General features: G+C 45.0%; 1 protein-coding gene across 1 annotated transcript; it reads right to left on the reverse strand.

Moving 5' to 3' along the window:
• Positions 1 to 19,086: 19,086 nt before the first annotated feature.
• On the reverse strand, positions 19,087 to 102,871 carry LOC129825732 (alpha-1,6-mannosylglycoprotein 6-beta-N-acetylglucosaminyltransferase B-like). The gene is made up of 18 exons (XM_055885906.1): positions 102,338 to 102,871; positions 100,533 to 100,645; positions 75,816 to 75,963; positions 72,964 to 73,073; positions 71,641 to 71,714; positions 71,145 to 71,312; positions 69,940 to 70,104; positions 63,994 to 64,163; positions 44,726 to 44,857; positions 37,452 to 37,585; positions 34,653 to 34,783; positions 30,968 to 30,973; positions 29,579 to 29,734; positions 29,328 to 29,474; positions 29,021 to 29,137; positions 24,643 to 24,717; positions 20,388 to 20,659; positions 19,087 to 20,068 (listed from the first exon to the last, which is right to left on the reverse strand). The coding sequence occupies exons 1-18, from the start codon at positions 102,403 to 102,405 to the stop codon at positions 19,870 to 19,872; spliced, it is 2,385 nt and encodes a 794-aa protein (XP_055741881.1). The 5' UTR covers positions 102,406 to 102,871; the 3' UTR covers positions 19,087 to 19,869.
• Positions 102,872 to 122,331: the final 19,460 nt, after the last annotated feature.

Raw genomic sequence — 122,331 nt, forward strand, 5'->3', positions numbered from 1 at the left:
CTCGGCTTTCTCATCACCAGGACATTAATACACTGGGCACCTGAGAGGAGACAGAGAAGAGTCACGCATTGTGACCTTTTCTCAAACAGCGGCTCAAAGACCTCAGTGCCTTTTATAATGGGCCACTCTAGTCTGCTCACCTAGATATCTACAGTAATGGAGAGCCTAGAAGATTTAGCCATACTCACCATATTATTCCATTCAATATTTTAGTCTGCATAGTAACCCAATGTAACATGCCGGACCACAGGTAGTCATAAAGAAACAGGCATTGACCATAGCTAGATAGGCTTTCAGATATAAGTGTTTATCAAGTGTTTATCTGTGCTGGCTCTAATTAGCAGGCCCTGACAAGCTGGGTGACAGCTGTTTCTGCTGTAGCTGAGGCAGCCTTAACCAGCGCAAATTAGATCAATTAGGCCTGATCAAAGCAGGAGATTACAGCTGTTTGTGAGACGGGCCTGAGTCATGCCATCCTGATTCATTATTCAGCCTGCCTCTTCTCTGCCACCCAGGCACAGACGCCCATCATTCAGGTCCTCTACGTCAGCGCAAACAGGGAATGGGTGAAGCATAACATTAACTGTTTTGTTTGTTTTTCAAGTTATCGTGCACTTACTCCCTTTGGGAATAGTTTTTTAGAGTATCCTTATTTACAAACTTGGTGGTGTGGTTTTATATATTTTAATTGTTGGTTATTTCTGGGGCTTTGCTTGGCTTGCTTAAGTGACAATAGCAGATCAAAAACCGTCCACTGGGAATAATTGTGTGATACCAAGCGGCAATATTAATTTTCTTGGGGCGAAAAGGTGAATTGAATAGAGAGAAAGACAGAGCGAGACAGAGGTGGGTTGCAATGAGGAGAGAGACATTCCTTAATCACACAGTTCACTATGTCTCCCCGGGAGATCCATCCTTAGTGAGATTGCTGCAGTCACTTCTAAAGCTTGGCCATCTCATTTGGAGAGATCAAAGGGGATCAGACACTTTCAGAGGCTGGCGGAAGTATCTCCATAATCAGAGCAGACGACTGTGACTACTGATCATCTTTGCTGTGGCTTCACAGTCTACAGGAACACTATCATTGTACTGAGGTTCTATCGAGTTCTGGATCAATCCACTACATGCTGAAAATCAAGGATAAATATATGCCGGGCATATAATTAATCATTTATTAAGGTAAGAGCAGTGAAAAACATTCCCCCACTCCCAGCTAGCTTCCTTTAACTCTCATAATTCAGGGGCAGCATGGAGACTGAATGGGACTTTTTTGTTTTACTCTCTCTCTCCTCTCTCTCTTCCCTTTCTCTGAATTGGATTCACAGCTGTGCCCTGTTCCCTGTGGCTGCACCATGTAAAGTGGGAGATACTAGAGTTCTCTTCTGCTGCGTTGCTGTGTCTGAGGATGGCTCTGGGGATATGCCTGCCAGTATGTAGTACAGCATAACCCTTCTCTCTCTCTCACACACACCAACTCCCCCTCTCACTCCATCAATCCACAGCATGCTAAATAACTCATGAGAACAAGTAGACTGGAAACAAGCTGGCTCTGAAATTCACACAGGCTTTGATCTCTACCAAGACTTTACACCAAGGATCTAATTGGATGGATTTCAGAATTTTGCCATTCTGTGAATCCCGTTTGAGGCTTCTTTCCTTCATAGATACTGGATTTGGATCAGAAAATATCACTCACCCTGTGCTGTTTTCCTTTGAATGTGAAAGTTATATTGCTTGAAAGGGTTTCATGAGATCATTGTTGGGTATTGAGAGTGTATTTCTGACCGGTCAGTTCAAGACAACCTGATGTGCTGCCAATGGATCAGTGGTGCTGAGACTGTGAATAAGTCCAGAGCAATAGCAAATACCCACTGGGCACAGACGTCAATTCAATGTCTATTCCACGTTGGTTCAGCATAATTTTATTGACATGATGTGGAAACAATGTTGATTCAACCAGTGTGTACCCAGTGGGTAGGAGTGTCTTCAGTTTACCTCTCTCCTTCACTTATTCAATCTACCTCTCTTCTTCCACTATTCTAAACTCAGCAAAAAAAGAAACGTCCTCTCACTGTCAACTGTGTTCATTTTCTGCAAACTTAACATGTGTAAATATTTTTATGAACATAACAAGATTCAACAACTGAGCCATGAACTGAAGAAGTTCCACAGAAATGAAATAACGTGTCCCAGATCAAAGGGGAGGTCAAACTCAAAAGTAACTGTCAGTGTCTGGTGTGGCCACCAGCTGCATTAAGTACTGCAGTGCATCTCCTCCTCATGGACTGCACCAGATTTGCCAGTTCTTGCTGTGAGATGTTACCCCACTCTTCCACCAAGGCACCTGCAAGTTGCCGGACATTTCTGGGGGGAATGGCCCTAGCCCTCACCCTCCGATCCAACATGTCCCAGACATGCTCAATGTGATTGAGATCTGGGCTCTTCGCTGGCCATGGCAGAACACTGACATTCCTGCCTTGCAGGAAATCACACACAGAAGAGGAATGAGGAAGGAGGATGTCTTCCCTGTAACGCACAGCATTGAGATTGCCTGCAATGACAACAAGCTCAGTCCGATGATGCTGTGACCCAGACCATAACGGACCCTCCACCTCCAGATCGATCCCGCTCCAGAGTACAGGCCTCGGTGTAACGCTCATTCCTTCGACGATAAACGCAAATCCGACCATCACCCCTGGTGAGAAAAAACCGTGACTCGTCAGTGAAGAGCACTTTTTGCCAGTCCTGTCTGGTACAGCAACGGTGAGTTTGTGCCCATAGGCGACATTGTTGCAGGTGATGTCTGGTGAGGACCTGCCTTACAACAAGCCTACAAGCCCTCAGTCCAGCCTCTCTCAGCCTATTGCGGACAGTCTGAGCACTGATAGAGGGATTGTGCAATCCTGGTGTAACTTGTTGTTGTTGCCATCCTGTACCTGTCCCGCAGGTGTGATGTTCGGATGTACCAATCCTGTACAGGTGTTGTTACACGTGGTCTGCCACTGCGAGGACAATCAGCTGTCCATCCTGTTTCCCTGTAGTGCTGTCTTAGGCGTCTCACAGTACGGACATTGCAATTTATTGCCCTGGCCACATCTGCAGTCCTCATACCTCCTTGCAGCATACATAAGGCACGTTCACGCAGATGAGCAGGGAACCTGGGCATCTTTCTTTTGCTGTTTTTCAGAGTTAGTAGAAAGGCTTCTTTAGTGTCCTAAGTTTTCATAACTGTGACCTTAATTGCCCACCGTCTGTAAGCTGTTAGTGTCTTAACGACCGTTCCACAGGTGCATGTTCATTAATTGTTTATGGTTCATTGAACAAGCATGGGAAACAGTGTTTAACTTCTCTAGGATAGGGGGCAGCATTTTCACTTTTGGATGAAAAGCATACCCAAATTCAGATGCCAGCTACTCATCCCCAGAAGATAAGATATGCATATTATTAGTAGATTTGGATAGAAAACACACTGAAGTTTCTAAAACTGTTTGAATCATGTCTGTGAGCATAACAGAACTTATTTAGCAGGCGAAACCCCGAGGACAAACCATTCAGATTTTATTTTTGAGGTCACTCTCTTTTCAATGGATTTTCATTGGGAATACAGATTTCTAATTGACCTTCTTGCAGTTCCTACCGCTTACATTGGATGTCAACAGTCTTTAGAAATTGGTTGAGGGTTTTTCTTTTGTGTAATGAAGAAGTATGGCCATCTTCAACGAGGGTCACTTGTAGTGTACTGTTTGTTAGAGGCGCGTGACCAGAAAGCTAGCTACAGTTTGTTTTAATCCTGTATTGAACACAGATCATCCCGTCTTCAATTTTATCGATTATTTACGTAAAAAAATACCTAAAGTTTGAAATGTTTTGGTAAAGTTTACAGGTAACTTTTGAGATATTTTGTAGTCACGTTTCACAAGTTGGAACCAGTGTTTTTCTGGATCAAACGCGCCAAACAAATTTACATTTTGGATATATATCGACGGAATTAATCAAACAAAAGGACCATTTGTGATGTTTATGGGACATATTGGAGTGCCAACAACAGAAGCTCGTCAAAAACAATAATTATATTTTTATTTCTGTGTTTTGTGTCGCGCCTGCAGGGTTGAAATATGCTTCTCTCTCTTTGTTTACTATGGTGCTATCCTCAGATAATAGCATCGTTTTCTTTCGCCGAAAAGCCTATTTGAATTCTGACATGTTGGCTGTGTAGCTTTAATTTGTGTAGCTTTAATTTGGTGTCTTTCATGTGTGATTTCATGAAAGTTAGATTTTTATAGTAATTTATTTGAATTTGGCGCTCTGCATTTTCTCTGGCTTTTGGCCAAGTGGGACATTAGCGTCCCACATATCCCAGAGAAGTTTAACCCTTTACAATGAAGATCTGTGAAGTTATTTGTATTTTTGCAAATTATCTTTGAAAGACAGGGTCCTGAAAAAGGGACGTATTCTTTTTTTGCTGAGTTTATTTTTCCCATCTAAGTGACTATTTTACTCCCTCACTCTTGATTTCTGTCCTTTTCATATGCCATTATTTTAATTCCGCCTCACGTGTCCCTCTTACTGCGTTTCCTCATTCTTTCTCTGCTTGTTTTCCCTTAGCGCTCTCCTTCTCATCTCCTTTCTCCATCAATACAAGTGGGCTCAGACAGTTTGGCAGGCCACTCAGACACCAGGATCATGTGAAGGGAATGTCTGGGGATTTAGAAACCTCTTCTCTATCTACCTGTGTCTTCTCGCTCTCTCTTTCTCTCTCTCTGCTCCACCTCTCCAGACAGCCAACAGTCACCCTGCCACTCACCTTTCCTAAAATCCAGACCACAGATGCTTTTCAGTCCTTCAGCAGCACCTGATTTACCACTGAGAGTGGCTATACCGTCTGTGTGTCATGCTGCTAGATCCCAGTATATAAACTCTGTAAATATGTGTCCTTTGCAGTGACAGAGTATCTGCCAGAACAGCAACAGATGCAGCATGAATAGACTGGTCCTGGATCTGCCAGCTGACCCGAGCTGCACAGACTCACCTGCTGATGGGTATGTCTTCTGTCCTCAGCTCCTCTCCACTGTCGGTTAGCACACACTTTTACGGCTTGAGCTCTAGCTATCATTCCACACACCTTTACGGCTTGAGCTCTAGCTATCATTCCACACACCTTTACGGCTTGAGCTCTAGCTATCGTTCCACACACCTTTACGGCTTGAGCTCTAGCTATCATTCCACACACCTTTACGGCTTGAGCTCTAGCTATCGTTCCACACACAACTATGTTGGGTGGGTAGCATGTGTGCAGGATGGCATGCACCACGGAGCTTGCTTGATCGGATAGCATGTACCATAGTATACGTCGGTGACCAGGCTGAGTGACATCAACCATAGATGACAACAGAAGAGGAGGGAAAGGGCATTTTGAGTGAGTGGGCTGATATTTGAGGGCATTTTCCTGGAGAGCCAATTTCCTCAGCTCTGTGGAAGACTATGCTGCCTCTTTAACTGTGGAAGATATTAATGTGTAAATATAATACATATAGCCCAGAGAGAGGTATCCAAAATGTGAATGATTGGTGAATATCCCCTTCCAGATTAGTTTTAACCCATAATTTCAGGCCAAATGAACTTTAACAGTAGTTGTGATTTGAAAATCTCTGCACTCGCTACCGAGTCAAACGCCTTGGATATGACCCTGAGCAGGGAAGCAATTAAGTCAGCCAGCATGGAGACTGCATTAGCCAATGTGATTACCACCTTACATATGAAAATAACTCCCATCCGTACAGGTAAACTGCCAGAGTGTCCGGCGGGGTGACTGACAGATTGCTAATGAGGTGAAGAGGCAGAGACACGGTCGGGTCCAAACCCAACCTTCCTCTTTTCGGATGCCTCTGGGCAGACTCAGCACCAGTGGCCCAGATCTGGATGATACTACCCAGCTAGCACATTTGGTTCCTTGGGAGTTGTGGGAAAGTATGTTTTTGGTTTTATGTTGGTTCTGGGAACAAGCCATACGTTTCTGACCAGTTAAACAGAACGTTTTTTTATACATTCTGAGAACGGAAGTGATCATTTCAGCTGTTCTGGGAACATTTATTTTTAGATTGCTGGGAGGTTCTGAGCATGTTTTACTCTGGTTTCTTGAAAGTTTTTTCTGGGAGGTTTATTGATGCTCTGAGAACAGAAATTATAGATTATTTGGAGGTTTATGAATAACACAACTAGCTTATTTCCTTAGGCATTAATAATGCAAACATTTATGTTTTGTGACACGGCATCAGTGAAATTCAAACCTATAGTCATCTGTCTTCTATCCATGGAATTAGTCCACTGCACCACCAGGATGGAGCTAGAATGCAATTCTTTTGTTGCATACAAAGCTGTTCCTTTTAGTCATTAAAACAGACCCCATTTCAAAGGGAAACAAGCATTCATTAAGATCAGGTGTGGCCAATTAGTGGGCGAGGCCAACCAACCTGAACACACTTAACAAAATAGAGGATAGAGAGAGTTTTGTTGATGCTGAGAATGGAATGTATATATTTGTAAATAACAATCTTAGAATGTTCTCTGAACGTTATAAAAATGTTCTTGTGGTTTTTATGGAAAGTTTTCTTAACATTCTTGGAACAATTTGAGAACATGACTTAAAGTAGAACCATGAGGCAACCAGTAGGAAACGTTATAATGTACTGAAATTCCGTTGTTCCTTAACGTTCTCTAAACTATTTGAAAACATTCCCAATGTCAAACCAGTTGGAGAATGTTTCTAGAACATTACCAGAATTGAAATTAAATGTAACCATGTTTGAACCTTTAGGAAACGTTCTGTTAAAGTAATGAAATAACAAGAAAATAACATATGTTTGTCAAGTTCCTTAAATGTGCTGAGAATGTTCCAAAGCCAAGCAACTATCCTGTACCGTTCCCAGAAAGTTGTTGGGAGGTTGTATGCAAAATAACCATAGGACAAGCATGCTCTCAGCAAGCTCTAAGAAACATATGGTTCTCAGAACGTTATATGCTAGCTGGGTATAGTCTAGAGCTGGTTCCCCCCTGTTTAGACTGCTCTCTCTCTACCTACCTGCCTGCCATGTGTCTTGCCTCTGGCCCAATTCAAATTGGACTAGCTTCCCTCAGAGAGACAGGGCAGGCTTATCATGCATGCACAGCACTGTCTGTGTGTCTAAGGGAGGTGCAGGAAGGTTTGAGTCAGGAAGTACAGACGTACATGCTCTGGGTCCTGCATTTTTATACACGCTATAAATGTTTTGGTGAGAATCACAAGTGGGGTGTGTGTAAGGCCTGGGTGTCAGAGTGTGGAGTCAACACGCAGGAAACCGCAGGTGCCAAATCCAAAATGTTCTTTAATGAACACGGACCATCTAGTCCACCCTATTAACACACTGGGTGTACACTATAACCAACCCCAGACACGGGGTAAAAGAACTCAGTCCAGAAACATGTAGCACACCACTACTTACACGCAAACAATCCGGCACAAAGAAACGTGAATGCCGGCTGATTAAATAAGCCCAACTAATTACCCCTCATACAAAACAGGTGCGCCCAATAAACACATAGGGAGGGGGAGAAAAGGATCAGTGGCAGCTAATAGGCCGGTGACGACGACCGCCGAACGCCACCCGAACGGGAAGGAGAGCCTGCCTCGGTCGAAGTCGTGACAGTGTGCATGAATATGCAATATCCTAATTTGCATTTTGGGTATTTTTCTACACACTGACTTTTAACAAGCTCTGCCCCCCAAAAATACCAAATTTGGTTCATCAAGACCGGACCGAATCTGAATCAATCATATATTTCACAAGTTTGGACATCAAAGTACAGCACAGTAGAGCTTAGTACAGGACAGCACAAAACAGAGTAGAGTTTATTTTAGTTCAGTACATTATAGTGTACTCAACTACAGTGTTCTCTACTGTGTACTGTACTGAATTCTACTAAATTCTACTCTACTGTGCTGACCTCTACTGTACTGAACTGTAAGCTACTTTTCTTTACTCTGCTGTACTGTACTGAACTACTGTACTGTCCAAGTGTGTCCTGTCCTGTCCAAACTTGTGAACCCAACTGTGGTTTGTGACTACTATGATTTCCCATTGTAGCCAATTTAATTTTAGAGTTTGAAGTGGTTAATAATTGCTAAACTAAATTGATATCAGTACAAACACTAACTAATTGATAGATCTACCTTTACTTGTTACTTCTGTGAACTTTCATTATCCCCCCTCATGAGGGAGAGAAATTTGAAAATATCTTAAAGATGTGAGTTTTTGGTAAAGGAATATCAAGGCACAAGGCAACATTTCTTAAGCATACAGAAGGCAGAAACATTTCTTTAAAATGTAATATAAGTTTTGATATTAGTTGGCAGGGGTACATACTCAAACATTATTGTGTTTGGATGTATTTCTAATACCTGTTTAAGACTTTTTCTTGTAGATTTTTCCATCTGTTTGACCACAAATCAAACGATTTGCTTATTCCAATTGTTTTGCATGGAAAATGGTTGAAAAATGTATATATACCTTATTTTCCAAAAAATATAGAATCTTAGCTTTCATTTGACACACACACACTGTATATATATATATATATTTTCCCCTTATTTTTCCAGGTAAGTTGACTGAGAACACATTCTCATTTACAGCAATGACCTGTGGAATAGTTACAGGGGATGGGGGGTGAGTGAGCCAATTGTAAGCTGAGGATGATTAGGTGGCCATGATGGTATGAGGACCAGGACACCGGGGTTAACACCCCTACTCTTCGATAAGTGCCATTGGATCTTTAGTGATCACAAAGAGCCAGGACACCCGTTTAACGTCCCATCTGAAAGACTGAACCCTACACAGGGCAATATCCCTAATCACTGCCCTGGGGGATTGTGATATTTTTGGGGGGGACCATAGGAAAGAGTGCCGCCTACTGGCCCTCCAACACCACTTCCAGCAGCATCTGGTCTCGCAATTAGGGACCGACCAGGACCAACCATGCTTAGCTCCAGAGGCAAGCCAGCATTGGGATGCAGGGTGGTGTGCTGCTGGCATATGAACTTCACATGTTGGTGTTGGGTCTTTTTACATGGAAATGACCAGCAGTAAACCATAGCTCATTAAGTAACACTAAGACAAACAGGCAAATTTCCCTCCCCCAATGCACTCTTTACTCAGAGAGAGCCAGACCAGTCACCCTCCATTAAGAAAAGGCAGGAAGTGAACCAATTTCATTGTAGACGCTTTGCCAATTAAAGTATGTGAGAGAACACACACAGACACGTGAGTCAGATTCATTTGAGAGAGCTGGCGAGGAAGCCATTAGGAGTGTGTGTTGCATTAATCAAAAGGGAAGGCTGCTGGTAGGGGACATGAGCAAGCAGCTTTAACCCCACTGTCACACAAAGAAAAGCACCCCAGAAACCAGAGAGAGGAGAAAAGAGTGGGAGGCCTGGCCAGCAGTTTAGATAAAGGTGATTAATCCTAGCCTGTGACCTCTCTCTGTGGGGAAGGTGGCCTCCCTCACTTTGAACCATGCCGTTTCATGGCCACTGTATGGGCTAATTCACTGATGGAGAAAACACATTCAACTGGTTGACCGGTGGCTGTCCACTCTACTTTATACTGAGCTTACATATTGTTCCTTACCTACAGGGCAGCCAGAACACTATGTTCTGTATCTCTTTCATTTCTTTTATATTTCGTACTGAAAGCCTTGGATTAATGGTGACATCCGTGCTACAGTATGCTAAAGGTTATGATTATTATTAATTACTATTACCATTATGTATTATCCTGTTACTAGTCACTTTCTACCCCTGTTCGCATGTACATAACACTCTCAATTGCTCCAGTACCCCTGCACATTGTAATAATGGTACTGGCACTGACCTGTATATAACTTCCATTCTCCTGTTTTTTTTCTTCTCTTATTTCTTGTGTGTTTTCCTCATCTATATTATTACTGTATTGTTGGAAAGAGCTGCAAGTAAGCATTTCACTGTGCTGTTATACACCTGCTGTATTCTGTGCGTGTGACAATACAACTTTGAAACTGAAGACTAGAACTATTGTTTTTTAAGGACGGATCACAGACGCATCCAAGAAGTCCTGCTACAACCTCCGTCAAGCCATCAAACTTCTGAGCTTCTGAGAAGACCTTTATATTTTCTTCTTATGCACACGCACATTCCAACACGCATACAAACTCACTCTATCATTTGCTCTCACACACATAATATGTACATACATTTACACTGACTTTACACATGCCCACTCACATACAATCATCATATACGCTGCAACTACTCTGTTTTATCATATATCCTGATGCCTAGTCACCTAGTGGAGCTAGGTGGCAACTGTAAGCTCACAGAACGGGACAGCCAAGTGCTGAAGCAAGTAGCGAGTAAAAATTGTTTGTCCTCGGTTGCAAAACTCACTACCGAGTTCCAAACTGCCTCTGGATTCAACATCAGCAAAATAACGGTTAGTTGGAAACTACCTCCAATGGGTTTCCATGGCCGAACAGCCACACACAAGCCTGAGATCACCATGCGCAATGACAAGCGTCGGCTGGAGTGGTATAAAGCTCGCCGCCATTGAACTCTGGAGCAGTGGAAACGTATTCTCTGTAGTGATGATCAGGCTTCACCATCTGGCAGTCTAATGGACTAATCTGGGTATGGCGGATGCCAAGAGAATGCTACCTGCCCAAATGCATAGTGGTAACTGTAAAGTTTGGTGGAGGAGGAATAATGGTCTGGGGCTGTTTTTCATGGTTCGGGCTAGGCTCCTTAGTTCCATTGAAGGGAAATCTTAACGCTACAGCATACAATGACATTCTAGATGATTCTGTACTTTTAACTTTGTGGCAACATTTTGGGGAAGGCCCTTTCCTGTTTCAGCATCACAATGCCCCCGGGCACAAAGCGAGGACCATACAGAAATGGTTTGTCGAGATTGGTGTGTGGAAGAACTTGACTGGCCTGCACAGAGCCCTGACCTCAATCCCATCGAACACCTTTGGGATGAATTGGAACGCCGACTACGGGCCTAATCGCCCAACATCAGTACCCGACTTCACTAATGCTCTTGTGGATGAATGGAAGCAAGTCCCCGCTGCAACGTTCCAACATCTAGTGGACAGCCTTCCCAGAAGAGTGGAGGCTGTTGTATCAGCAAAGGTGGGACCCACTCCATATTATTCGAACACATAATGTTAACTTTCACTGCTATGCGGATGACACACAGCTGTACATTTCAATGAAACATGGTGAAGCCCCAAAATTTGCCTTCGATGGCTGAAAACTTTCTACTTTTAAACTCGGACAAAACAGAGATGCTTGTTCTAGGTCCCAAGAAACAAAGAGATCTTCTGTTAAATCTGACAATTACCCTTGATGGTTGTAAAGTCGTCTCAAATAAAACTGAAGCACCTCGGCGTTACTCTTGACCCTGATCTCTCTTTTGACGAACATATCAAGACTGTTTTAAGGACAGCTTTTTTCCATCTACGTAACATTGCAAAAATTTGAAATTTTCTGTCCAAAAATGATGCAGAAAAATTAATCCATGCATTTGTTACTTCTAGGTTAGACTACTGCAATGCTCTACTTTCCGGCTACACGGATAAAGCACTAAATAAACTTCAGTTAGTGCTAAATACGGCTGCTAGAATCCTGACTAGAACCAAGAAATTTGATCATATTACTCCAGTGCTAGCTTCCCTACACTGGCTTCCTGTTAAGGCAAGGGCTGATTTCAAGAGTTACTGTTAACCTATAAAGCGTTACATGGGATGGCTCCTACCTATCTTTCCGAGTTGGTCCTGCAGTACATACCTACACGTACGCTTCGGTCACAAGACGCAGGCCTCCTAATTGTCCCTAGAATTTCTAAGCAAATAGCTGGAGGCAGGGCTTTCTCCTATAGATCTCCATTTTTATGGAACGGTCTGCCTACCTATGTGAGAGACGCAGACTCGGTCTCAACCTTTAAGTCTTTACAGGAAGGATATAACCCCACCCACTTTGCCAAAGCACAGCCCCCGCACCACTAGAGGTATATCTTCAACCACCAACTTACAATCCTGAGACAAGGCAGAGTATAGCCCACAAAGATCTCCACCACAGCACAAACCAAGGGGGGGCGCCAACCCAGACAGGAAGATCACGTCATTAACTCAACCCACTCAAGTGACGCACCCCTCCTAGGGACGGCATGAAAGAGCACCAGTAAGCCAGTGACTCAGCCCCTGTAATAGGGTTAGAGGCAGAGAATCATATGAAAAACAGCTTTTATCTCAAGGCCATCAGACTGTTAAACAGCCATCACTAACATTGATTGGCTGCTGCAAACATACTGACTCAACTCTAGCCACTTTAATAATGGAAAAATTGATGTAATAAATGTATCACTTTATCCGGTCACATGATTGAGTGTAGTCTGGACCAGGAGTTTGAAGGTGAACGGAAAGGCTCTGGAGCAACGAACCGCCCTTGCTGTCTCTGCCTGGCCGGTTCCCCTCTCTCCACTGGGATTCTCTGCCTCTAACCCTATTACAGGGGCTGAGTCACTGGCTTACTGGTGCTCTTTCATGCCGTCCCTAGGAGGGGTGCGTCACTTGAGTGGGTTGAGTTAATGACGTGATCTTCCTGTCTGGGTTGGCGCCCCCCCTTGGTTTGTGCTGTGGTGGAGATCTTTGTGGGCTATACTCGGCCTTGTCTCAGGATTGTAAGTTGGTGGTTGAAGATATCCCTCTAGTGGTGCGGGGGCTGTGCTTTGGCAAAGTGGGTGGGGTTATATCCTTCCTGTTTGGCCCTGTCCGGGGGTATCATCAGATGGGGCCACAATGTCTCCTGACCCCTCCTGTCTCAGCCTCCAGTATTTATGCTGCAGTAGTTTGTGTCGGGGGGCTGGGGTCAGTTGGTTATATCTGGAGTACTTCTCCTGTCTTATCCAGTGTCCTGTGTGAATTTAAGTATGCTCTCTCTAATTCTCTCCTTCTCTCTTTCTTTCTCTCTCTCGGAGAACCTGAGCCCTAGGACCATACGTCAGGACTACCGGGCATGATGACTCCTTGCTGTCCCCAGTCCACCTGGCCTTGCTGCTGTTCTAGTTTCAACTGTTCTGCCTGCGGTTATGGAACCCCTACCTGTCCCAGACCTGCTGCTTTCAACTCTTAATGATCGGCTATGAAAAGCCAACTGACATTTATTCCTGATTATTATTTGACCATGCTTGTCATTTATGTACATTTTGAACATCTTGGCTCTCTCTAATTCTCTCCTTCTCTCTTTCTTTCTCTCTCTCTGAGGACCTGAGCCCTAGGACCATACGTCAGGACTACCGGGCATGATGACTCCTTGCTGTCCCCAGTCCACCTGGCCTTGCTGCTGTTCCAGTTTCAACTGTTCTGCCTGAGGTTATGGAACCCCTACCTGTCCCAGACCTGCTGTTTTCAACTCTTAATGATCGGCTATGAAAAGCCAACTGACATTTATTCCTGATTATTTTTTGACCATGCTTGTCACTTATGAACATTTTGAACATCTTGGCCATGTTCTGTTATAATCTCCACCCGGCACAGCCAGAAGAGGACTGGCCACCCCTCATAGCCTGGTTCCTCTCTAGGTTTCTTCCTAGGTTTTGGCCTTTCTAGGGAGTTTTTCCTAGCCACCGTGCTTCTACACCTGCATTGCTTGCTGTTTGGGGTTTTAGGCTGAGTTTCTGTACAGCACTTCGAGATATTAGCTGATGTACGAAGAGCTATATAAAATAAACTTGATTTGATTTGATTTGAATGTCAAAATCAAATCAAATCACATTTTATTTGTCACATACACATGGTTAGCAGATGTTAATGTGAGTGTAGCTAAATGCTTGTGCTTCTAGTTACGACCATGCAGTAATACCTAACAAGTAACCTAACAATTTCACAACAACTACCTTATACACACAAGTGTAAAGGAATGAATAAGAATATGTACATAAAAATATATGAATGACTGATGGCCGAACGGCATAGGCAAGATGCAGTAGATGGTATAGAGTACCGTATATACATATGAGATGAGTAATGTAGGGTATGTAAACATTATATAAAGTGGCATTGTTTAAAGTGGCTAGTGATACATTTATTACGTCAATTTTTCCATTATTAAAGTGGCTAGAGTTGAGTCAGTATGTTTTCAGCAGCCAATCAATGTTAGTGATGGCTGTTTAACAGTCTGATGGCCTTGAGATAAAAGCTGTTTTTCAGTCTCTCGGTCCCTCTATCACTCCAGTATCCCTGCACATTGTAAATATGGTACTGGAACTGACCCTGTATATGGTATGCTTACTTTGTGTTTTTCTTATTTCTTATTTTTATATCTTGTGTTTTTGTTCTACCTTGTTATTGTTAGTATTACATTGTTATTGATTACTGCATTGTTGGGGTTAGAGCTTGCAAGAAAGGCATTTGACTGTACTTGTGCATGTGACATTAAAACTTGAAACATGAAAAACACAGCAAAAGGACAATACTGGAACAAAATGGAATCCTACTACAACAGCTCCGACGCTCGTCAGATGTGGCAAGGCTTGCAGACTATTACAGATTACAAATAAAGACCCAACCGTGAGTTGCCCAATGATGCCTCCCTCCCAGACGAGCTAAATGCCTTCTATGCTCGCTTGAGGTAAACAACACGAGCCATGCATGAGGGTTCCCACTGTTCCGAGCGACTATGCCATCTAACTCTCTATGGCTCAAGGGGGGTAAGACTTTTAGAAGGGTTAACATTTGCAAGGCCAGGGACCAGACGCAATACCAGGGCATGTGCCCATCCACATCGACGGGGCTGTAGTGGATGTTCCTTGGTGTACACATATCTTAGTTAACATGGTCCGTACACACCCACATAGTCGTGAAGAGGGCACAACAGCACCGTTTCTCCCTCCAGAGGCTGAAAAGATTTGTCATTGGCCACCAGATTCCCAAGAGGATTTACAGCTGCACCACTTCAAGTTTCTATAGAGAGTAGAGCGGACGGCCCATGCCATCACTGGGGCCCGAGCTCCCTGCTATCCAGGACCTGTATACCAGGCAGTGTCTGAGGAAGGCCCAGAAAATTGCAAAAGACTTCAGCCACACAAGCCATTGACTGTTCTCTCTGCTACCATCTGGCATGCAAACGGTACCATAGCATTTTCCGAGACAGCTTCTGTATCCAAGCAATAAGACTGCTGAACAGCCAATGAATGGCTATCCGGACTATCTGCACGGACTCTGTGCACACTCACACGGACACATATTGACGCCACACACATACTGACTCCACACACACGATCACACATCATATATGCTGCTGCTACATTTTACTCTTATCTATCCTGATGCCTAGTTACTTTACCCCTACCTACATGTCCAAATCTACCTTAACTACCACGTATGCCTGCACATTTAGATGTTATTGGTACTCCTTGTACAATGCATTTGGAAAGTATTCAGACTCCTTGACTTTTTCCACATTTAGTTACGTTACAGCCTTATTCTAAAAAACAATATCCTCATCAATCTACACACAATACCCCATAAGACAAAGCAAAAACTGTTTTTTAGACTTTACTTATTTGCTATGAGAATTGAAATTGAACTCAGGTGCATCCCGTTTCCATTGGTCATCCTTGAGATGTTTCTACAACTTGAGTCCACCTGTGGTAAATTAAGTTGATTGGACATGATTTGGAAAGGCACACATCGGTCTATATAAGGTCCCACTGTTGAAAGTGCATGTCAGAGCAAAAACCAAGCCATGAAGTCGAAGGAGTCGTCCATAGAGCTCCGAAACAGGATTGTGTCGAGGCACAGATCTGGGGAAGGGTACAAAAACATTTTTGCAGCATTGAAGGTCCCCAAGAACACAGTGGCCTCCATTCTTAAATTGAAGAAGTTTGAAACCACCAACACTCTTCCTAGAGCTGGCCACCTGGCTAAACTGAGCAATCGGGGAGAAGGGCCTTGGTCAGGGAGGTGACCAAGAACCTGGTGGTCCCTCTGACAGAGCTCCAGAGTTCCTCTGTGGAGATGGGAGAATCTTCCAGAAGGACAACCATTTCTGCAGCACCCTGCCAATTAAGCCTTTCTGGTAGAGTGGCCAGATGGAAGGCACCTAACGACTCTCAGACGATGAGAAACCACATTCTTTGGTCTTATGAAACCAAGATTGAACTATTTGGCCTAAATGCCAAGCGTCACGTCTGGAGGAAACCTGGATTTGAAATCAAATCAAATTGTATTTGTCACATGCGCTGAATACAACAGGTAGAACAGGTGGCGCATGTGACAAATACAATTTGATTTGATTTCAAATCCAGGTTTCCTCCAGACGTGACGCAAATACAATTTGATTTGATAAGAGCTGTACAGTAAGCTGAAGGAGGGAGTTAGGTGAGCCAGAACTACTGCATGGCATTTAAATGACCCTTTCTACATTCGATTCTTGACCATGACAGTTGAACACTCTCCAGAAAACAACACACATATAAATGCAAAGACAGCCTCTTGAGAATCAAGATGCTCCAACCTGTGCTGTTGGCTTTCTACAGTCTAATCCTCTCATCTCCTTACCAGCAGAGATGCACTGTAGCTTATGAGATAATAATATATTATAGACCTCTCTGCTTCTTCAGCCCACTTTCACCTCACAAAGTCACAGTTAGACCGCTGCTTAACGCATGGTGGAGTTACACCAGCTGGGGAATGTGAACTGGCAGCATTGTAATTACTGGGGAATTAGCTGGGGAATTACCTGCAGCATTAAAGAAACATCTATGGTCTGTAATAGAGTTATGTCATTGGCAAAGGTAGTGTGAGGGGATGGGGTTTTTCTTTCAGTAAATGCCATGGGATCTTTAGTGACTACAGAGTCAGGACCTCAGATTAACATCTCAATCAAAAGGACGGTTGGGCGAAGGGAGAGCCTCCCGACAGGGCGCAGACGTCAGTCAGTCTAGTTTTGACTTACATTTGGTTAAATTGTCAACTAACATGAATTCAACGTGAACTCAACAAAAACTATCACCATGTCATTGAATTTAGGTTCAAAGTTAGTTGGAACAGGAAAAGCTCATCGGCTCCCTCACCCCGTTCCCATCTCTCTCCTCCTCCTTGCCATCCTTCAGTTCTCACTCCTGTACCTGTGCTTTATCAAGCTTGAGTTCACAGACAGGAAAATTATGATTAGAATGGGCTTAAATGTGTCTCTCCATTAAACTCAGGTGACAATGGAGTATAAGCACCTTCATTAAGCTAGCAAATTCCAATCATCTTCTCTCTACATATCTCATTTAAACTTCTCTTATCTTGGCTAAGAGTGTTCAGCATTTCTGGAGCAGGTATGATGAGAATGTCTTTCACGTCACCTCAGCCATTTTGTGCATGTCAGGCTAGTGTGGTACAAAAAGTTGGCGGATTAATTCTGGCACTATAAAATGTCATTAAATCCCATATCACCTCAACTAACTCATGTAACACAAACATAACGTACAATACACCACACCAATACTCAACAAGGCAGAGTACTGAAGTTGTGATTCAAGTCAGTAGTAGATATATCTACTGGACAAAACATTAAAAGAAAGACCTAATTGGAAAAAGTTTCTCATTGCAGATTGAAATGCACATATCTCACCATTCCATTAAAACAATTTACACTGTTGGACAGAATGAGCCATTTTCCTTTTTAATATCTGGACGGACTGCCACAAAAAACTTGTGCAGACATGACGTTGGCACAGACCGTTGGAGATAAAAGTTTGATATAGCTCTCAGGACTATGAATGGCCTGGTTCCCATAGGAACCCTGTATGGTAGACACCTGTTTGAAGTTGGAGCTTGCAGGTTTGCCTGTAGACATCCTCCCTCTCTCTCTTCAGGCATGAAGGTAGGTTCATCTTTCTAATTTCTACCGTCTCTATTTTCCCCCTGCAGAGTTGCGAGGCTCTCTGTTACCTCCAGAGAGGAGTGATACACAACCTGGTAATGGCATCTTAATCAGGACAACCACAGGAGGGAGAAGACCGTGGGAGGACCAACAGGAGTTTGGAACTAAAACTTTGTTTAGTCATCAGCGCAGATTGTCTGATGTGTTGGTTAATGTCATTCACTGAAATGATAGAATCAGTCATGTGTTTCAGAGTGTCTTTCATGTGTTTTATGAACAAGTGATCTACTTGTGGAAGAATCGTAAAATTCACATCAGATAATGTAGAAATGTCTCCATCAGTTTCCTTCACTAAATCCATATTGGTGCCTCTATATCAAAATCTATGTAAATGAATACTAGTACATTATTGGCAGCCTCAACAAGTGAATGATGACGTTCATTTTACACCCAGGTCAGGGAATGGGAAATGCTGATGAGGGCTATCAACCCTGTTGATTGCAAAGGGATAATTGATTGTCTACAGTATATGGGCTTTCTCAACATCTACCTCCAGCTCAATCTCCCTCAGACAGACTGGGGCATGGACCGGCTCCCCTGCAAACTCACTTTACTGGGTCTCATCATGGTATTGGGGTATGGCAACTGTGGAGTATAAGTTTGTGTTTGACGGTTACTTCAGTAAATCATTGGTGTCTACAAGACAAAATCCTGAAGTCGGACAGACCAAGATAGCAAAGAACTGTAGAGCTGCTGGTTGTGGTGAGATGATTGAGAGGTGGGATCTATTGCATCTAGAGCCATGGATAAGCCAACACTACTCTCCGTCCCAACAGAACTCACTCTGAGATCTGCACCATCTAAATGCAGCCTTCCACCCACTCTGGCAACCTTCTCACGAATTGTCTGTGGGTATTTAGGCACCACTCCATGAACTAAATGAGTCCAAGCCAACAGTGCCTGCAGAGAAATCACCAACTCTGAAAGAAGTCATTAGAACATTCTCTTCCATTTGACTTTGTGAAATTGACCAAAAAAGATCACTTTACACTCAATTGCTTTTCTAAATCTACAGACTCATTCATGTCTCAAGACATAACCTGGCTCTTAAACTTGTTTTTGAGTTAAAGAGTTATACCAGAATGTGTCAATTGTATTTTTTATTAATCAACACTTGTATGTTATATAATAATATAACAAATATACTAATGTATGAGACATGGAAAATATTACATCTATTAGTGCATCTACTGTACAAATATCCCAACTGCATTATGATCAAAGTATTTCACAGAACATTACATTCCATACAGTATCTGCATGTCACTTGAAGCAATGCAGATATTAGCAACTATAGCATTGCAATACAATTATCAGGGATATCATTTTGAATCCCCTCATTTCTGTGTTCCTCATAACTCCATCCCCCTAACATTCCTGTTGTTGGACCCAATGTAGTCCATAAAGACTATTGTAAAACTTTCACCTTATAGCAGCGTCATCACTTTAGCAGGGTACAGTACAATCATGCATTTCCCTGAGATGAATTATGTCAGCCACACGTCTTGTTGGGCAGCCATTTTGTGGGTTTGGCGACCAGGTATTTAGTAATTTCAGAATTGCCAATGCACTGAGCCTCCGGTCAGAGCAGCAGGTAGGGAGTCTCATTTTTCTCACTTTAACATTATCCAGCTGTCCAGTTCCATGAAGCCGTCCCCCCTGTGCTATAATGATACAAGCAGTGATCTTTTGTACAGCTGCTCCTCTACCCCATGGCGACCGACCCTACTGGTTCCTCTGTGTCACCCACAGTGACCTCCAGCAGAGCCATCCTCCTCAGTGTCCCTCCCACCTATAGAAAGGGCCTCTGGGATGGCCAAGGCTGAGGGAGTGGTGGCAGGTCATCTTCCCCCAGGTGCTGGTCACAGTCATAAGCAGTCCCTGCACAGCGCCACCTGGCCCTTACGGTAGTCCCTGCAGGGACAGAGGCGGTGGTACTTGGTGTTGGCCCCAGCACAGCTGAACAGCAGAGGGTCTTTCTGGAGGCCACACTCACTACTCTCCACTGAGAAGGCTGGGAAGATGTGGTTGATCTCAGCCTCCACCCCCTCACACTGCACCTCCAGCCTGGGCGGAGACACCAGACAGACATTTCTTCATATATCATTATTCATATTAAGTCATGTGATTTACATTATAATCAATGTTTTAAAAAGGCTTCATAAATGGCTATCAATATCATTACACCAAAGCACATTGGGTAGTAGTGCATTAGAATGAGGGAGGATATTCAGAAGAATTTAAGATGCTCATATTCATTGTTTGTTTCCTCAGTGATCATGCTGTATAACAGAATCTGCTGAACGTTAAATTACAAGATGAATGTTGTGTAACAGATGGTGGTGTGATCACATGGTGGTGAAGGGAGGCAGCAGCAGTAGCTCACCCGCTGAAGGCCTCTTTGATATTAATGAAGCGGTAGAAGGCGGGCTCACAGATCAGGCCTGCGCTCTGGCACGCATCTATACATGACTGGCCCTCCAGGGAGGCCAGCAGCCTCAGGGCGCTAAGCGGGGGCCAGGAGGGGGGAGTGCTGATGTTGGAGGCCCAGGCCAGGGCACTGGAGTTGGGCAGCAGGACAAAGGGGCTGGGGGGGCTGCCTGGCCAACTGCTGGAGGAATTCGCTGAGGGAAATGGAGCTTCGGGTGCACAGAATTCCTGCCGAGTACAATACAACAGAATAACTACACAATCTGGCTATTCAGCATTACATTCATCAATCAATTCTACTGTAGCCTACATTCAGCTTTGAAGCGGCAGGTAGCCTAGTGGTTAGAGTGTTGAGCCAGTAACCAAAAGGTCGTAACCAAAATAGCCAAGCCGACAAGTTGAAAAATCTGTCGGTGCCGTTGAGCAAGGCTTAACCCTAATTTGCTCCAGGTGGGTTGTACTAATATGACTGACCCTGTAAAACAACACCTTTCACTGCACCTATCCTGTGTGTGACAATATATATATTTTTTTTTATTAATTCAGCTGTGAACTATACATTCATTTATTAGCTATACATTCTGATGGGTTCTGATTTAGACAGAATAATAAAAGCAGCATCACCATAGCTCTTATGACATACACATTGTCTTCCAGCCTCCTGGAATAATATGAATATACAGTACCAGTCAAAAGTTTAGACACACCTACTCATTCAAGGGTTTCTTTATTTTTACTATTTTCTACACAAGTAAAATAATAGTGAAGACATCAAAACCAGGAAATAACACATATGGAATCATGCAGTAAACAAATCAAAATATATTTTATATTTGAGATTCTTCAAAGTAGCCACCCTTTGCCTTGACAGCTTTGAAAACTATTGGCATTCTCTCAACCAGCTCATGAGATAGACACCTGGAATACATCTCAATTAACAGGTGTGCGTTGTTAATTTGTGGAATTTCTTTCCTTCTTAATGCGTTTGAGTAAATCAGTTGTGTTGTGACAAGGTAGGGGTTGTATACAGAAGATAGCCTTATTTGGTAAAAGACCAAATCCATTTTAACAGCTCAAATAAGCAAAGCGAAACGACAGTCCATCATTACTTTAAGACATGAAGGTCAGTCAATACGTAAAACTACGTAACTCAATACGTAACTTTGAAAGTTTCTTCAAGTGTAGTCGCAAAAACCATCAAGCGCTATGATAAAACTGGCTCTCATGAGGACCGCCACAGGAAAGGAAGACCCAGAGTTACCTCTGCTGCAGAGGATAAGTTCATTAGAGTTAACTGCACCTCAGATTGCAGCCCAAATAAATGCTTCAGAGTTCAAGTAACAGACACATCTCAACAACTGTTCAGAGGAGACTGCGTGAATCAGGCCATTGTCGAATTGCTGCAAAGAAACCACTACTAAAGGACACCAATAAGAAAAAGCGGCTTGCTTAGGCCAAGAAACACGAGTAATGGACATTCGACTGGTGCAAATCTGGCCTTTGGTCCGATGAGTCCAAATTTGCGATTTTTGTTTCCAGCCGCCATGTCTTTGTGAACGGATGATCTCTGCATGTGTGGTTCCCACCGTGAAGCATGGAGGAGGAGGTGTGATGGTGTGGGGGTGCTTTGTTGGTGACACTGTCTGTGATATATTTTGAATTCAAGGCACACTTAACTTGCATGGCTACCATAGCATTCTGTAGCAATATGCCATCCCATCTGGTTTGTGTTGAGGGGGACTATCGCTTCTTTTTCAACAGGACAATCACCCAAGACACCTCCAGGCTGTGTAAGGGCTATTTGACTAAGAAGGCGAGTGATGGAGTGCTGCGTCAGATGACCTGGCTTCCACAATCACCCAACCTCCACCCAATTGAGATGGTTTGGGATGAGTTGGACCACAAAGTGAAAGAAAAGTAGCCAACAAGTGCTCAGCATATGTGAGAACTCCTTCAAGACTGTTGGAAAAGCATTCCAGGTGAAGCTGGTTGAGAGAATGCCAAGAGTATGCAAAACTGTCATCAAGAATCTAAAATATATTTTGATTTGATTAACACTTTTTGGTATACTACATGATTCCATATATGTTATTTCATTATTTTCTACATTGTAAAAACTAAGAAAAACCCATGAATGAGTAGGTGCGTCAGAACTTTTGACTGGTACTGTATATACACACATACCGGTATACATAATTTTGATAGCAGGACACTGTAAAGTCCATTATCCCCCTGAAGAGTATGAATCCTAAGCAACCTGCCTACACATAGTTTGAAGAACAACATAGCTACTGTAGTAGGTTGAAGCTGTGTGCTGGAAACCCTAGGTAGGGCATGGGTGAAATAGGCAATGTGGTGCTCATGGGAATTTCCTTTATTTTTTCAGCTTCAGACCAATGCCTATTCTCAATTAAAACCTTGTTTTTAAATTCCAAGGTTTTTACACTGAAAGGTGATTATGCAACATTATTATACAACATAATTAAGCAATAAGGCCCAGGGGGGTGTGGTACATGGCCAATATATCACATCTAAGGGCTGTTCAACATCTCAACCACTATTTGTATCAGTTTGAATCACTTTCAATGGGGGCATTTATTTTGAAGGTGAACAGCAAATTCCATTATTGTGGCTACTTTCTCACAGGTGTGCGCGAAAAATATCCAACACTTGGCAGAGTTGTTAGTTTGGCACTGTGTAAGAGTGTACTGGAATGTATTATGGATATTAAACTGATGAGTTTCTCTGATGTTAGCAAGCATGCATTTGCACCGCTTACATATTCTTTCAGAAATGCTACAAAAAGGTAGCATCTTTGGCACTTAACGGACAGAAATGAGCACGTGAGAGCGATAAATTATAAATTGTCAAAAAACTGTTACACCTACAAAATGTAGTCAATCTGGCATTTTTTAAATCCCGATGGTCGCTTTATGGACGCTATAGTCCCGTTTTAATCCGACGTCTAGAATTTTAGCTAGGTAGGCGCAAGAAATACTCTGCTATGTGGTTCTCAGTAACGGCTCATGACAAGAGGCGGGGAGTGTGTTGAGTAACTCCAATCAAGTTGATTTGCGAATTTTCATTGATATTGGTGTCATATTGCCTTAGATATGATGGTAGGGAGATTTGAATTTAACACTGAAGTATCGTCATGTCTATAATACTGTTATACCACCAATAATCAAATGAGTTTCAGGCAGGAATCAACCCTGGGAGAGCACCTCCCCCAGTTGGGCCTATTCATAAGGAACAGGTCATAATATTTCTGCGACATCTTCCTCTGACCCCCAGCCCGGTTTATTAAACAGGCTCCCAGCGCCCTGCTGCAATAACCAGGCCTCCTCCACTCCACCACACCACGGCCCCCAGGCCCTGGGCTACTGCTCAACAGGAAAACAGGGCGAGCTGTCACACACCTCATCCGGAGTCTGTGTGTGTGTGTGTGTGTGTCATGAGAAAGCAGTATAAAAATTCTAAATAAAGAATCCGTGAGGATCATGGGGGTCAGTGCTGCCCACGGAGGAGGATAGAAGGGTTGTCGCTGATTGGGAGTCTGGGCTCGTACATGTCAGGCGGGCAGTCTCAGTCAGTCACAGCCCACTGAGCACACTACCCTGTGTGATGGACAGATGGGGGAGTGGATCAGAGCTGGGCATAGGCCACCCTATTTCAGCTTTTCTCCCACTGCCACGGCCTTAACCAGACTGGCAGACAGGCCCCTCTGTGCACCGCACAAATCATCTCAGCATGATGAACGTACTGGAGCATGACAATGTGTGTAATTGTGCAAAGAAATATTAAAAGGCTTTTAGTGTGTGTGTGGTTGTGTGCGTGGAAGCAGAAGTCCCTACAAGAATAGTAAATGAACAAACATCTGACCAACTGGGGACATTTTGTTAGTCCCCACAAGGTCAAATGCTATTTCTAGGTGGTTTGGGGTCAAGGTGAGAATTAGTGTTAGGTTTAAAATTAGGTTCAGGGTTTGGAGCTAGGGGTAGTTTTAGGGTTAGGGAAAAGAAGATTTTGAATGAACTGAATTGTGTGTCCCCACAAGGTTAGTTAAACAGGACTGTGGGTGTGCAAGTTAGCTCTTTTATATGTATACAGTACCGTGTGACTTCATCTTGCCTGTGCATAAATAAATGTGGATGAGGTTGGCTGCACCATCTCCAGGGTAATGAAGGCCAGTGTATGCAACACAAACCCACCTGGTTCTGGATGTAAGCATGCACTCTCTCCAGCATCCCCTCACAGGTGTACTCATAGGGCAGATATGGCTCCACCTGCAGAAAGGAAATCATACACCGTCACACACCATCGGCTTCAGACCTCCAACACCACAGATATAATAGTACTGAAACGGTTTACCGTTAATCAAAGCTGACATATTCATTAAGGTAATTGTGAACGGCTTCATTATGAGCTGCTTCATATTATAATCAATGACCTCCTACATCACAGGTGACAGCCTTTGACTTGATTTCATTACTCTATTAACATTGACTACATCAATATGACAAACAATGGATTAAGCTGACAATCGACCACAGGTTATGTACGAGCTGCTAAACCGAATGTCTGAATCTTTTTAACAACTCACTGGAGGATGTGATGACCATCCCACTTTTGACCTTTACCAGATCATGTGAAAACTTCCTCCAGAGCTGGCATATTTCAGTGTTACAGGTTAGAACGTATGTTACATACACAACAGATGCTGTGACACTGCGGTGAAAACAGCACAGAGAAGGCATTTATTTTCAATGCAGCAGTAAACACACGTTAGTCATCAGTGTGAAAGGATGAAGTCTGCAGGTCAATGCTTTCTATTTTGCTGTTATCCAAATTCTATTTGGGTTAGATTACATAAATAATTATGATGTATGTTGGAGTGGGAAATGTTCAATCAGTGTGATGGTACTGTAGTCCCATTCCACATCACCTAACCTAAGATGTCTGTGCCATTTAAAAGATATTTCATTGTTTACCATCAGGCCTCTCAGAGGCACTTGGGCTTTTAAACTGATAAATGGTTCCTTCTAGCATTCACTTCCTTTTAGCGCTCACTTACTCGTTTATTTCATCTGAGTTTAATGAAACGTATCTGGCACCTCATCAGCTATTCCAGAATGCAATTTGCCTTTTGGGCATCTTTATATAATGGAAAGAAACGGAACAGGAAAGTAACTGCTCTCCATGGAGTCTGAATTCAATTCAGCTTTAGAATACATGTACATCTCTAAACCGACCGCATTTCCTGCATACATACTCATCATTTCTGACCAGTATACCTGATTACAATATCACCAGTGGTGTAAAGTTCTTAAGTAAAAATACTAGAAAGTATTACTTAAGTAGTTTTTTGTGGGGTATCTATTCTTTAATTTACTATTTATATTTTTGACAACTTTCACTTCACTACTTTCCTAAAGAAAAGAATGTACTGTTTACTTCATACATTTTCCATGACACCCAAAAGTACGAGTTACATTTCGAATGCTTAGCAGGACAGAAAGATTTGCCAATTCACACACTTATCATGAGAACAACCCTGATTATCCCTACTGCTTCTGCCTCACTAAACACAAATGCTTTGTTTATGAATTATGTCTTGAGGTGTGCCTCTGGCTATCTGTAAAATAATAAAAGAAGAAAATCATGCCATCTGGTTTGCTTAATATAAGTAATGTGAAATGATTTATAAGTATAATTAAAACCAAATAATTTTAGACTTTTACTGGGTGACTTTCACTAGAGTCCTTTTCTATTAAGGTATCTTTACTTTTACTCAAGTATGACAATTGGGTACTTTTTACACCACTGAATATCACAGGGATTAGTATTGTTGTTCACCCACATTGGATCAAAGAGGGGACATGTTTTTCTTCATTTGGAAAGTATTCAGACCTCTTGACTTTTTCCTCATTTTGATACAGCCTTATTCTAAAATGTATTACATTCATTTTCCCCTAATCAATCTACACATAATACCCCATAATGACAAATCAAAAACAGATTTTTAGACATTTTTGCAAATGTATACATTGGGGGGGGTATCACATTTACATAAGGATTCAGACCCTTTTTACTCAGTACTTTGTTGAGGCATCTTTGGCAGTGATTACATCCTTCAGTCTTCTTGGGTATGATGCTATAAGCTTGGCACACAAGTATTTGGAGAGTTCCTACCACTCTTCTCTGTAAATTCTCTCAAGCTCTGTCGGGTTGGATGGGGAGCATCGCTGCACAGCTATTTTCAGGTCTCTCGGAGATGTTTGATCGGGTTCATGTCCGGGCTCTGGCTGGGCCACTCAAGGACATTCAGAGATATGTCCCGAAGCTACTCCTGCGTTGTCTTGATTGTGTGCTTAGGGTCGTTGTCCTGTTGGAAGGTGAATCTTCACCCCTAGTCTGAAGATCCTGAGGGCTTTGGAGCAGGTTTTCATCAAGGATCTCTCTGTACTTTTCTCTGTTCATCTTTCCCTCGAACCTGAATAGTCTCCCAGTCCCTGCTGCTGAAAAACATCCCCAAAGCATGATGCTGCTATCAACATGCTTCCCCGTAGGGATGGTGCCAGGTTTCCTCCAGACGTGACACTTGGCATTCAGGCCAAAGAGTTCTATCTTGGTCTCATCAGACCAGAGAATCTTGTTTCTCATGGTCATAGTCTTTTAGGTGCCTTTTGGCAAACTCTAAGCGGGCTGTCATGTGCCTTTTACTGAGGAGTGGCTTCCGTCTGGCCACTCTACCACAAAGGCCTGATTGGTGGAGCGCTCCAGAGATGGTTGGCCACTGTGTTCTTGGGGATCTTCAATGCTACATAATTTCTTTGGTATCCTTCCCCAGATCTGTGCCTCGACACAATCCTGTCTAGGAGCTCTACAGACAATTTCTTCAACCTCAGGGCTTGATTTTTGCTCTGACTTGCTCTGAACTGTCAACTGTGGGACCTTACTGTATATAAACAGTAAACAGTAAACAAACAGATTTGCCTTTCCAAATCATGTCCAATCAATTTAATTTGCCACAGGTGGACTCCAATCAAGTTGTAGAAACATCTCAAGGATGATCAATGGAAACAGGATGCACCTGAGCTCAATTTCAAGTCTCATAGCAAAGGGTCTGAATACTTATGTAAAATGTGATATGTTTTTATTTGTAATAAACTTGCTAACATAAAAACCTGTTTTCATTTTGTCATTATGGGGTATTGTGTGTAGATTGATGAGGAAACACATTTATTTAATACATTTTAGAATAAGGCTGTAATGTAACAAAATGTGGAAAAGGTCAAGGGGTCTGGGGCCTCCGGGTGGCGCAAAGGTCTAAAGCACTGCATCGCAGTGCTTGAGGCGTCACTACAGACCCGGGTTCGATCCTAGGCTGTATCACAACCAGCCGTGAACGGGAGTCCCATAGGGCGGCGCACAATTGGCCCAGCGTCGTCCAGGTTAGGGGAGGGTTTGGCCGAAGGGAGCTTTACTTGCTCATTGCACTCTAGTGACTTCTTGTGGTGGGCCAGGTGTCTACAGCCTAACTTCGGTCATCAGTTGAAAGGTGTTTCCTCCAACACATTGGTGTGGCTGGCGTCCGGGTTAAGTGGGCGGGTGTTAAGGAGCGTGGTTTGGCAGGTCATGATTCGCCTCTCCCGAGCTCATTGAGGAGTTGCAGCGATGAGACAAGATCTTAATGGGATATGACGAAAAAAGTGGGGTAAAAAAATGTATATTACAAAAATGTAAAAATCAAGGGGTCTAACCACTTTCTGAATGCACTGTATATCAACATAATGAGAAGTGTTTGTGTCCTGTATTATTTAGTTGTTTTGTTTTCCTCCTGCCCCTCTCCTCCACTCCTACCCATTACATGCACGTGGTCTACCACAGCATTTCATCAAGTGGATGCTCCGTTTTGGTTCCCTCAGCAGCAAGTCTGGGCTATATTTAACCTGCCATTATTTCCCGCGTGTTGAGGGATCGATTGGCCGTACCTTGCATGTTGGCCTGGCGACAGATTGAGCACAGCATGATAGATTAATATAATCTCCAGTAGACAATGGTTAGTGCCTGGAGAAGACAGTATGGGCCCTCTGGAAGACTGCCATACTAACCCAGGTGTCTGCTGCCCAGTTTACCTACTAAGCAACTCCATCTCTGAGGCAATTAGGACTAAAGTCCTTGGAAGGAGCCAGCTATGCAGTTTGCAGTTACACTGGATCCTGTGATTAACAGCTCAATTAGCCATGTGAGAGAGAAGTGGGTCACAACTGGAAATACAGTCTGTGGGAGAGGAGATTATATACCTCCACTGCACCATTAATCATATGCGTAGGTAATGTTTATACTCAAGACTTTCTTTAACATGAGAAGCAGTGAAGATAATACATCTGAAAGGTCATTTGTCTCTGAACAGCCACGCTTATCTCTGTGAAATCATGTGGTCCTCTGTAGCCAGGATAGTTGGTTTGATTCCCGGGACCATCCATGCTTAAAATGTATGCACACATGACTAAGTCGCTTTGGATAAAAGCGTCTGCTAAATGGCATATATTATATTATCATCTCAAGTGAAATTAGCATACTAACCTTGGTCCTCATGATGTCACGTATGGCAGACTCAAACTCTTGGGAGTTGTTGAAATCCACCGTGATGACATGAGGCCTGCCTATATACTGCTCAGCATAGGGATGCTGTGAGGAGACCTGATGGAGGAATTAACACAATACTATATCAGTCAATACAGTCTCCATCCAGACAATACATGGACACAGCCACGAGCAGAGAAGAACACGAGTCAGGTTGAGGCCTACCTTGCACTAATTCACTGACTAACATTCATGTTTTCGACAGTATGGAGACAGTCCACTGACACCACAGAGACAACCCGCTCACCTGTCTGGAAGTGGGCTTCCCTCTGAAGAACTCATGGTTGAGGGAACTGTGGGACGGCTTAAACTTGGGCTGCAGGAAGATGCAGCCGTTGGCTATGGCCTCTAAAGGGGCTGGCCCTTCGTATGGGAAGCCAAACCCAATGAAAAGCTTGTTTGAGAGAGGAAAAGAAAAATATTAACCAAACTGCTGCTGTTTACTGGCAACTTGTACTTGAAGTATATTATATAAAAAGGTATTGAAACCCTCCATACCTTGGCCTTTCTGAGCAGCTGTTGCAGCTCTTGTTGGGGCAGCAGGCCGTGGTTTTTGACAAAAGCAGGCACCTCTGGAGGGCGCTGTGTCTCATAATAGACAGTCCCATGGATATCCATGTAGCGGTGCAGAATGGTCAGGAACCTTTCCTTACCCTATGGGTCAATGGAACAAATGGCTAGGACGGACTGGGCACACAGTATAATCTACCTATCCACCCCAAATATGCAGAATGTAACTCCTTTTTTTTAACCAATTCTGTATGAGTTCAAAGTTCTTCTCAAACATAAAGTTATGTTCAGTGTGTTGGTTGCAGGCATAACCAAGACAGGGGCAAACATGTTATTCATGACATTGGCTGTCAGCCTCTTCCACTTAGAGATTCCTCCATATTATCTGTGTCACCCTCCTGGGACTGAAGAGCAAAGGAAAATGTGCTCAACATAAGAAGATTACAATAACATGGAGGTCATCTCTCAGAAGAGTTAAAACCCCTTGACTGATCGGCCTCTCAACCTGGAGAGCCTGTATGACTGACTGTTACTAGGATTAGTGGGGTGGCTACTGTAGCCTCTGGTGCATTCAGACATAGCCAATTAGAGGGGTGATCTGATTTCCTACACCAAGCAACAGCAGCACCAGGGCAAATGACACGATAATGGTCATAGAGTGTGAAGAGTAAGCATGGGTTTCACCTTGGCTACAGCAGCACACCGCTCACTGATCATAGAGATGTATTGGGTAAGCATGATTTACATATAGTGGTGAGGATGTTGTTTTGCTTCAAATCTTCAGTGGCATACTTAGCCTAACATAGAACATTTGTACTGAACACAATATAAATAAATATGTATGAGCTCTCCCTCTGTAGACTAAGAACCCTTCCAGTTGTAAATAGAACCACTGATGTCAATGCAGATGCTCCATATAAAAGAGCAAAGTAAAACTATCATTAGTAGAGAGCTGACATTCTGAGTATTGATTAAAACTCCACCTTTTGTATTTTCCTAAACCTGTTCTAGGGCAGCAGTTTATTGGTCTGACAGGGGGATGACAGATGCAGATAGACCAGGATCAACGCAACCCTCAGGCCTTTTTATAAAAACGCCAGTATCTTTATGGTAGATAGATGATTCACCTGAAACATCTTTCTGTGTCTGAAGAGCTGAAGCTGCTGACTCATTCCAAAACAATTGTAGTTAACTGTCTGGCACATTTAATGGAACATTAACGCATTCATTGTGCATGAACAGTATCAATCTCTATAAAAGGAATCTGCAGAGAAACCAAGCACACCAGGGACAGTCCGTACTACGGCTCAATGTAAAACAGCGTTTCAGAGGGTGTTCAAAACGTCAATCATTGACAGGAAGTGCAGGTATACTTACTTGGAGCTGGAGATGATCCATCAACATGGCATGAGAGCAGAATAGGAGGAAACCATGTGGGTAGGAGAAAAGAAAAGAGTGAGTGAGTGGGAGAGATAAAATGATAGTCATTTTGTCTCCTTGTGGACATACAGCTGTAGTACAACACATAGCTGACAAGCATGTGAACTGAAGAGCTGAGGATGATGCCAGAAGCAGTGAGGGGTAGTCAGTGTCGAGGGAGAGCCAGACACAGATGGCATTCATACTCATAAATATCATACCTCGCACGCCGTACCTCAAACTGTTCAGAGTGAGGGGGAACTCAATAAGCGTAGAGAGTGAGAGAACAAATGCAGCTGATTCAACCACGGGGAGGCGGCCAGACACATTAATAAGTGATGCCTTTTTCCTGTAGCTTGGAGGGAGAATTTACGCTAAACAAAAACAATTGCCACTTCCACAACACTCACACCTCTCTGGGGGTACATACATATACCTAGCGGATTGAAGTGTCATGCTTGGCAGATAGGAGAGAATAACTTAGGCATGTTTTAGCTTGTCGCTGGGAGTGGGGTGCACTCCATTTATCACACCATGACAGAATACACTGCAGAGTATAACAGACTGCTGACTGTTGTTGTCACGCCCTGGCCTTAGTATTATTTGTTTTCTTTATTATTTTAGTTAGGTCAGGGTGTGACATGGGGAATGTTTGTGTTTTATAGGTTTTGGGTGGTTATATGGTAAAGGGGTTGTTGGGTGTAGTGTATGGGTTTGTGTTGAGTGCATGTGTCTAGCTGTGTCTATGTTGGTGTAGTTGTCTAGGAGAGTCTATGGTTACCTGAATGGGTTCCCAATTAGAGACAGCTGATTTCTGTTGTCTCTGATTGGGAGCCATATTTAGGGTAGCCATGGGCTTTCATTTGATGTGGGTAATTGTCTATGTTATACGTTTGTAGCCTGTATGTGCACTTCGTTCTTAGCTTCACGATCGTTTTCTTGTTTTGTTTAGTGTGTAAGTGTTTTTGTTTCGTTTTGCCTTCGTCATTAAATAAATGAAGATGGCTTATTTTCCTCATGCTGCGTGTTGGTCCGTCTCTCCTCCACACGATCGTGACAGAATTACCCACCAATACAGGACCAAGCGGCATGTAAAGCGGCAACAGGACCCACCTACACAGGATTCTTGGACATGGGAGGAGATACTGGATGGTAAGGGGCCGTGGGCACAACCGGGAGAATATCGCCTTCCTCGTGAAGAGCTGGAGGCAGCTAAAGCCGAGAGGAGGCGATATGAGGAGGCTGCACGGAGACAAGGCTGGAAGCCCGTGAGTACAACCCAAAAATTTCTTGGGGGGGGCCTTAAAGGGAGTGTGGCGAAGTCAGGTAGGAAACCTGCGCCTACTCCCTGTACTTACCGTGGAGAGCGAGAGTACGGGCAGACACCGTGTTACGCAGTAGAGCGCACGGTGTCTCCTGTACGCGTGCATAGCCCGGTTCGGTACATTTCAGCTCCACGTATCGGCCGGGCTAGACTGAGCGTTGAGCCGTATGTCATGAAGCCGGCCCAACGCATCTGGTCACCAGTGCATAAACCACGCACCAAGCCTCCTGTGTGTCCCCAGAGTCCTGTGCGTCCTGTTGCTGCTCCCCGCACTAGCCCTGAGATGCGTGTCCCCAGTCCGGTACCACCAGTTCCGGCACCACGCACTAGGCCTAATGTGCGCTCCCAGGGTCCAGTATGCCCTGTTCCTGCTCCCCGCACTAGCCCTGAGATGCGTGTCCCCAGCCCGGTACCACCAGTTCCGGCACCACGCACCAGGCCTACAGTGCGCCTCAGCCGGCAAGAGTCTGTCGTCTGCACAGCGATGCCTGAACTGCCCGTCTGCCAAGCGCCATCTGAGCCATCAGTCTACCCAGCGCCATCTGAGCCATCCGTCTACCCAGCGCCATCTGAGCCATCCGTCTGCCCCGAGCCATTAGAGCCGCCCGTCTGTCCCGAGCCGTCAGAGCCGTTCGTCAGTCAGGAGCCGCTAGAGCCGTTCGTCAGACAGGATCTGCCAGAGCCGCCAACCAGACAGGATCTGCCAGAGCCGCCAACCAGACAGGATCTGCCAGAGCCGCCAACCAGACAGGATCTGCCAGAGCCGCCAACCAGACAGGATCTGCCAGAGCCGCCAACCAGACAGGATCTGCCAGAGCCGCCAACCAGACAGGATCTGCCAGAGCCGCCAACCAGACAGGATCTGCCAGAGCCGCCAACCAGACAGGATCTGCCAGAGCCGCCAACCAGACAGGATCTGCCAGAGCCGCCAACCAGACAGGATCTGCCAGAGCCGCCAACCAGACAGGATCTACCAGATCCGTCAGCCAGCCATGAGCAGCCAGATCCGTCAGCCAGCCATGAGCAGCCAGATCCGTCAGCCAGCCATGAGCAGCCAGATCCGTCAGCCAGCCATGAGCAGCCAGATCCGTCAGCCAGCCATGAGCAGCCAGATCCGTCAGCCAGCCATGGGCCGTCCCTCAGTCCGGAGCTGCAGTCCCTCAGTCCGGAGCTGCCGTTCCTCAGTCCGGAGCTGCCCCTTATCCTGGTGCTGCCCCTTATCCTGGTGCTGCCCCTTATCCTGGTGCTGCCCCTTATCCTGGTGCTGCCCCTTATCCTGGTGCTGCCCCTTAGTCCGGAGCTGCCCCTTAGTCCGGAGCTGCCCCTTAGTCCGGAGCTGCCCCTTAGTCCGGAGCTGCCCCTTAGTCCGGAGCTGCCCCTTAGTCCGGAGCTGCCCCTTAGTCCGGAGCTGCCCCTTAGTCCGGAGCTGCCCCTTAGTCCGGAGCTGCCCCTTAGTTCAGTGGGGTTAATGTGGAGGGGGGTCATTTGGAGGAAGCTAAGGAGGCGGTTAGTGACTGTGGTGGGGTGGGGACCACGACCAGTGCCGGAGCCGCCACCGTGGAAGGATGCCCACCCAGACCCTCCCCTAGACTGTGTAATGGTGCGCCCGGAGTTCGCACCTTAAGGGGGGGGTTATGTCACGCCCTGGCCTTAGTATTATTTGTTTTCTTTATTATTTTAGTTAGGTCAGGGTGTGACATGGGGAATGTTTGTGTTTTATAGGTTTTGGGTGGTTATATGGTAAAGGGGGTGTTGGGTGTAGTGTATGGGTTTGTGTTGAGTGCATGTGTCTAGCTGTGTCTATGTTGGTGTAGTTGTCTAGGAGAGTCTATGGTTACCTGAATGGGTTCCCAATTAGAGACAGCTGATTTCTGTTGTCTCTGATTGGGAGCCATATTTAGGGTAGCCATGGGCTTTCATTTGATGTGGGTAATTGTCTATGTTATACGTTTGTAGCCTGTATGTGCACTTCGTTCTTAGCTTCACGATCGTTTTCTTGTTTTGTTTAGTGTGTAAGTGTTTTTGTTTCGTTTTGCCTTCGTCATTAAATAAATGAAGATGGCTTATTTTCCTCATGCTGCGTGTTGGTCCGTCTCTCCTCCACACGATCGTGACAGTTGTAAATATGTTGAGAAGCCACCTCAACTGGACTGCACATCTTAGTAGGAAAAAAGTCACTTGTTGATATCTTGTAGACAGGAGCAGGTGATATGCCCATTGGGGTGTCAGTCAAATGCACTCTCAGCAATATGGTTTTCTTTAGAGGTTCTACACCACATTAGTGGTGTAGAAATTGAACATTAATATCCATATGATCACCTTCCACATGCTGGCCTCTTTGCCGTACACCACTGCCATGCTGTCCACCTTGTTCCTCTGGATGCTCACTCTCTCTGTGTCGTTCAGCTCCTCAGCCACAAAACCCATGAAGGAGTTGTCTGGAGTGTGTGCTGTAAGGGACGAACACAGCAAAGTGTCAAGCTCAATAAGTCAAAGTCAATGTAACGACGTGCTCTGAGAGTCGAGAAGCAAGTACATGGAGTGAGTGTTTTAATAAAATAAACAAAACATAATACAAAACAAGAAACACTAACAGCACACATACATGAAATAGAAACCATGACGCCTGGGGAAGGAACCAAAGAGAGTGACATACAGTTGACGTCGGAAGTCTACATAAACTTAGGTTGGGGTCATTAAAACTCGTTTTTCAAACACTCCACAAATTTCTTGTTAAACAAACTATATTTTTGGCAAGTCAGTTAGGACATCTACTTTGCACATGACACAAGTCATTTTTCCAACAATTGTTACAGACAGATTATTTCACTGTATCACAATTCCAGTGGGTCAGAGGTTTACATACACTAAGTTGACTGTGCCTTTAAACAGCTTGGAAAACTCCAGAAAATGTAATGGATTTAGAAGCTACTGATAGGTTAATTGACATAATTTGAGTAAATTGGAGATGTACCCGTGGATGTATTTCAAGGTTTACCTTCAAACTCAGTGCCTGTTTGCTTGACATCATGGGAAAATCAAAAGAACTCACACCAAAAAATTGTAGACCTCCACAATTCTGGTTCATCCTTGGGAGCAATTTCCAAACGCCTGAAGGTACCACGTTCATCTGGGCAAACAATTGTACGCAAGTATTAACACCATGGGACCACGCAGCCGTTACATCACTTAGGAAGGAGACGCGTTCTGTCTCCTAGAGATGAACGTACTTTGGTGCGAAAAGTGCAAATCAATCCCAGAACAACAGCAAAGGACCTTGTGAAGATGCTGGAGGAAACAGGTACAAAAGTATCTATATCCACAGTAAAACGAGTCCTATATTGACATAACCTGAAAGGCCGCTCAGCAAGGAAGAAGTCACTGCTCCAAAACCGCCATTAAAAAGCCAGACTACGGTTTGCAACTGCACATGGGGACAAAGATCGTACTTTTTGGAAAAATGTGCTCTGGTCTGATGAAACAAAAATAGAACTGTTTGGCCATAATGACCATCGTTATGTTTGGAGGAAAAAGGGGGAGGTTTGCAAGCTGAAGAACACCATCCCAACCGTGAAGCACGGGGGTGGCAGCATCATGTTGTGGGGGTGCTTTGCTGCAGGAGGGACTGGTGCACTTCACAAAATAGATGGCATCACGAGGCAGGAAAATTATGTGGATATATTAAAGCAACATCTCAAGACATCAGTCAGGAAGTTAAAGCTTGGTCACAAATGGGTCTTCCAAATGTACAATGACCCCAAGCATACTTCCAAAGTTGTGGCAAAATGGCTTCAGGACAACAAAGCCAAGGTATTGGAGGGGACATCACAAAGGCCTGACCTCAGTCCTATATAAAATGTGTGGGCAGAACTGAAAAAGCGTGTGCGAGCAAGGAGGCCTACAAACCTGACTCAGTTATACCAGCTCTGTCAGGAGGAATGGGCCAAAATTCACCCAACTTATTGTGGAAGGCTTGTGGAAGGCTACCTGAAAAGTTTGACCCAAGTTAAACAATTTCAAGGCAGTACACTCAATTAGTATTTGGTAGCATGTAAACTTCTGACCCACTGGGAATGTGATGAAAGAAATGAAAGCTGAAATAAATAATTCTCTCTACTATTATTCTGACATTTCAGATTCTTAAAATAAAGTGGTGATCCTAACTGATCTAAGACAGGGAAAATTTACTAGGATTAAATGTCAGGAATTGTGAAAAACTGAGTTTAAATGTATGTAAACTTCCGACTTCAACTGTATAAAGGGCAGGTAATCAAGGAAGTGATGGAGTCCAGGTGAGTCTGAAGACCCGCAGGTGCGCGTAACGATGGTGACAGGTGTGCGCCATAATGAGCAGCCTGGTGACCTAGAGGCCGGAAAGGGAGCACACGTGACAGTCAAACACTAAACTAAATATTGACATTCAGTTTCAGATGAAAGTCAGCAGCATGTTGAGTAAGTTGTAGGAATAAAGAGACAGTGGTTAAAGGAATTGATTGGGCCAGCTGGGACCACATCACCTAAGAGAAGGACAGTGGTCACTCCATAAACCAGGAAACAAAGCAAGGCCTGAGTATTCCCAGTAAACATGAAAAACAAAAAAGCCATGAGAATCATATATATATATATAAAATGTGTTCCTATTTCAAACCCAATATGAGTGGGGCTTGCAATTACAATGTGTATTTCCAAAACAGCAGTACTTCCACAGAAGCTATGCTCACTGAGTTAATTGGAAGAGCACAAACACAGCTGAAGTCTCCTCTCCTTCCACTGATCCCAGCTGGATGGCTGAGCTCTGCGTGCGTGCCAGTGAGAGCCTATGGTGCTAAGTTCTAGTGTCTAGCTCTAGGCATCTGGTTGGCCACAACTGCTGTTACCCTTCCAGGCTCCTCCTCTTCTCTCTGCCCCTGAGCTTCCACTGTGAGAGGCCAGAGGCCTACACAAGCGCCCCACAACATCTGTGCCCACACACACACTCCAAAAGCCAAACCTCCACTAAAATCCCTATTACCCTTTCCCACTTTCTTTCTTTCTGAGGTTGATACCTGATAAACAAGCGCAACCCCATTCCCCTCACATCCAGTGTCAGAAGAGAGATTATGCTCAGAGTTCACTCACGGAACATGGTCATGTACTGCCTGCAGTTTAGGTTCCAGTAGCCCCAGTTGGTCCTGTAGCCGTGCAGGGTGGCGTAGTCCTCATGGTTGTATGCCGGCTCTGTGCCAAATGTGTCAATCACACGGATGTGGCACCTGAGAGACAGAGGAAAGAGATGTGTGAATGAATGGGTTCTGTATGTCAAAATAGCAGAACATAGATAGACATTGCCTACTGTTACGATGATAGAATATTTATCTGGTAAAAGCCCATGTCTAACAAGCAGTGGTATGGGAACCAAGCCCAGGAGACTTGAACCGTAAAGCAGTCAAAGGTGATGGATGTCACCGTGCCTCTCCTCTCCGTCAGTGTGCTGGGCTCAGCCTGCCCTCCAGGTGGGGGGAAATTGACTTTAAATCACACGCTGCTAGGCCACTACACACCACAGGGGAGATAAATGGAGAGCTCTTACTCACAGCAATGTAACCACGTCCAGACACCGAAAGGATACCTCCCTTCTTTGGTGGGTCTCTGACATTGCTGGGGCATAATGTGTGAGGGGCTGCTTCCTAATAGTCGGAAAAGGCTTCCTTTCCTTGTGTGACCACTTACTGTACCTGCTCCAGCCATTATCATGTGGTCATCCTCCCCTATTAAGGTGCCACCAACCTCCTGTGTTGTGCAATGGATGAAGATACTCCAAACTGTTAATATTTTTATAATCCATCAGATAATGACTGAATTATAGCATATAAAACATTTTACGGACAAATAATGAATCGAGTTCAGGGATTTTGGTGGGAATTCAGGTTTTCAATTTACTTTTATATATTTTTTACAATGTACTCATATTTTGAGTTAAATAGAGAAACATATGTACCTATTTGTATATATACACTGAACAAAAATATAAACGCAACATGCAACAATTTCAAAGATTTGACTGAGTTACAGTTCATATAAAGAAATCAGTCAATTGAAATAAATTCATTAGGCCCTAATCTATGGATTTCACATGACTGGGAATACAGATATGAATCTGTTGGTCACAGATACCTTAAAAAAGGTAGGGGCGTGGATCAGAAAACCAGCATTTGCCTCATGCAGCGCGACACATCTCCTTCACATAGAGTTGATCAGGCTGTTGATTGTGGCCTGTGGAATGTTGTCCCACTCCTCTTCAACAGCTGGGGGAAGTTGCTGGATATTGGCGGGAACTGGAACACGCTGTTGTAGATATTGATCCAGAGCATCCCAAACATGCTCAATGGGTGACATGTCTGGTGAGTATGCAGGCCATGGAAGACCTCGGACATTTTCCAGGAAATGTGTAAAGATCCTTGTAACATGGGGCTGTGCATCATCATGCTGAAACATGAGAGGTGGATGAATGGCATGACAATGGGCCTCAGTATCTCGTCACGGTATCTCTGTCCATTCAAATTACTATCGATAAAATGTAATTGTGTTCTTTGTCCGTAGCTTATGCCTGCCCATACCATAACCCCACCGCCACCATGGGGCACTCTGTTCACAATGTTAAGATCAGCAAACCGCTCGCCCTCATAACGCCATACACGTGGTCTGCGGTTGTGAGGCCGATTGGGCGTACTGCCAAATTCTCAAAAATGACTTTGGAGGCGGCTTATGGTAGATAACATAAAAATGTATCTGGCAACAGCTCTGGTGGATATTCCTGCAGTCATTGCACGGTCCCAAAAACTTGAGACACCTACGGCATTGTGTTGTGTTACAAAACGGCACATTTTAGAGTGGCCTGTTATTGTCCCTAGCACAGGGTGCACCTGTGTAATGATCATGATATTTAATCAGCTTCTTGATATACCATAGCTGTCAGATGGATGGAGTATATTTGCAAAGGAAAAATGCTAACTAACAGGGATTTAAACAAATTTGTGCAAAACATTTCAGAGAAATAAGCTTTTTGTGCATATGGAAAATGTATGGGATCTTTAATTTCAGCTCATGAAACATTGGACCAACACTTTACATGTTGTGTTTATATTTTTCTTCAGTGTATGAATACATTAACATAAAGGTGAGGAACAGGGCTGCAACCACCAAACACCTGCTCTGTCCACCCTACCTGCACTCACCTGCTCTGTCTACCCTACCTGCACTCACCTGCTCTGTCTACCCTACCTGCACTCACCTGCTCTGTCTACCCTACCTGCACTCACCTGCTCTGTCTACCCTACCTGCACTCACTTGCTCTGTCCACCCTACCTGCACTCACCTGCTCTGTCTACCCTACCTGCACTCACCTGCTCTGTCTACCCTACCTGCACTCACCTGCTCTGTCTACCCTACCTGCACTCACCTGCTCTGTCTACCCTACCTGCACTCACCTGCTCTGTCTACCCTACCTTTACTCACCTGCTCTGTCCACCCTACCTGCACTCACCTGCTCTGTCTACCCTACCTGCACTCACCTGCTCTGTCTACCCTACCTGCACTCACTTGCTCTGTCCACCCTACCTGCACTCACCTGCTCTGTCTACCCTACCTGCACTCACTTGCTCTGTCCACCCTACCTGCACTCACTTGCTCTGTCTACCCTACCTGCACTCACCTGCTCTGTCCACCCTACCTGCACTCACCTGCTCTGTCCACCCTACCTGCACTCACTTGCTCTGTCCACCCTACCTGCACTCACTTGCTCTGTCCACCCTACCTGCACTCACTTGCTCTGTCCACCCTACCTGCACTCACTTGCTCTGTCCACCCTACCTGCACTCACTTGCTCTGTCCACCCTACCTGCACTCACTTGCTCTGTCCACCCTACCTGCACTCACTTGCTCTGTCCACCCTACCTGCACTCACTTGCTCTGTCCACCCTACCTGCACTCACTTGCTCTGTCCACCCTACCTGCACTCACTTGCTCTGTCCACCCTACCTGCACTCACTTGCTCTGTCCACCCTACCTGCACTCACTTGCTCTGTCCACCCTACCTGCACTCACTTGCTCTGTCTACCCTACCTGCACTCACTTGCTCTGTCTACCCTACCTGCACTCATTTGCTCTGTCCACCCTACCTGCACTCACCTGCTCTGTCTACCCGAGCTGCACTCACCTGCTCTGTCTACCCTACCTGCACTCACTTGCTCTGTCTACCCTACCTGCACTCACTTGCTCTGTCTACCCTACCTGCACTCACTTGCTCTGTCTACCCTACCTGCACTCACCTGCTCTGTCTACCCTACCTGCACTCACCTGCTCTGTCTACCCTACCTGCACTCACCTGCTCTGTCTACCCTACCTGCACTCACCTGCTCTGTCTACCCTACCTGCACTCACCTGCCCCCTCCTACCCTACCTGCACTCACCTGCTCTGTCTACCCTACCTGCACTCACCTGCTCTGTCTACCCTACCTGCACTCACCTGCTCTGTCTACCCTACCTGCACTCACTTGCTCTGTCTACCCTACCTGCACCCACTTGCTCTGTCTACCCTACCTGCACTCACTTGCTCTGTCTACCTTACCTGCACTCACTTGCTACCCTACCTGCACTCACTTGCTCTGTCTACCCTACCTGCACTCACCTGCTCTGTCTACCCTACCTGCACTCACCTGCTCTGTCTACCCTACCTGCACTCACCTGCTCTGTCTACCCTACCTGCACTCACCTGCTCTGTCTACCCTACCTGCACTCACCTGCTCTGTCTACCCTACCTGCACTCACCTGCTCTGTCTACCCTACCTGCACTCACCTTCTCTGTCCACCCTACCTGCTCTGTCTACCCTACCTGCGCTGTCTAGACTGTCTCATTAATAACGGTTGTTGTCACATTCTCTTGCATAATTCAGCAAGTGTGTCAATAGCACGATACCCTCGGATAAAAGGGTATCAACACGATTACACCTATCTAAACATACTTTACATTGTTTGCGAGATCAGACATAATATCACTATAATCCGAGTTCATTTTCGGAAATTGCTTTCATTTCAGCACATGTAGTTTGTAAACATTTCAACTGTATTAAATTATTACTTTATTCAATTCCACAAAAAATTGTACACCTATCAAAATAAAGTTATCCTCTCTTTCTTGTGATGTAAGTGTCGAGACGATACATTCAATTCCAGACGACGCTTTCGTGTTCTTCTCGATTCAACTAACAGCCACTGTATCCCATTGAGCCCATTTCAACCATTACCGGGGTGTGTTTGACAGGTCTTTACAAACATTTCCGTTGTCGTAACATTAGCGGGGGGGAAATGACAGGTGCAAGCAAGAGTATGAAGAGTCACAAAAAGCAATCAGTCTACGGAGATTTAAGTGACAAGTGGATTTTGCACCCCTCAAACACAGGAAATAGATGGCTGGAAAAAACAGATCCTCAGATGGGTGGGGCATGCGCTTCGCTACTTTAGATTAGATGAAAAGGAAGGACAGGGAAAGAAAGGACAAGGAAAGGAAGAGGAAGGATAGGAAAAGGAAGAGGAAGGATAGGAAGAGGACGGACAGGGAAAGGAAGAGGACGGACAGGGAAAGGAAGAGGACGGACAGGGAAAGGAAGAGGACGGACAGGGAAAGGAAGAGGACGGACATGGAAAGGAAGAGGACGGACAGGGAAAGGAAGAGGAAGGATAGGGAAAGGAAGAGGAAGGATAGGGAAAGGAAGAGGAAGGATAGGGAAAAGAATAGGAAGGATAGGGAAAGGAAGAGGAAGGATAGGGAAAGGAAGAGGAAGGATAGGGAAAGGAAGAGGAAGGATAGGGAAAGGAAGAGGAAGGATAGGGAAAGGAAGAGGAAGGATAGGGAAAGGAAGAGGAAGGATAAGGAAAGGAAGAGGAAGGATAGGGAAAGGAAGAGGAAGGATAGGGAAAGCAAGAGGAAGGATAGGGAAAAGAAGAGGAAGGATAGGGAAAAGAGGACGGATAGGGAAAGGAAGAGGAAGGATAGGGAAAAGAAGAGGAAGGATAGGGAAAAGAGGAAGGATAGGGAAAGGAAGAGGAAGGATAGGGAAAGGAAGAGGAAGGATAGGGAAAGGAAGAGGAAGGATAGGGAAAGGAAGAGGAAGGATAGGGAAAGGAAGAGGAAGGATAGGGAAAGGAAGGATAAGGAAAGGAAGAGGAAGGATAAGGAAAGGAAGAGGAAGGATATGGAAAGGAAGAGGAAGGATAAGGAAAGGAAGAGGAAGGATAGGGAAAGGAAGGATAGGGAAAGGAAGAGGAAGGATAGGGAAAGGAAGAGGCAGGATAGGGAAAGGAAGAGGAAGGATAGGGAAAAGAAGAGGAAGGATAGGGAAAAGAGGAAGGATAGGGAAAGGAAGAAGAAGGATAGGGAAAGGAAGAATACTGAGAGGGTGAGTCGAGCATGGAGCATTGTTTTATCTCCCAGCTTCATCAGCTCTGCATATCCAGGCTGAAGGAATCAAGGGATCTTATCAGATCTGGTTGATTTCTCAGTCCTGCATCTCTAAGCAGTCTGGGGTCCTGCAGAGGAAATTAAAATATTAGCCTGCCAGACGGGGACAGTTGATACACATCGGCTAATCAAGTGACCTTGAGTGAGCTTCATTGCGTGATCGCAAACAATAGTGTGTGCACTACAAATATTGTGCTGTGTTTGCATGTCTCTGTCACAGAAGGCTGCTGAGGGGAGAACGGCTCATAATAATGGCCGGGAAAAGGAGCAGATGGTTAGCAGGTGTATGATGCCATTCCATGTGTTTGATGTATTTGATACCATTCCACTCATTCCGCTCCAGTCATTACCATGAGCCCGTCCTCCCCAGTTAAGGTGCCACCAATCTCATGTGGTCTCTATAATAACATTAGTGTGTTGTGTGTGGGCGCGAGATAGGGTAGGGCGGTACACAGATTTGCACACCTTCATACCGTTCCTGTACCCTACCGGGGCATACTGTATTACAGGCAGTGCACACAACGGGGCAAATTTTTTCCAAACGTACATTTGATCCAGGAGGGGATTGATTGTCTCTGCTGTAACCACGACATTTGATCTTGCGGGCTAGCCACTTAGCTACGAAGATAGCAAACCAAATGCATAGATGGAGCCCTGAGCTGGAGAAAATGTATTTGGCTCATCTTAGATAGTTAAAGGTAGACTGAGTGAAATTATGTTGCCACGAGCAGCATCGCAGATATTGCGATGAGCGAGATGCACGACTTCGCTTTCACACAGTCACACAAAGCATCTGTGCATGTGCACAGGTTCGCTTCCCAGTTTTGTAATGTGGTAGCCACAGGACAAAAAAAGAGGAGAAGTTGAGACTCACGCTTCAAAGCTCTTAGTTGTCGTGGAAATTGACCACTATGCTGTATTCTTTCTGCATCTATGACATATTAAAGTCTACCTTTAACTTATAGTTAGTTATAAGCAGTGGGGTAGCCTTCACTTAAAATTGTCCTGCAATAACTAGGACCAATAATTACATGTTTTATTTGCTTAGTCGACACTTTGCGGGCCTCGGGCAAATTCCTGTACATTGCAAAGTTCAAAATATATACAGAGAATTCAGGGGATTTAAGCGATGCCATGTCTCCACTGTGTTACTTAGCATTTCTATCAGTCAATCTGGGACTCATTATTTACCCAATTGATCGCTGTGTGGGCTGCTCTCATGCAGATTCCCCCTGGAAGCGGTATGGTGACTCACAGGGGACCAACCAGCTGACCAAATACCAGCCAATAAGGGCAGCAGCCCAATAGTTCAATGATTAACCAGCACAACAGAAATGTCAGCAACAAAGAAACACACAGACAGTTTAACTCACATCCTGGACAGGTCTGATCCTCCTACAGAAGGGAAGAGAGAAATCCATATCCTGATATGGTGCATAGTACATTCCATGCCTACACACAGTAAGCACACACCCACAAACACACATACAGTTGTGGTCAAATATTTTGGCACCCTTACACGATTCACTATTTCTTCTAAAATAAGTAGACACTTAAAAAACTTGTGGTGTTCACACATGTATTTCTTTATTTTATAACTGCACAGGACCAAGAAAGAAAAAATCTAAACTGAAATTGAGATTTTTCTCTTCAAGTAAAAAAAAAATGGCCTGGACTAAATTATAAAATATTCTAATTAATTTTGTTGGAGGCGAGTGATTCTCGTTTTTGTGTAATCTATCTCACCTGTGGTAAGTTGCAGGTGCCTACAGGGTAAAACTTGCCATTCAACCAGTTTTGAAAAGAGAAATCAGAACATTCTGCTCCATTGCACTGTATTGTAAAGTGCAAGGGTGCCAATATATTTGACTGCAACTGCATATAAAAACCCACTGACTTGTGCTTCCTCAGAGAGAGACCCATGTGCTGCCTCATTTGCTGCAGACCATGGTAGTCCGTGTAGATGAGGTCAAAGGGCAGAGGTCCTGTCAGGGGGCAGCTTCCTCTTCCAGGGGGGACCCCAAGAAACCTGCACACACAAGGCACACACGGAAGCCGGGCTTAGACACAGCAAACACGTCACAACACAACTTCATCACTGTACATACAGTACAAGTCAAAAGTTTGGACACACCTACTCATTCAAGGGTTTTTCTTTATTTTTACTATTTTCTCCATTGTAGTATAATAGTGAAGACATCACAACTATGAAATAACACATATGGAATCATGTAGTAACCAAACAAATTGTTAAACAAATCAAAATATATTTTATATTTGAGATTCTTCAAAGTAGCCACCCTTGGCCTTGATGACAGCTTTGCACACTCATGGCATGTGTTATTTCATAGGTTTGATGTCTTCACATTTATTCTACAATGTAGAAAATAGTAAAAAATAAAGAAAAACCCTTGAATGAGTAGGTGTGTCCAAACTTTTGACCGGTACTGTATATCCACTGTCAATATGAGAGGAATGTATATTAACAATCGACACGGAGAATAACAACAGACTTGGAAAATAAATACTACACATTGTCCAGTTCCCTATAATGTAAGTAAGAATGTATATCCACACAATGAAGGGAACAAGACACAGTAAAAAGCAGCGGACATACTCTGCTCCTGTAAAAAGCAGCGGACATACTCTGCTCCTGTAAAAAGCAGCGGACACACTATGCTGCTGTAAAAAGCAGCGGACACACTATGCTGCTGTAAAAAGCAGGGGACACACTCTGCTGCTGTAAAAAGCAGCGGACACACTATGCTGCTGTAAAAAGCAGGGGACACACTCTGCTCCTGTAAAAAGCAGCGGACACACTCTGCTCCTGTAAAAAGCAGCGGACACACTCTGCTCCTGTAAAAAGCAGCGGACACACTCTGCTCCTGTAAAAAGCAGCGGACACACTCTGCTCCTGTAAAAAGCAGCGGACACACTCTGCTCCTGTAAAAAGCAGCGGACACACTCTGCTCCTGTAAAAAGCAGCGGACACACTCTGCTCCTGTAAAAAGCAGCGGACACACTCTGCTCCTGTAAAAAGCAGCGGACACACTCTGCTCCTGTAAAAAGCAGCGGACACACTCTGCTCCTGTAAAAAGCAGCGGACACACTCTGCTCCTGTAAAAAGCAGCGGACACACTCTGCTCCTGTAAAAAGCAGCGGACACACTCTGCTCCTGTAAAAAGCAGCGGACACACTCTGCTCCTGTAAAAAGCAGCGGACACACTCTGCTCCTGTAAAAAGCAGCGGACACACTCTGCTCCTGTAAAAAGCAGCGGACACACTCTGCTCCTGTAAAAAGCAGCGGACACACTCTGCTCCTGTAAAAAGCAGCGGACACACTCTGCTCCTGTAAAAAGCAGCGGACACACTCTGCTCCTGTAAAAAGCAGCGGACACACTCTGCTCCTGTAAAAAGCAGCGGACACACTCTGCTCCTGTAAAAAGCAGCGGACACACTCTGCTCCTGTAAAAAGCAGCGGACACACTCTGCTCCTGTAAAAAGCAGCGGACACACTCTGCTCCTGTAAAAAGCAGCGGACACACTCTGCTCCTGTAAAAAGCAGCGGACACACTCTGCTCCTGTACAAAGCAGCGGACACACTCTGCTCCTGTACAAAGCAGCGGACACACTCTGCTCCTGTACAAAGCAGCGGACACACTCTGCTCCTGTACAAAGCAGCGGACACACTCTGCTCCTGTACAAAGCAGCGGACACACTCTGCTCCTGTACAAAGCAGCGGACACACTCTGCTCCTGTAAAAAGCAGCGGACACACTCTGCTCCTGTAAAAAGCAGCGGACACACTCTGCTCCTGTACAAAGCAGCGGACACACTCTGCTGCTGTAAAAAGCAGCGGACACACTATGCTGCTGTAAAAAGCAGCGGACACACTATGCTGCTGTAAAAAGCAGCGGACACACTCTGCTCCTGTAAAAAGCAGGGGACACACTCTGCTGCTGTAAAAAGCAGGGGACATACTCTGCTGCTGTAAAAAGCAGGGGACATACTCTGCTCCTGTAAAAAGCAGCGGACATACTCTGCTCCTGTAAAAAGCAGCGGACATACTCTGCTCCTGTAAAAAGCAGCGGACATACTCTGCTCCTGTAAAAAGCAGCGGACATACTCTGCTCCTGTAAAAAGCAGCGGACATACTCTGCTCCTGTAAAAAGCAGCGGACATACTCTGCTCCTGTAAAAAGCAGCGGACATACTCTGCTCCTGTAAAAAGCAGCGGACATACTCTGCTCCTGTAAAAAGCAGCGGACATACTCTGCTCCTGTAAAAAGCAGCGGACATACTCTGCTCCTGTAAAAAGCAGCGGACATACTCTGCTCCTGTAAAAAGCAGCGGACATACTCTGCTCCTGTAAAAAGCAGCGGACATACTCTGCTCCTGTAAAAAGCAGCGGACATACTCTGCTCCTGTAAAAAGCAGCGGACATACTCTGCTCCTGTAAAAAGCAGCGGACATACTCTGCTCCTGTAAAAAGCAGCGGACATACTCTGCTCCTGTAAAAAGCAGCGGACATACTCTGCTCCTGTAAAAAGCAGCGGACATACTCTGCTCCTGTAAAAAGCAGCGGACATACTCTGCTCCTGTAAAAAGCAGCGGACATACTCTGCTCCTGTAAAAAGCAGCGGACATACTCTGCTCCTGTAAAAAGCAGCGGACATACTCTGCTCCTGTAAAAAGCAGCGGACATACTCTGCTCCTGTAAAAAGCAGCGGACATACTCTGCTCCTGTAAAAAGCAGCGGACATACTCTGCTCCTGTAAAAAGCAGCGGACATACTCTGCTCCTGTAAAAAGCAGCGGACATACTCTGCTCCTGTAAAAAGCAGCGGACATACTCTGCTCCTGTAAAAAGCAGCGGACATACTCTGCTCCTGTAAAAAGCAGCGGACATACTCTGCTCCTGTAAAAAGCAGCGGACATACTCTGCTCCTTTAAAAAGCAGCGGACATACTCTGCTCCTGTAAAAAGCAGCGGACATACTCTGCTCCTGTAAAAAGCAGCGGACATACTCTGCTCCTGTAAAAAGCTGCGGACATACTCTGCTCCTGTAAAAAGCAGCGGACATACTCTGCTCCTGTAAAAAGCAGCGGACATACTCTGCTCCTGTAAAAAGCAGCGGACATACTCTGCTCCTGTAAAAAGCGGCGGACATACTCTGCTCCTGTAAAAAGCGGCGGACATACTCTGCTCCTGTAAAAAGCGGCGGACATACTCTGCTCCTGTAAAAAGCGGCGGACATACTCTGCTCCTGTAAAAAGCGGCGGACATACTCTGCTCCTGTAAAAAGCGGCGGACATACTCTGCTCCTGTAAAAAGCGGCGGACATACTCTGCTCCTGTAAAAAGCAGCGGACATACTCTGCTCCTGTAAAAAGCAGCGGACATACTCTGCTCCTGTAAAAAGCAGCGGACATACTCTGCTCCTGTAAAAAGCAGCGGACATACTCTGCTGCTGTAAAAAGCAGCGGACATACTCTGCTGCTGTAAAAAGCAGCGGACATACTCTGCTGCTGTAAAAAGCAGGGGACATACTCTGCTCCTGTAAAAAGCAGGGGACATACTCTGCTCCTGTAAAAAGCAGCGGACATACTCTGCTCCTGTAAAAAGCAGCGGACATACTCTGCTCCTGTAAAAAGCAGCGGACATACTCTGCTCCTGTAAAAAGCAGCGGACATACTCTGCTCCTGTAAAAAGCAGCGGACATACTCTGCTCCTGTAAAAAGCAGCGGACATACTCTGCTCCTGTAAAAAGCAGCGGACATACTCTGCTCCTGTAAAAAGCAGCGGACATACTCTGCTCCTGTAAAAAGCAGCGGACATACTCTGCTCCTGTAAAAAGCAGCGGACATACTCTGCTCCTGTAAAAAGCAGCGGACATACTCTGCTCCTGTAAAAAGCAGCGGACATACTCTTCTCCTGTAAAAAGCAGCGGACATACGCTGCTCCTATAAAAAGCAGCGGACATACTCTTCTCCTGTAAAAAGCAGCGGACATACTCTGCTCCTATAAAAAGCAGCGGACATACTATGCTGCTGTACAAAGCAGCGGACATACTATGCTGCTGTACAAAGCAGCGGACATACTCTGCTCCTATAAAAAGCAGCGGACATACTCTGCTCCTATAAAAAGCAGCGGACATACTATGCTGCTGTACAAAGCAGCGGACATACTATGCTGCTGTACAAAGCAGCGGACATACTCTGCTCCTATAAAAAGCAGCGGACATACTCTGCTCCTGTAAAAAGCAGCGGAGATACTCTGCTCCTATAAAAAGCAGCGGACATACTATGCTGCTGTACAAAGCAGCGGACATACTATGCTGCTGTACAAAGCAGCGGACATACTCTGCTCCTGTAAAAAGCAGCGGACATACTCTGCTCCTGTAAAAAGCAGCGGACATACTCTGCTCCTGTAAAAAGCAGCGGACATACTCTGCTCCTGTAAAAAGCAGCGGACATACTCTGCTCCTGTAAAAAGCAGCGGACATACTCTGCTCCTGTAAAAAGCAGCGGACATACTCTGCTCCTGTAAAAAGCAGCGGACATACTCTGCTCCTGTAAAAAGCAGCGGACATACTCTGCTCCTGTAAAAAGCAGCGGACATACTCTGCTCCTGTAAAAAGCAGCGGACATACTCTGCTCCTGTAAAAAGCAGCGGACATACTCTGCTCCTGTAAAAAGCAGCGGACATACTCTGCTCCTGTAAAAAGCAGCGGACATACTCTGCTCCTGTAAAAAGCAGCGGACATACTCTGCTCCTGTAAAAAGCAGCGGACATACTCTGCTCCTGTAAAAAGCAGCGGACATACTCTGCTCCTGTAAAAAGCAGCGGACATACTCTGCTCCTGTAAAAAGCAGCGGACATACTCTGCTCCTGTAAAAAGCAGCGGACATACTCTGCTCCTGTAAAAAGCAGCGGACATACTCTGCTCCTGTAAAAAGCAGCGGACTTACTCTGCTCCTGTAAAAAGCAGCGGACATACTCTGCTCCTGTAAAAAGCAGCGGACATACTCTGCTCCTGTAAAAAGCAGCGGACATACTCTGCTCCTGTAAAAAGCAGCGGACATACTCTGCTCCTGTAAAAAGCAGCGGACATACTCTGCTCCTGTAAAAAGCAGCGGACATACTCTGCTCCTGTAAAAAGCAGCGGACATACTCTGCTCCTGTAAAAAGCAGCGGACATACTCTGCTCCTGTAAAAAGCAGCGGACATACTCTGCTCCTGTAAAAAGCAGCGGACATACTCTGCTCCTGTAAAAAACAGCGGACATACTCTGCTCCTGTAAAAAGCAGCGGACATACTCTGCTCCTGTAAAAAGCAGCGGACATACTCTGCTGCTGTAAAAAGCAGCGGACATACTCTTCTCCTGTAAAAAGCAGCGGACATACTCTGCTCCTGTAAAAAGCAGCGGACATACTCTGCTCCTGTAAAAAGCAGCGGACATACTCTGCTCCTATAAAAAGCAGCGGACATACTCTGCTCCTGTAAAAAGCAGCGGACATACTATGCTGCTGTACAAAGCAGCGGACATACTATGCTGCTGTACAAAGCAGCGGACATACTCTGCTCCTATAAAAAGCAGCGGACATACTCTGCTCCTGTAAAAAGCAGCGGAGATACTCTGCTCCTATAAAAAGCAGCGGACATACTCTGCTCCTGTAAAAAGCAGCGGACATACTCTGCTCCTGTAAAAAGCAGCGGACATACTCTGCTCCTGTAAAAAGCAGCGGACATACTCTGCTCCTGTAAAAAGCAGCGGACATACTCTGCTCCTGTAAAAAGCAGCGGACATACTCTGCTCCTGTAAAAAGCAGCGGACATACTCTGCTCCTGTAAAAAGCAGCGGACATACTCTGCTCCTGTAAAAAGCAGCGGACATACTCTGCTCCTGTAAAAAGCAGCGGACATACTCTGCTCCTGTAAAAAGCAGCGGACATACTCTGCTCCTGTAAAAAGCAGCGGACATACTCTGCTCCTGTAAAAAGCAGCGGACATACTCTGCTCCTGTAAAAAGCAGCGGACATACTCTGCTCCTGTAAAAAGCAGCGGACATACTCTGCTCCTGTAAAAAGCAGCGGACATACTCTGCTCCTGTAAAAAGCAGCGGACATACTCTGCTCCTGTAAAAAGCAGCGGACATACTCTGCTCCTGTAAAAAGCAGCGGACATACTCTGCTCCTGTAAAAAGCAGCGGACATACTCTGCTCCTGTAAAAAGCAGCGGACATACTCTGCTCCTGTAAAAAGCAGCGGACATACTCTGCTCCTGTAAAAAGCAGCGGACATACTCTGCTCCTGTAAAAAGCAGCGGACATACTCTGCTCCTGTAAAAAACAGCGGACATACTCTGCTCCTGTAAAAAGCAGCGGACATACTCTGCTCCTGTAAAAAGCAGCGGACATACTCTGCTGCTGTAAAAAGCAGCGGACATACTCTTCTCCTGTAAAAAGCAGCGGACATACTCTGCTCCTGTAAAAAGCAGCGGACATACTCTGCTCCTGTAAAAAGCAGCGGACATACTCTGCTCCTATAAAAAGCAGCGGACATACTCTGCTCCTGTAAAAAGCAGCGGACATACTATGCTGCTGTACAAAGCAGCGGACATACTATGCTGCTGTACAAAGCAGCGGACATACTCTGCTCCTATAAAAAGCAGCGGACATACTCTGCTCCTGTAAAAAGCAGCGGAGATACTCTGCTCCTATAAAAAGCAGCGGACATACTCTGCTCCTGTAAAAAGCAGCGGACATACTCTGCTCCTATAAAAAGCAGCGGACATACTCTGCTCCTGTAAAAAGCAGCGGAGATACTCTGCTCCTATAAAAAGCAGCGGACATACTATGCTGCTGTACAAAGCAGCGGACATACTATGCTGCTGTACAAAGCAGCGGACATACTCTGCTCCTGTAAAAAGCAGCGGACATACTATGCTGCTGTAAAAAGCAGCAGACATACTCTGCTCCTGTAAAAAGCAGCGGCCATACTCTGCTCCTGTAAAAAGCAGCGGACATACTCTGATCCTGTAAAAAGCAGCGGACATACTATGCTGCTGTAAAAAGCAGCAGACATACTCTGCTCCTGTAAAAAGCAGCGGACATACTCTGCTCCTGTAAAAAGCAGCGGACATACTCTGCTCCTGTAAAAAGCAGCGGACATACTCTGCTCCTGTAAAAAGCAGCGGACATACTCTGCTCCTGTAAAAAGCAGCGGACATACTCTGCTCCTGTAAAAAGCAGCGGACATACTCTGCTCCTGTAAAAAGCTGCGGACATACTCTGCTCCTGTAAAAAGCAGCGGACATACTCTGCTCCTGTAAAAAGCAGCGGACATACTCTGCTCCTGTAAAAAGCAGCGGACATACTCTGCTCCTGTAAAAAGCAGCGGACATACTCTGCTCCTGTAAAAAGCAGCGGACATACTCTGCTCCTGTAAAAAGCAGCGGACATACTCTGCTCCTGTAAAAAGCAGCGGACATACTCTGCTCCTGTAAAAAGCAGCGGACATACTCTGCTCCTGTAAAAAGCAGCGGACATACTCTGCTCCTGTAAAAAGCAGCGGACATACTCTGCTCCTGTAAAAAGCAGCGGACATACTCTGCTCCTATAAAAAGCAGCGGACATACTCTGCTCCTATAAAAAGCAGCGGACATACTATGCTGCTGTACAAAGCAGCGGACATACTATGCTGCTGTACAAAGCAGCGGACATACTCTGCTCCTATAAAAAGCAGCGGACATACTCTGCTCCTGTAAAAAGCAGCGGAGATACTCTGCTCCTATAAAAAGCAGCGGACATACTATGCTGCTGTACAAAGCAGCGGACATACTATGCTGCTGTACAAAGCAGCGGACATACTCTGCTCCTGTAAAAAGCAGCGGACATACTATGCTGCTGTAAAAAGCAGCAGACATACTCTGCTCCTGTAAAAAGCAGTGGCCATACTCTGCTCCTGTAAAAAGCAGCGGACATACTCTGATCCTGTAAAAAGCAGCGGACATACTATGCTGCTGTAAAAAGCAGCAGACATACTCTGCTCCTGTAAAAAGCAGCGGACATACTCTGATCCTGTAAAAAGCAGCGGACATACTCTGATCCTGTAAAAAGCAGCGGACATACTATGCTGCTGTAAAAGGCAGGGGACATACTCTGTTGCTGTAAAAAGCTGAAATGCCTTAAGGGGGGTAATTCTAATGCTCTGAAATGGCCTGGAAGTTTCCATAAATGTTGTGTGCCATCTCCCAAGTGGTGTGTGTGAGAGAGAGAGATGGGGAGCCCCAGCCGTCAGAGCTCCCAGCTCTAGTCACATCAACTAAATGTTTCTGGTGTAAGGGGAATGATACCAGAAGTCTGATAGGTGGAGGTGCAGAAATGGGTCAGAGAATGTTCCTAATTCAGCCACTGCTTTGCCACTCGCTCTATGTGCAATTAGTAGAGAAATGAAAGAAAAGGTGTATGTGTTGCCGTGAGCAATAAAACAAGCAATGCATCTCAGCTCACCTCAAGAGGCCTAAGCTTTTTAGACTTTCTACACTAAAAACTGTATTATCATGAAAACAATAATTTGCTTGCCAAAATGCAAACAAACACATTTTAATTTATTTCCCTTTGTAAAACCTTCTCTACACCAGCCACCTGGCTCGGAAAAACACCTGTAGTCTTTGTAAAATGGCCAAAGGGATTTTAAATAAATGTTTCAAAACAGAGGGTGGACCCTGCCTGTTATTCACATATTCTGATGTCTGTCACAACAATATTACCTGACTCTCTCATATGAGTGACTCTCTCAATAACCATTGATGTTGTTGATTATTAAGCCATATCAGTGACCCACAATCACCTCAGAGAGATAACGGTAGGCAGGCTGTATGTATAGGGATATCTAAACACTTGATTTACCATCTCATTGCTGTCCGTAATACATTTACATTACATTTAAGTCATTTAGCAGACGCTCTTATCCAGAGCGACTTACAAATTGTAATGCATGGCTGAGTAGGGAGAAGCTTCCAAATGACACCCTGTGGAAGAGGTAGTGAGGTATTGGAATGAAAATGACAGCTATCTGCCTCCTATTCAGACTTTTATCTCTCTGGCTGTCAGAAATGCACACAGTTCTGCAGCTACCACTTATGCTAATGACCGTAACACCAACGAAATGGAGTCCAGGAAATTGGCCACTCGTTACAATTTCCAGAAATAGCTGGGGGAAAACAATAATGACAAAGTCTTGGTGTTCTCTGACTGACTGTGAAACAGTCTAAGTTTTGCTATTCAGCTTAGGAGCCTCAAATCAAGCACCACACAAACACTGACATTAGTCCAGGATACAAGGTAAACATGTTAATTGCAGGTCTTGATTAATTCCTCCGGATTCCACTTTAAAGTGGCTAGGTTTCCAATGTTGGAGTGCTCTTCAGATGCCGTGAGATTGCACTAGTCAGCAGCCAGAGTAATTGCTTCCCTTTGCTAGAGCCCAAGTTTCAGGAGGCTGTCAGACACAAAATGTCCCCTGCAATCAAACGGTTTTCAGCTAAATTATAAGATTTTTTGGTGATTGCACAGTAGACGGGAATATTGTCAACACATTGCCTTTTTAAAGGGAGATGGACAGCCTCTGTGGGAGAGGAAATATAATTGCAGGTGGAGACAGGGAGAGCAGTTTTCTAAATGACATGGTATAAGCAGAGGTAGAGATAATGGTAGCTAAAAGATGAGATGTTATCCACCTCAAAATTCAATGTAACTTATGTTTATACTATCAAACTAGTTGAGTTTGTTGAATAGTTGAATTTTACCCAGATCTGGTCAAAACAGCACAACATGTTTGTCAATAATGTGCATTCTGTAGACAAAATCTTGTTGATTACATATGAACCTGATTGCACAATTTCCAGGCTAAGTTGTATAGATCTATGTAGATGAAGGATGACAGTGTTTGGGTGGTTGATTTAGATGCGTTGCTGTGTGGTCTTCTGAATGTGTTCATGCTCACAGCTGTTCTAGCGGGGCTTTGCGATAACAGCAGAAAGGCTTAGACTGCTATTGTATAAACAGTGTGAGTAAAGAGACACAGTCAACACACACACACACACACACACACCTGCAAATAAAAGCTATCGATTTTGCTTTTGTTTGCTCAACTGATTTAGTCGGAATTGCAAACGGGTGGAAACAGGCACGGTAGAATGTTCCTCTGCAGTAGATTTGATAATGAGCAGAGAGTCTTTGTCAGCCGTCACTGCTTTAGACTAGAGCTTCATCAGTCAATTGTATAAAGGCTTACAAAAACAAAAAGGGGTCTTCACTCAAGAGTGGATTCAATTCTCTTTGCCTGCACCTCACTCAAGAATACATAGCACTAGTCAAGCCACTTGTATGGAGGTATGCCTGTGTGTGCATCCAAACAGCACCCAAACACAAGCCTTGTACACTTCACCTGACTGAAATGAATCTGATTGCAGTGTGGGCCTGTATAGTAACCCAAAGACCTACAGTAAAACCATACCCTGTGTCTGGCATTCAAATAACTCAACTTGGACAGTTTGCATTTTTGTCGGGTAGTGTCATGTTTTACTATTGGAAATGAACACGTCAGGCTTAATTTCAAGCATGACTGCTCCTAAATGGGGTGATTTGCCCCCACTGTGGTCTACTGTGGCAAACTTTCACTCCCAAAATGCCATTGGCATGCCTCACCCTTCTGTGTGTGTGTGTGTGTGTGTGTGTGTGTGTGTGTGTGTGTGTGTGTGTGTGTGTGTGTGTGTGTGTGTGTGTGTGTGTGTGTGTGTGTGTGTGTGTGTGTGTGTGTGTGTGTGTGTGTGTGTATAGAGGGATTTGCTCTGTATTTTATTAAGGACAGATACACTGTAGCAAAGTCAGCATGGTCAATCTAATACACCCCCACAAGGGAAGTGAAGGAGCTGCGAGACATTCTCTCACCTTGAAAAGCTAGAGAAGTAATTTAACCTCACCATGGCTCAAGCAGTGGCATACCTACCTTCCCTGGGGGCAACAGTAGATTTAACAATATACAGCTTTCTATTCTATTTTATGACACATGTAGTGTATCTGACAGCAACACACTGTTCTAAATACTGTGGCTTCACCTGTGTATAGTGCCTTGTGTCATGTACAAATCTTCCCTGCGTGAAAAAGTTCCCAATCATTCCGATTGTGACGTCATGTTGTAAAATTCCGTACAGCGTGAAAATGTTCCCAGTTTAAGAATTAAAAGGCTGAGCTCGTTCGAATGTCTATCTAACACACCCATGACACCTTGCAGCAGTTCAGACAGGTGGAACTCATTTAAACCACTAAAAAGTGGCATTTATAACCTTGAATATCACATGCTTCGTAAACAACAGGTGTGGACAACAGTGAAATGCTTACCTTCCCAACAACGCAGAGAGAAAGAAAATAGTGAAATAATAGAAAAGTAAATCACGTAACAATAAAAGTAATAATAAATACACAATGAGTGACAACTTGGCTATATACACAGTACCAGTACCGAGTCGATGTGCAGGGGTACGAGGTAATTGAAGTAGATATTTGAATAGAACTATGAATAAAAAACAGATAAACAGCAGCAGAAGCATATGTGATAAGTCAAGGTTCAATGCAGATAGTTAAATAGTTAAAGGTCTTACTCACATTGGCTACTGAGAGAGTGATCACACAGTCGTCCGGTACAGCTGGTGCTCTCATGCATGGTTCAGTGTTGTTTGCCTCGACGCAAGCATAGAAGGCATTTAGCTCGTCTGGTAGGCTCATGTCACAGAGCAGCTCGTGGCTGGGTTTCACTTTGTACTCCGTTATAGTTTGCAAGTCCTGCCACATCCGACAAGCATCAGAGCCTATTCGATCTGTTGTATTGACGCATTTCCTGCTTGATGGTTCATCGGAGGGCGTAGCGGGATTTCTCATAAGCGTCCGGATTAGTGTCCCGCTCCTTGAAAGCGGCAGCTCTAGCTTTTTGCACATGTTGCCTTTAATCCCTCTTCTGGTTGGGATATGTACCTACGTACATACGGTCACTGTGGGGACGTCATTGTGCACTTATTAATGAAGCCGGTGACTGATGTGGTAAATTTCTCAATGCCATCGGATAAATCCCGGAACATATTCCAGTCTGTGCTAGCAAAACAGTCCTGTAGTTTTGTGGTCGGTGAAGCGGCTGCTTCCATATTGAGCGCATCACTGGTACTTCCTGTTTGAGTTTTTATTTAAAGTATGAATCAGGAGGGTTGAATTATTGTCGGATTAGCCAAATGGGGGGTGAGGGAGAGCTTTGTATGTGTTTCTGTGTGTGGAGTAAAGGTGATCTAGAATTGTTTTGCCTCTAGTTGCACAAGTGACATGCTGGTAGAAATTAGGTAAGAGTGATTTCAGTTTTCCTGCATTAAAATCACTTGCCACTAGGAGCATCGTTTCTGGGTGAGCATTTTCTTGTTTGCTTATGGCCCTATACAGCTTGTTAAGTGTGGTCTTAATGCCAGCATTGGTTTGATGTGGTAAATATACAGCTACGAAAAATATAGGTGAAAACTCTCTTGCTAAATAGAGTTTACAGCTTATCATGAGGTATTCTTACTCATGCGAGCAGAATCCTTAATATTACAGATCGCCAACTGTTGTTAACGAAGCGACACGCGCCTCCCCCTTTGAGCTTACCCAACACTGCCGTTCTGTCCTGCCGATGCCTAGAACAAACAGCTAGATGTATATTGTCCATGTCCTAGTTCAGCCACAACTCAGAGAAAGACAGAATATTACAGTTCTTCAGGTCCCGTTGATAGTATAGTCTCGAACGGAACTCAACCAGTTTGTTCTCCAGTGATTGTACGTTCGTCAATAGAACGGAGGTACTGTATTTATTAGAACATATAAAACAATGATTTAAGGGATAGATCAGATAAAAGATGTGGTGTGATAATGTGAGAACAAATGTAAAATAATTGCAAAGTGCATTATGTGACTCCATGAGACAGTATTGCACACAAATACACTAAATCTGCTGTGTTCAGGGCTTTAATTGGATATATGCAAATCCCTGCAAACTTGGAGAGAACAGGGGGATTACATTTGCAGTTATGGAGCTGAAATTGAGCAGCAGTTGAAAAAAAAGCAACACATGCACGCACGTGCACACGAACAAACACACACACACACACACACCGAGTCTGACGCACACACTAGAGGAAAGACATCTGGGGCGGACTGTCCTGCTGTGAGTTCGGCAGGAGTGGGAGAGAGTAGGTGAAGAAAGGAGGAGGGAGGGAGAGAGAAGGAGCGGAAGAAGAGAGGAGGGAGGATGGATTGGCACCCCATGAGAAAAGAACCAGCTACATGCACCAGGCCATCTTGGTGTATCCCACTGAGTGGACTGGCCACCTGCACCGTGCTGCCAGATATCAGAGAGAGAACCTTATACTGTAGCTGAGCAGAAGTCTATCTCACAGAGAGGAGGAAGTCAGACGGTGAGGAGAATTGGCCGTGGCAGATGCCGTGCCACATTCACAGGAAGGAGGCCGGGGTGGGGCCATGGGGTGCAGAGGGCTCAGTGTGGAAGAAAAGAAACGGGCAGAGAGAGGGGAGTGGCAGCGTGGAGACCTGCTTGGCAGAGCAGAGCCAGGCATAGTAATGAGCCAGTTGAGAGAGTTGGGCATAAGAGACTGAGACGCTGCCTCCGTCAACAACAAAAGCACAGCTTCCTCTTAATGTGGAACACCCACTTGTTATGCTATTTCCGCACTTTTATTCACTGATTGCTTATTGTTAGTGTTGAATGTCGACCGCCCACTTTTTGGCTCTGTACAGTCAGCCCTGTGAGTCAAAACCTCAATGTGGAGAAGATTGAGTGGAGCTAGCAGACACTACTGTGAACTGTGTTTGGGCTCTTCTGCTCCATGTCTACTGCAGGATATATACAGTATACAACGGCTGTTCATATTTGGTCCTATTTTTCAAAATACAGGGTGTGTCCAATTAAATGTCACAATGTTCAAGTGGAACAAATCAAAGAGCAATGTTACAATGTAAACTTCGCAAAAAAAGAAACGTCCTCTCACTGTCAACTGCGTTCATTTTCAGCAAACTTAACATGTGTAAATATTTTTATGACCCTAACAAGACTCAACAACAGACATAAACTGAACAAGTTCCACAGACATGTGACTACCAGAAATTGAATAAGGTGTACCTGAACAAAGTGGGGGTAAAAATCAAAAGTAACTGTCAGTATTTGGTGTGGCCAGCAGCAGCATTAAGTACTGCAGTGCATCTCCTCCTCATGGACTGTACCAGATTTGCCAGTTCTTGCTGTGAGATGTTACCCCACTCTTCCACCAAGGGACCTGCAAGTTCCCGGACATTTCTGGGGGGGAATGGCCCTAGCCCTCACCCCCCGATCCCAGACGTGCTCAATGTGATTGAGATCTGGGCTCTTTGCTGGCCATGGTAGAACACTGACATTCCTGCTTGTAGGAAATCACACACAGAATGAGCAGTATGGCTGGTGGCATTGTCATGCTGGAGGTTCATGTCAGAATGGGCCTGCAGGAAGGGTACCACATGAGGAAGGAGGATGTCTTCCCTGTAACGCACAGCGTTGAGATTGCCTGCAATGACAACAAGCTCAGTCCGATGATGCTGTGACACACCACAACAGACCATGACGGACCCTCCACCTCCAAATCGATCCCACTCCAGGGTACAGGCCTCAGTGTAATGCCTCCTTGCAGCATGCCTAAGGCACGTTCACACAGATGAGCAGGGACCCTGGACACCTTTCTTTTGGTGTTTTCCAGAGTCAGTAGAAAGGCCTCTTTAGTGTCCTAAGTTTTCATAACTGTGACCTTTATTGCCTACCGTCTGTAAGCTGTTAGTGTCTTAACGACCGTTCCACAGGTGCATATTGATTAATTGTTTATGGTTCATTGAACAAGCATGGGAAACAGTGTTAAAAACCGTTTACAATTAAGATCTGTGAAGTTATTTGGATTTATACAAATTATCCTGAAAAAGGGACGTTTCTTTTTTTGCTGAGTTTACAATACAGCACATAGTATAGAAAACTAGCAGCGATTGCAATATCTTGCATCCATATGTTGCTTACTGTAGTGACTCAAACTGGATGAAAACTGACATGCAACACTCAAAAACACACCATGTAGTCCTTTGCTCTCAATCTCATTTAGGCATCACGCTACAACACTTGGATGAAGTTGAATCGCTCTCGCTGCAGCTAAATCATGTCACATGATTCTATCATGTTATCGTGCCGTGACCCAAATGCTTTGATCACTGCAAGCGATAAAAATCTGCCCTCAACTCTGATTCTGTAAAAGTGCTGCGCACTGCAACATATTGTAAGCACACAGCAGTCTATTTTTAACAGGGCTGCTTTAGATTGGCTTTTCAAAGTCGAGAAACAAAAGCACATCGTTGGAAAGGCTGGAGGGTGAGAGAGCGCAGTAGCACTTGCAGGCACAAACAGCAGCCCCCATTCTGGAAGCCTAATCAGCCTCAAAGGGTGATTTGATAGGGGTAAACCGACAGGGAGAGTTATGTTTCTTAGTGCCTCCTTCCCATACACATATTGGCTGTGCTCTTATCGATGCTATCTCTGACTCCAGATCAGTTTGAACCCACTCTTCATTTATTGCACGGCTCTATCATGCTTCTGATTGGACTCGTGCTGAAGGTGGTTCAAATGATGTATGTTCCTCATATTGTGGAATCACCCCCTCCCTTTCCCTCTCTCCCTTTCCTACTGGTCTCAGAGGGTGGAGGACAGAGTCTGTGTGGGTGGATAGACAGAGCTGCTGTAACAGGGGGGCTTCTCAGTATTCTCCTGGCCCTGTCGTCACTGCAGAGCCAACCAGCCAGCTCTGTCAGGCTGTTATCCCCTCCCTCCCTCCCTCCTCTCCCTTTCTCCTCCCCAGGTGTTGATAAGCCATACTCTGGTGCTGGCTAATTACTCACGTCACATTGGGAGGAACAGGGGGGAGATCCCCTAGAGGAAGAGACAGCTGTCTGAAACTGCTCGGCTAACCGCCGCCGTGCACCTTTTAGCACATGTGATGTTGTTCCCGACAAATATGATGTTACAACCACTGAGGCTCCCCCTTCAATTAACCTCACCTCCCTTGACAGACTGGAGCCTCTTCACTTCCTCCCATCCCCACTCTCAGCCTAGTGACTCATCTGCCCATCAAGGCAACACAGCAGAGGAAGAGGGTGACCAATAATGGGATGTTTCCATTTTTTAAATGTTAGTCATTTAGCAGAAGCTCTTATCCAGAGTGACTTACACTGTGACATAGAAAAACACACTGCACTGTCCCCAACTACTACCACAAGTTGACCAACCGCAACAGAAAAATGGGCTTACATTAATCATGAACATTTACAGATGAAACAGTCCTTGGAGAGTGTCTTTTCAAGCTGTTTTTCTGTGCGAAGGCAGACTTGATGAATCTGGCTGCATGCAGAGGAGCGTCCTCCTCTCTGTCCAGAAATATCACTAAAAATATACCAAAGCAGCTTAGTTAAGCATCTGCAAGCGACGTGAGCCAGAAGCTTATAGCGAGAAAAAAGACTCTCAGCTAAAGTAGCGAGACGTCTGAATTAAAAAAGATTGTATGAAAAAAAGAGAGCCAGAGGACTAGTCCATAAAGCTGGCAGAGGAAGTGACAAATGAGAAATAATTACAACCACTCAAGCAAACTGCTTGGTTTCGTCCAAACCACCAGGTACTGTAGCTACTACTAATCTATATCTAACTTCGAGTGGTAGTAGCTACAGTATCTGGTGGTTTGGATGAAACCAAGCAACCCATGATCTGCAAAACAACAATATCAACCATCGTCCTCTCATAACAGGCGCTGCAGACCATGGGATATTAGGATGACGTGTTTCCCAGGCTGAGTGGGGGAGATAGGAGGATGAAATCTAAATAGATACAACCCTGGGGGGATCTGTGGGAACGCAACCCATATAGCAATCTGTCAACTTAATAGTGAGAGAGAGAGAGAGAGGGAGGTAGAGATGGAGAGAAATGTCCGATTTTCCTATTCATTAATGGTCCTGGAAAGGAATTTATTGGACATTCAGCATCTCTTTTATTGGCCAATTTGAGAAGATGGGATCATAAAAAGAGTGGGAAATGTACTGCGTCTCTTTTCTCTGTGAGAAAAAGGGGGAAATGGTCTGTCTGATAAATCCAATAGGCTCCAATTTAAACCTTCTATTATATTTTCTCTAAGGCTGCACATTCCATTTCCGGACAAATAGAGAGCTGCATGGGCCTTACAGTAGACCATCACATTCACATATACCAATAAACAAACACACTAGAACACACACACACACACACACACACACACACACACACACACACACACACACACAGAGCATTTCAACCTGTGGAAACAGAGCCTAACTTGGCTTTAGCACAGCTCCAATTTGTTTCTGATTGACAATTACTGTCAGCCTCATGCGGTTTCATCAACATTCACGAGACACATTCCCTGTGGTGACTGAATGCAGTAATTCAATACTCCATGACACCAATTAGTGAGGTAAATAATAGCGTGGGCAGAAGAGGCAGAATCCCATCCTCTCTCACTGATCTCCAGTCTACCCTTATCAAAGCCGCTTTCTTCAAAACTCCAATTTGAGATCACAGGGAAGCTCTAAGTCTTCAGTGCAGCTCTAACTCTGACGCATCCCCACAGTGAGGAATATGTGTTCAATAACAGAAGCCACACCATATGCTGCTGCCTGTCCAATTTCTCTCAGCCTTACGTCTGCACTGGCAGGAATCGACAATATCCAATATCTCCAGTCCGACATAAAACTGCAATTTTGACCAGGCTGGGTGAAACTGGGAAAGGGTAAAAGATAAAAGGAGAGGCAGGGACTGGGTCCTCCAAGACATTTATGGCATTTACTCCCAGATTGAACCATCTGCTCTCTTAACTCCAGCAGTCACACCTGGCCGATTTGAAAATCAATAGCGTTATCTTTTCAGATGGATAAATAAAGCCTTGGTTAGACCGGATGTTGCTCTGTGGCCCAGCCAGCCGCTGCTATCAGTCTGGGATCAGTGAGCTGGGAGAGGAACACAAACGCTGTCTGTCTGGGGTCAGTGAGCTGGAAGAGGAACACATAAACGCTGTCTGTCTGGGGTCAGTGAGCTGGGAGAGGAACACATAAACGCTGTCTGTCTGGGGTCAGTGAGCTGGGAGAGGAACACATAAACGCTGTCTGTCTGGGGTCAGTGAGCTGGGAGAGGAACATAAACGCTGTCTGTCTGGGGTCAGTGAGCTGGGAGAAGAACACATAAATGCTGTCTGTCTGGGGTCAGTGAGCTGGGAGAGGAGCACATAAACGCTGTCTGTCTGGGGTCAGTGAGCTGGGAGAGGAACATAAACGCTGTCTGTCTGGGGTCAGTGAGCTGGGAGAGGAACACATAAACGCTGTCTGTCTGGGGTCAGTGAGCTGGGAGAGGAACATAAACACTGTCTGTCTGGGGTCAGTGAGCTGGGAGAGGAACACATAAACGCTGTCTGTCTGGGGTCAGTGAGCTGGGAGAGGAACACATAAACGCTGTCTGTCTGGCTGGAACTCCAGTCCACAGGGAGACAGGAGGCTTATCAGGGTGAGACCAAATGTGACCAAACACACTGTGTGGGAATGAACCCTGAGACGGGCTGCCTTATACATGGTTACACATCACCTAAAAAGGTAAGACGGTATAAATAGAGATGTGTTTATAAGATATGTATGACATGAGTGCCAGAGAAATAAGCTTGTTTGTTCATCCAAATGTGTGTGCAAAAAAACATCTCAAAGTGGGAAAAATATTGTGATGTCACGACAAATCACATGACTCTCAATGAATATATGTCACAGGACTAGAGCATTCATGAGGAGATTAAGAATTGACAGAACAGTTAGAATGGCCACAGTACGGTTCTCCCTGGAGCTATCCATGGTGCTGAAAAAGTCCTCTCTCATGCATGACTTTATATACTCTGAGCCAGAGGAAGAAGTTCTGAACAACTAGACTCAGTCTGAATACTGTGATAGGTCCCATCCTTACATATAGATATAGACATAGATAGAACATGACATCATCTGACTCACCCCTGCAGCTCCTTGAGCGAGACAGAGATCTTGAGGTTGTGTCCCAGGACGTGCAGGGCTGTGAGGATGTCGGCCCACTGGACCATCTCCCCCAGAGGACCTCCCTTCAGGACCTTGGGGCTGAACACGTCCCCTGACTCCTCCGTCAGGAAGCCTACGTGCACCAGGATCTGAGGAAAAAACAGAGGGTTGAGGGGTTGGAACCATAGGATTGAACCGTTTCCAGTCTCATTCTGATGAGCTCCCAACTAATAGGACTGATCCATGGTTGTTATCCATAGCTATCTCTATTAGCTTCATTCATGTCTGTACATCTCAGATCCCCCCCAAACCACTGGTCTTGGAATAGAGATGAATGGAGATAAGAGAGACGAATTACAACAAACTGAATATTTATGCTAAAAGGCAGGAAGAATAGTAATGCAAGCCATTAAACATTTTCTGAATCTGAATAGTGATTGACCTGCTGAAGATAATTAATATGCCTAATGGTACAAGGCTGTTTTAATTGCTGATGGGAGAGGATGGGACTTCCAGTCTGTTAACTGTGTAATGAAATCAGACTGTGTGAGTTCTCAACAGATGGCAGCCTTTAATTCTTCCCCCGTTACTTTTGACTCTCAAAACTTTCTCATCTTACTTCTAAAGAGTAAAGTAGCTAACCACTTTGGGGTTCGTGCTCCGAACGAGTTTTACCATTCTCACCAAAGACGGGAGAAAAAGAAGGACACAGTGAAGGCAGCCAACACAGACCCATTGAATATTGCACAATGCAGGGAAATTGCTGGAGGACAAGATGACTGCACAGTGCACACAACACAAAGAGGGAAATCGATGACAATCAATTGCGATTTATTGCTCTGCTTTCGTTAAGAGTGGATGCAACATATGTCATCACAAATGCCTCGCCATGACCAGGCAGAAGTACCTCAACAGGCCCCCTGCATCTACGATGCCAGTGAATCCTCATGTCACTGCAGTGCCAGGGTACTCATGCCAGCCACACAATACTTGTCACATCACCATATCTACATTAAATAATTATTTTTCAAATGACTACAAAAGGAATTGGAAATTTAAAAAGTTGTCTACAGCAATTTTGCCTTTATGAAAGTACAGTTTAGTGCAATGTAGAGAAAAAAGACAGAAAAATCAAGGTTGCAGACAGAGAGGAGAGAGTCAGATGGGGTAGACGGCTGCTGTCTAGTTCCACTCCTCCGTGAAGTCTCCCTTCAATGAGTCTATTTCCATCAGCAGATTATCGTTCTCTCATCTGTGTTCACAGCAGCACAGCAGTTCCTCCTCGTCTGTTTCCTAAACACGGTTCTGTCAGAGCCGCTGCAGCCAAGCCCAGAGGGGCCAGTTAATGGACAGTAACTATTACTGTTGAACACACCGTTAAAAAAGAACAAAGAGACTCTTCTTTTTGGAGGCTGATCAAGGAACAGGCTTGGGAAGGATGCTGTGTGTTGACAATGCTGGTGCTGGCTTATCCAAGCTAATAGTTCTCTAAAGAGAGACTGATGAAAAGAAGAATCCTATTTATATAAGTTCTGAAAGCATCTCTTGGCCAAAGACCAGACGGGCCTCCTTTCCCAAAGCAAAGCAAACACCTATCAATCACTGCGTCTCATGTTCACTCAGGCTTTTGAAGTTATGAGCCTCTTTTTAACTAGAGAAGGATTAAAGGAGTGGGGTTTGCACAAAGAGAATGCTCGGAGTAGTAAACTCAAAGAATACTGCAGTCAATCTATACCTTTCCCAGCCTTAGTTGTGAATAATTCAAGCTTCAAGTTTTTAACGCCATGTGCACAAGTACAGTGAAATGCCTTTCTGCAGCTCCAAATCCAACAATGTAGTAATCAATGTAGCATGTAGCACTAAAAATAACAAGGTAGAACAGAAACCCAGGAGAAATAAAACTAGAAAGAACACAGTTTATAAAGGGTCAGTTCCAATACCATATTTCCAATGTGCAGGGATACAGGTATATATAGAGGTAGGATGACTAGACATCAGGATGATCGACAGAGTAGCAGCAGCGCAAATTATGATTGCATGTGAGTGTGTGTGCATGTTGTGTGTGTGTTGGAGTGTCAGTATGCATGAATGTGTAGAGTCCTGTGAGTGTGCATAGGTGTCAGTCTTGATGCCCCGGTACCGCTTGCCATGCAGAAGCAGAGAGAACAGTCCATGGCTTGCGTGGCTGGAGTCTTTAATGATATTCCGAGCCTTCTTTTCATACTGCCTGATATAGAGGTTCTGTATGGCAGGGAGCTGGGCCCCAGTGATGTACTGGGCTATCCGAATCACCCTCTGTAGCGCCATGGCATAGAGGGCGGTGCTGTTTCAATACCACCTTACCTCTGATGCAGCTAGTCAAGATGCTCTCAATGGTGCAGCTGTAGAACTTTTTGAGTATCTGTCATGAGGGCCCATGCCAAACCTTTTCAACCTCCTCCCCTCTCTCAGCCCTTCTCTTCTCTCTCCCTTCTCTCATATCTAGACTTGGTTTCCTCTATCATAAACGCTCCTCTTTCACCCCAGCTGCCAAACTAACCCTGATTCAGATGACCATGCTACCCATGATAGATTACAGAGATGTCATTTATAGATTGGCAGGCAAGGGTGCTCTCGAGCAGCTAGATGTTCTTTGGCCATCAGATTTGCCACCAATGCTCCTTATAGGACACATCACTGAACTCTATACTCCTCTGTAAACTGGCCATCTTCTGTATACCCGGCGCAAGACCCACTGGTTGAAGATTATTTATAAAACCCTCTTAGACCTCACTCCCCCTATCTGAGATACCAACTATAACCCTAATCCTCCACATACAACACCCGTACTGCCAGTCACATTCTGTTAAAGGTCCCCAAAGGACACTCATCCCTGGGTCACTCCTCTTTTCAGATGGCTGAAGCTAGCGACTGGAAAGAGCTGTGGTAATCCGTCATTGTAAATAAGAATTTGTTCTTAATTGACTTGCCTAGTTAAATAAAGATTCAATAAAAATATGTAAATAAAAAGGTGGAAGAGGCAGTGTTGCGCCTTCTTCACGACTGTGAATGGACCATTTTAAAGTCCTTAGTGAGTTGGACACAGAGGAACCTGAAGCTCTCGACCCGCTCCACTGCAGCCCCATCGATGTGTTGATCAGCTCCTTGGTCTTACTGTCGTTGAGGGAGAGATTGTTGTCCCGGCACCACACTGCCAGGTCATTGACCTCCTCCCTGTAGGCCGTCTCATCATCGCCAGTGATCAGGCCTACCAACGTTGTATCGTCAGCAAACTTGATGGTGTTGGAGTCGTGCATGGCCACGCAGTCGTGAGTGAACAGGTAGTACAGGAGGGGACTAAGCACACACCCGTGTGGGGCCGCCCCCAGGTATTGAGGGTAGGTAACATTACCTCTGCCTTGCTGACCCTCAACACCTGGGGGCGGCCTGTCAGGAACTCCAGGATCCAGTTGCAGTGGGAGGTGTTCAGTCCCAGGGTCCTTAGCTTGGTGACAAACTTTTAGTGGACAATGTTGAACACTGAGCTGTAGTCAGTGAACAGCATTCTCACATAGGTATTCATCTTATCTAGGTGGGTGAGGGCAGTGTGGATAGCAATTAAGATTAAGTTGTCTTTGGATCTGTTGGGGCGGTATGCAAATTGGGGTGGGTCTAGGGTGTCTGGGATGATGGAGTTGATGTGTGCCATAACTAGCCTTTCAAAGCACTTCAGGGCGGTAGTCATTATGGCTTGAAGCCTTAGAGTTCTTGGGAAGAGGAACGATGATAGTGAATTTGCCTGCCAGCTGATCTGTGCATGCTCTGAGAACATGCCCTTGAATACTGTCTGGCCCCGCGTCCTTGAGAGTGTTGACCTGATTAAAGATCTTACTCACGTTGGCCTCGGAGAGCGAGATAACCCAGTTGTCTTGGTTGGTGGGGGCCCTCACGCATGAAACGGTGTTGTTACGGTGGAAGCATGCATAAAATGCATTGAGCTCGTCTGGAAGAGAGGCATCGTTGGACAAAGCACGTCTTCCTTTGTTATCCGTAATGGACTGTAGCCCCGGGTGTCGGAGCCTGTATAGTATTATTCCATCTTATACCTTATTGTCCTTTTGATATTTTGCGTAGCGGGACTTCTTGTACTTGTTCCTTTCCTCAGCCGTAGCCTCAGGGTTGTCTGCGATAGCCCTGTGTGCGGTATTCTTTGTCCCCTATCCTTTTTCTTAGCGCCAACCTCAGTGTTAATCCAGGGCTTTTGTTTGGGGAAGCAGCGACCCTTCACTATGGGGACAACATCGCCGATGCAATTCCTTATGAAGCCGGTGACGGAGGTGGTTAGCTCGTCAATCTAATGTTATTCACGTCACTGTGAAAGTAAAATCAGCACAGCTACTGTTTAATCCATCTAGTGCACTGCAGACAAGCACAGGGACTGTTTAATCCATCTAGTGCACTGCAGACAAGCACAGGTACTGTTTAATCCATCTAGTGCACTGCAGACAAGCACAGGTACTGTTTAATCCATCTAGTGCACTGCAGACAAGTGTAACAGATACTTTTACGTCGTCCCCTCGCCCCGACACGGGCGCGAACCAGGGACACTCTGCACACATCAACAACTGACACCCACGAAGCGCCGTTACCCATCGCTCCACAAAAGCCGCGGCCCTTGCAGAGCAAGGGGCAACCCTACTTAATGTCTCAGAGCAAGTGACGTAACTGATTGAAATGCTACTAGCGCACACCCGCTAACTAGCTAGCCATTTCACATCCGTTACACAAGCACAGGTACTGTTTAATCCATCTAGTGCACTGCAGACAAGCACAGGTACTGTTTAATCCATCTAGTGCACTGCAGACAAGCACAGGTACTGTTTAATCCATCTAGTGCACTGCAGACAAGCACAGGTACTGTTTAATCCATCTAGTGCACTGCAGACAAGCACAGGTACTGTTTAATCCATCTAGTGCACTGCAGACAAGCACAGGTACTGTTTAATCCATCTAGTGCACTGCAGACAAGCACAGGTACTGTTTAATCCATCTAGTGCACTGCAGACAAGCACAGGTACTGTTTAATCCATCTAGTGCACTGCAGACAAGCACAGGTACTGTTAATCCATCTAGTGCACTGCAGACAAGCACAGGTACTGTTAATCCATCTAGTGCACTGCAGACAAGCACAGGGACTGTTTAATCCATCTAGTGCACTGCAGACAAGCACAGGTACTGTTAATCCATCTAGTGCACTACAGACAAGTACAGGTACTGTTTAATCCATCTAGTGCACTGCAGACAAGCACAGGTACTGTTTAATCCATCTAGTGCACTGCAGACAAGCACACGCATGTAAACACACATGCAAATATTATTCTGAGGTTGATTTATAATCGTTTATGACATTACGAAAAGGTTTTCAACACAAAGGGCAGGCTTGGGGAGATTCTACAGTCATTGTCATTTCATCAGTGATGGTAAAGCAGTGTTTCTGTATTCAGGCTCCTCCACCATTCTTTGAAAATGTCCCTATAAATGTTAGGCTGGTTAAAGAGCACTAAAGACAATACATCCCAGGCCTGCTCTCCTGATAACGACTGGTCAGTCTCTTCCTTACAAATCTACTTCTCTCTGCCATTCACAGTAACACCACTCACAGCAAATGGGTCCATAATCGCTAGTGGAGAAAAATGTCACCACTGTAATGTTCATGAAGGCCACCTCATCTTGATCCATCTTTTGTAAACCTTCCATCTTGTTGTCAGTTGTGTCTCTGCCTATTTTTTCGGGAATCAAATATAGCAAACCAAAATGGGCACCTACCTGTACAGCATATTACTGGCCTGCACTGTCATGGGAAGAGATATGAGTGAACTGTCAACCTTTTGACTCATAGCAGAGACACAGAAACTCTCTCTCCCTCCACAGTCACCGCACACTCACCCTCTTCTGCTCCCTCCATTGGCTCCTCAGACTGTCATGTAGCCTGCGTGCAGCCGAGGCCCACTGTGCAGCCAGCCTGCGCATCCTTCTCTTCATGAAACTCAGAGACTCCTTCCCCGTTCCCACCTGCTCCAGGAGGGCCCCGATGTCTGACCGGAATGCCGCCTGGAGGACAGGAAAAGAAACATCTACATTTTTTTTCTCCCCTTACTATGTTAAATCGCTTTGAGCACCTAGAAAAAGCTATGTATTAGTCCAATACAATAAACACTTAATACATTAAACACCTCCCCAAGCCTGTACAAAACAGCCACATGGTAACCACCAATATCCAGCAGCCCTACTTGGAGTTGAGTGGAGACGGGTGTTATATGAGTACAGCTCTCCATGTCATACCCATTCCCCCTGGAGGCAGGGCTCTCAGATAGTGTTGCCTGAGGGACTCCTGCCTCATGCTCATAAACAGGCTGCCTTCATTTCACTCCACATGTTTCTCAGCCCTGTTTAATCGCTAGATCACAGTGCAATCCGAGCAGCCAAGTGCTAATCAATGTTGTAACTGCATAAGGGAGCACAGAGGACTTATAAATGGCACACATAGACAGTCACACAAACCTCTCTGTCTCTCTCTCACACACACAGTGGGGACACACAGTCCCTCTTTCCTTCCACACACATGCTCTTGCTTATGCACACATACAAAATCAATATGAGAGGCATTACATTCGCACTACAAGTTAATTATTGTTTGGAAAGCAACTTGTAGGTGCTTCTGTGAACGCAGAGGAACACCTGAGAGAAGTCACAGGATTAGTCCAGCTGGATCCAGGCAGGTAATTAGAATCCATGATTAAGCTGCACAGATAATTCAAATGAGCAGCCGACCCATTGGTGTGTAGTGTACAGCGCTCCGGGGAGCAGCAAGGGGGCTGTAACTAGAACACCTGGCCCTGGTGGACCCATAAATAACTGGAATGCTGCTCTCACAAGAAAAACAGCACCAGCCATGATTCAAGGCAGAGGGAGAATAGACTGTCTGTGAGTGACTGTATATCCACACTCCCCTCCCAGGAGACTGTGTGGCAGTCGGATACAGGAACATTAGAGTGGAGATGAAATACAAAGACTAGTATCATAGACACAAACTCTGTACACACACACTGTAGCAGCCCTGTAAACAGCCCATGCCAACCCAGCTAACCCACCTGTCTCTTGGGGAAAGGTTTGTGCGTGGGTGTGGTGGTCTGGTTCCTCCAGGCCAGAGGGGGGCAGAACCACTCCACCTCGCTCAGGTAGATGAGGAAGGAGCAGTCGGAGCCGTCCACCCCGTAGAAGGCATAGCACGGGTCTGACGTCCAGCGGGCACGCATCCACTGAGGGAAAAGGTCAAAGCAGACTCAAGTAATAATAAATATATACAGTATCTCTATGGATCAAATTAGGTCAAAGGAGATCAAATGTCAGTGGAGAAATGAATGTATTATAGCTAAGGAACCCATGAAATCTGACTTGGACTTGGTTAAGGTCCTTTCATTGATCTGAGCACAGCACTAGACATTGATCCTTGTGAAACAAGGCAGGGTTGATTGAAGCTGATCGTAAAGCTGGAGTTGCAGGGTAATAAACAGTCCAAGAGCAAAAGGACATAGGGACTGTGGGATCAGGAAAACCCCTGTGAAATTGCATGACATGAGGACTTACATCCACCTTGCTGGGGCAGTCTGGGTAGTGAGAGTCTTTGGGCACCTCACACTGTCCTGTTGCGCCATCCTTAACTGTGGGACAAAAACACATGTATTAACAACAAACACCTCCCTATGGGCAGAATCCTTAAAATACCAGCTCATAACTTTGCTATTCAGCCCTATGAGGATAATATGGAGCATTTGAGGCAGAAACCAGACAAGCTTTTCAACAGGTCATACCTAAAAGGGAGCATATCTTGGCTTTAGCACTAGTCTCTTGTATTAGAGCAGAACTCTCCTTGTCATGGGGATAGAGTGTTAGACAGACTGTTGGGTTAGTTAACTCTACTGGCCATGGGGATAGAACAGAGCATTAGACAGACTGTTGTGTTAGTTAATAGCCACTTCTGAAAGCCTGGCTTCCCTTGCTGATCTCTGATGCCTACTGAGAACCGTGGATAGACAACACTGCGTGGGCTTGATTAATAAAATCCCCTCTCTCCCCCACGTTCCCTCTCTCCCCAGTCTCACTCCTTCGTTCCCTCTCTCCCCAGTCTCACTCCTTCGTTCCCTCTCTCCCCAGTCTCACTCTTTCGTTCCCTCTCTCCCCAGTCTCACTCATTTGTTCCCTCTCTCCCCGGCCTTCTTCCCTCCCTCCTTCTTGTCGGCAGCCAGCTCCAATTAGCCTAATTAAAGAGAGCGAAAGCTGTTCCTCTACCAGCGTGCCGCCAAGCCTGGGTGAGCGCAATCACAGACAAAGGATTAGCAGCCATTCTGTTTGATTACCATTATAACTACAGCAGTCACAGTGTGGAGCGCTAAAACTAGCAGTGTCACTAAATTAGCCAGGGGATTAGGTTCTGGTAGCAAAAACAGTCTCTACAGAATAGGACATGTCTGCTTTACTCAATGACAAGGCAAATAATGACAATATGCAACGTCTATAATTGGCTTTCTAATGTGTCGGCTAGTGGAGTTAGTCTCGTTTTGCATGTAAGTAGCCTACTGTATCTCTTGCTCAAACAGAACAGGAGCACAATGAACTGAGCAGAGGACAGCTAATAGCAGAAAGCTGACAGTCTCAGATCTTCTTAACTAGAGGGGAATTCATCAGCATGCACTGAACATCATGTAGCGTTATTTATAATTATGCTGAGCTCGGGAGATTGAGCCTTCCTGCAGCGTAGCTCTCTTTACAAAGACATGAATGGAGACTCGTCATCTGAAGTACTGTCATAAATGCTGCCTGTCATGTTCAATAGGGTCTTACAGTGTGGCAGACATATACAAGTACCTTTCAAATGTGAAGAGTGGTCAGATGTGTGTGTGTCTCTTGTACCTCTGTTGGTGGCCATGCTGCGCTGTAGGATCTGCTCCACCCTCACAGCCATGTCAGACATGTTCTGGGCGATAGCCTGGATCCTCTCCACCAGACCAATTGGCTGGATCCTGCCAACACACACACACACACACACACACACACACACACACACACACACACACACACACACACACACACACACACACACACACACACACACACACACAGGGGAATGACCATCAATAGGGCACATGCACAGGTGAATTAAGTGTTAGGCATGTCTTCTCTCTCTTACTGATCATTTCTGCCATCTCTTTCCCCATGACAACCCACCGGGCACACACTGGTTGAATTAATAGTTTTTTTCTAGTCATTTCAATGAAATTATGTTGAACCAATGTGGAATAGATGTTGAATTGATGTCTGTGCCCAGTGGGAATGCACATTCAATCTTTATCCTTTATCTCAATCCTTAAACTCCCTGGAAACATCTAGAAAAAGAAACATAGAAGGCTCCTTCTTTCATCTAAGTCCACCCTCCTACATTATACGCTTACCGTTTCCTCCCAAAATATATTTTTTATTTTACCTTTATTTAACTAGACAAGTCAGTTAAGAACAAATTCTTATTTTCAATGATGGCCTAGGAACAGTGGATTAACTGCCTTGTTCAGGAGCAGAAGGACAGAGTCCCCTCCCCATTCGATCTTGCAACCTTTCGGTTACTAGTCCAACGCTCTAACCACTAGGCTACCTGCTAATTGAGCTTCAACAAGTAGAGAGAGGAAATGCTAATTGTGTGGAACTTGGTTGGAGCGTGAAATAAAAAAGTTTTTAAACTCTGACACAATTTATTTGTTGAGGTGAAAAAGTGACTCAGCACATTACAGCCAGTCCCTGGGAGACTGAGAACAGAGCGCAATTAGGTTGTTAGCAAATGCCTTTCATGGCAGCTGACTGCCATGGCTTGTTGTTGCCATGTTAGTGTTGGCAAAACAATCAGAAAAAAAGAGAGAGTGAGAAAGAAAGAGAAAAGGAGACAGCGATAGAAAGCGGGAGATAGCTGTGAGTTCAGGGCTATCTCAGGCACTAGCAGTGAAAACTGGAAGGTGCCCAGGGAACTCCAAGCTGAAGCATTATGGCAGTGTGAACATTTTGAACTTGCTTTGGCTCCCTTACGATAAAGACAGAAATCTCAGCCCTCGCTGATGTAGCATAAAGGTCCAAAGAGGCACAGAGATTTCCAGCTGTCTTTATGGAGCCATGATGATTGTGTATAATCTCAACGCAGTCAGTCAGCCACCTGGGCCCCACAGTATAAAAGAACAGTGCTCCTGTGTGTGCTGTAGAGAACGGAGGACTAAATGTTCTCACGGGCATAGCCAAGGTTAAGCAAGGCCTCCCAGACAGAATTATCACCAGTCCATTCAGCCTCTATCTGTTACTTCTATACTGCGTCTTCCCAAGGCTGCTGTGACCTGGTCAGGGAAGCTGAGGACCCTCCAATATAATTGATGCTGGTCTTAAGGTGTACTACTGTACTATAGATGGACTCTGCAGAGCTGAAGACACTGTTTATCAGGGAGTATCAACCAGAGCCAAATCAATACCTGGGGTCTAACAGCCTGTCATATCAATGAGACGCTCACTGTACAGTGTTCAACACTGGCCTTTTGCTTTTGTTCAAACTGTACAGCTTTATCTAACATATGCATTTAAATGAATGGTTGTGGGGTTTTGTTTTGGAAGAAATGAGCAATGGTCTAGACCAGTGCTTTTGGAATAAGTGTATGAGCATAGGTGTGGTATGTGTGTCTAAAATGCTGCATTACTTTGCGTATAATCCCCCTCTAATATCACTTGACCATGTACTGCCCTACGGGCAAGTGTTAGCCATCACTTCCTATTCCCTCCTATGAGGCAGCATGCCAGAACAGATGAGAGCCAGACACAGACAGAGCTGTCCTTTACACAGCACCAGACTGCAGCACAGACTGATCAGTATAGGAAACATTCCTTTGGCCAGACAGATAATCCTGTCCTTCCTCTATAGAACACCACTAATACATTTACAATGGGTGTCTGGCCCTGGAGAACCACATACTGCATTAAAGAGAGCGAGACGGCTGATTCCTTTTTAAAGACCGAACAGTGGACTCTGAATGGCTCTGGGTTCTTTGTTTGTATCTGTTAAACTGCACCTTGGCTGAATTCTGAGCAGGTCACCAAGCAGACTAGACTTTTTTACCAGAGGCCTAGAGATGCTCCCCCTTTTTCATAATCGCTTACAGTTAGGCTTAAACAGCAATGAATGGCCTCTTTCCGGCAACATTTAGGAAGAAAATCCTCATCATTTCTATAGTACCTCTTAAAGAATGTGAATAGTGGGAGTTATTTATGTTCTAACAATACTGTCTACTCTGGTGGTTAGAATCCATATCAAACATCCACAATTCTGCATCCTGGCAGTTAGCTCAACTCTCAGGCATAGTTTGAGCCGGGATTATTTTCCTGGTGTGAGACAGTGAGTGTAGGATCAGGGATGTCCAGAAGGGATGGTCAGAGTGTCAGACATGGGCAAACCTCGGCAGGAGGGAGCCTCTCAACCCCCTGTATGAGAGAGGTCCGTTGCCATGGAGACAGAAGAGCAAACTCCAGGTTGTTAGCCTCTGCATGTCTGGTAGCGCAGCATCCCTGTCTGACTGTCCATGTCCACCCAATAACAGGGCAAATAGATAGGAAAATGTTGAGACTAACGAGACAACGTCTAGTTTAAATATCCTCCAATTATTTGTTTATATGCAGACAAATACATGCATACACCATACATTATGTAATGGCAGGCCTGCTACCAAACCCCAGAACCCTACCTGTCCAGTGCTGAGCTGAGCTCATCTAGTCTGTGGGAGTCTGTGGTGGTGTTGCCCAGTTTGGACAATGTGTCCATCCTCTTCATGATGACCTCCAGCATATCACTGATCTTCCTCAGCACCCCGCGAGACTCTGGACCTCCCAGCACTGCCAACACACAGACATATACAGTAGGTCAGATTATAAGAGCACAAGGGCTGGGTTCAATTCAATTTGAAGGTTGTCAATTCAGAAAGTAAACTTAAATAACAATTCAAAATGTGGAAAAACTGCATCTATTTTTAATGACTTCTCAAACTGAGGACTAGAAGCTACTTTTTTCAAAAATGTTTCAATGTTTTTTGTTTTTTAAATTAAAACCACTTCCTGAATTGACTGCCTTCAATTCATCCCTGAAGAGCAAAACACAGTTAAATCGAGTACAGGCGTAACTGAATGACAACAGAGACAGAATACAATATGGAATTTGATTGAATATTTTTGGGTTGGATAGTAGGCCTCGTCTCAGAGGAATGTTCCCCAGAGCCAGATGCTGATGACAGGTTGCCCTATGCTGGGCAGCTGGCATCAAACCCCCCCACCCACTGGGAGAACAGGGATCCGATGATGGGCCTTCAGTTGGTGGTGGTGGGGAGGTCGTTGGAAGACTTGCTGCAAAACAGCAAGTGGGAGACGCAAGGTTTGAGATTCATGCCCATAGACCCTTTTCCAGTACACGACACACTGACTTCACGCACAGACGCACGAGACGCTTGGCTGCAGTAAGAGAGCCATCGCCATCTGCGTCTATTCAACATAGCCTAGATATTTTTTATTACTTCCAAACAAAAAAAAACATTTTGGGGTTCTCATATGCTTAAAATGATGTTTTGATTCTTGCTTGAACAGTCGCTAAGATTATATTTGGTTGTGATTTCTGCAAAATAACTATTTTGGATGCAGCAGTTGTTAGCTAGAATGTTAACGCTCATTGATATAGTCTGTAGCAAAAGCTAACCAATTGTACTGGTTAAGGTTGAAGTGTTTTCTAAGTATAATGCAGTTGATTTGCGATGATGACACAAACATTATAATAAACAGGACATTCATACAAGCCTTAAAATCCAATTATAATCCAAAAGTAGTGTGAAATGCACTCATAAGCAACATGTAAATAGAGGCTTTTTTTTGCTGGCATTCTATAAGAACCCCGTGTTTTGCAAACAACTTGCGCACATCGCCCTCGTGCGGCAACGTTTGCAAACACAGAAAGGGGTCTACTGGTTGAAAGAGAAAGTAATTATTGCACGAGTGAGTCCATAGGTTAATCAGCAACCGTGGTGGAATTGCCTTACTGTGCCATGATCATAGGGTGAAGTTAATAGGTAAATGACATTCCACACGCTTGCTAATAGTAAAGGAGGAGGAGAGACCTGACGCTATGCTGATGAGGTAAAATTATGACACCACCCTATAAATACCGGCTATACTGATGAGGAAATGTTATAGGCACTGCCCTATAAATACCGGCTATACTGATGAGATAATGTTATAGGCACTGCCCTATAAATACCGGCTATACTGATGAGATAATGTTATAGGCACTGCCCTATAAATACCGGCTATACTGATGAGATAATGTTATAGGCACTGCCCTATAAATACCGGCTATACTGATGAGATAATGTTATAGGCACTGCCCTATAAATACCGGCTATACTGATGAGGAAATGTTATAGACACTGCCCTATAAATACCGGCTATACTGATGAAGAAATGTTATAGGCACTGCCCTATAAATACCGGCTATACTGATGAGATAATGTTATAGGCACTACCCTATAAATACCGGCTATACTGATGAGAATGTTATAGGCACTGCCCTATAAATACCGGCTATACCGATGAGATAATGTTATAGGCACTGCCCTATAAATACCGGCTATACTGATGAGGAAATGTTATAGGCACTACCCTATAAATACCGGCTATACTGATGAGAATGTTATAGGCACTGCCCTATAAATACCGGCTATACCGATGAGATAATGTTATAGGCACTACCCTATAAATACCGGCTATACCGATGAGGAAATGTTATAGGCACTACCCTATAAATACCGGCTATACCGATGAGGAAATGTTATAGGCACTACCCTATAAATACCGGCTATACCGATGAGGAAATGTTATAGTCACTACCCTATAAATACCGGCTATACCGATGAGGTAATGTTATAGGCACTACCCTATAAATACCGGCTATACTGATGAGATAATGTTATAGGCACTACCCTATAAATACCGGCTATACTGATGAGATAATGTTATAGGCACTACCCTATAAATACCGGCTATACTGATGAGATAAATTTATAGGCACTACCCTATAAATACCGGCTATACTGATGAGATAATGTTATAGGCACTGCCCTATAAATACCGGCTATACTGATGAGGTAATGTTATAGGCACTGCCCTATAAATACCGGCTATACTGATGAGGAAATGTTATAGGCACTACCCTATAAATACCGGCTACACCGATGAGATAATGTTATAGGCACTTCCCTATAAATACCGGCTATACTGATGAGATAATGTTATAGGCACTGCCCTATAAATACCGGCTATACTGATGAGAATGTTATAGGCACTGCCCTATAAATACCGGCTATACCGATGAGATAATGTTATAGGCACTGCCCTATAAATACCGGCTATACTGATGAGGAAATGTTATAGGCACTACCCTATAAATACCGGCTATACTGATGAGAATGTTATAGGCACTGCCCTATAAATACCGGCTATACCGATGAGATAATGTTATAGGCACTACCCTATAAATACCGGCTATACCGATGAGGAAATGTTATAGGCACTACCCTATAAATACCGGCTATACCGATGAGGAAATGTTATAGGCACTACCCTATAAATACCGGCTATACCGATGAGGAAATGTTATAGTCACTACCCTATAAATACCGGCTATACCGATGAGGTAATGTTATAGGCACTACCCTATAAATACCGGCTATACTGATGAGATAATGTTATAGGCACTACCCTATAAATACCGGCTATACTGATGAGATAATGTTATAGGCACTACCCTATAAATACCGGCTATACTGATGAGATAAATTTATAGGCACTACCCTATAAATACCGGCTATACTGATGAGATAATGTTATAGGCACTGCCCTATAAATACCGGCTATACTGATGAGGTAATGTTATAGGCACTGCCCTATAAATACCGGCTATACTGATGAGGAAATGTTATAGGCACTACCCTATAAATACCGGCTACACCGATGAGATAATGTTATAGGCACTTCCCTATAAATACCGGCTATACTGATGAGATAATGTTATAGGCACTGCCCTATAAATACCGGCTATACTGATGAGGAAATGTTATAGGCACTACCCTATAAATACCGGCTATACTGATGAGATAATGTTATAGGCACTACCCTATAAATACCGGCTATACTGATGAGATAATGTTATAGGCACTACCCTATAAATACCAGTTATACTGATGAGGAAATGTTATAGGCACTGCCCTATAAATAGCGGCTATACTGATGAGGAAATGTTATAGGCACTGCCCTATAAATAGCGGCTATACTGATGAGGAAATGTTAGAGGCACTGCCCTATAAATAGCGGCTATACTGATGAGGAAATGTTATAGGCACTACCCTATAAATACCGGCTATACTGATGAGGAACTGTTATAGGCACTACCCTATAAATACCGGCTATACTGATGAGGAAATGTTATAGGCACTACCCTATAAATACCGGCTATACCGATGAGAATGTTATAGGCACTGCCCTATAAATACCGGCTATACCGATGAGGTAATGTTATAGGCACTGCCCTATAAATACCGGCTATACCGATGAGGAAATGTTATAGGCACTACCCTATAAATACCGGCTATACCGATGAGGTAATGTTATAGGCACTACCCTATAAATACCGGCTATACCGATGAGGTAATGTTATAGGCACTACCCTATAAATACCGGCTATACCGATGAGGAAATGTTATAGTCACTGCCCTATAAATAGCGGCTATACTGATGAGGAAATGTTATAGGCACTACCCTATAAATACCGGCTATACTGATGAGGAAATGTTATAGGCACTACCCTATAAATACCGGCTATACTGATGAGGAAATGTTATAGGCACTACCCTATAAATACCGGCTATACCGATGAGAATGTTATAGGCACTGCCCTATAAATACCGGCTATACCGATGAGATAATGTTATAGGCACTGCCCTATAAATACCGGCTATACCGATGAGGAAATGTTATAGGCACTACCCTATAAATACCGGCTATACCGATGAGGTAATGTTATAGGCACTACCCTATAAATACCGGCTATACCGATGAGGTAATGTTATAGGCACTACCCTATAAATACCGGCTATACCGATGAGGAAATGTTATAGTCACTACCCTATAAATACCGGCTATACTGATGAGGTAATGTTATAGGCACTACCCTATAAATACCGGCTATACTGATGAGATAATGTTATAGGCACTACCCTATAAATACCGGCTATACTGATGAGGTAATGTTATAGGCACTGCCCTATAAATACCGGCTATACTGATGAGAATGTTATAGGCACTGCCCTATAAATACCGGCTATACCGATGAGATAATGTTATAGGCACTGCCCTATAAATACCGGCTATACCGATGAGGAAATGTTATAGGCACTGCCCTATAAATACCGGCTATACCGATGAGGAAATGTTATAGGCACTACCCTATAAATACCGGCTATACTGATGATGTCACGCCCTGGCCTTAGTATTCTTTGTTTTCTTTATTATTTTAGTTAGGTCAGGGTGTGACATGGGGAATGTTTGTGTTTTGTTGGTTTTGGGTGATTCTATGTTAAAGGGGTTGTTGGGTGTAGTATATGGGTTTGTGTTGAGTACATGTGTCTAGCGTTGTCTATGTATGTTTAGTTGTGTAGGAGAGTCTATGGTTGCCTGAATGAGTTCCCAATTAGAGACAGCTGATTTCGGTTGTCTCTGATTGGGAGCCTTATTTAGGGTAGCCATAGGCTTTCATTTGTTGTGAGTAGTTGTCTATGTGATACGTTTGTAGCCAGTGTGTGCACATCGTTGTTTAGCTTCACGATCGTTTTCTTGTTTTGTTTAGTGTTTAAGTGTTTTTTGTTTCGTTTGCCTTCTTCGTTAATAAAAAGGAGATGGCTTATTTTCCTAAAGCTGCGTTTTGGTCCGTCAATCCTCCACACGATCGTGACAGAACTACTCACCAATACAGGACCAAGCGGCATGGAAAGCGGCAACAGGACCCACCTACACAGGATTCGTGGACATGGGAGGAGATACTGGATGGTAAGGGGCCGTGGGCACAACCGGGAGAATATCGCCTTCCTCGTGAAGAGCTGGAGGCAGCTAAAGCCGAGAGGAGGCGATATGAGGAGGCAGCACGGAGACAAGGCTGGAAGCCCGTGAGTACAACCCAAAAATTTCTTGGGGGGGGCCTTAAAGGGAGTGTGGCGAAGTCAGGTAGGAAACCTGCGCCTACTCCCTGTACTTACCGTGGAGAGCGAGAGTACGGGCAGACACCGTGTTACGCAGTAGAGCGCACGGTGTCTCCTGTACTCGTGCATAGCCCGGTTCGGTACATTTCAGCTCCACGTATCGGCCGGGCTAGACTGAGCGTTGAGCCGTATGTCATGAAGCCGGCCCAACGCATCTGGTCACCAGTGCGTCTCCTCGGGCCGGCGTACATGGCACCAGCCTTACGCATGGTGTCCCCGGTTCGCCTACATAGGCCGGTGCGGGTTATTCCACCTCCCCGCACTGGTCAGGCGACGGGGAGCATACAACCAGGTAAGGTTGGGCAGGCTCGGCGCTCAAGGGAGCCAGTACGCCTGCACGGTCCGGTATTTCCGGCGCCACCTCCCCGCCCCAATCCATTACCACCAGTGTCTAAACCACGCACCAAGCCTCCTGTGTGTCCTCTGAGTCCTGTGCGTCCTGTTGCTGCTCCCCGCACTAGCCCTGAGATGCGTGTCTCCAGCCCTGTGCCACCAGTCCCGGCACCACGCACCAGGCCTACAGTGCGCCTCAGCCGGCAGGAGTCTGCCGTCTGCACAGCGATGACTGAACTGCCTGTCTCCCCAGCGCCATCTGAGCCATCCGTCTCCCCAGCGCCATCTGAGCCATCCGTCTCCCCAGCGCCATCTGAGCCATCCGTCTCCCCAGCGCCATCTGAGCCATCCGTCTCCCCAGCGCCATCTGAGCCATCCGTCTCCCCAGCGCCATCTGAGCCATCCGTCTCCCCAGCGCCATCTGAGCCATCCGTCTCCCCAGCGCCATCTGAGCCATCCGTCTGCAATGAGCCTGCAAAGCCGCCCGTCTGCCATGAGCCTGCAAAGCCGCCCGTCTGCCATGAGCCTACTGAGCCGTCCGCCAGACAGGAGCCGCTAGAGCCGCCAGCCAGACAGGAGCCGCTAGAGCCGTCCGTCAGACAGGATCTGCCAGAGCCGCCAACCAGACAGGATCTGCCAGAGCCGCCAACCAGACAGGATCTGCCAGAGCCGCCAACCAGACAGGAGCAGCCAGATCAGTCAGCCAGCCATGAGCAGCCAGATCCGTCAGCTAGCCATGAGCAGCCAGATCCGTCAGCTAGCCATGAGCAGCCAGATCCGTCAGCTAGCCATGAGCAGCCAGATCCGTCAGCTAGCCATGAGCAGCCAGATCCGTCAGCTAGCCATGAGCAGCCAGATCCGTCAGCTAGCCATGAGCAGCCAGATCCGTCAGCCAGCCATGGGCCGTCCCTCAGTCCGGAGCTGCAGTCCCTCAGTCCGGAGCTGCCGTTCCTCAGTCCGGAGCTGCCCCTTATCCTGGTGCTGCCCCTTATCCTGGTGCTGCCCCTTATCCTGGTGCTGTCCCTTATCCTGGTGCTGTCCCTTATCCTGGTGCTGTCCCTTACCCTGGTACTGCCCCTTACCCTGGTACTGCCCCTTAGTTCGGAGCTGCCCCTGACCCTGGTACTGCCCCTTACCCTGGTACTGCCCCTTAGTCCGGAGCTGCCCCTTAGTCCGGAGCTGCCCCTTAATGCAGTGGGGTTAATGTGGAGGGGGGTCATTTGGAGGAAGCTAAGGAGGCGGTTAGGGACTGTGGTGACGTGGGGACCACGACTAGAGCCGGAGCCGCCACCGTGGATGGAAGCCCACCCAGACCCTCCCCTAGACTGTGTAATGGTGCGCCCGGAGTTCGCACCTTAAGGGGGGGGTTATGTCACGCCCTGGCCTTAGTATTCTTTGTTTTCTTTATTATTTTAGTTAGGTCAGGGTGTGACATGGGGAATGTTTGTGTTTTGTTGGTTTTGGGTGATTCTATGTTAAAGGGGTTGTTGGGTGTAGTATATGGGTTTGTGTTGAGTACATGTGTCTAGCGTTGTCTATGTATGTTTAGTTGTGTAGGAGAGTCTATGGTTGCCTGAATGAGTTCCCAATTAGAGACAGCTGATTTCGGTTGTCTCTGATTGGGAGCCTTATTTAGGGTAACCATAGGCTTTCATTTGTTGTGAGTAGTTGTCTATGTGATACGTTTGTAGCCAGTGTGTGCACATCGTTGTTTAGCTTCACGATCGTTTTCTTGTTTTGTTTAGTGTTTAAGTGTTTTTTGTTTCGTTTGCCTTCTTCGTTAATAAAAAGGAGATGGCTTATTTTCCTAAAGCTGCGTTTTGGTCCGTCAATCCTCCACACGATCGTGACAGATGAGGTAATGTTATAGGCACTACCCTATAAATACCGGCTATACTGATGAGATAATGTTATAGGCACTACCCTATAAATACCGGCTATACTGATGAGGTAATGTTATAGGCACTGCCCTATAAATACCGGCTATACTGATGAGATAATGTTATAGGCACTACCCTATAAATACCGGCTATACTGATGAGGTAATGTTATAGGCACTGCCCTATAAATACCGGCTATACTGATGAGGAAATGTTATAGGCACTGCCCTATAAATACCGGCTATACTGATGAGGTAATGTTATAGGCGCTGCCCTATAAATACCGGCTATACTGATGAGGAAATGTTATAGGCACTGCCCTATAAATACCGGCTATACTGATGAGATAATGTTATAGGCACTGCCCTATAAATACCGGCTATACTGATGAGATAATGTTATAGGCACTGCCCTATAAATACCGGCTATACTGATGAGATAATGTTATAGGCACTGCCCTATAAATACCGGCTATACTGATGAGATAATGTTATAGGCACTGCCCTATAAATACCGGCTATACTGATGAGGTAATGCTATAGGCACTACCCTATAAATACCGGCTATACTGATGAGGTAATGCTATAGGCACTACCCTATAAATACCGGCTATCCAGTCCTCGGGGGCCTGATTGGTGTCACAGTTTTCCCCCCATCCCTAACAAACACACCTGATTTAAACTAATTGCATTTTTAACTGAAGATCATGATTGGATGATTATTGGAGTCAGGTGAGTTAGCTGGGGCACCAATCAGGCCCCCGAGGACTGGAGTTGCCCTGGGCTATGCTGATGAGTGAGATAGTGATGTGAATTATATGAGTTTACTAGATGAATGAAAAGTGACAATCCATTTAGTCCAGCCTTACTGATTGAATGTTCGTAAACGACATTACTTTACACACACACACACACACAGAGACAGACAGACAGAGAGAGAGATAGGTGACAGATAGAGATCTGTTGTGTGGTTAACTGCTATATTAACATAGAGAACTGCCAGTTAAAATCAGACATGTTGGAAGTACAAGCACCATTGCCTCTCTGATCCATACTGTCAGCATATCAGCATCATCCAAAATGAGTTAATCTAACTAAACAATCAATCCCTGGGCTAAGTACAACACAAAACCTAGGGAACAATCCTCCTGCTTTCCCCACTCCCACGGCCATTCCATTCTCCAATATGAAAATTTAATTAAATCTAGAATCGGCTTCCTATTTCGCAACAAAGCATCCTTCTGTCACGGCCGTCGAATGAAGTGGACCAAAGTGCAGCGCTGTGAGCGTACATATTCCTTTTATTAAGAAAATGACACCGACAAAAACAATAAATACAAAACCAACCGTGAAGCTTAGGGGCTATGTGCCACAAACAAAGTTAACTTCCCACACTGAAAGGAGGGAAAAGGGCTACCTAAGTATGGTTCCCAATAAGAGACAATTATAGACAGCTGTCCCTGATTGAGAACCATACCCGGCCAAAACATAGAAATACAAAATCAAGGAAACAAAAACATCGAATGCCCACCCCAAATCACACCCTGACCAAACCAAATAGAGACAAAAAAAAAGGCTCTCTAAGGTCAGGGCATGACACCTTCACTCATGCCGCCAAACATACCCTCGTAAAACTGACTATCCTACCGATCCTCAACTTCGGCAATGTCATTTACAAAATAGCCTACAACACTCTACTCAACAAATTGGATGCAGTCTATCACAGTGCCATCCGTTTTGTCACCAAAGCCCCATATACTACCCACCACTGCGACCTGTATGCTCTCGTTGGCTGGACCTCGCTTCATACTCGTCGCCAAACCGACTGGCTCCAGGTCATCTACAAGTCTTTGCTATGTGAAGCCCCGCCTTATCTCAGCTCACTGGTCACCATAGCAGCACCCACCCGTAGCACGTGCTCCAGCAGGTATATTTCACTGGTCACCCCCAAAGCCAATTCCTACTTTGGCCGCCTTTCCTTCCAGTTCTCTGCTGCCAATGACTGGAACGAACTGCAAAAATCACTGACGCTGGAGACTCATATCTCCCTCACTAACTTTAAGCACCAGCTGTCAGAGCAGCTCACAAATCACTGCACCTGTATATAGCCCATTTGTAAATAGCCCATCCAACTACCCTCATCCCCATTCTGTATTTATTTATTTTGCTCCTTTGCACCCCAGTATCTCTACTTGCACATTCATCTTCTGCACATCTATCACTCCAGTGTTTAATTGCTATATTGTAATTACTTTGCAAGTATGGCCTATTTATTGCCTTACCTCCCTTATCCTACCTCATTTGCACACACTGTATATAGACTTTTTCTACTGTATTATTGCCTGTATGTTTGTTCATTCCATGTGTAACTCTGTGTTGTTGTATGTGTTGAACTGCTTTGCTTTATCTTGGCAAGGTCGGAGATGTAAATGAGAACTTGTTCTCAACTAGCCTACCTGGTTAAATAAATTAAAATTTTTAAAATGAAACTTAATGCCTTTTCAAAGGCTGCGTCACAATACAGATTCACTCAAGATTGCATTATGAATGCAATGTATTACAGACAGATGTTCCATGAATATCTCAGGCAGGCCCTGTGGTATTTTCGGTGCACCTTGACCAAACAACACAACATCCAGGAGTTTCTCAATATTATTTATTTAACTAGGCAAGTCAGTAAGAACAAATTCTTAATTATGATGACGGCCTACCAAAAGGCCTCCTGCGGGGACGGAGGCTGGGATTAAAAATAAATAAAAAACACCTTCATTTGAACTTCATTACTGAGGCAGAGAACACAGGGACAAACAGGAAGGTAACAAATTAGGCTGACATTTTTGTTTTTCCCCTTCTCTCTCGGCTCCAATTACCCATGACCCAGAGAGAGCAAGGGAACCAGAATGATGCTGTTAGCCCTCACCTGGTCAATGAAAGAGCCCGTAGCTATTAGACCAGGGTCAACTCAGTTCTCCACCACACCACACTCACATGTCACAGCCATGCTCTCCCTTATGTTTACCTAATTACTCTGCTCTAACTCCACAATGGAGATTTTATTAACTAAAGAGCACAACCAAGTCAAACAGAATGTTGAATCAATATAACCAGCTCTGCAGTTAAATGAGAATAGTACAGCTTCTGGTTAACAAGCTGTTAAAAGAGGACTGTTCCTTTTAGGTCATTGTACCAAAAGTCTAGTTACAAAACTAAATAATAGCCTTATCCTTACCTATGTCTGACAGTCTGAGTCGTTGAGAACACTGACACTGACCGACAACAGCCCCAAAATGTTGTGATTGTGGTGTGAATGAAATAGAGCTTCACCTTTATGTGGTCATTCATCAAGCGTATTAGGCTCTTAAAAATGCATTGTGTGCAGACTCACTTGCTTTCACTGTCAGACTTCATTTGTCACCGTCTAAGAGAAAGTCACCTTCGTCAGAAAAAACAAAACTGACCATAAATTAAACCACACAACAAAACAAACTCAGGAGTAAGTACTTAATCAGAATGGGGGGGGGGACTGATTAGAATGGAATTGATCTTCCTGCACTGGAGATCTACGGGTGTGTGGTGTGTGTGTGTGTACAAGTGTGCCCGTGTGACGTGTGTAAATATACAGACACGCCTTTGTCTAAAATGTCTTCCTTTCATGGTTACATCTTCCATACCTGTCTAGAGATAATAAATAAAACATGGTAGATAGCCTTAGCGAATGAAGAGAAGCCTGACAGCAGGGGCTGTTTATACAGTTGAAGTCGGAAGTTTACATACACCTTAGCCAAATACATTTAAATTCAGTTTTTCACAATTCCTGACATTTAATCCTAGTAAAAATTCCCTGTCTTAGGTCAGTTAGGATCACCACTTTATTTTAAGAATGTGTTATTTCAGAATAATAGTAGAGAGAATGATTTTTTTCAGCTTTTATTTCTTTCATCACATTCCCAGTGGGTCAGAAGTTTACATACACTCAATTAGTATTTGGTAGCATTGCCTTTAAATTGTTTAACTTGGGTCAAACATTTCGGGTAGCCTTCCACAAGCTTCCCACAATAAGTTGGGTGAATTTTGGCCCATTCCTCCTGACAGAGCTGGTGTAAATGAGTCAGGTTTGTAGGCCTCCTTGCTCGCACACGCTTTTTCAGTTCTGCCCACACATTTTATATAGGATTGAGGTCAGGCCTTTGTGATGGCCACTCAAATACCTTGACTTTGTTGTCCTTAATCCATTTTGCCACAACTTTGGAAGTATGTTTGGGGTCATTGTCCATTTGGAAGACCCATTTGCAACCAAGCTTTAACTTCCTGACTGATGTCTTGAGATGTTGCTTCAATATATCCAAATCATTTTCCTGCCTCATGATGCCATCTATTTCATGAAGTGCACCAGTCCCTCCTGCAGCAAAGCACCCCCACAACATGATGCTGCCACCCCCGTGCTTCACGGCTGGGATGGTGTTCTTTGGCTTGCAAGCCTCCCACTTTTTCCTCCAAACATAACGATGGTCATTATGGCCAAACAGTTCTATTTTTGTTTCATCAGACCAGAGGACATTTTTCCAAAAAGTACGACCTTTGTCCCCATGTGCAGTTGCAAACCGTGGTCTGGCTTTTAATGGCGGTTTTGGAGCAGTGGCTTCTCCCTTGCTGAGTGGCCTTTCAGATTATGTCGATATAGGACTCGTTTTACTGTGGATATAGATACTTTTGTACCTGTTTCCTCCAGCATCTTCACAAGGTCCTTTGCTGTTGTTCTGGGATTGATTTGCACTTTTCGCACCAAAATATGTTCATCTCTAGGAGACAGAACGCGTCTCCTTCCTGAGCGGTATGACGGCTGCGTGGTCCCATAGTGTTATAATTGCATACTATTGTTTGTACAGATGAACGTGGTACCTTCAGGCGTTTGGAAATTGCTCCCAAGGATGAACCAGACTAGTGGAGGTCTACAATTTTGTCTGAGTTCTTTTGATTTTCCCATGATGTCAAGCAAAGAGGCACTGAGTTTGAAGGTAGGCCTTGAAATACATCCACAGCTACACCTCCAATTGACTCAAATGATATCAATTAACCAATCAGAAGCTTCTAAAGCTATGACATCATTTTCTGGAATTTTCCAAGCTGTTTCAAGGCACAGTCAACTTAGTGTATGAAAAACGTCTGACCCACTGGAATTGTGATACAGTGAATTATTAGTGAAATAATCTGTAAACAATTGTTGAAAAAATTACTTGTCATGCACAAAGTAGATGTCCTAAACGACTTGCCAAAACTATAGTTTGTTAACCAGAAATGTGTGGAGTGGTTGAAAAACAAGTATTTATGACTCCAACCTAAGTGTATGTAAACTTCCGACTTCAACTGCACATACATAGAATGCACATCCATTTAAATGAAATCCCCAGACTGGACCTGTTTGGCAACAACAGGGCTCAAAGGAGAGGGAGGGAGATCTGTAATGTACAGAAACACTTCAAAGAACATCTCCTTAATTTTCCTGGTAATAACTGTTATAGAATGCTGAAAGACAGCATATGCTCGCCCTACAGTAATGCTAGGGATTGAAATAATTCAACAATAGCAAAAAATTATCTATATGGAAGTCATTCATAGTTTTCAATATCAAGAGTAATTCTATTGATGCATTTATTCAACAGGGCAGCATGAGGCTTACAGAGACGGTCTCTCAATCAGAGTAGAGGCTATAAAGCAGGTGCCAAGTTCCAGGGAGGCTCTCCCTGCCGCATTGAGTCTAAACACTGCCCCTGGGCTTTGAGTCTAGGTGGAACGTAGCTACACAATAACGACGTTTCTCACACGTTTCGCCCATAAATCATCATTATGGAAACAAACACCCCTCCCACACAGTACATTTTTGAATGATTTTATATATGTTCGCAATCTATTGTTCATCAACTACCTCTATTTATTGCTCCAGCGACTAGCCTATCCCCTGGAGGTGAACAGGCTAATGTGTTTTCACCAAGTCCTGCGCTGTTAGTGGTTTCAGCAGCCAGTTTGCCGATAGTATCTGTGTGCTAATGTGGGCCGTTGCCATGTCATTCCTCATCTACTGGTTAATAAAGGGCCCATTTAACAAGAACTAATCTCCTTTAACGACTCCATTTCATAAGTGCCACAACACAATCGATTTTATGAACAAATTCTAATTAGATAGCCATACCGTAGCAAGCTGAGAGCGGAGCACTGGTCGGCTAGTCTCATTTCACTGTGCCTCCACCCCCGTTTTGAACTAGCTCGCCCCAAATGGGACTGGTCACATAGATGGACAGCAAACAGACTTTCACTTTAATTAATTTTTCTTTATGGCTCGCTGTACTACGGGTTGTTAGAAACAGAAAAAAGAATTAGCTTACATTCACCACTTTTTCTCACAACACTGTGTTATGTTTCTTGCCAGCTAGGATGAGAAACATCTGTTCATAGGAAGAATTAATTAGATCAGTGTAGTACTTTTCCGAGCAGCTTTGCATGAACAGTTACTAATTGTCTGCTCTCTCATTGACTTTTAGTAGGGACACATATTAACGTTATAGGTCCTGAGAGTCTGGCGTCTGAACTACAACGCTTTCCTGCAGCCCGTCATCAGAGCCTCTGAGGTGACGACAGATAATACGTTCAGAAACCAGAGGGGCTCCTAGAGGGTTAATAAGGCATGTATGACTCAATGGTGTGAAGTGAATATTGTCCTGGTTGGCAATATAATGTCATAGTACTAATCAAATTCCAACTTGGTTTATTGATCACTCCAGCTAAGATTAATTTAGCTGAGAGCGCTTACTGCCTGTAGACTGTTAGTTCTGAATCTGAGCCGCATGTAATTTAGATTGAAATACAAGTGTTCAGATAGATGAAAGCCTTGCCAAAGGGCACTCCCACATAAGTTATTATTTTGTGTTTCATCCAGACCTTTTCAGAAAAGAACATGTCCCTCTCTGCGAAGCACTGTAAGAGCCTGTGTACTTCTTCTTTTTGAAAATAATATTAACCTTTTACTGTAGTGGGCTAAATCAGGGTCACACAGAGTGTTTCTTGGTAGTCTTAAACAAATCTACTTTGAAACAAAAGTATACACCTCACACAGATGGTTATGGGCTTAAAAAAAGATGACACCTGCATGTACCATGTCAGATGTAGAGTTGAGATGTATTCCATTTTGAGTTTGCATCCCAATATTACACTTTATATACATCACAGAAGACTGAAATATAGCAACAACAAAAAAATGTTTATAATGTTGATTAATTATGGAATTATGACAAATATTAATAACATTCCACTTATGAAGCCACTAGAGGGCGATTTGGTCATTTGACTGCAGGAAACTACAATAGCATGAGACATGCTATGCGTCATTGCGAGCTAACATAACAATCATGAGCAGTCATCCTCCTAGTTTTTGGGCAGTAATGCTCATCAAAATGTTTGTGGCATGGATCATGAAATCTAGTCAATTTAAACAAATCTATCAATGGAAAATTGGCAAAAGATAGAAAAACATGGCCACCATTGTGGAGTAGACAACAGCAAAGCATCATCCATACCCTGTGTGTGCATACAGTACGCTGTAATCCAGGAAGGCTTCAGACACACAAACATGATACAGTTTAATGCTTGTGTTTGCCAAGCCATGCTTTGCCTAATGTCAAACTCTGTGTTGCCTTTGCTACTGTGGCTGTCTGTGGGCATCCTTTCCTCAGCCTCCTGTGGTGGGTGTGGATTTGGGCTGACACTCCAGCAGCATCACAGAGGGATGGCTCTGTATTGTGTCTCATCACACTGCGCTAATCCTGCAGACACACTCACTCCAACATCCCCATGATGTTTTTATTAGCCTTGTGAAAATCCCTCATTTGTTATTTAAACAGCGGGTATATGTTTAGACTGATTAAGTAAATTCATGACTAAATCGTGAGAGGAAATCAATACCTGCCAAGTATGTGTACTAGATGGCTAAGTGTGTGTGTGTGTGTGATGAGATGCCAGGTGAGGGGGGAGTAGAGGAAAAAGGACTGCTGCTGAGGAGAGAGAGAGTAGGATGAGATAAAGTGCTATAGTTTAGGGTTGGGAATTGCCAGGGACTTCATGGTATGATATTATGACCATACTTATGTGCCGATACGATATATTGCAATTCTTACGATTCTACAGTATATGTACTGTGTGAGAGCAAAATTACAAGATTATGTTATAATACTGTTATTGCATCAAATGGTTGTTTTATGCAGTTTTATAGAGTTCTTAGAACTCTACTGTGTCTGTGAACTGAGGGTGGGCCTCTGGAGCTTAGTGCTGACAGGAGATTTACGATGCCTTAGGTGATAAACCTAACAAGCCACATTCCACTCATGTGAGGGAGATTGCTCTGGTCTGACTGGAAGGTACCAGGGAGAGATGGCTCTGGTATGGATAATGATGAGGGGAACCTTGTTTTGGGGGCAAGACCCTGGTTTCCACACAATGAGAACAGTCTTTACAGCAGATCCTGTCTGCTGTGAATTATTAATTTATTTCATACGAATCCTAACCTTGTGACCCATTCCACACATATTTTGTCATGTAGACTAAGGGGGAGTATCTTTACTATAGAAGATAGTTGTATCCTTTGTGTCGGGGCTCTCAACAAATCATCTAGGGGTGGTTCGTCGACCAGCCATCGTTATTGCAGAACACTCACATCATTCACTTGTGTGTGTGTGACTTGCTCTCCTTATTAATAAGTGAATAAAGACTAAGTATAACTCTGACTTGTGTGATAAGTTTGTCACTCCTCAATTGATAATAAAGAAATAACCACCACAATTGTGATTTGATACTTGCAATTTTATTGCGATTTGATGTTCCAAACATAATGCCCATTATATGTCTGCTGCAGAGGAGGCTGGTGGGAGTAGCTTCAGGAGGGCGGGCTCATTGTAATGGCTGGGATGGAACAAAGGGAACAGGGTCCAACATGTGGTTTCCATATGTTTAATGTGCTTGATACCATTCCAATAATTCCATCCTAGTCTTTAAAATGAGCCTGTCCTCCTATAGCTCCTCCCACCAGCCTCCTCTGGTCTGCTGCAGAGAGACAAAAGAAAGCATGAGAAAATGAGTTTTGATCAGTCAGGGAAATAAAAAGTGCTGAAGGCAAGTTAGCTCACTATTTAAAAAGAAGATGGAGAACAAGCTATAAGATGAAAAATATAGGTTTTAGCACAGGTACAGTTAACTAATGCTACCTACAGTAGCAAAAATGAGACAAATATTGATCAAATCTATTCAATGTCTTGGCTATAACATACACAGACAGACATATACCTGACCCTGCACATACCATACTGTATTGAATTGTTGGTGGTTTCCGCATAAAACATTACATTTATGCATATCCCTATTGACAATTAGCCTTCAGTTTTTCATAGGGTTTTGTACAAGATTGTGTACAACTGAGAAATGTTGGTACATATAACTCGAGAGTACTGTGTGTGTGTGTGTGTGTGTGTGTGTGTGTGTGTGTGTGTGTGTGTGTGTGTGTGTGTGTGTGTGTGTGTGTGTGTGTGTGTGTGTGTGTGTGTGTGTGTGTGTGTGTGTGTGTGTGTGTGTGTGTGTGTGTGTGTGTGTACAAGTGTGTGTTGTTTTCCTGGTTGAGGACCCTTGGGGTGTCAGTCCCTCCCCCCTATCCCTTCTCACCTGCTAGATTCACACTCCCCCTAGCCCTGCTGCTCTCACTCCTCATACGAATATTCATTAACAGGAAGACTGATTGAGATTGAGTTGCTCTAGTGTACCCGGCAGCCATGGGGGAGCTGACAGAACCAGAACCTATTAGAGCCGACAACCTCTGTCACTTATCCTCTCTCTCCTCATTTCACCTGACAGCCCAGAAAGAGGAAGCTATCTGCACTAATGTATCTGTCTATGCTTCTCCACGGCTTCAATTAAAAACCTGCCTCTTCCTCCTATTAACCCTACAGACAATATAGACAGACACAAACAAACCCAAAACACATTTTAGGAAAACCACAAGCAAGTTGAAGGCCAGTCTTCTTCATTGGTATGAATGGCAGACATGAGGTGGAACTAGATGGGGAGCTTTTATGTAGATACTAACAATGTTTACATTCAGCATTCAGTTCACATTTGACCTCCCACAACCACCTGATAGAACGTGTGGCTCTGTATTTTCAGGGTAAATAAGAAATCGGACCCCACCAACAACACAAAGAGGGGAACCGCTGAGTCAGGGACTCTGCACAAAGACCGCTGATAGGCTTCTGATTCAATTTAATGTACACACACATCCAGTTCTCTCACACACACACACACACACTCCTTCAAACAATACATACTGACTACTGTGTTCAGCATTAGGCGTTCATGTTTGCCATTCAGAGGGTGAATGGGCAAAACAAAAGATTTAAGTGCCTTTGAACGGGGTATGGTAGTAGGTGCCAGGCGCACTGGTTTGAGTGTGTCAAGAACTGCAACGCTGCTGGGTTCACACGCTTAACAGTTTCCCCTGTGTGTACCAAGAATGGTCCACCACCCAAAGGACATCCAGCCAACTTGACACAACCGTGGGAAGCATTGGAGTCAACATTGGCCAGCATCCCTGTGGAATGATTTCAACACCTTGTAGAGTCCATGACCTGACGAAGTGAGGCTGTTCTGAGGGCAAAAGGGATGCAACTCAATATTAGGAAGGTGTTCTTTGTATACTTGAACACTCCAGAGAACTAATTCATAACATTTCAATTTGACATTTTAGTCATTTAGCAGGCGCTCTTATCCAGATTGACTTCCAGTTAGTTATACAACTCTAAAAAGGTTTGCACTGTAATTTTACATATTAGTTTCGCTTCTAGAAATAATGTTTGTGAGAACGCAAAGAAAATCCCTTCATGACTGTGACAGTGTTTTCACTGGATGAAGGTTTTATCAATCAACACAGAATCAAGATGACTGTAAATCTTTTCAGCTGCTCAAGATGAGGAATCTTTGAGGTTTCTCCCCTCTCCTCTCTTCTCTGCAGAGCCCCATGCCTTCTTACCCTGGTGGATGCCATCAGATCTGCTAAGAATCCAAAACATTTGTGCAGCCGCCCTACCCGTAGAACCATGGTATTTTTCTTCAGCAAAATGTCACTGCCTATCATGGAAAATAGAGTGAGAAAGATTTGTACAACATGGCTGTCGTGAGCTTTTCAAAATCCAACAGAAAAGCATCTGTCTCTTTGTCTGGCCACCCTGATGGAAGCTCATGTCTTCTTTAGTCACAGCAGCTCACCTCAGTACAGCATGCTGGACCTCCTGCAGTGTCTCTCTGTCCGTGGGGACTATACATGCATGCTGCAACAAAGGCCAATTCTTCCCTTTTTTTCAAAACCACTTCTGAGAAGACCACCCTCTGTTTCAAGCGTGCCATTTGTCTTTCACTGAGGCAATTTATGTTTTTTTTAGAGACCTGTACATTAAAAAGCCATGTCTTCACTTTGAGAATTCAATTAATTGCTCTACTTTAGGTAGTGATGACTGCTGAGCTATACAATACATGGTCTATCGTTGTCATGAACGCGTCACTGAACATAGCTGCAGTGGAAGTCTTTGCACTTTAATGGATTTAACTGCATTATTAGCATTACAATGAACATGTGAACACATTGTGACAAGATAGCCATGACATTGAATGGAGGTCAAATTAGATGTCATTTTTACTCTTGTGTACATCTTGCAAAATAGTTCATAGGCATAGAAATAGAAATAGGCATAGAAATAGTTCATCAGCTCTCTCTGTTTCACCTTAGTGAAACCTTTCAACCTTTCACCTTTTTTCACCTTTCACCTTAGTGGCTCCTGCCCAACCACTATGTTTTCTGACGCAATACGTGACCTACTATGTGTTACAAGATGTAGGGGAAAACAACATATGCGGTGAGAGTTCATGAGTTATTACACCTCACTTGGCCTCCGGGCCTAATACGTGTGTGAGCCAGTCTACTTCCCTGGCCCCATATTAGCGCCAGACTCCTCCTGTTAATTAGATGTGTACCAACATCCATCAGTGGCATTTTACTGATAGAGCACCTTAGGCCTAGTACACAAACACACTGTGTGCACTGTTACAGTGCATTAACTGAGTGACTGAGTGAATAGACACACAGAAGCTTCATAATGGGTGGTTCCTTAAAGGATGCTACAGTACTGTACCTAGCTCTGATTGAGTGTGTATAGCTAGTCTGATAGAATAGCTACTCAGATTGAGTCTGTAGAACAGCACAATGGAACTTCTGCCTCTCATCTCTCAGCAGTACAGGGGGATAGACAAAATATGTTTACATCCAAACTACTGTATATCAACCATTTAAACAGCATCAGCCAGCCAAGGGAAAATCTTGGAGCTCATGAACTTTACCCTTTCTTCATCTACCCAACAGCCAGGCAGAGCCATGTTAATAGCCCTATGGAAAAAGGGGTCTCCGTGAGGGAGGGCTTCAAAGACATTATTAGAAGCCCCTGGAACACCTCTGCAGCCTTTAAGATTGATCCTCTCTAACGTTTCCCTCTTTCACGCCTTCGTCCTTTCCAGGAAATAGTCCACCACCACATCATTAGTTTCACGTTCCATGAAAGACCACCTGCATAATGCAGGTTAGCATTTATTGGGATGACTCATGTGCTGGAGGCAGCTCTGCTCAGTGGTCACTAGCTGGCCCAGCCACAAAGTCATACAACCCCAACCACACTGCTAAACCTAATGCCTAACACTAACCTACATTTGTTTTCATTTATTTGTACAATATAACTCATTTTGACTTTGCAGCTGGCACATCTAGTGGATATCCCTCAGTTCTGCATCACGGACAAGACTCACCCCCAAAAATGTTAACCTGCACCAATAATGGGGTAAACGTTTGTACAGCCACATTATTTCAGTGGCCTACTGGGTGTAGCCAGGTAAAGCAACGGGACAGAAAAAGCAAATAGTACAATGTCGTACTATCAATAAGAATTGAGCAACAGCAGTCACTGAGAATAGGCTACAATATATTGATTTAGTATTGATGTTGACTCAGACAGGTCTGAATTGATACATATCAATAAGTGGAGGTAACTGAAATGCAAGATTCAAACACGGTCTGTATGAAACCTTAGGAATCTATTCTATTTCATTGTTGGGTATCAATTCTGTATAACATTGTGTATATCCCCAGTGTGGTCACTAATCCGACCAGGGAGAATCCTACAACAGAGCCTGTATGCCTGCTAATTCTCTCCCTGTCCACACAACAAGCCAATAAAGGCCTAGACAAACAGATCATCCAATGTAAATAGCATCAAAGCTTGCAAAGCTGGATACTATACAGACAGGATCTGGGCAGAATCTACAAACGATTCATTGATTTGTAGTCCTCCCACTAGCCTACAGCAGCATCATTTATTGTATACCGTATCTACTCAAATGTAATTTAGTCTTCTCTGAAAGAACGTTATGGACAACATGTTATGATAGGCTCACCTTCTCTTCCCTACGTTAGAAACCAGTCTGTTGGTTTTCCTCATTTTTATACTTCCTCTCCCTTCCATCTACAGTCGTGGCCAAAAGTTTTGAGAATGACACAAATATAAATTTTCACAAAGTCTGCTGCCTCAGTTTGTAGGATGGCAATTTGCATATTAATTGCAAAGTCCCTCTTTGCCATGCAAATGAACTGAATCCCCCCCAAAAAACATTTCCACTGCATTTCAGCCCTGCCACAAAAGGACCATCTGACATCATGTCAGTGATTCTCTCGTTAACCCAGGTGTGAGTGTTGACAAGGACAAGGCTGGAGATCACTCTGTCATGCTGATTGAGTTCGAATAACAGACTGGAAGCTTCAAAAGGAGGGTGTTGCTTGGAATCATTGTTCTTCCTCTGTCAATCATGGTTACCTGCAAGGAAACACGTGCCGTCATCATGGCTTTGCACAAAAAGGGCCTCACAGGCAAGGATATTGCTGCCAGTAAGATTGCACCTAAATCAACCACTTATAGGATCATCAAGAACATCAAGGAGAGTGGTTCAATTGTTGTGAAGAAGGCTTCAGGGTGCACAAGAAAGTCCAGCAAGCGCCAGGACCGTCTACTAAAATTGATTCAGCTGCGGGAGCAGGGCACCACCAGTACAGAGCTTGCTCAGGAATGGCAGGAGGCAGGTGTGAGTGCATCTGCACGCACAGTGAGGCAAAGACTTTTGGAGGATGACCTGGTGTCAAGAAGGGCAGCAAAGAAGCCACTTCTCTCCAGAAAAAACATCAGGGACAGACTGATATTCTGCAAAAAGGTACAGGGATTGGACTGCTGAGGACTGGGGTAAAGTCATTTTCTCTGAGGAATTCCCTTTCCGATTGTTTGAGGCATCCAGAAAAAAGCTTGCCTGGAGAAAACAATGTGAGCACTACCATCAGTCCTGTGTCATGTCAACAGTAAAGCATCCTGAGACCATGTGTGGGGTTACTTTTCAGCCAAGGGAGTGGGCTCACTCACAATTTTGCCTAAGAACACAGCCATGAATAAAGAATGGTACCAAAACATCCTCCGAGAGCAACTTCTTCCAACCATCCAAGAACAGTTTGGTGACGAACAATGCCTTTTCCAGCATGATGGAGCACCTTGCCATAAGGCAAAAGTGATAACTAAGTGGCTCGGGGAACAAAACATCAATATTTTGGGTCCATGGCCAGGAAACTCCCCAGACCGTAATCCCATTGAGAACTTGTGGTCAATCCTCAAGAGGCGGGTGGACAAACAAAAACCCACAAATTCTGACAAACTCCAAGCATTGATTATGCAAGAATGGGCTGCCATCAGTCAGGATGTGGCCCAGAAGTTAATTGACAGCATGCCAGGGCGGATTGCAGAGGTCTTGAAAAAGAAGGGTCAACACTGCAAATATTGACTCTTTGCATCAACTTCATGTAATTGTCAAGAAAAGCCTTTGACACTTATTAAATGTTTGTAATTATACTTCAGTATTCCATAGTAACATCTGACAAAAATATCTCAAGACACTGAAGCAGCAAACTTTGTGGAAATTAATATTTGTGTCATTCTCAAAACTTTTGGCCACGACTGCACATCTAAACTCCTCCTCTATCAACTACTGGTCCGTTCATGAGCTCTACTAAAAGGCTTATTACCATCACAGTCAATCTGGGATATATTTCTATGCTCAGTTGGTCTAATACGTAAAAATATCCCCCATTTACTTGGCCCCTAGCCTTTTTCCTCCCTCTTGCAAAACACAAATTGTGTGTGTGTGCGGGTGCACTTAAAGATCCTCATCACTAAAGCAGATTAACAGTCAACAGGCTCTCTGTGTCACGCCTGGGGCCAGAAGTAGCTGACTTGGTGTCTACTATCCTGGTGCTGCTCCAATGAACACTGACCTCTATCCTGCCCATTCATTACACACACACACAGACACACACAGGCTCAGAGTTTACTTAGCAAGGCTTTCCCTGGTTGGGTAACAGGCAGTGTGGACCAGTTCAGAGGAATCACACTCCTTGTGATCAGCTCAAGAAAAGTCCTCCGGGTAAATAGAAAATGAGGGCATCTCTATTTTATGGCAGCATCCAGCCCCACACGGCGTGTAAAAAGTCCAATTTAGCAGTAGCTTATATTCCATGTACAGTTTGTTCCCATGTAAACAATATAAGCAGAGAGAACAGAGAGAATAACTTTGTGTGTGTGACAAAAATAAAACACAAAAAGGGCAACAGAATAAGAAGTTTCTACAAGTCTTTATGTTGGCTAGAATCATCCTTTATCGTACATACATAAAGAATCTAATGGTTTTTCCGCAGCATGGAGAAGGAGGCAGAGTGTCAGATGGTGTGTGAGTGAGTGAGAGTGAAAGAGAGATAGGTCTAACAGGGTGTTTATGTCAAGTAGCTGTGATCAAGGAGCATTGGGCCACCCTAATCCCTGCTTTAGAAGGGCGCTTTAATGAGCTGAGGGCCAAATGCCTTCCCTAGACTGCAGCCTGTGAGTGGTTAATTTATCAGGCAGCGTTCCAGCCTTCCTCTGCCTGCCTGCCCACGTCCCTCTCCCCATCTCTGCTGGGGTTGGCGTGCAGCACGGCGGATTACATAGTATGAAGATTATCCATCACTTATGGATTTTATCCACAGTTTGGAGGACAGAGAGGGATTCTGCTTTAGATCAGGCTTTCACACAGACAAACAAACTGTCACTAGAGATTCCTACTGTACTGTGTATTATCACTGCACTGCAGCAGCATTTAGGTCTACAAGCATGCATCACTGCTGAACAAACCATAAAGCAAATAATCTGTAAAACAACAGGAATAATTCTGAGTTCTCTTGACTTTCTATTGTTCTGTTGGGTGGTTATGTCACCTGATAATGCCCACATTGCCCTATGAGGATGAGACAGTGTCAGAGTGCCAGGCTGTAATAAAGCTGAGAGGCAACAGCGCCCAAGCTAACATTGACTCTTCTAAATGATCTGTGCACTGTGATATAAATGCAGGGGCACATAGCACAAACACAGATAACGTGCTCCAAAATTTAAGAGCCTGCTTTCCCAGAGCACGGAACACTGACCAGGGTGAATACTAAAGACATGGAGGGGGTGACATCTTAGCAAGACTACAGGGAGGTGAGGGGAGGGTAACAAGACCCACATCACCATCTCCCCAGGCCCCCTAACCCCCACCTGGTGAGCAGCAGACTGATGAGGTCTGTCAGCCGGCTGCCTGCAATCAAGGGCTTCTGCTGCACTGAGCGTGTTCTTCCGTGTTTATTGTGTGCAGAGAACGTATGTAGTCAGAGGCTGCCAGGCTTTACCGAGAGAGATACGCTGTAATGTCTGTATTCTGGAGCTTACCTTCGGCCCGCATGGTGAAGGGAGTGTCTCCGGGTCGCTTGGCCGAGAACTGCCCCCCCAGGGAGGTCATTAGGAAGCACAGGCTGAAGAAGCCGATCCCCGCCACAAAGATCCTGCAGGGACAGGGACCAGGGCAGCCAGGAGACAGAGAGCAAGACTCAGGGTTAGAACTCAGGGGGAACAATAAGAGAAAAATGAGGGAGTTAAGGCAGGATAGAAGAGACGAGGGGGGAGTCAACTGTCAGAATGAAAGCAAAAGAGCTGTACAGTACAAAATGAATGGGGCACAAGAAGATGATGCAAAATAACAAAGAAACTTAAAGATGACAAGTTTGAGTTCAATGGCCATTGGTCTAACGCATTGCAATTATTTTCATGGGGGTAGTCAGGTGCATCTCACATAGCTCGGCAAACGGGAGATGACAGCATCATGAAAACAAATGCTTTAACTTTATTTTTTCGAGTCCACTTAGGTTTCACTTAGTGTTTTAATCCTATCACTGCATTTCTTGCCATTTAACAGAGTGCAGAGAATCCAATTGTCAGGACTAGAGATGGATGAATTATCAATCATCATTCTTAACTAATCTACCTACGGCAATGCTGGGGATCTGGTTGTGGACAAAGGTAAATGGCATATTACATATGGTACATGGGTCTTGTGTACTACATAATGCATGAAAAGTCAACTGAAAAATTATAACATTAAGGATTACAGTTGCATATTTGTGACTGCAACCACAATCACTGTAGACATTTTCAAATGTTCAGAATGGTGGGTGGAAATGAATGCTCATAACAGATGACTTTCAAACTGTAGATGACATCCTTGCGTGAGAAAAGTGATCCACTGAGAAATGCTCATGCAAATGTTGAAATATTTTAAACCCTTCCCATCCATTCCTCCAGAGGAGAGCTGCTGGATGGAGAGCTAGATTTACATATTACACACCACAGCTCACATCACTTGCTGCTCATTTAACACGGGTTATGATATTGCTTTCTTTCTTCTGATCCTGTGCTGTAAGGGTAACTCTTTAAAAGAGAGCTTCATTTAATTCAGAGGTAATATTATATTCTTACTGCCTAAGAGCGATGTCATACTCCATCACTGTCCAATATTTGGGCTAATGGTGAAGAGCTGAGTATTGCGCTCATGAAAGCTAAAACCAATGTGAGCAGAAATACACATAACTAGTTGATATCACCTACTGTACGCTGCTGATCTGCTCCTTTGTGTGTTTGCATGCCACTGAACACATTCTACACACCAATGAATTCATTCACAGTAGACACTAGGCACAAGCCTAACTGCTTTTAGAGTTCAGGTTTACCATAGCGATCAGAGTATGCCCAAGAGCTCAAACAATGCAGTGATCCATATTGACTCACGTGTCAAGTGCATAGGCCTTCTGTATAGGTACATGCATGTCATTCTGTGTACAGGGGGAAATACATGCAAACTACTGTAGTAATATGTAGTTCATATTCAGTCTTGTTGTGCACTATCTGCAATGCACCTTGATCCGTTATGCCGTTAGCATACTCTTTGCTTTTATGAGGTTGTCATAACATGTTTCTGACATGACAGATCCATTTTCACACCTCTATGACATCACAGGTGTGTACTCCTGTCAAGGCAACCTGACCACTGTGAGTTTGTTGTAGTCTACTCATGACGTTCCCATTTTCATAAGGTTAACTCATTTTTTTTCCAACTCAATTTGAGACTTAGGCAACACAGAGAGAGAACACTGCCTGTACATCGAGACCACGAGAACAGTAGCCTACATGTAGATCCTTACCTGAATGGTTTGAACGTCAGAAGACATCTTCTCACCATAGTTGAATAGTCTGTGTTCACAGCACTCATTTTCCGGAGAAGGAGAAAACGCAAAGAGCCCCCAACATTGTGTATATTTCACAAAGTGTCCTAAGCGCAAACATAAACATAGTAATTATGAATGAATAGAGCTTTAAAAATATCGATACATCGACTTCGGAATCGGACAACCAATTCTGCACGTGCTTGGTTTAGTAAAGTTCGGCAGGAATACACTCCGCTTGCCCAGCTGCATACAATAGTTTGCTTCAGCCGAGTTTAAATTAGTCCATAAATGAACCCTGACTCCGGAGTCCAAGCCGTTCTGTTGGAAAAACACAAGTAATATTGTTCACTCCTCCTTGTTAACATGGTAAACGTGTATGTGTTTCAAGTTGGGGAAAAGGTAGCAGAGTTATCGAGCGTAAAAGTCCATTGCTCACCAGTGAGCACACAACGTGTGCTAGGCTCCATTCGCTTTCTGGCGGTGTATTTCCAGATTGTGCAAGTAGCCTAGAATTGTTTTCAGTGCAGCGCCATCTAACGAGTGATACATACAATCAAAAGTTTCAGTATTGCAGGACAAATGACAAAGGACTAAAAATGTCCCAGTCAGCCCTGAACAGAAGCCTAAATCTAAATAGCAGTGAATTAGTCTCTAGAATAGAAAGCAAACATCATAGATAGCCTAGTTCCTACAGTTTTCATTTAAAAGCACACAAGCTATTTAAAAAAATACACGTTTAGTCTTTGGACAGTATAATTTACTTTAACCTTACATACCAGCTTTTTTCACATCCGTTGACGCTGTGGCCTACTTTTTTACTTTCAGCACCATGGCCAGTTCCCTTAGCCGTCAGCAGCTGAGCAGACATAAACTCAGCAAAAAAAAAGAAACCTCCCTTTTTCAGGACCCTGTCTTTCAAAGATAATTCGTAAAAATCCAAATAAATTCACAGATCTTCATTGTAATAAACGCAGTTGACAGTGAGAGGACATTTCTTTTTTTGCTGAGTTTATCAACAGCAGCACTCAATAGTCAGAATGTGAGGACACTCAAACCAAGTCTCTTATCGACCGCTGCAGTGTGACTGGTAGGACTTGGACCTGACGCGTTTGCATCAGTGAAGAGTTTGCACCTGTTAGACTAGCCTGCTTTGGCCCATTCTATGAATCCAATTGCTAAGAATCTACTCTACTATTCTAATATATAGCTAGGTAACTATGGGCAGAAGTTACTCACAAAGTTGAACGATCTCACCTTTCCACAATGTACCCTGTATCCTCCCTCTGGCTTTTTGTAACCTAGTGAAAATGTTTTATATAGAATACAATAACTAATGATATGAGACCTTAAAACTGGAGGAGAGATAGATGAAACCGATTGTCACAATCCCTAGATTTCATTCAGACACCCATGAAAATCAACATGTCTGTGACCAGCCTGACCACTTGTGCTCCTGCACCTGCAGGACTAGTCAGAGAGGAGAGAGAGAGGAGTTTGTCATTGGGTTAAGGCAATAAATCACAGAGAAGAGACAGAAAGACAGAGAGGAGGCAGCCATTCTTGAGGTCACCCAGGGCCATTCCTACTATGACAGAGAGCAATCTACATCCCTGCTGCTATGGCAACCATTTTCATGCAGCCCTATGAGCCTTGAATCAGACTGACACGACAGGGCTCTCTGGCAGGCCTGGTACGGTCATGGTGTGGAGAATGGCATTATACCCAAGCTCTGGCTTCAAAGGCATTGTCAGTCAGCTCACATTCATTTAAGATGACAAGTTCAACCCTTCACGTTATTTTGTAGAAGGTTTTGGTAGACAGAAGCTGCTAAGGTACACAATAGTAGGTTTTGGTAGACAGAAGGATAACATTCATTTTTGCGACCTTGACATCAGTAAAAATGACATCAGTAAAAATGACAAAGTTTGTTTGCACACATCAATCTTAAGGAAGTCTACCGATGGGAATAACATTCTGAGGGGAGACAGCTACCACCCCAAAAGGCTAAAAGAGAACATTCCATATGGCCAATTCCAAAGAGTCCGCAGAATCAGGAAAAAGACGACAGCTGAATATCTTCCTGGTGACTTTCAAAAGACTTGGCTAGACCACAAACCCAGCAGCTCTTTTAAATGCAACCAGTGCAACCATCGCAGAAATATTGCACAGAAAAAGTATTTTGTTGACACAGCTTCTAAAACGGAGTATCAAGTCAGCATTTCATTAACTGCAATACTACTCATGTCATCTACAGATTTGAATATTCATTACAAGGTGTTCTACATTGGATGGACAAAGAGACGCCTTCAAAACCACTTAGCGGAACACAAGTGCACCATACGGGTAGGCAGTGAAGACTACCCCATGGCATGCCTCCCTACCCCATGCCTCCCTACAAGCTACGGGTATTGATCATGTTCCGGCATCAATTAGAAAATGGGACCGTCTTAAACAGCTAAACCAAAGGGAAAGTCTTTGGATTTACAACTACAGGCCATTAAGTGCCCTGGTTTAAATGAAGATATGGATTTCTCACCTTTCCTTAGGGTCGTAGGAGGTCCCTTGCTGTCATCTAGTGGACATATTACTCTATTTCCCTCAGCTATGTTTAGACTGCGGTCTATCTAGTTTGCTGTTTGCTGTGATCTAGTGTACTATAAATTAGATGTCTCTCCTATTCTTACCACTTTGCCCAGTCATATTCAAGGTTAGAACTACTTTTCTAGAGTTTCTGATGCTTCTAGCTGTGATGTGCATGTTGATAACATATCTACAGTACTTCACTTTTTAATGTGTATGGTATTGCTTACTAGGTGTTGTCCCATGAATTCTGTAACCACTCCCTCTTCAAATCAGGGTTTATTAGAAAAAGCTGTTCAAAAGAGGACATTGCATTATCAGATTTTTGTACTCCCTGACAAAGGCCATGCAGCCAAAACATGTCAGAGTTTTTCATCTTTGTTTTCATTGAACACGCCATACAATAAAGGCATTTTAATTAATTACATGAGCAATGCCTTGGTCCTCCTTTCTTTTTGATGACCTTCACATTATTTGTTTGGACAGGAAGGAAACTCATTGCAGAGCAGACTGACATTTGTAGCAAGATATGTCAGGACGAGATAGTGTGTGTGTGTGTGTGGTGTGTGTTTGCGTGTGTGGTGTGTTTGCGTGTGCATGTGTGCATGGGCTTTAAGGCCTAATATGTTAGTACTGCACAACCTTCAGGACCTGGTGTGCTCAGTCACAGGGCTCAGCACAAACCATATAGTAGAAACAATAGAGCCCTAGTTAACTCTCTTTGTTCTATCTGCTGCTGTCACTCACTACTCTGTAGTTTTATCTCAGTCTGCTTTTCATGCGAGTTCACAGAGGATAAACCCCTCTGGGCGGGCAATAGAACTCTTAAAAGTGATTACTTTATATTGAGCTGTGACTGTGTTAACTAGAAAAGATACCCCTATGTTTGTGTTGTTTCACAGTCCCCGATCATGTATCATGAAACTCCTTAGTTTCACTGTCATTAACAAAGATGAAAAATCAATAGCTCTCTTTCACTGAGACTTTCTAGCTCTGATCAGAATGGAATAAAGCACAGTTTAGTGGTGAGTGGCCTAGATACACATTATCTGGCCTCCGTCCAGCATTTTCCCCCACAGCTCTTCTGCCAGACATCTGGGAGAAGAGGGGAGCAAGATTGGAGAGCTGCAGGGCATCCCGTCCTATAGGGAAACAAAAGCTGTGACTAACCACTGTGACACAAGAGGGAACCAAACCTCAACAGAACTTTTTGACAAGGTTTGTTGTTTCACTGTAGTGTAATTCATTTCACCCCTCCGCTGTGAATAATTCTCAGATAAATGTCTGGTATAGTATGAGACATCAATATTAATTTTCCAAACACTTACATATTTCCACTTGTCTCAAAAGCTATTCAACTTAACTTTCTTTGTGACCTACACTAAAACCAATTGATTGAAATTACAAAACCACTTCTGAAATGGGCCAGCAAATCATCTCTCTGGTTCTCAAGTGCCATCCTCCGGGTTTTTCCATTTCCTGGTGATTCTATACTTTTAAAGTCAAATTACACCCCCTGACTTGATATCTCAGACAATTATATTTCCTCAGTGGGAGAGTTGAGAGTAACAGAGCGTGACAAGGAACTATGATGTTCTAGGTGCAATGACAACAGAAGTGGCAGTCAGACATTTGCATATGGTATAAACACCCTGGGACAGACAGCTTGGAAGAAAAATACCTGTCAGGAGCTTCATGAAATGGGTTTCTATGACCAAGCAGCCGCACACAAGCCTAAGATCACCATGCGCAAAGCCAAGCGTGGGCTGGAGTGGTGTAAAGCTCACTGCCATTGGACTCTGGAGCAATGAATCACGCTTCCCCATCTGGCAGTCCGATGAACAAATCTGGGAACCCTACCTGCCCCAATGCATTGTACCAAATGTAAAGTTTGGTGGAGGATAAATAATGGTCTGGGGCTGTTAATGGTTCAGGCTAGGCCCTTAGTTCCAGTGAAGGGAAATCTCAACTCAACAGGATACAATGGCATTCTAGACGATTCTGTGCTTCCAACTTTGTGGCAACAGTTCAGGGAAGGCCCTTTCCTGTTTCAGCATGACAATGCCCACGTGCACAAAGCGTGGTCCATACAGAAATCGTTTATCGAGATCGTTGTAGAAGAACTTGACTGGCCTGCACAGAGCCCTGACCTCAACCCCATATTTTTGTTCAGTGTACATCTTCGGCCATTGTAAGAAATATGTATAGTTAAAACACTCGTAAGACTAAATTCCATCGCTATCGGGAAACCAGGCCCTGGATTGCAGTTGAGATTACATTAAAAGTACATGGTGCAAGTGATCAATGTCGGTTGAGATTCTGCACAGATTACAGCAATTGTGGAGATCTCCAGACCTGTAATGACCTATGCATGCTATCTTGAACATGCACGCTTGATGTGATTACATAAGAAATGTATAGTTACAGTAAATTCAAAATGTGGCCATGGATGTGTAACTAATTTTAAGGTTGAATGTTACATTAGTTTCTAAGATAACTTAAGGCTAATGCTATTTACTGTAATACTGTTACGCACACCACTAAAAAGAGGGAACACAACACCCTGCTACAACTCAACTCCCAGTGAAGTGAAAGAGGTATGGACTGTAGGTGCGAGTAAGGATGACAAAGGCAGAGAGAGTGGTACCGTTTACAAGGAATTTATTCCATCACAGGGTAATATGGGGAAAAGGGTCTGGACAGAACAAAAGCAAAGAAAGTAAATGTCAAAGCCCCCTCTCCTACCCTTACCTGCCTACCCACTACTTACCTAACTTAGCACTGCCTGGTGACCTGACCAAAATACAGGGGGGAGTCCACCCAGGTCTTACCTGGTGTGCGTAGACAGTGAATATACTAAGGGTATATGTATGCCCGCGGGCCTCTTGCCTAAGCACTCCCTAGGTGCCTTCCCCTTCCCCCCTGGGAACAAATGAAACAGAATATTATAAACAATTTCATAAACACACTGAGAAACACAGGACATCAAATAGGCTCTGACTGAGCAACAAACTCACACAAAACATACCAAAGCTGTTCCCATCAACAACTAACACAGTACATACCAAATGTCTGTCTCACTCTCAGCAATGATCTCTCTGAGAACACAACCAGCATATGATATAACCCTCTGCAATGATCCCTCTCTGCAATGATCCCTCTCTGCAATGATCCCTCTCTGCAATGATCCCTCTCTGCAATGATCCCTCTCTGCAATGATCCCTCTCTGCAATGATCCCTCTCTGCAATGATCCCTCTCTGCAATGATCCCTCTCTGCAATGATCCCTCTCTGCAATGATCCCTCTCTGCAATGATCCCTCTCTGCAATGATCCCTCTCAGGATATACAATAAATCTTTCTCTGCATTCTCTCCTCTGAGCAACAGAATATATAGCTTCAGAAGGAATCGAATTGAAGACAGCTGCGTCCTGACGAGGGGGCGTGGTCAGCTCTCCAATCATCAATTCGGGGCCGACCAATCAGCTGCTTGGGGAGAATTCAGGAAGCCATCTCCTGAAACACACACTTAAATACAAACTACAACACATAAACTGGGGAACGTAACAAATACGAAAGTAATATTGAATTGTATTTGGTTGACAATTCACCCGAATATCAACATTTACAGTAGATTTATCTACTGCTTGGAAAGTTCCATCTGAGCCACTGGCTTAATCCCATTCTTGTCACTTTTTATTTTTGGTTGAGTTGGAGACATGAATCCAACATATCATTTGTTAACCCCCTAGAGTTTATTGACACACAGGTGCGTCCATCTAAGTAACATAATTTTAAAAATCCCATCAAAATCCGTAAATACATTGCATGGGCTGCGTCTTGATCCATCGCATCTGCCTATGGCGGCCTTCTACGGTGGAAGGTGGCCAAGCTACAGCGGTGTTTGTCAGACCATGAAACATTCCATAACTTGGTCTTCTCGCGAAAACGTCTGTAGCGTCCGAACGGTTTGGCCTACAAGCTAATATGGAAAGATGAGACTCTCACGATGGTAGTCTTCGTTTTTCTCTACAAAGTCGACACTGTCGATGTGCCAACTTCTGTTTGTGGCGTCCAAACCATTTGGGCTACAAACTAATTTGACGAACAGGATCATTCCCACGAACAGGATGGTGTTCTCGGTTTTGCTCTATGACCTCCAGAAGTGTCACAGGACTCATCTGAAAGTAACCGGTACCGGTTAAAATCATGAATGGAAGTATGGAGGTAGTTTTGGGCCTACCACAAAAAAAGGGGTTAAATATGTGTAAAAATATATATATTTCCTGAGCTTTCTTATATCACCTAGATATACACGTAGGACAGACACTTCAAAACCTTATTCTTTATGATTTACTTTTTGACTGTCATTTTTGCCATTTATTCAATGCGTTTCTATGGGCTGTAGTAGTGAAGGCCAAATTCATATTTATTTTTTTAACCTAAATGGGTTTTAAAATTCTAAATTAAATAGCTAAAATGATCCATGGTATGACCATCTTAAAACAATTCCATATGTCAGCTTAGATCCCCAAGGTTTTAACTTCAATTAGTTCATATGATATTCATTGTATTTCTAAAGTTATTTAATTCCACTTTGTCTACAAAATAATCATTGATATTTATTTATTTATATTTTACCGTTATTTTACCAGGTAAGTTGACTGAGAACACGTTCTCATTTGCAGCAATGACCTGGGGAATAGTTACAGGGAAGAGGAGGGGGATGAATGAGCCAATTGTAAAGTGGGGATTATTAGGTGACCATGATGGTTTGAGGGCCAGACTGGGAATTTAGCCAGGACACCGGGGTTAACATCCCTACTCTTACGATAAGTGCCATGGGATCTTTAATGACCTCAGAGAGTCAGGACACCCGTTTAACGTCCCATCCGAAAGACGGCACCCTACACAGGGCAGTGTCCCCAATCACTGCCCTGGGGCATTGGGATATTTTTTAGACCAGAGGAAAGAGTGCCTCCTACTGGCCCTCCAACACCACTTCCAGCAGCATCTGGTCTCCCATCCAGGGCCTGACCAGGACCAACCCTGCTTAGCTTCAGAAGCAAGCCAGTAGTGGTATGCAGGTACAATGGATTCACATCTCCATCTCAACCAACAATAAAAGTTATAGAATAGGACTAAATTAAATTAAACTTTAAATGTATTTTATGTCAAGATTAATTTGATTTAGTCATATTCTTTAACTCTGACTTTTGGTTGAAAAGATACGTTTTTTATTTGTAGACAAACTGGAATTAAAGCCAGTGGCAGAGACGGAACTTTCCAAGCAGAAGATACATCTCCTTCAAATGGTGATATTTGGTTGCATTGACAACAAAACACAATTCAATATCACTATCATTACATTTCAAATCAACCAGAGCTTGAAACCCTAGGCCTATTGTATTGTCTATTTTTAGTTGAATTCTGGGTTTAATTCAAACAATTGTTGTTGATGACTTTGCAAATCTATATAGGCGTAAATAACATCCTTGGTGATTGATAAAGTATGGTCACGTTTCATTTTCTCTGTTAAACCTTCCCTGTGGAATAACTTCAATAGCAACAGTGAATCTATTCAGTTTGTAAGTAGAGATCTCTCAACAATCATTCTCACGATAGCACATTGGTAATAGTCTGTGAAACCTATCATAGCTGGGCTTGGGTATAACCTTGGATGGTAGACCAAAAGGTAGCTGTAGATACATTCATTCTCCAGCAGGAGGTGCCTACCTGCCCAGGTACAAATTCAATATATTTTATACATGGTATGTTTGTTTAAATTTGGTTACCATGATAACATAATCCGGTGGTTGAAATTTCACCCTCAAAACAGTTTACGTAGATTTTTTTTTAATCCAACGTATTTTCCACATAGCAATTAAAGAGCAGCAATAAAACAACAATAGCGAGACTATATACAGGGGGGTACTGATACAGAGTCAATGTGCGGGGGCACCGGTTAGTTGAGGTAATTTGTACATGTGCAGTAGGTAGAGTTATTAAAGTGACTATGCATAGATGATAACAGAGAGTAGCAGCGGTGTAAAAGGGGGGGGGGGGGGCAATGCAAAATGACTGGGTAGCCATTTGATGAGGTGTTCAGGAGTCTTATGGCTTGGGGGTAGAAGCTGTTTAGAAGCCTCTTGGACCTAGACTTGGCGCTCTGGTACCGCTTGCCGTGTAGTAGCAGAGAGAACAGTCTATGACTAGTGTGGCTGAAGTCTTTGATAATTTTTAGGGCCTTCCTCTGACACCGCCTGGTATAGAGGTCCTGGATGGCAGGAAACTTGGCCCCAGTGATGTACTGGAATGTTCGCACTACCCTCTGTTGTGCCTTGCGGTCGGAGGCCGAGCAATTGCCATACCAGGCAGTGATGCAACCAGTCAGGATGCTCTCAATGGTACAGCTGTAGAACCATTTGAGGATCTGAAGACCCATGCCAAATCTTTTCAGTCTCCTGAGGGGGAAAAGGTTTTGTTGTGCCCTCTTCACGACTGTCTTGGTGTGCTTGGACCATGTTGGTTTGTTGGTGATGTGGACACCATCACAGCTCTCAACCTGCTCCCCTGCAGCCCCATCAATGAGAATGGGGGCATGCTAGGTCCTCTTTTTCCTGTAGTCCACAATCATCTCCTTTGTCTTGATCACGTTGAGGGAGAGGTTGTTGTCCTGGCACCACATGGCCAGGTCTCTGACCTCCTCCCTATAGGCTGTCTCGTTGTTGTCGGTGATCAGTGATCGGTGATCTGTTGTGTCAACGGCAAACTTAATGATGGTGTTGGAGTTGTGCCTGGCCTTGCAGTCATGAGTGAACAGGGAGTACAGGAGGGGACTGAGCACGCACCCCTGAGGGACCCCCGTGTTGAGGATCAGCGTGGCCGATGTGTTGTTACCTGCCCTCACCACCTGGGCGGTGGCCCGTTAGGAAGTCCAGGATCCAGTTGCAGAGGGAGGTGTTTAGTCCCAGGGTTCTTAGCTTATTGATGAGCTTTGAGAGCACTGTGGTGTTGAACGCTGAGCTGTAGTCAATGAATAGCATTCTCACATAGGTGTTCCTTTTGTCCAGGTGGGAAAGGGCAGTGTGGAGTGCAATAGAAATTGCATCATCTGTGGATCTGTTGGGCCGGTATGCAAATTGGAGGGGTCTAGGGTTTCTGGGATAACGGTGTTGATGTGAGCCATGACCAGTCTTTCGAAGCACTTCATGGCTACAGACGTGAGTGCCACGAGTCGGTAGTCGTTTAGGCAGGTTACCATAGTGTTCTTGGGCACAGGCACTATGGTGGTCTGCTTAAAACATGTTGGTATTACAGACTCAAACAGGGAGAGGTTGAAAATGTCAGTGAAGACACTTGCCAGTTGGTCAACGCATGCCCGCAGTACACGTCCTGGTATTCCGTCTGGCCCTGCGGCCTTGTGAACATTGACCTGTTTAAAGGTCTTACTTACATTGGCTGAGGAGAGCGTGATCACAGTCTTCTGGAACAGCTGGTGCTCTCATGCATTTCAGTGTTATTTGCCTCGAAGCAAGCATAGAAGTAGTTTAGCTCGTCTGGGAGGCTTGTGTCACTGGGCAGCTCTTGGCTGTGCTTCCCTTTGTAGTCTGTAATGGTTTGCAAGCCCTGCTACATCCGACGAGCGTCAGAGCCGGTGTAGTACAATTCGATCTTAGTCCTGTATTGATTCTTTGCCTGTTTGATGGTTCGTCAGAGGGCATAGCGGGATTTCTTATAAGCTTCCAGGTTAGAGTCCTGCTCCTTGAAAGCGGCAGCTCTAGCCTTTAGCTCAGTGCGGATGCTACCTGTAATCCATGGCTTCTGGTTGAGGTATGTACGTACGGTCACTGTGGGGACGACGTCATCCATGCACTTATTGTTGAAGCCAATGCCTGATGTGGTGTAGTCCTCAATGCCATCGGAATCCCGTGACATATTCTAGTCTGAAAAACAGTCCTGTAGGTTAGCATCTGCTTCATCTGACCACTTTTTTATTTATCTTGTCACTGGTGCTTCCTGTTTTAATTTTTGCTTGTATGCAGGAATCAGGAGGATAGAGTTATGGTCAGATTTGCCAAATGGAGGGCAAGGGAGAGCTTTGTATGCGTCTCTGTGTGTGGAGTAAAGGTGGTCCAGAGTGTTTTTCCTCTGGTTGCACGTTTAACATGCTGATAGGAATTTGGAAAAACAGATTTAAGTTTCCCTGCATTAAAGTCCCCGGCCACTAGGAGCGCCGCCTCTGGGTGAGCGGAATACAGCTCATTCAATGCTGTCTTAGTGCCAGCCTCTGACTGTGGTGGTATGTAAACAGCTATGAAAAATACAGATATACTCTCTAGGTAGGTAGTGTGGTCTACAGTTTATCATGAGATACTCTACCTCAGGCGAGCAATAGCTCGAGACATCCTTAGATATTGTGCACCAGCTGTAATTTACAAAAATACATGGTCCGCCACCCCTTATCTTACCAGACGTCGCTGTCCTATCCTGCCGGTACAGCGTATATCCAGCCAGCTGTATGTTGATAGTGTCGTCATTCAGCCACGTCTCTGTGAAGCATAAGATACTACAGTTGTCAATGTCCCGTTGGTAGTTGACGTAGTAAGAACGTTGATTCAGCCAGTTTGTGCCCAGTGGAATGCTGCTTATCCCAGTTGATGTAGGATGTTCACAATGTCTAAAGCTATAAATACCAAATGTGCTTGATGGATCTTTTAGCTGCTTCTTTATTTAACCTAATTATCTTCAACCTAACAGGCCACTTGCTAGTTAGTTGCATAGGGTAAGCCTACACTTAAATAATGGGATTCAATTTAGTATTTAATCTAATTACCATACCAGATTGGTCATTTTATGCTCTGAATGGGATATCAATATCAGGGTAATACCCCTGCTATACGAAGAGAGGTAATCAAAAAGTAAATATTGTTTCGAAAATCTAATTGTCTCCATCTCCCTAACAGCTCAACGAACATCATGGTCAGTGTAGACAGCAGCACAGTTGTAACGGTCGTCCTCCTCCTCTTCAGAAGAAGAGGAGGAGTAGGGATTGGACCAAAGCGCAGCGTGATAGTTTGACATAACAAATTTATTATATCCAGACGAAACACGAATAAACACTTGAAAGGATTACCAAAATAACAAAACGACGTAGACAGACCTGAACATGGAACTTACATAAATACACGAAGAACTCACGAACAGGAACAGACTACATACATGAACGACAAAACGAAACAGTCCCGTGTGGTGCACATACACAGACACGGAAGACAACCACCCACAACAAACAATGTGAAACAACCTACCTATATATGGTTCTCAATCAGAGGAAAACGTAAACCACCTGCCTCTGATTGAGAGCCATACAAGGTCAATTAACACTGACACTTAACATAGATAAACAAAACATAGAATGCCCACCCCAATTCACGTCCTGACCAACTAAACACATACAAAAATAACAGAAAACAGGTCAGGAACGTGACAGAACCCCCCCCTCAAGGTGCGAACTCCGGACGCACCACCAAAAGTCTAGGGGAGGGTCTGGGTGGGCATCTGTCCACGGTGGCGGCTCAGGCTCTGGGCGTGGTCCCCATCCCACCATAATCACTCCCTGCTTCCGTATCCCCCTCTCAATGACCACCCTCCAAATAAACCCACCTAAATTAAGGGGCATCACCGGGATAAGGAGCAGCACCGGGATAAGGGGCAGCTCCGGACTGAGGGACGGCAGCTCCGGACTGGATGGCGGATCCTGGCTGGCTTGCTCTGGCGGATCCTGGCTGGCTGGCTCTGGCGGATCCTGGCTGGATGACGGCTCTGGCTGGTCATGGCTGGATGACGGCTCTGGCTGGTCATGGCTGGATGACGGCTCTGGCTGGTCATGGCTGGATGACGGCTCTGGCTGGTCATGGCTGGATGACGGCTCTGGCTGGTCATGGCTGGATGACGGCTCTGGCTGGTCATGGCTCGCTGACGGCTCTGGCTGATCCTGTCTGGTGGAAGGCTCTGGCTGATCCTGTCTGGCGGAAGGCTCTGGCTGATCCTGTCTGGCGGAAGGCTCTGGCTGATCCTGTCTGGCGGAAGGCTCTGGCTGATCCTGTCTGGCGGAAGGCTTTGGCTGCTCCTGTCTGGCGGAAGGCTGTAGCGGCTCCTGTCTGGCGGACGGCTCTAGCGGCTCCTGTCTGGCGGACGGCTCTGAAGGCTCATGGCAGACGGGCGGCTTTGCAGGCTCAGTACAGACGGGCGGCTTTGAAGGCTCAGTACAGACGGGCAGTTCATGCGGCGCTTGGCAGACGGACAGTTCAGACGGCGTTGGGCAGACGGGCAGTTCAGGCGCCGTTGGGCAGACGGGCCGTTCAGGCGCCGTTGGGCAGACGGGCCGTTCAGGCGCCGCTGGGCAGACGGCAGATTCTGGCCAGCTGAGACGCACTGTAGGCCTGGTGCGTGGTACCGGAACTGGAGGTACCGGGCTAAAGACACGCACCTTCAGGCTAGTGCGGGGAGCAACAACAGGGCACACTGGACTCTCAAGGCGTACTATAGGCCTGGTGCGTGGTACCCGGCACTGGTGGTACCGGGCTGAGGGCACGCACATCATGGCGAGTACGGGGGAAGGAACAGTGCGTACAGGGCTCTGGAGACGCACAGGAGGCTTGATGCGTGGTACCGGAACTGGAGGCACTGGGCTGGAGACACGCACCACAGGGAGAGTGCGTGGAGGAGGAACAGGGCTCTGGAGACGCACTGGAAGCCTGGTGCGTGGTGTAGGCACTGGTGGTACTGGGCTGGAGCGGGGAGGTGGCGCCGGAAATACCGGACCGTGCAGGCATACTGGCTCCCTTGAGCACTGAGCCTGCCCAACCTTACCTGGTTGTATGCTCCCCGTCGCCCGACCAGTGCGGGGAAGTGGAATAACCTGTACCGGGCTATGTAGGCGAACCGGGGACACCATGCGTAAGGCTGGTGCCATGTAAGCCGGCCCGAGGAGACACACTGGTGGCCAGATATGTAGAGCCGGCTTCATGGCACTTGGCTCAATGCTCAATCTGGCCCGGCCGATACGAGGAGCTGCTATGTACCGCACCGGGCTATGCACACGTACAGGAGACACCCTGCGCTCTACTGCTTAACACGGTGTCTGCCCGTACTCTCGCTCTCCACGGTAAGTACAGGGAGTAGGCGCAGGTCTCCTACCTGACTTCGCCACTCTCCCTTTTAGCCTCCCCCCCAAGACATTTTTCGGGTTTCTTTTCGGGTTTCCAGCCATGTCTCCTTGCTGCCTCCTCATACCACCGCTCCTGGGCTTTAGCTGCCTCCCTCTCTTCCCGAGAGCGGTGATTCTCTCCTGTCTGAGCCCAGGGTCCTTTTCCAGACAATATTTCCTCCCAAGTCCACGAGTCCTGGTTTTTAGGTCGCTGCTGCTGGTCCCTCTCACGCTGCTTGATCCATGGTTGGTGGGTGGTTCTGTAACGGTCGTCCTCCTCCTCTTCAGAAGAAGAGGAGGAGTAGGGATTGGACCAAAGCGCAGCGTGATAGTTTGACATAACGAATGTATTATATCCAGACGAAACACGAATAAACACTTGAAAGGATTACCAAAATAACAAAACGACGTAGACAGACCTGAACATGGAACTTACATAAATACACGAAGAACTCACGAACAGGAACAGGAACACATACAAAAATAACAGAAAACAGGTCAGGAACGTGACAACAGTAACCTTGACTCCCCTTTTGTATCAGTCATCTACTATTAATATAACATGTTGTCAGGGAGAAAACCTGCTTGTACTCTGCTTTCATCATTGTAATTAACTGCCAATCCCACGGCATGCCATATAGATTTTTGACATTGACTCTGACTCCAATCCCAGTTTCTAACAGGAAGCATTTCTTTATTTCCCTCCTCCTGTCAGGGCCCATACTGGCTGACATCTTCAAGAGATCCAGTCATTGGATATCTGACTAGTCTAAAGATAAATCGTTCACTTTACATTAACAATAGCTATGTCACGTTCCTGACATGTTTTCCTTTGTTTTGTATTCATTTTAGTTGGTCAGGGCGTGAGTTGGGTGGGTTTGTCTATGTTTGTATTTCTATGTTGGGTTTTGTGTTCGGCCTGGTATGATTCTCAATTAGAGACAGGTGTGTATTGTTTGTCTCTAATTGAGAGTCATACAAAGGCAGCCAGGGTTTCACTGGTGTTTTGTGGGTGTTTGTTCCTGTGTCCTCACAGGACAGTTGAAGGTTAGTCACGTTTGTTGTTTTGTAGTTTGTAGTGTCTTGTTTGCTGTTTTTCATTAAAAGATGGCTTATTTCCCTCAATCCGCATCTTGGTCCTATCCATGCTCCTCCTCGTCTAAGGGGGAGAACAACAATGACAGCCTTTACAGAAACACCCACCACAACAGGACCAAGCGGATTGAGGAGAGAGAACAAGAACTAAAGCAATGGAGAGAAGAGGAATGGAGTTGGGAGCAAATTTTCAATGGAGAAGGACCCTGGGCTAAGGTGGGAGAGAATCGCCGCTCTCGGGAGGAGAAGGAGGCAGCCACAGCCCAGGAGCGCTGGTATGAGGAGGCAGCACGTATGAGAGGCTGGAAGCCCGAGAGGCTCACCCAAAAATTTCTTGGGGGGGGGCTAAAGGGGAGTGTGGCGAAGCCGGGTAGGATACCTGAGCCAACTCCCCGGGCTTGCCGTGGAGTAAGAGGGCGTCGTACTGGTCAGACACCGTGTTATGCGGTAAAGCGCACGGTGTCCCCAGTACGCGTGCTTAGCCCAGTGCGGGCTATTCCACCTTGCCGCACTGGGAGGGCTAGGTTGGGCATCGAGCCGGATGCCATGAAGCCGGCCCAACGTATCTGGCCTCCAGTACGTCTCCTCGGGCCGGCGTACATGGCACCAGCCTTACAGGTGGTGTCCCCGGTTCGCCTGCATAGCCCAGTGCGGGCTATTCCACCTCGCCGCACTGGCAGGGCTACGGGGTCCATTCAACCTGGTAAGGTTGGGGAGGCTCGGTGCTCAAGAGCACGTGTCCTCCTTCACGGTCCGGTATATCCGGCGCCACCTTCCCACCCCAGCTCAGTACCACCAGTGCCTACACCACGCACCAGGCTTCCAGTGCATCTCCAGAGCCCTGTTCCTCTTCCACGTACTCTCCCTATGGTGCGTGTCTCCAGCCCGGTGCCTCCAGTTCCGGCACCACGCACCAAGCCTCCTGTGCGTCTCCAGAGCCCTGGACGCACTGTTCCTTCTCCCCGCACTCGCCCTGAGGTGCGTGCCCTCAGCCCGGTACCTCCAGTTCCGGTACCACGCACCAGGCCTAGAGTGCGCCACGAGAGTCCAGTGTGCCCTGTTCCTGTTCCCCGCACTCGCCCTGAGGTGCGTGCCCTCAGCCCGGTACCTCCAGTTCCGGTACCACGCACCAGGCCTATAGTGCGTCTCAGCCGGCCAGAGTCTGCCGTCTGCCCAGCGGTGCCTGAACGGCCCGTCTGCCCAGCGCCGTCTGAGCCATCTGTCTGCCCAGCGCCGTCTGAGCCATCTGTCTGCCCAGCGCCATCTGTCTGCCCAGCGCCGTCTGAGCCATCTGTCTGCCCAGCGCCGTCTGAGCCATCTGTCTGCCCAGCGCCGTCTGAGCCATCTGTCTGCCCAGCGCCGTCTGAGCCATCTGTCTGCCCAGCGCCGTCTGAGCCATCTGTCTGCCCAGCGCCATCTGAGTCAGCCGTCTGCCACGAGCCATTAGAGCCGCCCGTCTGTCCCGAGCCAGTAGAGCCGTCCGTCAGTCAGGAGCCGCTAGAGCCGTCCGTCAGTCAGGAGCTGCCAGAGACGCCCGCCAGTCAGGAGCTGCCAGAGACGCCCGCCAGTCAGGAGCTGCCAGAGACGCCCGCCAGTCAGGAGCTGCCAGAGACGCCCGCCAGTCAGGAGCTGCCAGAGACGCCCGCCAGTCAGGAGCTGCCAGAGACGCCCGCCAGTCAGGAGCTGCCAGAGACGCCCGCCAGTCAGGAGCTGCCAGAGACGCCCGCCAGTCAGGAGCTGCCAGAGACGCCCGCCAGTCAGGAGCGGCCAGAGACGCCCGCCAGTCAGGAGCTGCCCGCCAGTCAGGAGCTGCCCTACAGTCAGGAGCTGCCCTACAGTCAGGAGCTGCCCTACAGTCCGGAGCTGCCCTACAGTCCGGAGCTGCCCTACAGTCCGGAGCTGCCCTACAGTCCGGAGCTGCCACTCAGCCCGGACCTGCCGGAGTCCCTCAGCCAGGACCTGCCGGAGTCCCTCAGCCAGGACCTGCCGCCCCTTATCCCGGTGCTGCCCCTTGTCCCGGTGCTGCCCCTTGTCCCGGTGCTGCCCCTTGTCCCGGTGCTGCCCCTTGTCCCGGTGCTGCCCCTTGTCCCGGTGCTGCCCCTTGTCCCGGTGCTGCCCCTTGTCCCGGTGCTGCCCCTTGTCCCGGTGCTGCCCCTTATCCCGGTGCTGCCCCTTATCCCGGTGCTGCCCCTTCATTTAGGTGGGGTTAGTGGGAGGGTGGTCATTGGGAGGGGGATAAAGAAGCGGGGATTGATTATGGTGGGGTGGGGACCTCGTCCACCGCCAGAGCCGCCACCGTGGACAGACGCCCACCCAGACCCTCCCCTAGACTTTGTGCTGGTGCGCCCGGAGTTCGCACCTTAAGGGGGGGGTTCTGTCACGTTCCTGACATGTTTTCCTTTGTTTTGTATTCATTTTAGTTGGTCAGGGCGTGAGTTGGGTGGGTTTGTCTATGTTTGTATTTCTATGTTGGGTTTTGTGTTCGGCCTGGTATGATTCTCAATTAGAGACAGGTGTGTATTGTTTGTCTCTAATTGAGAGTCATACAAAGGCAGCCAGGGTTTCACTGGTGTTTTGTGGGTGTTTGTTCCTGTGTCCTCACAGGACAGTTGAAGGTTAGTCACGTTTGTTGTTTTGTAGTTTGTAGTGTCTTGTTTGCTGTTTTTCATTAAAAGATGGCTTATTTCCCTCAATCCGCATCTTGGTCCTATCCATGCTCCTCCTCGTCTAAGGGGGAGAACAACAATGACAGCCTTTACAAGCTAGTCTTCCATCCAATTGACGACAGATGTTAATGTGAATATTAAAAAATGTGCATAAAGAAAATATGCACATTTTCCCGCCAGTGTTTCCACCAAACTGACTTAGTGCAGATAAAAATCAGTGCGTGATGACGTAGTGCACACAACATTCACTTTTCTGTTAAAGTTTTCCATGTACCAAATAAAAATCTAATGTTCAATGTGTTTCCATCACATTTTCAACTCTACCGATAGTTTCATGGTCCTTTATGGTTATAGGAAACCTATTGAGATCACCTTTGTTCCCCCAAAGACCTGTATAAAGTCAATGGAGAATCAGCTCCATTAAAATAAGAAACTCAGAATGTCAAACTGACAGATGTCTGTAACTCACACCTCTCATAGACTCCACTGGGAGAGAGGATAGCAGCGGAGAAGGCATAGCACTATGTTCGAGACATGAGGATCCAATAAGGTAATACAGAAAACGTAATCCTCTTTTTCATCCAACTCTTGACACTTAAGAGGGCAGTAAGAGTCATCCAGATGCCTTCTAAAAGAGGGAAGAACAGACAGAGACAGACAGAGAGACAGGGAGACAAAAATCATGGTTCAGGTAAGTCAGGGTTTATTCTCCATGCTACTGTTGCTCCTGGCTGTGCACAGAGTGGAAAAAGACCTCACTTAATTCAATGCCAATAAACATTTACCTCAGTTGGAAAAGGGATAGCACAGATCAGGGCCAAGAGAGAGGGAGAGAGACATATACAGTTGAAGTCAGAAGTTTACATTCACTTAGGTTGGAGTCATTAAAACTCCAATTAAAACTTGTTTTTCTACCACTCCACAAATGTCTTGTTAACAAACTATAGTTTTGGCAAGTGGGTTAGGACATCTACTCTGTGCATGACACAAGTAATTATTCCAACAATTGTTTACAGACAGATAATTTCACTTATATTTCACTGTATCACAATTCCAGTGGGTCAGAAGTTTACATACACTAAGTTGACTGCCTTTAAACAGCTTGGAAAATTCCAGAAAATGATGTCATGGCTTTAGAAGCTTCTGATAGGCTAATTGACATCATTTGAGTCAATTGGAGGTGTACTAGCTTTAAGCACCAGCTGTTAGAGCAGCTCACAGATCACTGCACCTGTACATAGACCATCTGTAAATAGCCCATCCAATCTACCTCATCCCCATACTGTATTTATTTATCTCGTTTTTTTGCACCCCAGTATCTCACCTCAGTATCTCTCGTTAACAGTATCTCTGTTAACGAGAGAATCACTGACATGATGTCAGCTGGTCCTTTTGTGTTAGGGCTGAAATGCAGTGGAAATCTTTTGGGGGGATTCAGTTCATTTGCATGGCAAAGAGGGACTTTGCAATTAATTGCGATTCATCTGATCACTCTTCATAACATTCTGGAGTATATGCAAATTGCATCATACAAACTGAGGCAGCAGACTGTGAAAATTAATATTTGTGTCATCCTCAAAACTTTTGGCCACGACTGTACATCCAAAGTTGTGGCAAAATGGCTTAAGGACAACAAAGTCAAGGTATTGGAGTGGCCATCACAAAGCCCTGGCCTCAATCCTATAGACAATGTGTGGGCAGACCTGAAAAAGCGTGCGCGAGCAAGGAGTCCTACAAACCTGACCCAGTTATACCAGCTCTGTCAGGAGGAATGGGCCAAAATTCACCCAACTTATTGTGGGAAGCTTGTGGAAGGCTACCCGAAACGTTTGACCCAAGTTAAACAATTTAAAGGCAATACTACCAAATACTAATTGAGTGTATGTAAATGTCTGACCCACTGGGAATGTGATGAAAGAAATAAAAGCAGAAATAAATCACTCTCCACTATTATTCTGACATTTCACATTCTTAAAATAAAGTGGTGATCCTAACTGACCTAAAACAGGGAATTTTTACTAGGAATAAATGTCAGGAAATGTGAAAAACTGAGTTTAAATCTATTTGGCTAAGGTGTATGTAAACTTCCGACTTCAACTGTATATATATATATATATATATATATATATATATATATATATATATATATATATATATATAGGTTTGGCCTGAGGGTTTCTTTTGTCAAGTCTCCCCACTGATAAGAAAAGGGCATCTTTCTGCACCTCAGCACTGTTTGCTGCTTTATTGTCGCTCCAGGCGAAGAGGGGGAGATGAACAAAGCCGTTTCCAGAGATGGAATGCTCTTCCTCCCCTTAGACCAGAGGGGACCCGGGAACACTTTTCACCCATCAGCGATAATACCTGCAGGCAGGGAGAGAAGAAACTCACTGAACTGTGTACTCAAAATGCCAACACT

Source organism: Salvelinus fontinalis, chromosome 2 (assembly GCF_029448725.1).
Source record: "Salvelinus fontinalis isolate EN_2023a chromosome 2, ASM2944872v1, whole genome shotgun sequence".
NCBI lineage: Eukaryota > Metazoa > Chordata > Actinopteri > Salmoniformes > Salmonidae > Salvelinus > Salvelinus fontinalis.

Excerpts from the sequence above, each read along its gene's own strand:
- LOC129825732 (XM_055885906.1), bottom strand. The coding sequence starts at position 102,405 with ATGAGTGCTGTGAACACAGACTATTCAACTATGGTGAGAAGATGTCTT. Across the intron at positions 71,313-71,640 it reads ACTGCCCCAGCAAGGTGGAT|TGGATGCGTGCCCGCTGGAC; the intron begins GTAAGTCCTCAT and ends CTTTTCCCTCAG. Across the intron at positions 29,138-29,327 it reads GGAAGCCCACTTCCAGACAG|GTCTCCTCACAGCATCCCTA; the intron begins GTGAGCGGGTTG and ends TTCCTCCATCAG.